The following is a 120259-nucleotide window of genomic DNA, read 5'->3' on the forward strand; positions in this document are numbered from 1 at the left end:
TAGAATTTTGGAGAAGATATCATTCCAAATTTCATGAATTATCATACTATAATACTATAATCATAATAGTCTGAATGCAAATCACATGCATACAGACTGTACAGCAGTTGCTCTACAGGATAGTGCACAATATCTGTAATAACTTAATGTGTAAATGTACCACATCGCATGCTATGCCAGACAAAATATCTGGCTTGTCTTACCTAGTGCCATCTTAAAAGTACGTACACATGTATGCATGAAATTCACCTACAGACTATTCAACTGAACACTCCAGAAAATAGAGCTTTATGGAAAATATCAATTATTAATTAAGTATTAATTATTTCGCATACATTCATAATTCTGAAGCTTCGTTATTCCGAAAATTCTGATATTCCGACGGTTCTTATTTCCTAAGGTTCGTAATTCCGAAGGTTCATAAGTCGGAAAACGAAATGAGGTTCGTAATTCCAAAGGTTCGTTAGTCCGAAAACAAAGTGAGGTTCGTAATTCCGAAGGTTCGTTAATCCGAAAACGAAATGAGCTTTGTAATTCCGAAGGTTCGTTAGTCCGAAAACTTAATGATTAACGAACTTTATTTTGTTTTCGGACTAACGAACCTTCGGAACAACGAACCTTATTTCGTTTTCGGATTAACGAACCTTCGGAACAACAAACCTTATTTCGTTTTCGGACTAACAAACCTTTAGAACATCGAACCTTATTTCGTTTTCAGATTTTCGAACCTTCGGAATAACGCCACAAATGTTCGGATTAACGAACCCTTTTACGTTTTCGGATTAACGAACATCGAGGTACAGGCAATTTACGTGTTTCGGAATTACAAACCTTCGGAATAAAGAACCTTCGGATTTACGAACCTTCGGAATTACGAAGTGTAACCAATTATTTGGGTAAGGGTATATCACAGAAACCCCATGGCGGTATCAAGTGGCAACACACACAAAAAATGGAATGAGTTGTAATGAAATATTAAACCAAACCACAGAAAACACCCAGGCTTGATAATTTGGATACCATTAAGAAAATAGATTAATTAGATATGGCATTCCTAACGAATTCTCATCTAATCTATGTTTGAAAACTATGTACACACAAAATATGTATATACAAAAGCAAAGAGCACCAAGATTATTCTTTGTTACACACATGTTCTGCAATCTTCTAGATATCAATGGATGATTTTCCCCTGATAGGCTGTAAAATTGCAAAGTTCCCTAAACACACATTACCACTTTCTTCATATGTGTATATGTACACACAGAGTATGCGAGTATGTCTACCTGTTAGCATAATTATTAAACTCACTCTAAAAACAACCCAAACAGATTTGCTTCACTGAACTGATTGCTGCAGCTTGAGAAAAGGAGTGATAGCTCAAAATGGGGGGAAATATCGACGGGTAAAATACAAGGTAACAAGCATTTGTAATAATTCAACCCGGTTTATAAAACAAAAGGTGTCAACATTTCTTACTGTTGGTAACATCATTCTGCATCGAAAACATTGACCTTTCGATAAATGGAAGACAAGATTTCATTCATTCATTAAAATTTTTGTTCATTCAATCATTTTCATTCATTTTTTTCACCCCATACTGTCAATATCAATATGGCACCTTGATGAGTGCACAAACTATAAAGATTCAAATTCCCATGTTTTAAAACCTCAGGTAGTTGTCTAGTGATATTTATTTGACAGTGAGACTTACTGGTAGAACCGTTTTTCAATCATAACACACCAGGTGATATACATTTATTATGTGCTTCCAGGAAATGAGCACTTCTGCACGTCAGCAGTTAATAATTACACTTTAACTGTAACAAAACAACAACAAAAATCCCAAAGAATATAAAACTTACATAACATGTACATGCATACGTATAATAGAATAATATGTGCACAGACCCAATTCTTTAATTATGACATTGATAGTTGGATTGACAGTTCATTTTCCAGAGGATACCAAACCACAGCTAAGTTGAAGCACCACTAACAAAAGAAATGTGATTCGGCATCTTCAGTTCTTAAACTTCAATAATGAAATGAAACATAGATATGATGGCATTTGATACATGTAAAAGATCCCCCCCCCATTACATGTAAACAAATATGATAAGCTATATTCAGTTGTTGATAATTCAACCATGAAATGAATATGGCAATCCATAATGGGTCAACCCCGCCCCATCTTATGACAGCGGGGTCTGTTGTGTTTAAACGCAGTTAAAAAATCAAGCCCAAGTCCGTAACAGCAGGGGCCCCGTTGTGTTTGAACACAGTTAAAAATCAAGCACAAGTCCGTAATACGAGTGTTTCATTGGTTGAAAATGAGGATGCGTTTGATTGCAACAGCCCCTCCACACCTACATGTAGCTCTTCTGAGTCACTTTGTAATACAGAAAGGGGATAGGCCTATATCAATCCATTTACCAATATGATGGGGGGGGGGGGGATTTGGTATAAATCAAATATCCCAGTAGGGTATTTCACTCAGAATGAAATAACCCATGTACTGTCATGTTATAAAAACCTTGGCCTATTAGCAGCTGGAGACAATAATAAATTTCATAGTAACTATCTTCTGGGAATGACATTTCAATAAAACCCTGCCCATCATAATTCATATGAAATGTTCGGGTGATTTTTGCTTCAGCCCTTATTCCTCTTGAAATCTAAACCCAAACATTGAGAATATATTGAAATCCAATATTTATTCAAAGGGTTTTTATCTACCAATATGCTTGAAATGACTTCTGTCTGTAAAGCTCAAGGACTTTGCATGTGGAGATCATTATCAACCAGTGAGCTTCAGAAACTTTCATATGTCAGCAAACTTGAAAATGTCATATTTCCATGAAATATTCATAATCTGCACGATTATTTCCTATAAGAAAGATTACCCCCTCTTACAACAAAGTGTAAGAGCAACTTGGCCCCCACTTACACAAGGCTTAGTGACCGATCATATGTCTAATCTGTATGATCGATTGCATTGCTCAATAGGTGAAATCAAGCATAACAATCAGTAGTAAGATCAATCGCTCTGTTTTGAGTTGCCTGTCTAGGCCAAATTTGTGTAATGGCAGGGAATTAGACCAACTGGCATTTAGTCGTAATAGATTTCTAAATGTCACCATTAAAAAGGAGTACACCAGAATCCTTGAAAGATTAGCCCATAATAAAACCCTTTGGACCCCCCCCCCCATCCGGAACTGATTTCTGGAAAGCATTTTATGAAAGGACTTGAGTTAGTCAGCAGGACTTCTTAGCCAATCAAAAGTTGTCAAATCTGACAATTTTTGATGTTGATCAATACCATGAAGTGCATTGTTCATTAAAACAGATGATTACAGCTCTCCAATATACAAGAAACATGTACAAGCGATTGTATAATCAATTTTCTAACTATCTAATTAATCCAATGACCGGGGAAATAATGTGCTATAAAGCGCTGTGAGCCGTTATGGGAAAAGCTAGCTATTATTATTAATCTATCATAACCATGTACAATTTATTGCAAAATATCAATTGTATCCATTAGTGTTACAGAGTCCATAGAATCATATTCCTCACTAGCTTCATATCTTCTTTAGATCATGAAGATAGTCAGAAGAACGACAATCGCCATAAGACCATCACACCACAATGCTGATATACACACACAAAGGATTTGGATGGATGATTAAAGGTGCGTTCAGTTATGATGATGGGGGGGGGGGAGGTCTGCACACCTGACTATTTAAGATTTAACATGATTTTCTTTTCACAAAAAAATCACAAAAAATCAGTTGATGATGTTCCTTATATTCTCATACATAAGTGTGCCAAAAAACTCATAAAAATTTGAAATAAATACTCAATTTTCTTGGAAAAACCTCGGCCAGTCATTTTCAGATTGTTTTTTCATCAACAAAAGTAACCTGAAGTTGCTTCCAAAATTCAAATATCTCATTTGAGACTTCTATGATTTGCAGGGTATTAAAATTGGTTAAAGTGTTTTGATTTAAAAAAAACTATTACCAAAAAAAGTAAAAAGTTGCCTTTTTTCCCCATGTCCTTTTTGTGTAATGCGACTGATAGATTTTTGTGTCATCATGGTGTCCATAATATACAGCCTACAACCATTCTTTACAATATAAACTTGACAGAAAGACTCACCCCTGTAAAACTGACAGCACCAAGAATTAGAAAAGACAAATAAAAGTGTAATGTGACTGACCGTGGTATCGCCTTTTATGCTTGATTACATGGATTGTGTGCAACCAAGCATACAAATCAACTGTAGATCAATTGCTATAAAGCTTTACAATACGGGCACTAGGTCATTCACGAACAGTAGTTTGAATGCAACCACAATCACGACTGTATGGTGTCACTGCAATGCGCTGGCGGATGGGGGGGGGGCAAGCCGGGCCCATCCCCCCCTTTTTTGAGAGGCACAATTAAAGTTTGAATTAAAAAGTGCCGTTAATACAGAAGTGTGCCCCCCCCTTTTGAAGGTGAAGACCCTTTTTTTATTTTGCTGGTCAAATTTTTCCTCAGGAATATGTGCCCCTCCCTTTTGAAAAATCCCTGGATCCACCCCTGCTGCAATGGTTTGTGTTTGGGTTCAGATACTCATTGCATACACACCTATACTGTGCTGTACTTTGTGAGTCAAACCAGCTCCATGGTCAAACTGTGCAGATTGATTGCAGTGGGTGGGCTTGAAATCAACATTTGTGAAAAATAGCTTGAACACTTCTAGCTTCTGTTGACCTGTACTTCCTGGGTCAAACTGTGCAGAATGATTGCAGTGGGTGGGCTTCAAATAAGGGACAATCAGTATTAATGAAAATCCCACGGTAAACCACGTTTTGTGTTTGTACCTTGATTTGCGACTCATAATTGTAATCCAAGCTCAACAAAATCAATAGAACACAGCCTAGCTTTCATCAGTTATCGGCATTGTGGTTTTTGTTGCAAAACAACACAATTCCCTTGAATGCAAATGATCATAATCCAACTTTTCACTGGATTTTTTTCCTGATTTGTATTCCGAGGGACAGTTGGAATAAAAAACACATTAGGGGATATCACAGGGAAAGTATCAACCATTGAGAGAATATAATAGGGAGTTGACTCGGAAACTGTAACACAGATTCAGAAGACCCTTTAGCCGATAAAGCAGTTCAAGATTTCAACATTATGTTATGGACCCGTTTGCACTGTTCCCTAAAGTTGCTGAATTAATAATGACAAAAATAACATAGGGTAGGATTATAGTGCATATATGTCCATCTTATTAGGTGCTAAGGGCACTCCTTTATTAACCCACCAAATTCAGCCAGGCTACCACAACATTTTTTATCAATTACTGCCATTTAGCTCACTTGGATTGTGTGCAGCACATTGTGGTTCAATTACTTCCTAAATTTAAATAATATTCATTTATGAAACACCTAAAAGCAATAAAAAATCAAGACATCTCCCAAGTGTTTCTAACAGAACTTTAATTTTGTTTTGATTTGTCTGCATGCATAAATGTCATTTTCTCTAAGTTGCTTTCAGCGAGAGGTTCCAAGCTAACACACACACACACACTGGCTGCACCTGGGTGGAGAGTGGCAAAATACAGATTGAAGTCTAGCCAAAAGATGCCCAAGTAACAGTGGGACCAATGCTATCACAAGAGATCCTTGATACCCTTGTGATGTCACAATCACCTGATGCAATATTTTGCAGGGCCATGAAGTAAAAGGTTTTACATGTAGGCTTGGTGTTAGAAGGTATAAAAGTGTTTTGAAATGCAACTTTTTTAAAGCAGATTAAAATTGAGCTCTGTTCATGCTTAACATAAACAGGCTTGAGAGAATGTCAATAAACTACAAAACAAGGAGTTGAAAGAACAAATCTTGCCAGATATTCATGCATGAAATACACAAATTGCAAATGAACCATGATATAAATCCATGTGCGTTTACGCTTCCCTTAATAAACAGCATTTTCTGCAAAATGTTGATCTCAAAAGGCTTGTACATGTTTCAAAACTTCTACTCTGACCCCCCCCCGACCCATATAAAAGTACAAATGTACCCCAATATTGGAAGTTTTCTGTGGCCTGAATTCCACTTGCTAGCTGGGAAAGCCACTATACTTCTAAAAAGACAATGATAAGAGGGGAGTTCTACCACGATAAAAAGTTGATTTTAAAAGATATAAATCACACAAGCATTCCACTGAAAAATTTCATCGTATTCTTCTTGTAGGGGTGGAGCTGCCCTTTAAATGTTTATGGCCAAAGCCAACATGCACATCACCTAAGCATATCCTACATTCAAGATTAAGAGGTATACCATTAGTTTGGAGAACATCATCTAGGCACCTGCTAATTCACGAGGCAAACACAACTTATCCTACCATTATGGGAATTAGAGATGATAAAGCCACTAATATGAGCATCAAGAGAAGATGATCGCAGGGAGCGTGATACCCTAACTCATACTCATTAGGTGACTTTTGCTTTTACCTTTTAGCTAGCATTTACCAAATGGCAAGCAGGTTTATTAACTATATTCCTTGGTATAAACAGAATTCTATTTTTGTCATATCCAGAAATTAAATTTTTATGACCAAGAATTTATTGATCTAAAAAATTATATTGTGTTGTTAAGTTCTTATTCTCGATTGGATTACCGGTACATTGTAAACTGGCTCTATTATAATATAGGCTGGCTAAAATGTCCAGAATGTATATCACAGCCTTTTAAAGGGCAAAGTCCACCCCAAAACAGTCGATTTGAATAAAAAGTGAGAAAAAAAAATAAAAATCACTTATTTTTCACTAAAAAACAGGAAGATGCATCACACAGCGGTAACCAAAATGAAATAAGTGATGATTCTTACACTCACTATTTATTTTTTGTTGTTGTTGCAGATTTGACAATAAATAGACTCTTCATTATTAACAACAATAGGATAAAACAAAAATTCAAATTCTTCAGGCAAAACCAATCATTGTTCACATTACAATGAAGTAGAAATTGAAATATTTCATATTTCAGTGTATTAATTTCAAAAGAAATAGTGATTGGATGATGTTATCAGTCCCCTCATTGTATACTAACCAGGATGTGTTTTCTGAAATTAAGCAAAACTTTGATATGTCCTTACTTTCTTTACATCTGATTTTTGTTGAAATTTTCAGCAGTTAGCTTGCTTTTAAGTTTTCTTTTTATAATATATTCAAATCAACTGTTTGCTGGGGTGGACTTGCCCTTTAAGTTTGCATTTCTCATTACTCCTCTTTTTTCCCCTGTTTTAAATCAGCTCGAAAGGCTAGCAGAAGCAAAGTGGGTGACCAGGAGTACGAGGCCTAACCCCATTCATCTGTCATTTCAAGTGGTACATGTCTCAAGCTAGCTGTTAGGACGTGATGTGTTTACGTCCTGCAGGCCACGTCTCGTAAAAATTCGTGCAAGTTTAGTATAGCTGCCACTGTTTATACACAAAAGCACCACTTTAATATCATCGTCCCCTCCGGCTCGTTTCCCTCTCGTTATCGTGTACAACCATCGACAGGGTCTTTGACTCGTTTATTACCGGACCTCAGGTTTTAATGATAGAAGCTACGGTAGCTTTAAATGATCCAATCTCAACTACCCTGCAGAAAGATGTAAATGTATTTATTTATATTCGTTAACAATTTCATCCGCTCTTCTTCTCATTGTACTCCTTGCATAATATACAGCTTATAACAGAGAATCATACTGTGTTTTTGAATTGTGAGCTGTGGTGTGCAGTACGATAATTGCGCTGAAAAAAATGGTACTTCAGTAAAACAGAAAAGTGCCTGAATTCATAATAGCAACAACTTAATTTGAATAATGCTTTAATCAAATCAACACTAGCAAGTCTATGTGGTAATAATCATGAAGCATTCAAAAATAATAATTTTACAATGAATCATCCCAATATGGACAAATAAAAAAAAAGATAGATGGTGGTGACCACTAAATTGCCGACACCTACAGTGTGGCCAATTGCAATACCAGTGTTTATGGATGCATGACATGACAACATCTCCTCTGCTTCCTCCTCTCCTCCATGACACCTTTGGTGATGCCGTGCCTGTCAATCTGCCTGGAAATTTTTCATCCTTGGACAACAACAGAGCGTCTGCAAGCAAAACCATGACAGATGGTTTTTTAAAGGGAGTTGCCAACTTGCTGGGTGCTTTCAGACCCGCCCATCAACATGAAATGTACCTGAGAAAATACCATTTATGTTTTGCATAAGTAACTTCAGACCTACCTAGACTGGATAAAAATTCTAAAAAAAATAGTAGAGCTCACAAAAACCTGATTTAAAATCATGACGTATGTGGCTACCTTCTTTTGCTGAGAAAGAATTCACTACAACAATTACTAGTTTGGTTTCAGGCGAAATTCTTAAACAAAGCTGTTTAGCATATGAACGCGACATTGGTCATTTAACTATATTTAAACAATTGTTTAAATTAAAACATGGTTTAATTTCTCAATATTTAATCTTCAATAAATTAAGCATGGTTATAAACAACTACTCTAATGTTCATAAAAGAGTTGTATTAAATATTAAACAGCATTTTTACTGTGTCAAAAATTATTGCGGCAAAATACGAGGGTATTCTTGTGAGAGGGCAGGTATGACAGCATCTACTACATTGAAGGGCTAAGAGGTGTTGAAGCGTGCCTGAATCTTGCTGATCTTTCTAACAGTAGTCTGCTTGACTGCTTAGACTGATAGTTACTAAAGAGATAGTTTAGGGGGAGATCCTGTGTCAGATCGCAAGCTGATAGATACTGACACTCATGAATACATCACAGCACGGGTATGCCTATGAGCTACACGGATATATGCCAGATAGCACAAGTGCATTTCAGCAGACAGTTATGAATAAAAACAAATCTTCAGGGATTGTTATATGAGCATGGAATAGGTCCATGTTGTAGATAAAAGGTTGCAAAACTTGCAATATGCCTGTACCACTTGTACTGAAGCAATAGCAAAAAAGCAGTAATAATTGAATCTTATGGCGCAGTCACATTTCCCCTGCGGCAAGTCGAAAACAACCGTTTTAACATTTTTTGTACCAACTACATAGGCCTACATGCATGGGTGGTTTGAATAAAACTGCTGTTTTTGACTCGCCCTGTGGCCGCCGTAGGGGAAATGTGACTGTAGCATAATTCTTGAATGTTGGAAAGAACCCAGAGTCATAGGCCCGCATTCTGAAGTCGGGTTTAAGTTAAACTCAGGTTTAAAGTTGTGGTTTAAGTATGGGAAGCCAAAAGTATCAAATTTGTTATTAAGTTGTATGTTTCTTATGTTTACTGTGCTCTTTCCTGATTCATCGATGGTGAAGCCTATAATCTTTTTATACTTCCTAGACAATTATGAATGATTTGAGAGCCAAATGAGCTGAAGTATGATATCTCTACTGTTAGTGATTTATGTTACAATTGGCTTTCCATACTTAAACCACAACTTTAAACCTGAGTTTAAGTTAAACCCGACTTCAGAATACGGGCCATAGTGCATATGTTCAAACTATGCAAACGCTCAATTTGAACGTTGCCAAGAAAAGTTTTCAATTGAATGTTCACAGTATAATCACATAGTAGACTATATTTCACTCAAAATCAAATTCTTTCTAGCCCTAATCAATCATTATTCTGACTTTAAAAAATAAATCTACCGGTAATACAAATTCCTGACCAGTATTAATCCTTATAATTAGTCTGGTAGACAGATGGGTATTTGTAAAAGAGTACTATGAGCCTCCTTTAAGGCTCAAGGATGATACATAATGTGCGGTAGTGTGGGGTAACCATATCCGAAGCCAGACATGCACCAATTGTCTCCCCATCGTTTCTCGTTTATAATTCCTTCAATAATTTTTCCGGATCGCCTGGTAAACTCATCGGACAGACCGGTCTCCATTGTTTATGTCTAAGCATCCCCCAAAATGGATTTCCGATGAAATCCGCCCTCTGAATAATGGAAGTGGCATCTAAAATAGTAATCAGGATGGCTGAGGATACAGAGAGAGGTGTGCAGGTTAGATGAAAGGGGCTTGCTAGGGGAGGGGTACCTGAAGTCTGGTGGGGTGGGAGGGGGGCATCGTTAATACATGTTGATATAATGGGCAGGACCATTTCAATACACTTATATGTAAGCCTCCATGTAAATATACAGAACTTTACATATACAGCAATTTAAACACATAGTCCTATATTTTCATATTGTTAAAATCATTAGGCACAATAATTTGTTTCAAATTCTCTTTTATGAACTTGAACTTATTAGTTCAGAAAATTAATCTAATTAAATTGAAACCAGGGTAGAAGAAATTTTGAATGAATATGATATTCCCCGAATGTTAACCATTTATATTTAATTACCAGATTCTCTCGTAACGAAAAAACTAATTTGTATCACTGAATCGGAAAAAAATAGTACGAACAATGCATTACAAGACAATGAAAATAATGCTTCTTCCCATTTGCCATCACTACAAGCATCTTGGTCAAATGTATTCCTATTTTGAAAAAAATAAGCAATGTTTAATGAACTGAATATACAAAGACCACTCGATTTTTTACTTTTAGGCCTTACTAAAATACAGCCTTTATAATTGATAACAATTCGGTCAGTGCTTTTTTTAAAATTAAAAACAGGTTTTGTATTTTTCAAGCAAGGGTCTGTTCCACCAAGTCTAGTCAGTCCTTGCCCTGCGATTGGCTTTCACATCAAAAAACTTCCTTCTCTGTCAAGAGCATAAAATGTGGTCTCTTACGAGGGGGGCTCAGAGGGAATATTGATGTCTTGCAAAAAGGGTCCTACAAATTAGTTTCCTGTATTGCCGCTCATTTATCAGCCCAAAATAGAGAAAAGATGACTCTTTGATTCAAGGTATTACTCCCTTGAAATAGATAAATGATTCCCATTTACCGGCTCCTGCCAAATTGGCAACGTCTTTCGGTGCTGATTAGCATTACAGGTAGTCTCATTCATTATTAACCGTCTCATTAATCCCGTGATGTCGCTTTTCATGGAAGCGTTCCATAAAAGTCTGTTGGTGATTTTCACTGACTATTTGGCTCTTTTTGCAAGAATTTTCAGTAGCTTATAACACATCCGTGAAAACTTCACCGACAAAATGTTCATGAAATGCACCCCATATCTATTTACACTCTGGGCCCATCATGCAGAATTACAAATTCTTGACTTATGATAGAAATATGCTGTGGATTTGTTTCATTTTCACTTTACTCTACAACTTACAAGAAAACAATATTTTACTAGAAAGGGGTTATGACACACATTCCCTGGATAACAAACAAAGAAAATTACAAATCATCCAGACCTACATGTAGTACTTGAAAATGCTTAATACATGCTCTAGGCCTTGGGGCTAAACCTGGGGTTATAATATCCAAGTCTTTTGTTAGTGCAGAACTAATCATAATCACTTTTGTAATGATGCAAGAACTGTGTTATTATTATCATACCTTTAATAATGGAACTACATGTATTCAATGACATCTATTATAAGAACATCTTTCCTAGATTAATCAAATTGGGTGATAGCGAAACTGTGTCAACTCCTTTGAATATGGTTATGTTCACATTCGTAAATCATAAACTGATCTGTGTATGAATCTTTTATTCTTTGTCAGTATTAAATCCACACATAATAATCTCCACATGATTTTTGTATTTGGAAACCAGATCACTTTTAGGGGTGTAGCAAATGCTTTGAATAACTTTACATGTACTACTGATAATATGGTAATCTTATAAAGTGCTTATCATAAAATTCATATCAAAGTGTCTTTTGATATAGATGATTGGAAATGCACAAATAACAAAAGTGAATAAGGAATCATACAACGAAAAATAAAAGATCAAAGTAACTCTAATTAGAGCTATGTTGTATCTGATTTTGCATTAGATAGGTGTTTAAATGTAGGCCTACATGAATTCATATTCATCATACAGGATAGTAGAGTGAAAACAAAACAAAGATATCGCACACAAAAAAATAGAATTTCATCGGACAAATAGGGCATTCAATGACAAAACTGTTAGCTGCTATTAATATATTACAATTCCTTACAAGTTAAAATATATTTAATTTGCATATTTTTTTCCGGTCAATATTTATTGATTTTGCTGCCAATTTGAAGATTTAGGCTACATAACATAAAGCTTAGCGATTGATCATGGGGCTAACTTCTGCCATAGACTCCATTGATTAATGTGTATGGTCAATCGTAAGAATCAGCCATAGCATTTATACATATTTCACTTTTTTTATTGGGCCTTGGTAATTTAAATGATTCTATTCTCAAAATTAAAATGAATAAATATAAAGTGCTGTAATGCAAAATATATGGACACTGTTGTGAGTGGTACAAAACTGTCTACACTCCAGTTCTACTTAAAAATGGAGAGATTATTGGGAAATAATGCTGTATAAAGGTTGCTCACCCTTTGCAAATTAATAAGTGACCCAGTTATATCACAGACTACAATCTCGACTATGATCTATGCAAGGCCTGTGATGTAGCGTTGATCATTATCAGGGTGTACAAGTTATGTGATCTTTTAGGTTATGAATTCAAGAGGTTGTGCAGACTTGTCAAATAGATTGGAATGGAATGAATTAACTTCTATGAGAAGCACATTGGGAATCTACCGGATCTTCAAATGCAAAAATAATTTCTTGCTAAGTTATGGATAGAGAATAGTCATTCAGTTCTTCCATACATAGCACATATCACACCATTTAATGTCTCTAAATGTATGCGCTTCCAAAGTGACTTCAACATTATTAGCCTGGCTTTTATATCTAAAGCATGCCTTTTACAGTGGATAATCAGTTCAATGGTTGCTTGCAAAACGAATTAGATACATTTCTCAATAAAGGAAGTTTTGCCATGGCTGGTAATTGAACCCACAACCCTCTGTTTTAAAGTCTGGAGTCTAATCCACTGGCAGCAATGACCCATGTATTAACAATACTTAATTATTAATGGGGTATTTTAGGAAATCTATTTGTAATTGATTTCAAATATCAATGACTTCCATTTGATAAATCAATGTTAATATATATAATTAATTCATACCTTTTGTAGCAAGAAGCAAACAAGCAATTCAAATAAACAATTAATTGTAAAACTGAGAATTAATTTGGGACCTAATTTTGACTTGAAATATATATATATATGTAGATTGAGATACATAGATTTCATATGGTTTATTCTTTGTGAAAAATATACAAGGGAAAATATTCATTTCATCTCTTCCAACTTCCCCGTGCCCATAAGCCAAGCTTGGGGGAAAGATTTATGAACAATTGAACTTCTTCTGTGTAGTCATGGCTTAACAGGGAGGGAATATATCTTTGATTGATCGACCCATTAGGCATGGTTAGGTTAGATACCGCTGATACCAAAACATTATGAGTATGAAAATAAAGAAGGAGGGAGAGAAAAAGACAGAGAGAGAGAGATCGTCTCAAAGCATCTGATATAAGATGTTTATCCCAAAAGTCACTTAAAAATCATCTGTGGTTAAATATCTGGGTAGATATAGAAATGTACTTAGAATCAGTTTGTAGTAAACAGGGAGTTCACACAAATTTAAACTGTCAAGAAACATTGAATAGATAAGAGACGTTTGCTTGGCACTATACTTAGGTGTCCATTCACTTTGCACAGAATAACCTGTATGCAACAGTTAATGTATATTCAATGACATGACTAGGTTTTGGTCACCATATTTAAAAGAACAAAGACCATAATTTAGTTGAAATGATTCTAATCCCTGTTTCACATCAAGATTGTTTCTTTATCCTTATTTTTATTACAATTTGAAAGAGTACTCCCATTTTGTACCACAGGGCATAATCTTCAGTAGATATGATATCACTATATGTTCAAAATTCATGAAAATAATGTCTCTGTCTCAACCCACGTTCCAGCCTAATTATTCAAACTCTAGCATGACTTTTACAATACAACATTTTAAGACAGACAGAAGGGTGTAAATTACAGATAGAATCAGCTACCCCGCGATACTACAGATTCCAAAATGAGTGTGTTACCAATGTGAAACAGTTATATGATAAAGTGTACCAAACATAGTCAATTCATCATTCATGTGTCCCCTTCCTGTGTCAATTCCAGAAGCTGTCCCTACTTAGAAAAATCAGTACCCTGTAAAATTTATGGTGTTCAAAACAACACAAGTCAGTGTTTTGAGAGGACCACACCCTTGTCAGGTGTTCAAAATACACCATGGGATCTGAACATAATACCACAGAGTATTAAAACAATGAACAGAATATGTAACACCAAGTAATGGTGAAGTAACACCATTGATTTATTAAACACTGGTGTTTAAAATTGGTTATCTCAGACACATGTAATTGGAACACCACTGTTTTTTTCAGTGCACCATCTCTCTATCTCTGCCTGCAAGTAAACCAAAGGACAAGGATGCTGTCTTATCAGCAACCTCCTGGAAGCAGAGACTGCATCAATTAATGATGAGGACCAAGCCTGACATGCCTGTGTTAGATTTTCCGCCTCCTATAATGGCTAACTACACAGAAGGGGGAAGAGGGAGATAAAGAAGCAATAGGGAGATGAAGACGGCACCGAAGAGAGAAGAAGCTTGGCGTCTCCCGTAGTGACAAAACCTTGTTAATTAATCACCTCGTTAATGGATATACCATTCAGACTAGGGAATATCGACTGGCCTAGTCACCTAACCCAAGAGAATGAAGCAGTGACAGTGGTAAAGATTGGATGATGAATTGGTACCCTATTTATCAAAGTTCTTGACGTGTTATCACTTTTCTTGTGAAAGAGAATACATGGACTGTTGCCCTTTTGTTGAAGAGGTTCTCACAAACAGGTCCATGTGGGACAGCTGGGCAAAGTAGGAATTACAGGTCAAAAGCAGTTCTAGTCACATACATTTGATGCAAAAATGGAAACTTTTTCAAAGGAACTTGGAAAATTAAAGTAGTAGAATACAAAAACATGACTCGAGTGTGTTTTATGAAACAAACGGTCAGTGCTTTTCACTGATTAATTTGCTCTGAGCCAATGAGATGCAAGGTTTTGGTAGCAAATGGCAATAGTTGGTGAATATCACTGGTTCTTGTTCATGATATTCCCCTGATGTATTTCAGCAGATTGTGTGAACAGGGATATATTTAAGACTTTTATAGTGGATAGGGATTTTCATATCTATTCTTAATAAGGCTTGGATATGCATTGAGACAGGATTAGGGTACGCATAACCTGTCAGTAATTGACTCAAAAGTAATATTTCAAGATTTCTTTGAGCAATGTAAAAAATGAAAAAAAATCACAGCAAAAACACCATCAGCATAATCAACTCTACTTAGTTGGATCATAGAGTTGGGTTAATACTCTTTGATCAATGAATAGAAGTGGCAGTAGAAGTAATAGCAGAACTTATAGTAGTACCAGTAATACTTTGTAGTAGTAGAAGTAGTAGTAGTAGTAGTAGTAGTAGTAGTAGTATAGTAGTAGTAGTAGTAGTAGTAGTAGTAGTAGTAGTAGTAGTAGAAGTAGTAGTAGTAGTAGTAGATGTACAATAGTAGTAGTGGTAGTAGTAGTAGTAGTAGTAGTAGTAGTAGTAGTAGTAGTAGTAGTAGTAGTAGTAGTAGTAGTAGTAGTAGTAGTAGTAGTAGTAGTAGAAGTAGTAGTAGTAGTAGATGTACAATAGTAGTAGTGGTAGTAGTAGTAGTAGTAGTAGTAGTATTAGTAGTAGTAGTAGTAGTAGTAGTAGTAGTAGTAGTAGTAGTAGTAGTAGTAGTGGTAGTAGTGGTAGTAGTATTGGTAGTAGTATTGGAAGTAGTATTTTTAGTAGTAAAAAAAAATCACAGCAAAACACCATCAGTATTAATTAACTCTACTTACTCGGGTAGTTGGATCATAGAGTTACATGTACATGTAGGTTAATACTCTTTGATCAATGAATAGAAGTGGCAGTAGAAGTAATAGCAGAACTTATGGTAGTACCAGTAATACTTTGTAGTAGTAGAAGTAGTAGTAGTAGTAGTAGTAGTAGAAGTAGTAGTAGTAGTAGTAGTAGTAGTAGTAGTAGTAGTAGTAGTAGTAGTAGTAGTAGTAGTAGTAATAGTAGTGGTGGTGGTAGTAGTAGTAGTAGTAGTTAAAGTAGTAGTAGTAGTAATAATAGTAGCAGTGGTGGTGGCGGTGGTAGTAGAAGTAGTAGTAGTAGTAATAGTAGTAGTAGTAGTAGTAGTAGTAGTAGTAGTAGTAATAGTAGTAGTATTAGTAATAGTAGTAAAAGTAATAATTCACAAAGTATGACTGTACTCGTACAAAATATGTAGAAAAAAGAACCAGCAAGACAATGCACACACACACAAAGTCTGAATGCAAACTGAAACGCGAGTCAATGTTTAACTTTTCAGGCTAAGACAATTCTGAAAAAAAAGCTCCATCCTAGTGCCTTAATCAATTATCCATCATCTCACTTCTGAATCTAATATGCACTCGCGATCACATGATATCATGACATATTGTGCATATGTATTACTGGATTGGTCGATGCTACCATGGACCCTACCATGATGCTACTGTGTAAACACTAATATACCACAGTGCCACTGGCAAAGAGTCAGGCCATGTTATAAAATGGCATGCCATGATGGCTTGGATTGGAGTCGGCTTCACTGGTGTGAATATAGCACAATAGTAATACCTCAGTCACATTTCTTCTACGGCGGCAGTACAGCGAGTCGAAAACAGCCATTTCATTTATTTTTATTCAAACCACCTATATGTAGAAGGTACAAAAAAATTGTTAAAAACGGCTGTTTTCGACTCGCCATACGGCCGCCGTAAAACAAATGTGACTGGTATTAGCTATAGAACTTAGTGTTCAGCTTGTATTTATCTCTCTTGGCGACAAATGACCAAACAGAACAAATATTGAGTATTTATTCAGATGGCAAAATTTTGTTGTAAGAGAACATAGGTTCAATAGCTAGCTATTGCCAGTTTTCTCTTGCACATTCCCCATATAACAGGCAGAAGCTCATGCCAGGGTGCCCTCCTGTCAAGTTCATTTTTTAACGGGCAAGTTTATCCCAGCAAAAGATGAGCTGAATGAAAAGAGAGAAGTTGAACTGACTTAGATTTAAAAAAGTGTAATAAAAATTTGATGTAAAATAAAAAAAGTTATGAAGTTAAGGTTTTGCTTGATTTCACAACGGTTTCGCTTTATTTCACAACGGTTGCACATCCTGGTCAGTATGCAAGTGAGGAAACTGATGCATCACCCACTCGCTTAATTTTTGCCTTTTATTGTATGAAATATGAAATCTTTTATTTTTCCTCTTTATAATGTGATGCAAGATGATTTTTCCATGAAAATGTGGAATTGTGATTGTTGCAACTTTTCATATAATAAAATACAAAAGAAATAGTGACAGCATCACATCTGACATTAGCCTTCTAACTGTTACATGTATGTGAAAGATAAGCAAAACTTAAAAATGCTGCAACTATCTTATTTTACACCCGATTTTGACGTTTTTTTTAGTATTGTGCTTGTTTTATCCTTTTCTTTTTACCTATATCAAAATTTTGATAGGGTGGACTCGACATAAAACAAAAACATAGAAAAGAAAATAGACCCATAAACAAAACCAAAGACAATGTCAAGTCCTGCCCCTATGCTTTTTTGGCATTCACAGGATCATGTTGTAAGAATTATTATCTAAATAATAAAATGGTAGACAGGACCTGCATATTTGTGCCATATCATAGCCTGCGTTCTGGTGAATTGGAAATCGATTACCATATGACATTAATATTACATACAAATATTGCCTCAGTTCATGAGTTTCAGGAAAACATGACAAAAAGTGATGAATGAATAGCATCGTTTCAAAATGAGTTAGAGCATGAATGAATGTTTAATTTACACTGAACTAATCATAAGTGGTATAGAGCACTGATGATTACTGTACCAGCCTATTATCAAAGTGCAATTGATAATACAGATAGTATCTCATGTACATGTATGCATATCCTGTAGATGCAGTTACTGTTGCAAGGTCATTTGCTACCAGCTCAAAAGATAATATGGTAATACCAACATACATGTAGATATCACATAGAGTAAAACACTTTTCATATTCCTGAAATGAAATAGCTGCTACAGAGTAGATACTCGTCAAAAGTGCGAGAACTTTCGCAGGGATTTTTTCTTACATATAGATCGCAGGTATACTTCCAGTGGGAAAAACTTACATGGGAACTTTAATGCTAGGCATGGGTGATGGGTCACACACAGTACATGTATGTAGGTTGTTTTAGTTGTGGCATAGTGGATTAGTCTATGGACTTCAAGCAGAGGGCCATGGGTCTGAATCCCAGCCATGGCATAATTTCCTTGAGCAAGAAATCTATACATAATGTGCTGCACTCAACCCAGGTGAGGTTAATGGGTATTGGCAGATAGTAATTCCCCAAGAAGCTGTGAGCACTGGAATTGGTCGCCAAGCTTAGCTACATGTAGAGTAATGTAGGAGTGCCTTAAGCACCTATAAAGGTGGATACATGCATTATATAAATACCATATATCACTGTTAGTTTGCTAATCGAGTGAGTTTGAATAATGCCCTCGTTTACTACTCTGACCATATTCCGCTTGCTCACAACTGCCAGAACTTACTCCAAAAAGTGTCTGGTTTTGATGGGTAAGAATGTGGAATATAATTATCATTAAGTGTTCTGAGGCTTGAACAAGTCTGAAACCACTGTATGCTGTGTTTAATGTACATGTACAAAATAAACCTCATAACACAAATGAACAGCATTATTGTTTATTTTTAACACATTAAATTAAAGATGAGATAAGCTTATATTCATCTCATGGATATCTTCTTTTATCCTTGAACCCCTTAAAACCAACAAATTCATGAATTACCTGCTTTTAGATTTTAACTACAAATTGCCCAAACCAATTAAAGAGAGATAATGAATCCGATTTGAACGTTCAACAAAGTGTGATTGCATCTCATGTTTGCATTATTTCATCTTCAACCATGTAGTTCAATGACCGAATGTAGGTATCTCAGTTATTCCACTTTTAAAGCCCTTGCATGAAAACAAAGAAAATCAAATGATAGAACTTCAGAAAATGCAAAGTCCTTACAATCCCTTTCCAATTAGATGGCGGTCCAAAGAAAGAATAAGAGCTTGAATTTATCTTTTTATTTTCAAATCTTCAAATCTCTCTGACGTATATCCCTGCTTCCAGTAAATTAACTACATGTATACACATCGTCTCCTTTGAATAAAAAAACCTAATCATACAGATTAAAGCAACTGAGATGCTGTGTTTTAAGTAATGTCAATGCCCCTACAAAATATCTCTAAGAAAAAAAAAAGATACATGTATTTTGGATTGTATTCGATTTCTTAAGCTAGAATCAGAAACGTTAATCACACTACGAAATGAAAACACAAAATATGATTACTGCAGAGTAGCATTCAAGCAATTCTTTATCAAAGTTGCTTGCCTTAAGCCAGGCTACTGCCCATCATACTGTGTTATATGACCCAGGAAGTTACAAAAAATGTAGGTCAACTTGAGTGTACGTATGTAATGCATGTCCGAAATTGTATGCCATTCAAGTGTTGAGATTGAGATCTCTGATGCATTCCATCCAAATTAAATGACTGTGGGTGGGCCTGCAAAGTTGGTTCTCAAACCTTACATTTTTTCCAGCATTTCACGTTTTGAAAGATGATTATTAATTTGGACAAGCAAAAAAAAATTGTTTGAACGCGAACATGGATAAAATCAAACATCTCTTTGAACATATATTTTTCAGGGTAAAGGGATGAAAGAATGCTGCCTTGTTCTGAACCTTAAACACACATTGATCATAATTTCCCAAACTGTCATTTCCTACTTGATTAAAGTAACCTTTCAATTTTTTTTTATAAGCAAGAGAAAAGTACAATGCAATTTAATACACTATAAGCTAACCCATATTACTTCTGTTTTTACAAAGTACAGTATGAGCAATGCACTTCCATATTTTATGACAGATCTCTATCAACGAGCTACTCCTTGAAGAACACAAATTTTCTTTACAAAAATAAATGATGCATATAAACCCCTATCTATAATGTACCCCCTTCCCCTCTTCATTAATGGACTTTCTAGAGAAAAAAATGGGGAAGAACATTGACTAATTTATTGGTCATACATCACTGGCACTGCACTCCAGTCCCATCTATTGTTGTCCCTGTCAGGTTTACAGTACAGGGGCTCCAGCGGAAGATAAGTGCATTTGGACACTGGGGCTGTTTCCCCGTCATGAAGTGGTTGTGGAAATGAGATTGGATTGTGCCTTCTTTCAGGGGGCTAAAAGTTGATGAACTGGGGTGAAGTTGATTAATGTCTCAAGCTATTTACGGTAGCACAAATCGGGAGAAAAGGAGATTTATAGAAAATTACTCCTGTTGGAAATCAATCGCAGTACATCAATTTATGAAACTAAGGCCGTGTTTATGCTTCCACTTTTCAGGCCAGAATCAGCGTTTCCAAACGTGATAAGTCCAAAACATGGTTGCATCCATGCTTACTTTCATTTAAACGCTGTTTCAAATCCTAAACGCCGATCGTAAACTCACAAAAAGGTGCGTTTGTAAACGTCGTTTGACCAGAATCAGGCTTTCTGGGGAAGTATAAACAGAACCACGATCGTAAACGTGTTTAAATGATGTCATTTGGTACATGCTTCCGGTGAGATGAAAATCCGCGGGCAAATACAGTTGTATTGCTCCATGTTATCTCTACGTAATAACAACAATCGGAAAAAAAAACTTTCGAAAAAAGGCGCGCCCAATTTGACCTCGCTTTACGATGCGAAGCCAGCTGGAGATCATGATTTGCTCTGAAAAGTCAAGCATAAACAGCACTCCCAGAACCACATTTACGATCGGCGTTTTGAATCGACGTTTGAAATCGCTGATTCTGTCCTCGCAATGGAAGCATAAACACACCCTTAAAGCATGGGACATGCTACCACTTCACAGAGTTCAAAGACAAGAAACCAAGGGCATGTTTCATGCATGGTTTGTCAAGTCATTTTCGCTAGCTCGTTTGTTCTCAGCCAATCAGATAGAAGAATTCCCAGTAGCTTACAACATTTCTAGGTAAAAAAATATCACTGACAATTCTTCAGGAAATGCACCCTACATTGCACATGTGGGATGCTGAAAAATGGGGCGCCAAGATAAGGTCAATTTTCTCTTCAAAAATAGGCCACAATCTCCTGCTCATTGTCAACATTGGGCATTATCAGTGTGGTTGGATTGCCTGAAAATTACCAGGAATATGAAACTTCATCACTAGAGAACCTTAATATAGCTTGAGTTCAAACTTGAGAACAGGAACTCTGTACTTCTCTTGAGGCAAGCAGAGAAAATCATATCCATTATAAGACACTTGGATTTAACAAAGAATTCAATACAAGACTACACTTTACAGCAAACTTACAAGACATACAATCAAAAAGTTTTTTTTTCTTGTTTTGAGAACTTGACATTCTTTTAAGCATGATGCAAACACTTCATATGCATCTTTGAATATTGTAATATCTGTATAGCAGACAAGTATTGTTATATTTTACTACAGTCAGGTGCAGACAATTAATCTTTGCTTGATCTTATTTTTTTAGCTCTTTTATACATCCTCTCACTGGGAAGAAAACTACGTTCTTAATCAGTGAATTGAAAACTTTCTTTGAATTTTGAAACATTATTTCATCATAGAGAATGCCAAGCTCAATGTCAGCTCAAAATATATGCTTAAAAATGAGTGCACAGTCCTAAATCTGCATTAATAAATGCATCAAATCCACATGCATGCACACATTTTTCTCCTGAATGATTTTCCAGAATGCCCATTTCTTCACAATGATTTTTACATTACGAGTCTTTCCTGTATGTTGGTGCATTGTGGGGGAAAGAACTCGGCAGAATCCAGCCGTGAAATCAAGGTCAATGCATGCTCGCGTTTCCTGAAGCATAACAAAACGCAGTGCTTCCATGAAAAGGGAAACATCTTCTTTTCCTGTACAATCAGTAATACCACTTGGTGTATGCGAGGAAATGTTAGTCTCATTAACTATTCGTTCCATACGCCTTGCACTTTTTGGGGAAAAGGCATATCCGGGGGGGGGGGGGGGGGGGGGGGATTTTCATAAAAACAAATAGTCAGTGATTTTCACCAATAAACTGTTATAAGCTACTGAAATCCTTGCATCTGATTGGCTCAAGTCAAACCAGACAGTGAAAACTCACTGAATACATGTATATGCTTCGCAATCAAAACCTTCCCAGAAGCAGCCATTCTGGTATATTTCTGAATTACATATATATATATGCACTGCTACATGAATATGCATAAGATCTAGCAGGCTCAAAATTTTCAGCCATGAATTCATCCTCATTCATACTAAATTAACATCTGTTAGAGGTAAAAGGGACACTTGTTCAAATTCTGATATCAGGCTACTGTACAAATTCAAGTGAAGCTGCCCCTATTCGATCTTGAATCAGTCTGAAACCCTTCACAGAAAACAAATTAGGCATAACAAAATTTTAACCCTCAATCAAACACACATTCATTTCTATCATAGAGGTACAATGTTTCTTCATCAGAGCAATGAAACATGACATTGCAATCAGCAAGGTCACAATGAATTTCATGGCCATTTTGGTAAAGGGAATTTGCTGGTGACAGAACCTTTCGGCCACAAACTTCATGTATGCAATTTAGTTGCTGGCTTCAATTATATTGGTCATTGGGATAAATTCAAGACAAAAGGTTATTAAATCAGTGAACACAGTAAGCAGAGTTCACAACCCTAACTGCCAACTTTCAGGTTACAAGTTATAAAATCGGCTACTAATGATAACAAACTTCACAGTAGGTGGTTTCAGACCGCCTCGAAGTTCGCCAGTTCCAGGTATTCTCTGATCGGGAAATTTACCCCGATCAGAAAATACCAGGTATTTTGGTAATGTGAAAGCAAACTACGCGTAATTTCCCCGAAAGAAAATACCCGCTAAATAGTGGGTACTTGGCGAAATTACGAGAACTTTCGTGGGGATTTTTCCAAGGTCGCAGGTATTTTGGCGATGTGAAAGCAAATTACGGGAACTTTTAGCCCAGCGTTTCGTTGGGCGCGGCGGTGTGGGTGGCTGCTGGGCTAGTGATTTTGAATCTCGCGCCTTTCCTGCTTATCAGACCATACTGCGCATGCTCGTAACTTCGGGAACTTATCCCGAAGGATGTGTTTCGGGGCGGTGTGAATGCAGGAATAATTAACGGGTATTTTTTAGCCTTAAAAAGTTCTCGTAATTTAACGGGGATTCTTGTGATCGAGGCGGTTTGAAACCGCCTATTGTATTTCTAAAGTGGACCTCAGGGCCACCATAGATTTAAAGCTAAATCTGGAGTAAATCGCACCTTACGGGCATGATCCATACAAATGGAACTTTCCATGCAGGCCTACATAGCTTTTAATACTTCCTCGTATAGCCACTTGATGCAAGAAAGAGTCCCTAGTGTAAGATTATATGAGGAAATATCAGCATTTTCTCGGAGATGGTGTGTTGTAAAAACAACCGCAAACTTTATATTTCAACAAAACACAAACAGCTTTAGATCTGATGCCATTATCAGGCATCGCTGAGCAAGGAAGTGTATTAATATTGCAAAAAGATGATACTATTCTTTGAAGTATGCATGCAAGTGAAGTAAATCATACATGAAAAAGCAATTTGGCTGTTATATTTGTTAGTTTTGCATGTTTGCCCACAGTTCAAAGCGGCGTCGTAAAAAGGTAACATCAAAAGACAGTTGCTAATGGTGCTGTTAATGTATTCTGCCAGAATATTAGATATGGCTGCACTTGCAAAGTCTGAGGTGTCTTCTATGATACATACACCATAAAAGACAATTTTAATAGATATGCTTTTACTGACAAAGAGACTCATTTACAATGTAATATCAACTGATAGATGAGGGTACCTATGCATCCTTTATACATTTAGTTCGTTTGAAACACATTACTTAAACGTAAATGTATCATCGATTGGTCTGAAGGGGAAACATGTTGAATATTAAACAGAGATCATGTGTTGAAGCTAAATATCACTTTGAATTGGGGCAAGATGATTTTAATAATTGGTACACAATTGTAACCAATTTTTTTTTATGTCAGTTTTCCCACCCAGTGAAATTTGTGAAATATGCGGACAGGAAAAGGAAGGGGTGTCTCTCATCTCCACAAGAATATTCCTAGAATAGATGAATGATCAGTATACATATAATACATATTATCATTAGAAAGAATTACACACATACATGAGTGTCTTTTGAAACAGCTCCATTAAACATGCCTTGTTAGGACCACTTCAAAGGTAAAAATAATTCTAATGTCTGAGCAAAATAATGTGTAGCCTACTAGTATTATAAATAGTTTTTAATATTTTTATACGTGAGTGAATTATTGATGAAGTTCCTTGTTACTTGATCCTCATCTTAAAATCATGACTGGCCATTATACCATGACTGATCATCTCCGGTCATTAGTAAACCTACATGTATGCAATGGGTAAATAAATGACTGGTAATAATGAGCATATTAGGAATTTACTTTGTCATCTTACAAAAAGGATTTATCTACTGGTACTCTGTGATCTCTGATGGAAACAATACTGGAAATGTAAGAAATATGGAATGATACTGAAGAAATATACCCTGTCTATAAATATACCTGCTGTAAAATATTCACCATGTTTATAAAAAAAACCTTATCCACAATGAACTTAAAATGAAATATCAGAACAGAGCTGGATAACTACTCATAATCAAAACTTAAATAAATATTTGGGTCTGTGCACATACAATGATATTCCTGTACATGTACTTGTTCATGTACATGAACAAACCATTTTAAAAAAATCATACACACATATTGTGATTTCTTTTCCCACTTCTGAATAGGATTGATTGCTCTTGTAACAATACGTATGGACACACACAAAACATCAATGAAAAAAATATCACAACATAAGCATCAGAAGATCAGGAACCATGAAGACTACACTGGTACCTTTAAGACTTGAGAACAAAAATTCAAGTGGGAAGCATGTCATAAAATAAATAGTCAGTGATTTCAAACTGACTATTGTTATAAGCTACTGAAATCCTTTCATCTGATTGGCTCAGAGCAAATTTGTCAGTGAACATCACTGACTATTCGTGTCATGAAATACTACCCTGAATTGTTATGGAGTGTAATGACATAAATATGTGTACAAGATACAGATGAGATGTATGTATGGATTCCCTAATGAACCAAAAATAATGTGAGAAAGGAAAAGATTAAGGAATTATGTGAAAAGTTTCTGGGATTTAAAAAAGAAAATCCACCTCAGAAGTCAGAACAATCTTCTGCACAAGACCCAATAGAAAAAAAAACACTTTTCATTATTTAAAGTAAGGTTTTGGAATATTGCACCTTTGATACTATTAAATGTAAAACAAAATAAGTCCAATTTCAAGACATTACATTAATTCTTTTTTTTTAAATATTATAGGATTTAGAAAGGGTGAATCATCACAACCAATAATATTAGTCTTCCATGAAGGTTCAGGAGTATTATCAACTGTTCTTGGAATGCAAGGAATAACACTTTCACAAGAAATTGAAATTAACTTGAAATTAAAAATGAGCAAGAGCTCTAAACCAATTCGCAAACATTTTCTTTTAGAACATAAATGTAGATGTAGGATTTCGTACAGTGTAATAATTTTCATGACTGCACCCTTTATAATTCCCTGCCTGTGTAAACACACTTTAAAATGAGATTGAAATATGAAAAAAATACCAGAATCCACAAAGGAACGGAAACACTGTTTAACATCATATTCTATCGAGAGAGTGAATAAACACAGACAACATTGTATGATGGAACATTCTCCTCTGTTCTATCAAGTGGGTGAATGCATGTAATTGTAGTGCTATTTTCATGTAATATTTGTCCCTCTTTTTTTTCTCTGCTATTGAACAGGACCCCAGTGAAATGGGATTTTCCCATGCTTTTTGCTCCATATTGATTTGCCTTCTATTGTTGGGTGATTCAAAAGAAAACATTCTGAGTGATCAAATAACTCCCTAGGATATGGTATGAAATCGTGACTATTTCCAATGAAGGAAAAACCGTTATGGATGATCAATCAAAAGATCATACTCATAATTTTGACTGATTTTCAATATTCATTTCTAATTCCTTGATTATCTAATGTTGGCTTTTTAAACCAATCTCCCTATTCAGTAAATGTTCATCTTTTGACACTATGCAATACTAATAATATTACTGAGATCCAAAGTTTTTCATTTGTACACTATAATGGGGGTATATGTTTATATCATAAGTTTACTATAAATATGTAGAAAGGTTTGCTTCAGCTGTTGTACTATAGAGGCAAGTAGTTGAGGCAACAATAACAAAACAGCGATATTATTTTTTTTTAATCTAGAAATAAAAGCAGTATACTATACATGTACTAAATACGAGAAATGAATTTTTAAAACATATATTAATATTTCACCCTGGGCAGCCATAGTTAAAATAATCTGCTTTAAAATGGAATAAAAGTTATTCCTGTTTCCTTTCCAAGTTTGTACACACTTACATGTACACATCAGTGGGAAAGAAACAGAAGGTATGATTTTTACACTGTAATGATAACTGAGCTGCTATAATGATACTCACTTTTATGTAGCATAATTGAAATCCTCAACCCCCTTGATTTACAACTTTAACTACAACTATAATTGTATAAAATTGTCAGTTTATAATCATAAAAGTTTGATCGCTAGCCTTTCTGATGACAGTCCGATACAAATGTATCTACAAATATAGGCACTCGTCAGTACAACTACTAAAATTTCAACTAGAACATAGATTTAACTAGATACTACATGTCAACAAATGTCATATAAAAATTTTACCTTGCGTAAAGACTACTTTGATCACTGACATCGATTAGTTACATCGTCCCTTCAGAGAATGATCAAGATCAAAAGACATGAGAAATTTCATCTCTTTATAAAAAAATTGCATGTATTAGAGCACACACACTTCATAGGTCAACCGTATACTTGAGGAACAAACCTTCCTATTGAAAAAAAATTGAGTAATATATAGAAAACTTACATCCATTGGGGATGATCAATAATGAAATTTTCAAGCTTCTTTAACCCTTTTCTTTAGAACAGGTGGGTGTTTAATAAAGCCATTTGTACCTTACAAATGACTTAAGAAATGACTGGTGATCCTTTCTTGCTATATCCCTACCATGATGAAGTAACTGCTTATCACCTTAGAATATGTTCCAGTCGTATGTAAAGTAGTGCGGAACTATTCAAACAGCTCTATGAAACACCAACCAGTTCTTGTTCTCTCCTGTGGGCTTTCTCAAGCCGAGGGATCAGTCACATGTTTCGTGTGCTACCTGCTGTTCTTGCCATAACTGGACCAGAGAGAGGTGACAAGAAAGCAGGCAGCGCTAGGGTATGACCGATCTCTTGGTTAGAGAAACTCCACATTCCAGCTTCGCTTCTGAACAAAAAGGTTTGCAAATGCTTGATCATTAATAATAATTCTGAGTTGTTTAGATTTCCGCTGCAATGTCTTATAATATGTTTATGGTACCATTTAGCATTATCCGACTCATTAGTACAAACGTTTGGTTCATTGAACCAATATTGTTCTGTGCATTCAGCGAGTAAGAGTCAGTCAAGGATCGCTAACTGGTAATTTACTGGTCTCTCAATAACAAACTATTAAAAAAAGATTGATGGTATAATTATGAAACTTACAGTATTCATCAGTGATTACATACCCCCCATGGGCAATACTCACCAATTCACATACCCTTTCACGTACCATTACCTCAAGATCTATCTTAAAGGGTGTGAAATTAGAGCTTTTCTGCTTAAACTGGATGAATTCTATGATGCCATATCCACAAGACAATCCTGCTGAACAACTTCATAATAATGCCACTTCCCCATCTGTTGAAGCAAAAGCACCAGGCATCAGAAAGAATGATGTACAGTATCCTTTGAGAATTACCACAACGTGCGCTCTGACCTGATGATCTTCACGAACAATCTTCTCTAGACAATCCTGTTGAATATCTTTGCTATGGCTTTTCCTCTATCTGTGTAAGCACAGGCACCAGAAAGGTTTTCCTTTGAGAATTGCCTCATGCACTTTGACCTAATGATCTCCATGATGCCATCTTTACCAGATCATTCTGCGGAACATCCAACAGGCAACCAGATAAGATCACCAGAGACCTTCCTCCATCTTTTCAAATGCATGCACCATCATACATGGATTCTTCAGCAACAAGATTTGTTTGAGCTTCTTCGGGAATGTGACTGTCCATCAGAAGCAGCATCAAAGTTTCTAACTTGACCGATCTACAGGTACAGTTCAGATCATTATAGCGAGACAACTAATCCAGAGCTGCTTGGACCTCAAGGTAGATTTTCAACAAAGATCTCATGCTAAACCTTTCCCTGGTAAATTGAAGCTTACCAAATATGGATGTGAAATGAAAGAAGAAAAATTTCTTTCATCTCTGCTTTATGAATAAGGCAAATAATTATTTACAACTGCTGAAAGATCAGGATAACCAACCATGATTTTGTCCTACAGAGCACATCGATGACCTTATAGCAGAATGTTCACATTTAGTGCTTCCATAAGCACTGTAAATTGCATCAGTCTACAGAAGATTGCGGTGGTTCCCAAGACAACATAAATAAACAAAACAATTACAGATATGAGTTGAGTCACTTTGAGCTTCCACTGTCAATTATTTGCACGTTTCTGCTTCATTTATGATACAAGTTTGATAAAATCTATGAAATGTAATAAAAAAGACTTTGGAAGATAGAAGGCCATGATGAAGGGTTAAATGCTTCCTTCTTCTAATAATTTGTTAAGTCCTCCAACAATGTCCGTAAGGTGAGGTTTTAGAGGACTGTTTGGGTCAAAAAGCGAGTCCATGAAAGCACCATCCTGGAAGAACCCAAATACATAGTCTATTCTGCCTTGTGACTTATCTGTGAGATGCCTTGCCACAAGTTTGGTCAAAAGAACTGAGCAGTCATCGAGTGCTCCTACCATAAAGTTTTTATCAAAAGTGAAGTCCACTTCGCAGAAGCTGACAAAGGTCATGATCATGGTCCGGAACTTTTTCCTAAAGGCCTCTGCAATTTTTATCTCCTCTTCGTTGAACTGGTCATTGCGGTAGAGGATACCTATTTTGACAGTTATCTTGATGATATTCTTGATGAGCTTCTCAGCGTCTTTCTTGTTCTGTTTGTAATCCTTGCAGAGCTTGTACACGTTGTCCAGGAGTTCACCCATGGTGTCATCAATGAAGACCTTGGCAATCTTCTTGGACGTCATCTTGCCCAACATTTTCTTCTGGACCCGCAGACCCAGGTTTTTGGACCCACCCGCTTCAGCAACTGTAAATTGGAATAAAAGACAAAAATCCATAAATATTCTATATTGAACTACAGGGGTCTATTCCACAAAGAATATTCGTAATTTGCAACTACATTTTTAACCTATCTGATAGGTCATACTATCAATAATATTTGGGTTTTTTTTTCTTTATTTTATTCTGGACAAATATTTGTCTTCCAACTCTTTAAAGGACAAGTCCTCCCCAACATAAAGTTTATTTGAATAAAAAGAGGAAAAATCAAACAAGCATAACACTGAAAATTTCATTAAAATTGGATAAAAAATAAATTTCACAAAATAGTTATATGCATGTTCTGGTCAGTATGCAAATGAGGAGACTGATGAGATCATCAACTCATTTTTTCTTTGTATTTCATTACAAGGAATACTAAATATTCTAATGTTCTCCTCATTGTCATATGGAATGAAGTTTTATTCCTCTGTGATCATACATTACATATGATCCCAGAGGAATATTGTAAAATCTGTACAACGAAAAACCATATAATTCAAATGAGGGACATCATTGACTCTCTCACTTGCATATAACTGTTTTTTGAAAAATAAGCGAAACTTCAAAATGTCATTTTACATGCAATTTTGATGAAATTTTCAGTGGTAAATTCCTGTTTGATTTTTATCTTATTATTCAAATAAACTTTTCATTGGGGTGGACTTGAACTTTAATGTCAATTACTAATTGTATCTGTGTACATGTACGTCAACTATGGAGGTAAAGTGAAATCTCCTTGCTTCTACTGCCAGCTCTACAGTCCCAGCTGACAAAAAGTAACTATTGTTCAACAATTTTATATTTCCTCCCTGACATAACCTTCAGTTTATTATGCTCTGCACAGGTTCACCTGCTCATGTTGGTACCATAGATCAATTCAGTCATTTATGTTATAACAGCTACTGCAGAAGTTTTAAAGGGGAAGTTCACCCTCATCAAAAGCTGGTTTTAATAATTTAAGCATAAAAAATAGAGAAAAACTTGGTTTTCTGTAATTTGTGTTTAACTTTGTTTTTAATTAGTCACCAGGATGAAAATTTAAAGGGAAAGGTTGTCTTTTATAATTTACACACTGTAAAAACTGTGGTGTTAAAGCTGACAACAGTTGGTGTTAACAGAGGACCACACCCTGAGGTGTTAAAATTACAACGTAGAGATTGAACATAACACCAAAGAGTGTAAATGTAACAACCAAAGGTGTTGTAATAACACCTATGGGTGTAAAACTAATACCACCAATTTAACACCGGTGTAAAACAACTGGTGTGGTCATCTACATGGATGTACACCCGTTAACACCACAATTTTTGCTGTGCATGCTCACCCTGAAACAATTAGCTGTTGAATACATGAATAAACTGATTGAACTGAAATGTTGCTTTCAAATGGATGTATAAAGGAAATGCATATCATATGAACATGAATTACATGTATGTCATTTTTATGAAAGTTGCAAAACATGGGGGAATGAAAATTTCTTTTCAGTTGTGATTCCAATATACAGCATGTAGGCTTTACATGGCTCCTTTGGTACAATGTTCAGCATTGCCAAACCACTCTTCTTAAAATCCAAAACTGCCCAGTTCCCCAAGGGAAAACCTCAACTATGGGACTACAGTCTTGTATATTTCCAACAAGAAAACAAAATTTTTGGCAACTGTCAGGAAAGGGGTCAAGTACTTCCATGCCATGTGATGACAGTATAGGTATTCTAAAAGTTTTTTCTTCTGTGCAGCAGTAGGCCTAGGTGTGTACTTCAAGGTGTGCTATATGTGACTACCCCAAGCTATTAAATTTCTCCATAAGTTGATGGATGGAGCCTGATTTATCCCTAAAAATACTGAAGTATGTTCTTGGCCGTTGATGGCACACAATTGCAACAATAATTGTCACACAGGTTACCAATTGCAGATTGTAAGCTATTATTGATAGAACAAGAATATCATGACTGATTAATAATGCTAATTTAAATGCATACTATTTGCTATAGAAAAATGAACTTAAATAGAGCACCCAATTTTTGCGTACTTTTAGCATACTTCCAAAAATTGTTTATGTACACATGTATATATCTCCTTTTATATACTTTTTTCAATGAATTTTTGGTGACTTTATTCTGATCATAAACAAGATCAATTTTATTCAGTTTAAACTTTGGATAAACTCCCAATTTGCATCAAGAATTCCTACAAATTTACATTTTTGAGAAATGTTGGGTCAACATGCAAAGTATTGTGTAATTTGAGAACAGCATATCAGGGAGCCGCAACTCACAAATTTGGTCTTTAAAGTTGCACAAAAAAGACGAAGAACAACACAGCACCAACTTCTCTGATTTATCATGAAAAATGTCAATGCCTTATTAGGAATAATGGTCGCTACAATTTTCTAGAATTGAAAAGTGAGATAATCTGATACATGTATAATTCACATCATTGAACCATTACCAAAGATTTAGGTCTACAGGCTTTAATAATTACATGCACGCATACTTCAATCAGCAATGTATTGCCATTCAGTAACACCAACAATGTAAATCAACAAAGGAAGTTGGCTCATTTCCGAGAACAAAATATTTTCCCTCCAAAATCCCTGAACTGAAATAACATACGTGTACATGTACCCTTTTTGTGTGTAAGCCTGAGATTATGATTACAGAAGTATTCGGGTATAAAAAATACAAGAACAATAAAAATAATGACAAACATCAATACAATGGTTAACAAAATAGAATAAAAATTAATGATGAAAATCCAAAATTACAAGTAAAATGGAGCTATTTTTATAGCTCCATGGTAAAACTGTAGGGTCCTAAATTGTGTGTAATGTAGCGTGCAAACACAGGCCGATACTACATGTACATACATGTAATGTGGTCTTTTGACTGATTGCTCTCTATTCATGGATTGAACAAATCATTTAAATTAGTCATTTAAGCAATGATTAACACAATATTCTCACAATCAGTGGCTTCATCAATCAGGCTAATGCCTCATTTTGAGCATGCTGGCAATACTCTACTCAAACTGAAACTAGTAAGCAGTCCACTAGAACCTCAATTATGGTTTCAGACTTTCAGCTTCAGACTGCTGGGTACTATAAAACAATTAACCTTTCATAAACAATAAATTAATAAATAAATATATAGGTGTATTCATATTCTTTCAGACAGACTCAAAAGTTTTTTCTACATGCTCTCTAATCAAGAAATTTACCCTGATGTACCCCCATCACAGATCAGTATCCTGGTAATTTTGCCAAAGTGAAAGAAAAATACACAATTATAATTCCTGAAAAGAAAATATTTGTTAAATAGAAGGTACTTGTTAAAATATGCAGGGATTTTTCCAAGATTGCAGGTATTCTTGCAAATGTGAAAGCAAGGACGTTTCTCACCCCAGTAAAGTGGTTGGGTGCAAACGCTGTGGCCTCACCTGCCAATCAGACCATACTGCACATGCTCGTAACTTGTAGAACTTATCCTGAAAGGGTCTGCTTCGGGCCCTGGGCTTCGGGTTGGTGTAAATTATGCAGAAAATGATTATCAAGGTGGTTTCAAACCGCCTTGATCACAAGATTCCCCGATAAATTACAAGAACCTTTTTTCAGGCAAGTATATACCCATCAATTATTCCTACATTCACACCGCCCCGAAACATACCCTTCTGACTAAGTTCCTGAAATTACGAGCATGCCCCGTATATGGTCTGATAAGCAAGCAAGGCGCGAGGTTCAAAATCGCTAGCTCAGCAGCCATCCACAGCACCCACCCCCTACTACACGCTGCGCTAAATGTTCCCGTAATTTGCTTTTACATTTCCAAAATACCTGGAACTGACGAACTTTGAGGCGGTCTGAAACCACCTACAGTTTGAATTTCAAAGCCTGATGAACAAGTTCTTGTATTCAATGAGTATTCATGCGATAGAGTCAGTCTGAATACACGTTATTTACATGTAAATGTAAGTGACTGTTCTTAAATGCCCTTTTCACCTATTTTCTTTAACTTAAAAACAATAGTGTAATGGGAATGCGCAAACTTCAAAACCGTCTTGGAAGAGACTGTAAGTGGTCTTAACCACAATGTGTATTCTTGAAACAAATGAGGTTGCTTTTTATCAAGTGAAAGAAGACTGAATACTTAACTGTCCAACTGAATACTACATAAATTCTAAGTAAGTTTTGGTTGTGGATAAAAATGAAATTGAATGTTGATTTATTAGTAGTCTTTCTTCCCATCTGTATTACACTTTTATCTTCCCCTCCCTTTTTTTAGTATTGCAATTATCTTAACCAGGTGAAGACACTGAACCCATTCTGTGGTTTGGTAAAATTATTTCATGCATGTGCTGTCATAAAAAGAATGCAAAATATGTCAAAAATTAAGAATTTCTTCATATACTGAGCTTACATATTTTCTTTGTTTTTAAATGATCAGTATCTTTCATGCAATGTCATTTTTTTTGTAATGGCAATGATCACTACGATCCTTAAATTGGCAATGCAAGTGTAACTTTTGGATCACCTGTTTTCACATATACAAATGTTCAAACTTCTAAGTTTGACATTTACGATGAATCTCTATCCACTTTTCACTACAAAATTTAAAAGGAAGTTGCAGCAGGGAAAGAAAAGTATGTTGTCAATTTGAAGAACACATCATGAGCAAATAAGGCTACAAATAATTGATTATCCTCCATTTGTTAATGGGGAACATGTTCATGAAGGGCAAAGAATAGGAAACTGAAACTGCACTACATGACCCAAACGGAAACTACCAAAACTTGCTGCGCATCGTGCAATGTGTTTACTTAATTACTCTCACAATGGTAATTGTGTATCAATGTGCAAATTCAGAATACAGATTACTTTGATAATAATTCAATAACTACAGGTTATCTCTGCTTCAGCTTGTCTCATCAGTCATGATTTCCTGGTAAAATATTTTTATTACATTTAAAGTATGATAAACATTTCCTGTTGTTCCCAGGTCTCTTCCAGGGGTCTGATGCAACAAGAGATGTGCGTAAGTCCACGTAGCTTTAATTTTTTATAAACCGGTACAAGTAGTTGCACTTAATTGCAATAATTTCTGCTATATGGGCCCCAAATGGATGAATTCCTTTCTTCCTTGAAAGACACAGTTGGTTTTAACAGACATACTTTATGTAGGTTGCTCTCTATACATGCAACCAACATTTGCATCCTGTCCGATGGACAGAGTGTTTTCCAACTGCATTCACACAGGTCAGCACTAAATACAGCAGTGAGGCACGCTAACACGTATAGCATCATTAAAAAAAAATTAATGTGTGTTTTGGCATGCATGGGATTTGAACCGATGCAGGTTGAGATCATACAAACTTATGCGGAAAAAGTGTTCTAACCAACTGAGCTACAATGCCTCCTTGTACATGTAGGATGTCCTTTTTTTATAGGGCCTTTGTGTATTAGGCTTTGAATGTGCAGATTATTGTACAGACGTACTAAACATAGTCCAACTTTACATATTGAAAAAATAAAAATTACAAGATCTTGTAATATAATCAATCTAGAAAATGTGTCCTTTTTCAACAATTATCCATCTGACATTGAAAATTTCACAATAAAAATTTGATGAAGGAACGTGAGTGCAATTTTAATCACCAGCACCAATCTTTCAAAAAATTGCCATGTTTCATATTCACTAAGTCTCTCACAGGAATAGTGCAAAGAAAGGAACAAACTTTTTTCATTTGAAAATGATGATTGACAGAGTAATGTGATGCTGCGATGAAACCAGTGCTAAATTGCACCAATCTCCAGTATCAGCTCATCTAGTCTTGGTGAAAGACATTGCTAGGCTCTAACAACCACTGTGGTCAACTTCCTTATGTCGGTCAAGTGCCAAACATTTACTTAAAGGTCAAGTCCACCCCAGAAAAATGTTGATTTGAATATTTAGAGAAAAATCAAACAAGCATAACACTGAAAATTTCATCAAAATCGGATGTAAAAATATTAAGTTATGGCATTTTAAAGTTTCGATTATTTTTCACAAAACAGTGATATTCACAACTCGGTGACATCCAAATGAGTCAGTCGATAATGTCCATCACTCACTATTTCTTTTCTTTTCTATTGTTTGAATTAAACAATATTTCATTTTTACAAATCTGACAATAAAGACCAACTTGACTGAACCATATTATTAAACAATGCTAATGTTCAGGGAGGAATTAATTGTTGTTTCACTTGACAGTGAGGATAAAATTAGAATATTTGATATTTCATATAATAAAATACAAAAGAAATAGTGAATGGATGACATCATCAGTTTCCTCATTTGCATACTGACCAGGATGTGCATATAACCATGATAACTGTTTTGTGAAATTAAGCGAAACTTTCAAATGTCATAACTTACATCCGATTTTGATGAAATTTTCAGTGTTATGCTTGTTGGATTTTTCTCTTTTTATTCAAATCAACTTTTGATTGGGGTGGACTTGTCTTTCAATGTATAACCCTGGAGTTTATTTTAGAAATTCTCAGTGGATATGTATACCAGAAGTTTGGGTCTGTCCACAGAAATGTATCACTGAAGATCATATCTAGAATGCCTTTCCACTACTGGAATAGACTGCAAAGATTGAATGAGAAATCGGGAGAGCTAGGGCAGCGATTGTGGTAAAACTGATGCAGAGACACAATCTATGAGTACTGGAAAGAGTCTCTTTCAAATATCGAGAACAGGAGCAACAGCGATAATTCTAGGTGAAATAAAACACTAGAATTTCAGACTACCAGAAGTCGAAACCATTATATATTTGAACATCAAGCTGGGCTGCAAATCTTCAAAAATTTACCCATTAATTTCAATCACAGTGTTTGGTCTCATGGAAGTCAATTCTTGGCATGGAAGAATTCTTTCATGGGTGTGTGCAGTAAATGCAGTTGGTCAATAATCGAGAAATATTTTATGCAAAAACAATTCATTCAGTGGCAAGAAAGTTCAATAATTTTATGGCATTATTATTATTGGATTAGCTAGACTTATCATTTGACATGCATTCATTTTAATTCTCAAATGAGAGGAGTGTTTAATGAGGAATTTTGACAGTGTTTTCACTATTACTCTCAGCCAATCAGATTCAAGTACATGTACACGTAGCTGAAAAAAGCCAGGCACTCGGGGTGAGGGGGGGGGGTGGACTGTCACTGTTTCCATTCATTCTAATTACATGCACAAGGTGGACACCATGCTTGTCCATGGACTTTCAAAACAGATCCTTGACGAGTATCACTCTTCGATCTCAGAATTCCCTATTATGTTTCATACTTTTCCCCACCCTAACTAATGCCTTAAATATATTTTCCCGATAATCATACAGTACTCCATGTATCCAGGATTAAAAAAGTATATCACTCTTTCCTGATTTCAGCAATTTTGATATCTTTTTCTACTACTTAATGACAGCCCCCCCCCCCTCCCTAAAATCATGATTTTTCATTTACTGATCAGCAGAATAGATCGTGAATCGACAAGAAAACGATTCTTCCGTCAAACTATAATCATCCTGCTTGTGGGCGATGTATCTTAGGTATATCTCTGTAATACCCCAGAGACAATCTCCCATCTGATATGATCTCCTCCTAATGAACCCAAGCTTCTATCAATCTCCTTAAAGCCTGCATCAATTAGAAGCATAATTGAGATACAATTATGGTTCATTTAGACTAAAGGATTTCAATGCAGAAAACTTCACCGTTACTTTGCTCCACATGTAAATGCCCGCATCGAATTGTATTCTAATCTTTATAGCATTACTCTTAAAAAAAATGAAATTGATGAGAGTATAAAATGTATTACATGTACACCCTATTTTCATCCAGTTAGAAAACAATATTGCCTTGAGTTAAACAAAATTCTACAACTGTTAAAAAGTTTAATCAGCCAAAAGATAGAAAAAAAGGAATAAATTAATTCTGGTGGAAGGTCGGTAAACAGGGCTGTCAAGCCTGTCATAATATTGAAGTCCAATGGGATGGTCTTCCACATGAGATGGTGTACAATCAGCTAACTTAGTATTTACTGCTCATTGCTGTAATATTCCACAGGGAGTGGATAATGCGCATACACGGTTTTGGGCAATCAATAATCCAATTAAAACCTACATTTAGGTAACTATGTATGTATCTGTGAAGTATACAGATCGACATCCAGATGCGACAAGCGCTGCATAAAACTGTATTATTATTACTATCATTATTTGTACATTGTAGTGGCTTCATTCTTTGAATGTGAACATGCTATCCGACACATTGACACTGATTATCAGTTTTCAGCTTTATTAGCAGAGCAGAATTAATGTAATTGGTCTACCAATACCTAAGCATATCAAGGATAAATTGATGATTGCGCGCAAAAACCTTAATCACAATACCAGCGAATTCCCAAGCTTGGTAATTAAAGAAGCATGATAATTATGCATGGGTTTTCTTTCTCTATATGGATGATAATAATAATAATAATAAACTGTATCAATTATGCCAGCTAATTCCCTAGCTTGACAATTAGAAGTATATGTAGGTTTTCTCTTTTCTATCTAGGGATAATAAACATTATCAATGGTTTCCCAATTAAAATGAGGAAGCACTTTGTTTCTTAATGATTATTAAATATGATTCCTACATCTGCATAATTATCATAAGGGATAATCTGTGCAGGTGTAATATTCATGAAATTAATGAGGTATACGACAATCAACTTTTGTATTGATATACAATGTATTTACTGGGGCTTTTAACAAGGGTTACTGTACTCTTCACTTTTTTTTTGGGGGGGAGGGGTCATAGAATACATTTGTGCTTATTTTCTCTTGGTATACTGCCATCCTATGACAAACACTAATAAAAGCATGGACCTACCAGCAGGTCCATGATAGAAGTTACTCTTTTTGTTTCCAAATTATTATTTTTTTTTTTGATTTGGGATAGTTTCTGTATGCTCTACATGATGCTAAAGGAATTGGAGTTACATTCATGTACATATACATGTTACACAATGTATCCCTCAAGGCCTCAACTTTTTTTTAAATCAAGTCAACTCTCCTAAAACAATCACACATTTTGCTCATTTGCAATGAAACTTATTCCACACAGTTGCTTTCTTTTTTCATGGGATTGCAACTTATGTACCTACATGTAGTCTGCAGGCATAGACCCTGATTGACATTTCTGATCAACAAGTGGGTCTTTACATGAGCCTAGCATTGCTGTTTCAATTCTGAATGAGAGATGGATGTTTACTTTGTTATTCCTTGTCCAATTTTGATGAAATATTCAGTATTTTGCTTGTCTGACTTAATTTACTTAAATCTGTTCAAATCATGTTTTTTTAACCTGGAGTGCCCCTTTAAGTGAGCAACCAGCTACTGTAGTCGCTAGCTAGTTACTAGCTTGCAGCATGCTCAGATTTAGGTACAGGCGATTTGCCCAGTATTTATCTTCATTTTTCTGTTTTTATCAAAACCACTTCAGTGTCATGGTGAACTACCCCTTTCAAGAGTGTAAATTGAAAATTAAAGGAAAATGAAACCTTTGGATCAAGATAGCTTCAGTGAAAACAGAAAATCAAAGAAACAGATCAATGAAAGTTTGAGAAAAATTGAATAAATGATAAGAAACTTATGAGCATTTGAAGTTTAGATCATTATTGCAATGTTGATCCTCCTGATTGGCAATGTAACAAATATACACCATGTATGTGATGTCACATGTAAATAACTTTCCCATACTTCACTTAATCTGCCTTTTTTATCACTTATATCAGTAGATCATGTATTCTTCCTATAGGAGGGCATGTAATACAGATTTTCAACAAATGCATTATGGTAAAGAGGTTGTATCGCCATAAGGAAGAACAAAAAGATACATTTTGGGGGTATTTTACAGTCCACCAAAAGGAAAGCTGTTCACATATTTATGACATCACAAATCTTTGAGGATTGCCAATAGAAGGATCTCTATAGCATCAGTGATTGCAACAATTAAATGCTCATAACTTTGTCATTATTTGTCCGATATTTCTCAAACTTTCTTTGATCTTATTCTTTGATTTTCTGTTTCAACACAATCCCACATGCTCCCAAGGTTTCATTTCCCTTTAAATCTGTAAAAGAGGCATCCCTGTAACTTCAGTCCTTTGTCACCAGTATACCTTTAACACTGAGAGGATAAATCTGCTTGTATTGCAGGATTTCCGCCTCTTGCAGAAACACAGCTCAGGATATTTCCTGTTGATTAGTTCAGGTTTTCCCTCCCCAAATCCCTATTCTACTGCATGTGTGTACACGTAATCTCTTCAGAGAAAATGGAGCTAACGTGCTAAAAATCATGAAAATAAATATGTAAACAGATATTTGGCAACTATGTAATTTACACTGTAGGCCATGAATTGTAGATTAATTGTGATGAAATCAACTTTTTTTATTCATCTATTTTGAAAATTGGGGCTAATAAATGTGTGCAAAAATGGCTTTTTGGCACAAATAGGAATCTCAGATGAACTCAAGAAACGTCATACTTGAAGTAAGCACATCTAGGAAAAGGATGCACCTAGTTTTTAAATCTTTTTATTTTTAGTTAAGTAAAATCTCTTGCCCAAAATACATGTATTCCTCAATAGATGATTACATTGTATCTGGCATCTTTACACTATCATCAGGAGTCTGTTTCATAAAGAGTCTAACGCCGTGTTTATACTTCAACTTTTCAGGCCAGAATCAGTGTTTCCAAAAGTGATTAGTCCAAAACACGGCTGCGCCCATGCTTACTTTCATTTAAATGCTGTTTCAAAACGCCGATCGTAAACTCACAAAAAGGTGCGTTTGTAAACGTCGTTTGACCAGAATCAGGCTTTCTTGGGAAGTATAAACAGAACCACGATCGTAAACGTGTTTAAATGACGTCATTTGGTAAATGCTTCCGGTGGAATGAAAATCCGCGCAGTATCCGCAAATACAGTCGTATTGCTCCATGTTATCTCCACGTTGTAACAACAATCGGATAAAAAAAAACTTTCGAAAAAATTTGACCTCGCTTTACGAAGCGAAGCCAGCTGGAGATCGTGATTTGCTCTGAAAAGTTAAACATAAACAGCACTCCCAGAACCACGTTTACGTTCGGCGGTTTGAATCGACGTTTGACATCGCTGATTCTGTCCTCGCAATGGAAGCATAAACACACCCTTATACAACTATTGTAACTCTGCCATTATTGGAACTACCATGGTAACAAGGCTAAGCAGCCAATCACAACCAAGCTTTCCATTGGAAGTTATAATAATGGCAAATTTACAAATATTTCTATACAGTCCTTATGAAATTGACCCCACTTGTACTTTCAACAGTTTCAGTATTTATAATCTTTAATGATCAACCTAACAGCATCGTTTTTTAAATATTTTTTTAAATTGGAATAGTCACTAAAATCAAACATTTCAACATAATGGTGTAGCACTAGCAGCTTGGTTTTTGTCCGGAAATGCTATTGTGCAAAGCACCCTTTTCAATATAAATACATGGCGTTTCAATACATACAGCAATATGTGTATAGAGAAGACACATTACTTTGGAAAAAATAGTTATCTCACAATCTGACGTTTGCATAATACATGTATGCACCATGTACATGTACACATACATTGATAACCCAATAAATAGGGAACCCACTTCTCATACGATGAAGGAGAACGTGAGAGGAATTCCAATTTTACTTCCTGTCCTCAAAGCTCCACTCAGTGTTGCCACTTTGATAGGAGAAACAAATTTACATAACGTTAGACACGATCGCCAGATTGAAATGAAAACGACAAATAAAGCACAGTACATGTAGTGTCAAAAAGATAAGAAAAATCCATAAAGTCCCTATACTAGTAATTTAATTTCATACATGAACTACTGGTAAGTTGTGTGTGTGTGTGCATACATGTATATTACTTATTAGTAATTTTTGTCCCCATTCTAACGTAATTTCTAAATTTCAAGGATAGGAAAAGGCAAGAGCTACATGTACATGAACAGTTGATTCACATGGCCTTAAAGGCATCAGAAAGTTATTGTGGCCAAGTGGAAAGTTCTGGAATTTGAGCAACTAGGTCTATGATTCAAATCCCACTGCAGCACTTGTTTTCTTTTGCAAGAAACTTACAGTTGCCATTCTCCACACATGTGTACATGTATATACTAGATGGGTACCCAGCAGGAAGAAACATGCATGCTTACATGCCCAATCAGGGTAGCCATGCTAAAGCCAGGGTAATAATATAAGAATTAAAGCACTTGATATCATTATCATTTTTTTCTGATTATAATCACCTACATAAACAAATTGTTTTATATTATCTGTGTATTAATGAATGAGGACTTGTTTTGATATTCTGCTGATCATACTTTGATTTCATATCCATCCAGATTTGGGCAAAAGTATTGTATTTACAATAGTGATGTGTGTATACATATACTACATATATGCCTGCCCTACACTCTATTATGGCACAAGGTAAGAAGTTTCACTTTTCATATGCATACATGATGTAGACCACAGTAAGTGTTCTGAATTATTGATCTGGTTTTAGCACAGTGAGGTCATTTAATTTTAATTCAAAACATCAACTCACCTGCTTCAGGGTTAAAATAGAACATTTTCAAGGTTTAACACCATTTAGACAAGGGAAAATTACTGTACATGTATATATAGTGACTGATATATCTGCACTTGTGTTCTCAGATATTTATAGGCCCCCATCAAGCATTTTACATCACATCAAAGAACATACATGTATTTGCAGTGGATAGAACACTGTCTGAATGATGAAAATCCAACTATTCCCTGGCCTTGTTGAACTCATAATAAATGTTGCACACTACATGTATCTCCAATAAATGAGCACAATTTTACCTCCCAGGTTCGCACTATTGTGATCAAGACTGTTTCATAGTGAATGCAAAAAAGTAATATGAGAATAAATCTTTTGATTCCTTTCCTCATCAAGGACCTACATGCAGGAGACTATAGGTGGTTTCAGACCGCCTCGAAGTTCGCCAGTTCCAGGTATTCTCTGATCGGGAAATTTACCCCGATCAGAAAATACCAGGTATTTTGGTAATGTGAAAGCAAACTACGCGTAATTTCCCCGAAAGAAAATACCCGCTAAATAGTAGGTACTTGGCGAAATTACGAGAACTTTCGTGGGGATTTTTCCAAGGTCGCAGGTATTTTGGCGATGTGAAAGCAAATTACGGGAACTTTTATCCCAGCGTGTCGTTGGGCGCGGCGGCGTGGGTGGCTGCTGGGCAAGTGATTTTGAATCTCCCGCCTTGCCTGCTTATCAGACCACACTGCGCATGCTCGTAACTTCGGGAACTTATCCCGAAGGATGTGTTTCGGGGCAGTGTGAATGCAGGACAAATTTTTTAGCCTTAAAAACTTCTCGTAATTTAACGGGGATTCTTGTGATCGAGGCGGTTTGAAACCGCCTAGAGTGCAGGTCCATTCTCAATTGCTCCTATGAATCCATTAATATTCCAGCATATAAAAAGTCAAGAGCTGTATCCTGTTACTAAAGCATTATAAATGAGTGAAAAGCAGAATCATTTATCATCCTCAGTTCATTATGCTCCCCATTTAATAGAATTCATCCATTTGCCATAAGATTCGTCTTGAACAAGGGTACTCCAGGCTGTACATATTTAAAGGTCATGCAAGTCCACCTCAGAAAAATGTTGATTTAAATCAATAGAGAAAAATCAGACAAGCACAATGCTGAAAATTTCATCAAAATAGGATGTAAGATAAGAAAGTTATGACATTTCAAAGTTTCGCTTATTTTCAACAAAATAGTTATATGAACGAGCCAGTTACATCCAAATGAGAGAGTCGATGACGTCACTCACTCACTATTTCTTTTGTTTTTTATTGTTTGAATTATACAATATTTCAATTTTTACCAATTTGATGATTAGGACCTCATTGCCTGAAGCACAAAATGTTAAAATAATGGAATTCCACGTGTTCAGGGAGGAATGAAACTTCATTTCACATGACAATGACGAGAAAATAAAAATATTTCATATTTTATATAATAAAATGCAAAAGAAATAGTGAGTGAGTGATGTCATCAACTCTGTCATTTGGATGTAACTGGCTCGTTCATATAACTATTTTGTTGAAAACATTAAAAAAGCGAAACTTTAAAATGCCATAACTTTCTTATTTTACATCCGATTTTGATGAAATTTTCAGTGTTATGCTTGTTAAATTTTTCTATTTTTATTCGAATCAAGTTTTTGTTGGGGTGGACTTGTCCTTTAAAGAACAAAGTTTAATATTGAAATTCAAAATTTTTAATCATTTTGTGAAAACAATTATGTGCACATCATCATGAATACACAACAGCAGATGGCTTGATGATGCTACATGTATGTCCCCACTTTCCTTTTTTCGTTCTTATTACATTATAATCATTTGACATTTTCACATGTGTACATGTATGATTGACTCCCCAGTACAATTTTCAGGAATATCACACTAAAATCAGTTTTCAATCCAATGTTTATGGAAAAAAATGAATACAATTTCATGTTATTCACAGAGACATGCATTGAACTGTTTTATTAAACCAGAATTATGCATTACATTTAATAATTATGTCATAACTTTGGTATTTAGTGTGCAATTCTGATGAAATTTTCAGTATTTTGTTTGTCTGATATGACTCATCTGTTCAAATCATATCATTTTCAGCCCTTTAAAGGCAGATGCCCAGCTGACCGAAGGTTAGGGGAGGCAGAAGTCCATTTTGCAGTGTGAAAGCAAATTATGAGAACTTTTACAAACCAGCGAGTAGTTTAATAGGCACGGGTGCTGTACACGCCTCTGCCTAGAATATAGGCTAGGCCGACTGCTGCTGAACTCATATTTTACCATATTTCAAACTTCACCAAACAAGCATGCTTCAAATCTTGAGAGGTGGGTCTGGCAGAACAAAAATAGCAACAGGAATAGCTCATGAATATTGATAACTGCTCTCTTGCTCCTTCTGTCAACCTATACCCATAAATACAGCGTAACCTAATATTTCTGCTGGGTGAGATACAGCCTTGTTTTCTATTGAACTGCATTGAAGAGCAACTTGTTAACATCTCGGTTCCACCCGCAGGAAGGTTACCCGCTGTTCGGCATTTGGGTGCTTAATGTTCTGGAAGTTCGCATACTGTACATAGCCATAAAACATGATTCCACGTGACCGGAAAGAGGCGTACATGTATGCAGGACTTGCAGGTTGTACATTAGGCCTTATAGTGTTGAAGGGGGAGTAGGGACAAGGGGTGCCAAAGGTACCCCCCCCCCATAACGTGACTAATACTTGGTTTCTAGGCACAGTGGTGCTGCTACTCCAGCTGATATTTAGGCTTTCTAAACATGAAATAAAACATTGTTCAATAGCACCAAAAAGTTGAGAAGTTGCGGCGAGTGGCACATATGCAGAATTCATAAAGTTAGAAAGTTACACTCGAATCAATAATTCCTTGCTTACTCATAACCTACATTTTGCAAACTCACATGATTACATTGTAGTGTCACAAAAACTCACAATGGTCTTGATTTAATTAGAATCACTTTATCGCTTGTGCAAGCAATAGCTTGTCATGTCATATTGATGTATTGATCAATCAAGATTACAGGTTCAGGCTACATGTAGGTGGTTTCAATCCGCCTCGATCACAAGAATCCCTGTTTAATTACAAGAACTTTTTCAGGTTATAAATATCCATTAATTATTCCCACATTCACATCACCCCGAAACATAATGCCTTCAGGATAAGTTTCTAGCATGCCCAGTATGGTCTGATATTAAGCAAGCAAGGCGCGAGATTCAAACTCGCTACCTCAGCAGCAACTCACAGTGCCCATGACAAACTACATGCTGGACTGAAAGTTCCTGTAATTTGCTTGTTATCACACTGCCAAAATACCTGCGAAGGTTCTCATAATTTTGAGAAGTACCTGCTATTTAGTGGGCATTTTCTTTCGGGGAGATGATACATAATTTGATTTCACACTGCCAAAATTTCCTGGTATTTTCTGATCGGGGTACATTTCCCGATCAGCAAATACCTGGAACTGACGAACTTCGAGGCGATCTGAAACCACCTATTGGGGAATCATACCCCGACATAGCAAAGTTCATAATTATACAAAAATCCATAACAAAATTGTGCTTCATGTTGTTCTTGTCACAGACTGATCTTGGTCAGGATTCTTGGGTATTGTTGACTTTGTTCTTGATCTAGAAGGCATTCTTTGAGCTCCAATTTCTTTCTTGCCAATAAAGATTACCTTGAGATCAATATTGTAAAAATAATAAGTAGGACAGGTTCATGGTGTAACACCAAGTAGAAGTCCTGCGCAGTAGTGCTAAAAAGGACTGTTCAGTATGTACATGTACATGTAGCTCTGAAAAGATAATTGCTTCATTTGCTTGATCAACATTTTGACCAGTTGGCTATTGGCTAAAGTATTAGCTCATCAGGATTCTTGTGAAAAAAAAACTTGTGTAGTGTACCAATCACAAATCATAAATGCTATGGACAAAGGGCCTGCCTACACAATTAATTCAAAATTGAATTCACAGAGCAAGATGATCACTAGATGACACCAGGAATGTTAGAGGGAGATGCTGGAACCACTCTAGATACTGAACAATGTCCAAAATGCATTATTTTTACGATGTACTTTCAATTATCACAAGGACACAGTGATAATTTATGGTCTAGAGACTTGAACTAAAAGGGTGTTGTTTCTTTGATTTGCAACTGTGGCCAGGTATACATGTAATCATCACCACACTGTTGGGTTAAGTATTAGCTCATTAAACAGGGACTGTGTCAATACAGACAGTGTGTAATGAGTCTGGGGTGCCCTTATGGTGTACAGTATAAACTGTTCCTTCAACAACTACGGTGCATTTAGGAGCCACTTTTTTTACCCTAGAATCATGATTCTGCAGAATCACAGTTGCAAAGAGTCAAAGTGAAAATAAACGTTTTTCAAATCAGAAACATGAAACACTGAAAAAGGGGCGTTTGGAAAGATGTTTCTATAGAATCACAAATTAAAAGATTGTATAAACGTAATCGTGATTTGAATTATGATTCTATGTGTCGGGCTACTTCCAGTGTATGTGCATATATATGCTCAGTGTATGGGTCAAACTGCTTACTGTGAGGTGCAATGGAACTGCCAGAATCCGAGAAACAGCTTTAGAATGAAAGATCAGGCTTGAGGCATCAAGGCAGGGATGGCAAGAACTCTGTATTAAACTAGATAAACTACTAAGAGTGGGGAATATGCAGAGACCAGGCTTGATGCATCCAGGCAGGGATGGCAAGAATTCTAGAGAAACTCCTAAGAGTGGGGAATGTACAGAGGTCAGGTTTGATGCATCCAGGCAGGAATGGCAAGAACTCTGTTAAGAGAAACTCTTGAGAGTGGAGAATGTGCAGAGATCAAGCGTGATGCATCCAGGCAGGGATGGTAAGAACTCTGTAAAATAAACTCCTGAGAGTGGGAAATGTGCAGAGATCAAGCTTGATGCATTCAGGCAGGGATGGTACGAATTTTAAGAGAAACTCTGATAGAGGGAAATGTGCAGAGATCAGGCTTAATGCATTCAAGGCAGGGATGGCAAGAACTCTGTATAAAGAGAAACTCCTGAGGGTTGGCAATGTGCAGAGATCAGGCTTGATGCATCCAGGCAGGGATGGCAAGAACTCTGTATAAAGAGAAATTCTTGAGAGTTGGCAATGTGCAGAGATCAGGCTTATTAAATGCATTCAAGAGAGTCAAAAAGATGATGTTTGTCCTTTTGCCTCCGACGAAGATTCTGCTAGGATCGAAAGCTTAGGCCCTTTTGACTCTCTAATTTACTCCATTGGCTCGTTTTTTAGATAAGCATTTTTCAGCAGCTTCTTTTTGCCTTTAAATGCATTCAAGGCAGGGATGGCAAGAACTCTGTATAAAAATAATCTCCTGAGAGAGGGGAATGTGCAGAGATCAGGCTTGATGCATCAAGTCAGGGATGGCAAGAAGTCAAGAACTATGTTAAAGAGAAACTCTCGAGAGTTGAGGATATGCAGAGATCAGAATTGATGCATTCAAGGCAGGGATAGTAAGAACTCTGTAAGAGAAACTCCGGAGTGGGGAATGTGCAGAGATCAGGCTTGATGCATCCAGGCAGGGATGGCAAGAACTCTGTTTATAAAGAGAAACTCCTGAGAGTGGGGAATGTGCAGAGATCAGAATTGATGCATACAAGACAGGGATGGCAAGGACTCTACAGTGTATATGGGAAACTCCTGAGAGTGGGGAATGTGCAGAGATCAGGATTGATGCATTCAAGACAGGGATGGCAAGAACTCCATAAGGGAAACTCCTGAGAGTGGGGAATGTGCAGATATCAGGCTTGATGCATCCAGTCAGGGATGGCAAGAATTTTAAGAGAAACTCCTGAGAGTGGGGAATGTACTGAGGTCAGGTTTGATGCATCCAGGCAGGGATGGTAAGAACTCTATAAGAGAAACTCCCAAGAGTGGGGAATGTGCAGAGATCAGGCCTGATGTGTCAAGTCAGAGATGGTAAGAACTTTCTGGGATGAACTCCTGACATGTAGATCAAACTTGATTTAATTCAGGGGAAAGGGTAATATGAAGCGAGTTCATTGTAGACTGCTGTGCAAACCCTTCACTCGAGTTAAGGACGTTCCACAGTAATGTTTGTGCGCATTATGATCTGCGCATAGTTTACACTCTGCGCGCTGACGTCACAATGGATGAACAGGTGATTAATTAGCTGCGGGTATGAGCTGATTTTTCTCATCTTCTGCACTTTAACTGCAGATCCGATGTGTTATTTCATGAAGCTAAAAAATTGAATTATTCCATGGACCATTAAAAAAAAATTCTCTACAATTTCAAAATACTTTACTCTGCAGTGCTGCCAAAAATCACAAATATTACCCTGAGTTTGAATAAATGGTAGAGTGGTTTTGATTTTTTTTTCACATAGATACAAAGCATTCGGCGCATTTTCGGTGTTTTAAAAAGCACACTTGCTCTAATAAAAATGCTGATAGTTTAAAAAACAAGCACATGAACCCCTATTTTTTAATGTTTGTACCTCTTAGGTATACTTTCCCCTACAACTCTGTAAATTTTGGTGAAAATGACATGGATTTTGAATAAAGTGCAGAATTTATTGTACTTTTGTAGTTTGTTACTGAAATTTCACATTTTTTAGATTGGGATTTTGTTATCTTTTACGGCATTTTTAAGAACTGACAATGCTGTTAAACTTAAAATTGCTAACAAATATCACTATAAATAGATTCTCCATTCTAACAATACAATTATTAACTCTCTTGCAAAATTTGATGACTTTTTCATGTATTTTGACTGAGTAATAGAGGTCTAAACTCATTGTAGTAATCTTGGGCGGTCTAAAAATGCCAAATTCTTTGAATGCGCAATTCTTAAGAAAATCAATTTGGGAGAACTTTGAAGCTCTATAGCAAAAAATCAAGCACATGGACCTATGTTAATTTTTGCATATTTCGAATATTAAGGTTCTAAAGTATCTATGTGCAAAGTTTGGTGAAAATGACATGGATTTCACTTTAACTGTGGAACGTCCTTAAGGGTCTGAATGTGTAGCCTACTCATGCCTCATCTACTGATGGACCTCTTGCTCAGGATTGATTTGAAACAGCAAGTTTTGTGCTAGTCTTTGCGTGGAGACACATTTTTTGATCAAAGTTTCAATCAGGGTCCGTGCCTGCAGACTACATGCAAGTCATTTTGGGGCGATAGCTACATGTATTAAAGGCAAGAACTTATTTGAGGAACTCTCTCTTTCCCAGTCCCCCTGTAATTCTGTATGAACAATACCATTATGCTGTCTGTGTTTTGACATGGAGCTTGTTGTATTGAAACCAATATATGAAAAGTCAACACATTAACACTCAACTGATGTTTAATTGGACCATGTACAGCGGGTGACAAATCTTCCACAGTATCATATATTGATGTACAGTACACACGGTATAATACGAACAAGTTTTTAATTTTTCCCTAGACACATGAAGAGTATGGTTGCACCTTTATCAAGAATAAATAGGTAAAAAGGAGAAAAGAAAAAAAAAGTGAAAAGGATGAAATGTTATCATATTGTTGAACATTAAGTCAAAATATGTAACAAAATAGATTTTCATTTTTAAAAAGACAATTTTCTTTGCTTGCTTGCTTTGTTTACTTGCACTATTAAAGAAATGTTCTCCCGCATGTGCTATGTTGCATGCATGGATCCCCGCAAATGTTTTTTCTCATAATGCAACAACTGGACAGAAGAACTTTATATAGCAATGTACAGTACATGTAAAACCCAATTTATAGATTTGAAACTAACATGCTGTAAATGTAGACTTTCCAATGATTTTTCATTACACTGTAGTAGTATATAATGAATACTGCTTATGAAATAAATGTATAGTACAAAAATCCCTCCTAGAAAATGGTTTTAGCATTCATAAAATGGGCATAATATATTCAGTATTGGAATATTGCAATATTACATTTTCTATATCAATGAATACATAAAGCCTTCTTCGATGTTGATTTCTCTCGAAAGACACAATTTTACATGTACCTTGGGAAACTTGATCCACAACCTTTTCATGATGCATACCAGTAAAAGTTCACACCGTATCATGAAGCCGATCCTCTTTCCATTAACTTGCTGGTAGGTTTGTAGACCTCATCTCACTGCATACTGTATACAATCGCTGTAGTTTGCTTTTTACACTACATTTCCTTAACCCCGGACTATCCTTAACCCCATACTATTTTTTGGGGGGTGTCAAACCATCTTTCTTAACCCCGGACTATTTGCTTTAATAGCCGTGCTTAATGCCTTATAACCCCTGATTATCGCACAGCTCATGAATATTGATGATTTTGCCACACAGAGCATGATTTACATGTAATTTCGACTTCTGTGATTGGCTAAAAAATGCTTAACCCCACTCTTCCTTAGCCCGGTTTTGGTTTGGTTTAGTTATTAGCACCGCAATTGTGATGCTAGCACCACAATAAGCTGGCTAACCCTGCTTTTTACTAGGCCTGATAGTACCATACTATTGCTAGCCAACTTAGATGGTAAAACGTAGTGTGAACCTGAAGTGGGCTAAGCTTGACCCCGGGAAAATGGTGGGGCTAGGGGGAGGGGGTGCCCTAGCCCCACTAAGGACAAGTCCACCCTGACAAAAAGAGATAAATCCAACAAGCAACAAACTGAAAATATATCAAATTCAGATGTAAAATAAGAAAGCTACATGCATGACATTAAAAATTTCATTTAATTTCACAAAACAGTTATCATGGCTGGTATGCAAATGAGGAGACTATGACGTCATCCACTCACTATTTCTTTTGTGTTTTATCATATGAAATATTCTAATTTTCTCCTCATTGGGTGATTTCAAGTACGGTGTTGAAAGCTGGTGTTGGTGTTGTCACAACACCAACACCAGCCACAACACCGTACTTGAAATCAGGCTGGTGTTGGGATTGACCTCGAAAAATATGACGTATTTAAGGCAGTTCGTGTTGAAGAATGGTGTTGAATATCGTCTGCTAAACCCAGCACTGCGGCTGGTGTTGACGATCTACATGCAATTTCCCCATTCACCAACACCAACCCCCAGGAATTGGGAAAATCATGATTTCAAGTTCGATGTTGGTGTTGGCAATCTCAAGTTCGTGAACAGGCGGCGAACACGATGAAACATTACCGTAAAATTAGCTTTTACTGTTAAGATGAGTTCAAATTATTTGAGCTTTATATATTTTGATGAAGAATAATGTTCACTCTTTCGAATTCTTGAATTAATTAAAGCATTTGTATTCTGTACCATGAGAATTTGATGCATTTCTCTCCAATTTCAGTTTTGTCATCGAGACTTCTCACGTGAACTTGAGATGATTTAGCAGCGCAGCGCAGAGGCGTGACGTCATGTGCTATCGATAAACGCAACCGGTATCATTCCTCTGAACTCAGCTCGGGGTTGGAGTTTGGTTCAGCGGACTTTTTACGCTCTCAACACCAACACTGAACACCATACTTAAAATCACCCATTGTCAAGTGATACAATGATAAATTCCTCCCTGACCATGTGGAATTAGCATTGTTTAATAGTATGGTTCAGTCAAGTTGGTCCTTATTTTCAAATCTACAAAAAATTAAATATTGTATAATTCAAACAATAAAAAGCAAAAGAAACAGTGAGTGATGGACATCGACTGAGTCACCTAGTTGTGCATATCACTGTTTTGTGAAAAATAAGAAAAACTTTAAATTCTTAACTTTTTTATTTTACATCCGATTTTGGTGAAATTTTCAGCACTGTGCTACTTTGATTTTTCTCTATTTATTCAAGTCAGCAATTTCCTGGGGTGGACTTGACCTCTAAGGAAAACTTCTGTGGTGTGAAAAGCATATCAGAACTTGTGTGCATGTAGGCCTCTCTTTTGGGTGATGTTGAATGCTGACTGTCGATCTTACATATAGGGTGTACAGTGTACTGTTTACAAAATACACACCGGGTATGTGTATTAAAGCCAACGTATCGTATATATGAGGACATACCATCAACTTCCTTGTTTTTGTTATTGCCTTTGCAAGGGAAAGAAAACTTCAAAAAGAAAACAGAGAAATCCTGAGCACAAATCCTCTTTCCACAAATAAAGGTCATCACTCTGCAATGAAAACAAAAGGTCATCAATAATCCACACCTGAAAATGTCAATGTACATGTACTGTATGCAACGTCAGTAGGACATCGATTTGATTACATCGTATAGAACATGAAACCATATTATTACAATGTAATTAAAAGGCTAAGGAAATAACCTTCACCAATAACGATGCTTACGTTGCGTTTAACCGACCATTTATTACACAAGTATGATGGTTTTCAATGGCAATTACAATGTAGCTTGATAGAGCACACTATTAAGAATTGATTTCATTTCTTTCAACAATGATGCTTGAAATGCTGAAAAGGGTGTATTTTGTAACAGGAATCGGCAACAAAAAGGTTGTTAAAAAAAATCCTTTTTCTAACCAAAGTGAGATCTCAGTTTATAGATCAATATGATGTCAATATACCGGTAGAAAAAGTCGCTTGAGTCCAGTAATAATGACCTATACATACTATCTGAGCCATTCTCAGTGGTATGGTGCAAGGTTTTGTATATGTTGAAATAAAGGGATGGTTCAGGGATCAGCAGTGATGAATAACAAAGGAATAAATCAGCAGGAATAAAAAATAGTTTGGACGCTCTCAGCAGACAGCATTACATACTCGAGAAACATGTACAGGTTACACGGGCCTAATCACTAGTGGCAGGCCATAGATATTCATTCGAGCCAACCCCATTGCTATTTTTTTTATTTTGATATGGCTGATTGACAAAGTGTATGCAAATGATTGTCCATCTAACACTGATTCTATTTTTGGTTATTACTGAACTTCCTTTTCCCAAATTGGGAAGAAATATCACCAATTTTGGACTATATTTTCACTGGCGGAAGGATTAGGGCTATTTTGCTGTTTGAGGTGATGAATCTGCTCCCCCCGAAGCGAAGGTGTCTTCAAACACGCCAATTTATTTTTAAAATGAGCCGGTCGAGGGACCCTTTTCTGATCAGATATGGATTGCCAGATATATATCCTATCCACTGGTCCTTATGGTCATCCTTATTTTTTATGAATATTTTAAAGTGCCAATTTAACACATGAGTCTATGGGGAATGAATTAGGCCTGTGATACCTACACATACATGTACATGAATGACTTTGATCCAACATGTAGACAACTGCTTAAACACAACTATCAGATGAGACGATGATCTGGTTTATAAACCTACAGAAGTTTCGGCAAGAGACAAATGGCCATACTAATAATGCTCCAATTATTGCACTTTCTCATGAAGTGGACACTTGGACACGTTAATTAAAATCTCATTTGAAAATAAGTTATCCATCACTGACCAAGCGCTGCTCCATTAGGTGAAAGCAGGGTTGCTCTTTAGAGTAATTGCGGCTCATTAATATTGTGTAGTACTCTTACAATGGAGATATATATTATGTACTTTTATATAGGAAGGCCATGGTGGAGGAACATGGTGGAGGAAGATTTAGTGCTAGCTACCCAAACTTTGGAAGACCTGACTTTAGCTGTGATCCATGCTACATGTACATGTAGCAATAGCCTGTTGTCTACATGTGTAACTTTAATACCCACCCAAAAGAAATGAAATAAATAATAAATAAATAATTAAATCAATGAATAAAAATATGAATAAAATACTGGTAAACAAATAAATATAATGAAATAAATAATTATTATCATTAACTATTGGCAATGACAAACTTAATCTGACTGGAGTTTGACCCTCAAAAGTTCATAAGGCTAATTAATTTTCAGCTAGAAGACACTCCAAATTGGGGAAACTACATGTACCAAACTTCTTAACTTTCGATCTTCCATTTCACCCAAAATTTATAATGGTGTTGGGAAAACCATGGACCCACTATCCGTAACAGGTCCATGGGGGAAAAAATAAAATACCATAAAAAGAAGCATCACACTGTCAGTCTGCCAAGGATTTTGAGTATACTCTGTAGGAGTCCTGCGGCAACAACCATACATGTAAATGAATAAGCCTAATCAACCATGACAAAACAAGCACGGATTCATTGTATGTCCCTTTCTCATCGATTGATTCATTGCAGGTAGTTCATCCCTTTAAAATCAGAGTCATGCAAATTCATTTGGATTAAAGCCCCAACAATGCTAAAAGACATGGCTGGTGAGCTGGAAACATTATACTCTAACTGTCGAAAGCACACATTAAAAATCAATAAACCGGGGTTAACAGTTACATGTACATGTATCTGTCGGCCCAATAAAAAAAAAGGTGTGCATGTTGGCCAAAATGTTCATGTGCTGATGTACAGGCTAATTTTTTAAAAATCAATATATATATAAAGATATCAATAGACATCAAATTACAAATGAACCCTTTGAACCCGTAAGACCGTAATACCGGCCTACCAGTGAACGCGCATGTACCCGATAAAAAACATGGGTTCTAAATTTTGGGAGAACTTTTAAAAATGATGTCATCTTTCTAGTACATGTAGCTGTCGATAACTTCCTGAAGACTGCTATTGATTTCTAAAGGTTTCAGCATAAAAATGGCCCAAATATGGCACTCCTCTGCAGTGGCTCGTGTGGCATGCGGTAGTATGTAATACATGTACGCGGCGAGTCACATGCTGACTATGGGAAATCTAATATAAACCTGACTTTTAATAGTCAAAACAGTGATTTTGAACCCAAAACAGACATAAAAGTTGATATTTCTGTTTGTAGACTACATGTAGGTCTACGAGAAGGTCAACAAATTTAGCCGGCCCGGTCCGGGTACTAGTAGGGGGAAGATGCCATTGGGGCTCGAATCATGGGAGTTTGTGGATGTGGTCGATATGCGCAAATAACTCAGGGTATGGGTCACTGCGGCCCCTAATAGATTTAGGGTTCAAAGGGTTGATAAGGGTCTATCGTGTTGTTCCCATTTGTAATTTTACTTCACATCTGAACAAAGTTGAACGTGCCCAAGTATTTGAAAGAGTGATCGTACATGCAAATGTGCACGGCTCTGCTATAGTTAATGAACGCTTGTTGTGCGGACTATTTTAGTGCGGGCCATTCGCAGACCAAAATCACAAGTTACTGAAAATGGTATTACACAACAAAGTAGGCCTACATATACATGCCTTGAACAAGTAAGTACTAAAATTTTAAGAAGTATTTGAAATTTTAACTAGCGTGCATGAACACTTGGCATCAAATTCCCAGCAACTTTCTTTCCCCCTTTAATACCTACATGTACATGTGCAGCGCCATCTCGTGTTGTAATAGTGTACAGTTACATTGTTGTCATGGTGATCACGGTCGTACGATCGGTGCGACAATCATGACAATGAATGGGGACAATGATCACAACGCCTATTTCCTTTCTTTGATACAATCTAATGCCAATAATAGTAAACAAATTATGTTATACTTAAGAATTTAAGTATACTTTTCGACAGCTAACTTACACAAAAGATTAGCTTATAGTCCCAAAACTCGCCCTGGTACACGCGGTGGGGGTGGTGTAGGCTTATTACTCGTCCATCACAGGCACAGCGCAGTGCAAAATTAGAATAAAGTTATCATTTGCATGCATTAATTGTTACATAAGATCACTAAAAAGAAAAAAAAATATGTACAAAACATTGAAATATACTTGTACACAATTTTTTGGTAACCCAGGGTACAGCCCAAAAAATAAAATAAATAATTCAACAAAAAGGTGGATTACTATTTGGTACCCCAGGGTACCAAATACTGCATCATGTACATAATGTCCAATGTTTCTGAGTCACAGGTACATGCACACCAAATTATTTTGACAAAGACAATCTTTCATAAATGAAGGTCAGGAATTCATAATTTGGCGATATTCAAGGTGTATAGTATTTTTTTCTGACTCAATTGAGACTTGTATAGACTATACTAGCCTTAAGCAAAGTGGTATCATTTATCAAGCAAACATACATGTAGGCAGTGCAAGTGCACAGTTGTACATGTTCCAAAGACTTCAATTTTGCATGAAGCCTGATGAAGGTTCATGTACACTGCAGTATTGAACTCTAAAGCATGAATCACCTACATGAAAGATGATGAAAGGCGGACTCACGGCCCAGGAACATTATATTTACAACTAATTTCATCCTGATACAAATCGTAAACTTTGTAAACTGTCTGTGGTTTGTAGTCAGTCACAATCCAAGATACATAACATGTAGAGGTTACTCCTGATCAGCTCTTCAATTTATAGAGGGTCTGGATGAAAGGAAACGGATTAAATTGGAACGGCCCCTGAGTCTAGACGATAGTACAACTGATTACCGGCTAGTTGATAAGTACCCTGGAAGCATACAATATCCTACAATGTATATTCAGCAATCTTACACTCACTTATATGTCTACTTGTACCAAGCCTTTGATTCAAATTGAATTGTACTTTCATACAATAAGAATTATAAGATGCTGCATCAGTAACATACAAGGCTATGTTATGTTTCCTCTCAAGTTTTCTATAAAAGCTATTAAATTATGTTTTTTTATTCAATCTTGAGTTTACTAGTTTTAATTCAATTTTGGAATCATAGCCCATATTTTATATTTTCAATTTCTGAAATATCAAATCATACCTTTAAAAAAATCTTGGAATACATATGACTTTTCCAGTAATATATAGGGCCTATGTAGGTACACTAGAGTATATTAATTCTCAATACCTTTCAAATATGTATGCGTACATGTACTTTATATTCTTCAACATACTGATTAATATTCCCCAAAGTGATTTGTAAAGCTTGAGAGCTCTTTAAATGATTGCCTATTATTGTAAAATCTGAAAATCATCTCTCATCACTGAGTCTTTTCAATATCCTATATAAAGTGCCATTTTCATACACTTCATTCAAAACATTCAATGCGGGAGAGAATCTAGACCTGCATGTAATCTTCAAAGGTATAGAATTCAGATAATAGAACTTGTGCTTATTCTGTTGCTCTCAAGAAACACAAAGAACTGTTTGACAATTACAACCTGTGATCTCCAAGACAACATATACACCTTCCTATATAGTACTGCAAAGAAATTGTATGAAAACGGAATACATGTACATGTACATGTATCTCTCAATTTCAATCATTATTGTACAATATTTGAAGTTGAATGACTTGATTCAAAGCACACAGGAAGGAAGTGAAAAATTCAATTTATTTTTCAGTTGTCTTCTATTTTTATTAGCTCTTTATCAAGAAATGAATTATAAAAGTACAATCATGATGAAAATCAACCTTGCACAATTGACAAAATCATTGATAACAGAAGTACAGAACTGTATTATGAAACCATAAAGTCACAGTTGCACATGCACAAGCGTCCTATCAAAACAATTTGACTCTTTTGAGTACAGAATTTATTAAAGAATTACGAATTCAAGAAATATCAATTACTGTTCTTGGCTTGTTCAGTTTGCTATTCTCTTTTATTTTTCCCAACGATGCAGCCCTACCCATACATGTATCTGGAACTGTGTTTCAAAAGCTGTTTAAGTTTACCAGTTACCTCCAAGTATTTGCAAGCAACAGTGATTCAAACTCAGGGTGTGTTTATGCTTTCATTGAGAGGACAGAATCAGCGTTTTCAAACGTCATCGTAAACGTGGTTCTGGGAGTGCTGTTTATGCTTTAATAACTTTTCAGAGGCGAAATCACGATCTCCAGCTGGCTTTGCGTCGCAATTTTCGTTGAGCAGGAAAGCGAGATCAAATTAAGCGCCCTTTTTTTTAAAGTTCTTTTTTTTTGGGGGGGGGGGGTTGTTATGGGAAAGGTATGTTGACTGTTCTTTAAACATTGAACAATTTCCGATATTTTAATCATTGCATGGAGCTACTTGACATCTATAGGCCTAATTTCCACCATGGTGAGGATAATAGTGTGAGAAAAAAATGAAGAATATCACAAGTACGCATAACAAAACAATAAAACATGTATTTGTTTATAATGCTACTGGGGAATCTGGCAATGTCTCCTCTTTATACATGTACAATGTAACTCATGTTCCAGTGTTTTTTTGTAAATCCCTTAACATTCATTGTGATGACAAATTAAAAGAGTAATACTAGTGATAGTACTTTAAAATCAATCACACATGCAAACGTAACAAGGGAGATGACAGGTACATGTAATTCCATGGAGGCAACATGCGACCATGCATGGATCAATGTGACTTTATTTGCCCGCAGATTTTCATCTCGCCAGAAGCATGTACAAAATAACGTCATTTAAACACATTTACGATCGTGGTTCTGTTTATACTTCCCCAGAAAGCCTGATTCTGGTCAAACACACAAAAAGGTGTGTTTGTAAATTCTTTTCGGTTAACTTGCTTAGGAGCCATAGCAAAATTAAGTCCTTATGATCAGTGGTTTGAAATGTCGTTTAAATGAAAGTAAGCATGGACGCAACTGTGATTTGGACTAATCACGTACATGTAAGGAAACGCTGATTCTGGCCTGAAAAGTGGAAGCCTAAAAGTAAACATCTTTGAAATTAGCGCACCTACATTGTACATTAGGGCAAAAACATTGCTGAACGCTGCCTGAATTGTCAATCAGCCTGTCTAAAAATCCATTTCAGTACACAAGAGGTCAGGACCCTTCTGACCTATATCTGTCTCTAATTCCAAAAGCTTATGAGTTTGATAACTTAAGTTGAAGTTGACTCTATGGATTATGGGGGATTTGCGCTGCATACATGGACATTTTGTAGCATTCCTCAGTGCTGTTTGGGGTTTGACCATGAGCTCTACAGCACAATGTTGGCATCAAACAAATTCAATAGCTTCTAACTCAATGAAAGTGTTGGAAATAGAATGAAAGTGGAATGCTAGCTTGCTCCTGCATAAAAAGACAGGTCACTTTGCCTCTATGAAGTCAAATATCTTGGGACCACAGTAAACTGTAGTGCTGTATGACAAACAGCCCTTTCACACGGTAAAAATCGTAATTTGAATGATGATTCCAGTGAAAAATATTATTGAAGGACAAGTCCACCCCGACAAAAACTTGATTTGAATAAAAAGAGAAAAATTCAGCAAGCATAACACTGAAAATTTAATCAAAATCGGATGTGAAATAAGAAAGTTATGGCAGGCCTTTTAAAGTTTCGTTTCATTTCACAAAACAGTTATATGCTCATCATAGGTATGCAAATGGGGAACTGATGACATCACTCACTATTTCTTTTGTATTTTATTATATGAAATATGAAATATGTTCATTTTCTTGTCATTGTCATGTGAAATTAAGTTTCATTCCTCCCTGAACACATGGAATTCCATTATTTTAACATTATATGCTTCAGGCAAGGAGGACCTAATTGTCAAATTCTTAAAAATTGAAATATTGTATAATTCAAACAATAAAAGACAAAAGAAATAGTGAGTGACATCATCGACTCTCTCATTTGGATGTTAATGTAACTGGCTCGTTCATATAACTATTTTGTTAAAAATAAGCGAAACTTTGAAATGGCGTAACTTTCTTATTTTACATCCGATTTTCATTAAATTTTCAGCATTGTGCTTGTCTGATTTTTCTCTATAAGATTGATTCAAATCAACATTTTTCTGAGGTGGACTTGACCTTTAAAGGCTAATGATGAATTTTTAGCAGGTATGATACCAAACTAGAACATGATTAGATTTAGAATCACGAACGCTAATCACAATCACAAATTCAAATTCTACTCCGGAGGTGAATTCCAATGGAGTTTCACTCAAATTATGGTACAAATTTTACGCGTGAAAGGCTTGACCTCAAAAAAACATCTTTTGGGGAGGGCGGAGCTTATGTGACCTTTCAAGCACTTCCGTAAATTTACATTTGTCATGCACTCATCATAGTTTGTATTTGTGACGCAGTGCTTTGAATGACAAGTCACCAAAGACACATACCGCCTTCACTCAAGAATTCCAATTCAAATCACAGTTTTCGAGTGAGCGTGTGAAAGGTTCCACCCCCTTAAAACAAAAATAAACAAAAAAATGAATTACATGTAACCCATGATAAATAAATTTAGGAATGAATTAATAAAAGAAACAAATAAATGAATGACTCTAAATGAAATGAAATGAAAATATGAAAAATTGAATCAACAATTTTTAAAACTTAATAAAAAAATTAATATAACAATAAATTTCAAAATGATTTTTACAAGTTGCAATACATAATGTATCCCCCTTAAAATATTTATCATTGGGTCAATATTACAAAAGCAGGAAACATAGCGCCCGCCCCTCCCGTCCAAAAAGAGGATGAAATATGTTCTAATAGATCACAGGTATTTTTCCTATAAATCAGGGAGGTGTGAAGACACTTAGAGGATGCCAGGTTGCCCCGGCCCAGTCTACAGACATCAAATTAGTGTTATTGATTACATTACCACATGGACACCTTCCTGGTCGAGGAAAAGATACTTCCTGGGAGAGGCTATGCTACGCTTGCTTATTTTCCTGTTTCAATATCTTTGTACTGTAGGTTTGGAAGCAACACCTGCATGTACATGTAGCCTCTGTGTTGAGAAGCACTGAATGTGCATTTGGATTTTGGAACATATTCATTCCATAGAACAATTGACTCCTAAAATAAGGTAAAAAAAAATCTCGAGTACAGAATCTAATCTGAAATTAATGTTAGAGATTCAAATGAAAGCAAAACGGGCATTTTTTTTTCTTCAATTATCGAGAGCGAAGTTGGCTCAGTCAGTAAAGTGTCTGCATATCGAACCAAAGATCGTGGGTTCGAGTCCACCAGGCGGATGACTGAAGCCAGTGCGTTGTGTGTAAACGTCTCACCCCTGTTTCATAGATGCAGGTTATGTTACAGTGGAAAACACTCCGTCCCTCAAATAGGAGGTTAATTGGCGGCCCCGTGTAGAGGAGAGTCATCACCTCTACACGTTAAGAACCCACTGCACTATTCAAATATACAGAGTTGGGGGAAACCCCAGTGTAGTGGTCCACCTGCATTCCCCTACATGTAATCATATATGTAAAGTGCATCGGGAGGAGAGAACTCAGAGCAGGTCACAGTTCTGTATGTGTGCCTTTCTTGGTGACCCAGATTGGCTGGCTCCTCCAAAACTGCACCTTTGAATGTCTTTGACAGATATATGGCACTACACAAATGCTGTGCATCATCATCATTATCACTTGCTGCTTTTCACAACTTAAATACAGGAATCTGCAATATCTACAGGATAAGCTTTAACATTACAATGAATGGGGATTTCCAAGGCTCCTTTTTTTTTTGGGGGGGGGTTCAGGGCTCTTTCAAGCATTCTGGGGGCTCACCGCCCTGAGCACCTGTTTAATTTTTTTCCCTGAAGAAAAGTATAATGATGGCAAGGGGATAATACTTGTTGTACACATGTTGTACTGTAGCTCAAATCAGATATTAAAATATTCACCAACTACCTGTGAGATTAATAATCAATTACAGGTGGTTTGTGTACATTATATACAATGTAGTATACTATCCATCAGTGTTGTGGGTACATGCATTCCATGGACATGGTACCACTGGTAAGACAGGCCCAATAACAATGATTTTGGTCAAAAATAGTAAAGTTAATACAATACATATAAAGGAAATTTATATCACAATGAGAGGTAAGATTGGTTAAATATTCCCTTTTCCCCCTCCAAATTTACATTGATTTAGATAAAACCATTACTACGAAGAAAAAATGTTCTAAAACAACAAAGTGAAAGTAAAAGTACAGGTGTATATTAAAACAAATTGAATTAAGTAAAAAAATGAACTGGCATGTACTATTGCAAAGTTAAAGTCAATATTGCATGGTTACACACTAAGACTATCAGTCACAACTCCCCGACCAACCACCAACCCCCCCCCAAAAAAAAAAAAAAACACAGAGAACAATAGATTTGGTCCACCGAATCCACTATTCTCTGGTTCCAACAGGCAACAGTGAGTCAAAGAATGCATAGTGGCCGGTAGCGTAAATGTTGAAATAAAATGTTTCAAAATTAAACAACAATCCATCAAAAAGAAACAATGACATAGTAACACTGTCCAATCACTAACTTAGAATATAACTTGAAATATTGTCTTGACTTTTGAATTTTTAAGACTGGAGTCGCTGCAACTTGTATCATGTATTGGCAGTGCCAGTGCTAGACAGGAATAACTGTCGTTTCTGGGGATTTATTTAACAATTTCTGGCATTTTACTATTATCCCCAGTGGCGCCAACACAGTTCAGGGAACAACCAAATACAGAGACTGAAGCTTTTTGGTATATATGCCAATGCCTAAGTTACATTAGTTGTACTACTTGTAGTTTGTACTTCCGAGTTTTTTTTAATTTAAGTTACATTTATATTTTATTAAATATTAGACAGAAAAAAAAGCTTCAGTCTCTCTATCATTGGTTGTTCACTAAGCTACATTGGCTAACAGGACTTACCTGTCTCTCGGGATGGTAGTCAAATAAATGCAATATAGCCAATACCCACAAAAGACGGTGGTGAATCTTGTCTACCAGTACCACCTACACACACAGGGGCATGCCTCCCAGAGTCCCTGCCCAAAACCTACCCTGAGCTAGGCCTGAGCGTCAGGCCAGCCGGGCGCGTTGGAGTCGCTCCGCCCCATATAAACAACCACCTTAAAACTTACCGGCTGACATCTTCGTGTTATCTTTCCTCTGTATATCTCCAAGACTTTAAAACTTCAGCACTGGGATCCTACAGTCAATGTTGTTGGTTTACAAATTTTGATAAAATACCCGATCGTAAAAAAAGTAAAATAGAGAGTTGTGAACTTCAGCCTCCAATTTTCCAGTCGCGGCAGAACTGCTGCTAATAGCTAGCTAACTTCGCTTCGATCTTCAGTGTACTTTTCTATACGATTTCCGTACCGGTACGGTAATAATGCGGAAGTGCTGACCGTACATGCCATGGATCATGTTGTCTTGTTTGGCAGGTGGGGTGGTTTTAAGGGGCTGCGGAGCCCCTATTGCCGGCGCAAAATCATCTACGGATCTAGAGGGGGGGGGGGGCGGCGAGGGGCCCGGGTCTCCCTATCGGCGGAGCAAAATAAAGAAGAAGAAAAAGGGAGATAGATAGAAGAAGAAAAAAAAGAAGGGGAAAGAGAGGAGGAAAAAAGTGGAGGGAAAGAATAATATGAAAAAGGTGAGGGGAAGACTTGGAAAATATTTCATGTCTATACAAAATTTTCGCTTGCGCTTCGTGCTAGCATTGCCTGTCCGATGAGATATCAAATATCAAGTTTTTAAGTCAATATACAAAACATCGAGCTTTTTGTTTTGTTTGATTTACAAATCGATTTTTTGTTTTAAAGTGGCTTCGTAAAAAAATCCGTTTTGTGTTCTGAATATCAACATTTTTATTTGATTTGCCAAGTACCTATACTTTCTTCGTGTATTTCATAAAGTTCTCAAAATATCTCTTTTCAAGTTTGATTTTCAAAACGTAAGCCTATCAGCTAACGCTGCGCGCTCACATTGATTGGTGAGTTATGTATACATATATACAGTGCGTATCAAAAACAAAGTTTACACTTAGAAAAAATCCTGTAAAATAATTTTGTAATATCCTGAAGATTTTTCCACATTTTAACATTGATACAGGTCCATTTAAGCATGGACCTACCCGTCTTCGCTCCCTGGGATGTTTTGGCATCCTAACCGATTATTATAGCGAGAATCAAGAAGATCCAGGGAGTTTGAATTTTCGACCCTCTCGCCCCACCCGCGACATGGAAAATTGGCCAAAATTGGGCATGATTTAAGCAAATGACGATAAAACTGTCCAAAAATATTTCCGCTTGAGTGAGCACCACTCACTTTTGAAAAGTTAGTGAAAAATGATTTGCGCAGGACTTTGAAAAAGTTATGCGAATAAAAGTAGACCTTAATCATGAATAACACGGGGAATTTAGCTAGTAAAATTGATTTGAAGATATCTTCTACCTCTTTAACTTGTTTCTTTGCCCAAACCACTTCGAGAAGTGCATTGCTTCCCACCCCACTCCCCCACACACCGAGGCCATCGGGACGATATTTGCTTTACACTGAGCTGTGATTTACATAATGGCTTTGGCTTGATTTTGATTTTTGATTAATAATTGTCAAGCTTGGGAAAAGTGTGGAGAAACAAGTATTAAATAAAAAAGTGAAATGTAAACCCACTTTAAATGATAAAAACTTAGTGAAAAAAATGCTAGAGATGTCTGACATAAACTTTGGTTCAGATTCAGTTATGTCCTCAGATCCAGCAGGCACAAAAAGGGTAAGAGTTGTGTATACTAAGTGTTAAAATTTCAATTTGGGTGGCAAAATTGTTATAAAATGCTTGAATGTGTCCGTTTTATTTCAATTGACTAAAAGTTCAAGGGAAATTTATGAGAAATGTTTCGCAGGGTAAGTTTGATTTCACCCTTTCACCTTGACACAGTGCACTAACGAGCATTTCTGCGCAAACAGATTTCTGCGAGCTTTACAAAAATGGACAGTGCTCACTCAAGTGTAACATTCTGTCAAAACTTTTACTTTCATTGGATAGATGAGACCCAAACCCAGGATTGTATGTGAAAAAATTACCCACATGTTGTATATTTTAAATTCCCAGGGCTTTTTCAAAGTGTAAACTTTTTTTTGATACGCACTGTATACTTAAATCCCTTTTTCATGACAGTTTATCAAAAATTTCGGCTCGCGATTTTCGCTTGAATTAATTAAAAAATATATTAACCTATGCATCCTATGTATGATTACAAATGCATTTTCTGGCCTTAATATCAACAAATTTCGCGCTTTCATTAGGCTTATTAGATAAACAAATAAGAAACTACTTTCATGAATTGCTAACAACTAAAATGCCCCCTTTTCAGAATGGAATATCGACAAGTTTTATCTCACGCTTAGAAAGAGGAATAGGAAAATGTCCTTAGAATGTCCAGGTCCTATAGGTTGAAATAACAATAATAATTTAAAAAAAAATCAGCTCGCGCTTCGTGTTCGATCCACGTCCACTTCACAATTCTCCTTTAGGCCTACACCGTGCTTGAAATAGTGCTTAAATCGAACTCTTTTCAAATCGGAATATCAAATATTATCAGCTTTGACAACTTGCACTTACAGCGCTCGCTTTATTGATTTTCATGATAAAAAGTATGTATTCAGAATGCCGAGATTCTGGGTCTTACAATCTAAAACACACACACAAATGCTTAGTTGAGATACGCACAATTTCCTTTATTTTTAACGTGCTTCATTATTTTATCCAGTTTCAGATCAAAATATAAAAAAATAATGTAGGAAAATACCCAATTACCCATCCTTTTCATTATTTACAAAACATGAATACGATGTCCCGTTTTTAGGTCTGAAATCTCGTTTTATTTTTCCGCTCGTGTTTCGCGCTCGCATCAATCGTTTTGTTATATACCTATCCCAGAGGCGGATCCAGCCCCCGCCAGTAGGGGGGGGGGGGCCAATTTTTTTTCACCCATATTTTTCCCGATCGGCCCCTCAAAGTTGATTTTTGTTTGTTTCTTTGAAGGAGCGTAATGAGCCAAAAGTTTTGAGGGGGCTCGAAATGGCATGTCGAGTCAAATAAATAAGAAGTTACGAGCGAGCGAAGCGAGCGAGCAAAAATTTTGACATTCTTATTACAAAAATCCAAGTTTGTGATAGATTTTAACATAGTATTTTGAAAATAATATTGTATTTCACCCTTTCCCCTTTCCTTTTCTCTTTTTTTTCGTGATCGTGAAATTTACAAAAAAATATATAATTTTTTTCGTGGGTGGGGGAGGGGGGGCCCAAACGCCCATATCCTAACAGTAATTTCTTAGCTTTATTCTTATAACAACATAAATGTGTAATAATTTCATAAGCCCTATTAAAATGGTGTGAGCGCGAAGTGCGAGCTAAACAATTTTGAAATTTCTTGTATTTTGTCCTGAAAATTCAGTTGAACATTCTGGGTAATGTTTGTAAACCTGAAGAAGATGCGTATGTAACTAGATAATTACTGCGAGCGCGAAGCGCGAGCAGAAATTTTTACAATGCGTTCTGGCCTTGCCGAAAATGGACCTGTTAAGGACGAATTGCAGTTTGCTATTAAGACGATACATACTTCAATAATTAAATAATACGAGCGCAAAGCGCGAGCTGAAAATTTTTGACGTTTCGGCGAATTCGGACTAAAAAAATTAACGTTCTATGCACTTTAATAATCATGAATGGTATAAGTATATAACCAAACAATTGATGCGAGCGTGAAGCGCGAGAGGAAAAAATGAGATTTCAAACCTTAAAACGGGACACTCTCTTCATGTTTTATAAATTATGAAAAAAATTGGGTATAACTTGGTATTTTCCTACATTAACAATGCGAGCGCAAAGGATGAGCAGAAAAATTTTGATATTCTGATCTGAAACTGGATATATAGGCTCATAATGACTGAAATAGAGAACAAGCTGCGTATCTTAATAAAGATGCGTGCGCGTGTTTCAGATTTAGACCTAGAATCTGGGCATTCTAAATACCCTTTTTCATCATGAAAATCAATAAAGCAAGCGCGAAGCTCGAGCTTAAACTATATGTCTGAAAATTTAAGCTCTGTATTTCAAGCACTTTGTAGGAATATTATGAGGTGGATATGAATCACAGTAAAAAAAAATCTGATATGTTTTATTATTATTACTTTGAGTTTTGACATAGGACAGGGACATTCTAAGAACATTATGTCATCATATGCAAATGATGATTATCTTCCTATTTCTCTTCCTAAGCGGGAGATGAAACTTGTCGATATTCCATTCTGAAAAAAGGGGCAATTTTCTTTCTTTATTTAATATCTTATTTCTTAATTTAATTTAGCATAATGAGAGCGCAAAATCTGTTAACTTATTATGGCCTGAAAACTGGACATTTCATGCACTTTTTTAATTATGAAATAAAATGCATGAATTGATATATTTTCAATGTGAGCGCAAATCGCCAGCCGAAATTTTGGATAAGCTGTCATTAGTAGTTTGTTATAGAATTAATATTGAGATATACATATCAAATTACCAATCAAAATGCGAGCGTGCAGCGCTAGCCATTACGTTTTGACAATTTGACCTGAATAGGGATATTTGAAAACTATGGAATACAGGAAAATAACAGGTACCTGACAAATCAAATTCTGCGAGCGCGCAGCGCGAGCAGAAAATGTTAACTCTTTTCACGCTTAATTAACTTTTGGGAATAATGACAATATTGTTTCCATGTTATTTTCTTTGAATCACGATTTCCAGTGTGAATCATTGATGCTGATGATTGTTATAAAGATGTTGTCCAAGAACTTTTGCCATTTATTATCTTCTCTGATATGAAGTTAGGGGAGAAAACTAATCATTACGATTGTTGAATTTAATAGTACGAATGTGCAAAATTGCAACATCAGCGTGCAAAGAAGAAGAAACATAAATTCTTACAGAGCACTTTTTAAAAATCAATCTGTAAATAAAACAAAATAATGAAAGTTTAAATATCCGAGTTGAAATGTGTTTTGAATATTGACTACAAAGTTTCATATTTAAGCGCCATATTGAGCAAGATATATAAATCATCTAAAAGGCAATGCGAGCGCGAAGCGCGAGCGAAAGTTTTATACTGTGCAGTGGCATGAAAGATTATAAAAAATTATTTTCCAAGTCTTCCCCTCGTCTTATTTTATTCACTCGCCTTCCTCCTCTTATGTTTACATTCTTTATTTACTTTTCTCTTTTTCCTTTTTTTCTTTCTTTCTTTCCTTTTTTTTGCTCCGCCAATAGGGAGGGGTGCGGTCCCCTCGCCCCCTAAATCCGCCTATGTATCCAGTTCATGATTACAACAAGTGGAATGCCTCTGGCCGTCTCACCTGCATCACGCGGTTCAATATAGCAGCAGTGCTCACTTTGAATACTACTCTAACTCGCACAAGATATTCAGTGATACATGGTTACTCTTATTTCCCTTTTTTATGAACTAGACCAATAAACTTACAGAGATATGATGGTTATTCAACAAAAAACCCCAACATGGCCAAAGTTCATTGACCTTACATGACCTTTGACCTTGATCATGTGACCTGAAACTCGAACAGGATGTTCAGTACGTGATACTTGATTACTCTTATGTACAAGTTTCATGAATCAGATCCATAAACTTTCAAAGTTATGATGGTAATTCAACAGATACACCCAATTCGGCCAAAGTTCATTGACCTTTGACCTTGGTCATGTGACCTGAAACGCGCACAGGATGTTCAGTGATACTTGATTACTCTAATGTCCAAGTTTAATGAACTAGACCGATAAACTTTCAAAGTTATGATGGTAATTCAACAGATACAACCGATTCGGCCAAAGTTTATTGACCCTAAATGACCTTTGACCTTAATCATGAGACCTGAAACTTGCACAAAATTTTCAGTGATGCTTGATTACTATTATGTCCAATTTTCATGAATCAGAGCCATAAACTTTCAAAGTTATGATGGGAATTCAACAGATATCTCCAATTCGGCCAAAGTTCATTGACCCTAAATGACCTTTGACCTTGGTCATGTGACGTGAAACTCATGCAGGATGTTCAGTGATACTTGATTAACCTTATGTCCAAGTTTCATGAACTAGGTCCATATATTTTCTAAGTTATGATGACATTTCAAAAACTTAACCTCAGGTTAAGATTTCGATGTTGATTCCTCCAACATGGTCTAAGTTCATTGACCCTAAATGACCTTTGACCTTGGTCATGTGACATGAAACTCTAATAGGATGTTCAGTAATACTTGATTAACCTTATGGCCAAGTTTTATTAACTAGGTCCATATACTTTCTAAGTTATGACATCATTTCAAAAACTTAACCTCAGGTTAAGATTTGATGTTGACGCCGCCGCCGCCGTCGCCGTCGGAAAAGCGGCGCCTATAGTCTCACTTTGCTTCGCAGGTGAGACAAAAAGTGCTTAGAATGTCCATTTCTTAGGTCAGAATGTAAAAAAAAGAATCAGCTCGCGCCTCGCGCACACATTAGATCTATTTAATTGGTGAAATATGTATCGTCTTCATGGCTCACTGCAAGTCCTTATCAGGTCCCTCAGGCCAAAACGTATATTAAAAATTTCTGCTCGCGCTTCGCACTCGAAGTAATTATCTAGTTCAGGATCACAAACATTGCCCAGAGTGTTGAATTTTCAAAACAAAATACATGAAGTTTCCAAACGAAAATTAGCTCGCGCTTTGTACTAATATAGCTAATGTGATTATTTCATAAAGTTATGCTGTTTCATAAGAATAGAGCTAAGAAGTGAATGTTAGGACTATACACTGTTAGAAAAAGTAAAAGAAGTTCCTGCAGCAGAGTCTCGAGAACACCTGTAACCTTACCGAATTGCGTAATCTTACAGGAAATTGGTATTTGATGTATGGAATCTTACAAATTTACTTGAATAAAACACCCTTTTCCCCTTTTTAAACAGACCTGTTCTGTTAAATTGCAGAAAAATTCTTGTTTTATGAATTTACAGAATGATTATTACGCAATTCGGTAAGATTACAGGTGTTCTCGAGACTCTGCTGCAGGAACTTCTTTTATTTTTTCTAACAGTGTAGCCCTTTAAAGAAAGAAACAAAAATCAACTTTGAGCGGACGATCGCGGAAAATATGGGTGAAAAAATTTCGCCCCCCCCCCCTACTGGCGAAAGCTGGATCAGCCCCTAAAAAGGAGATAGGTCCCGGGAAATGGGGAGAAGAAGAAGAAAATAATAATAACTAGATTTTAATTCGTCATGAGGACGAATTAGGTGGTCTGTCATGAATTTTCATTCAGTGTCGGCTAATGTTGTATGAAATGAATTACTTAGATATTGATAATCTTGATCATGGACATTATAGGAATAAATTTGGATCATTGCTAAATGTGATTATTAATGTGGTGATGACAATCGTGATGATTATAATGATGGTGGTGACAATACAATACGGTAAATATGAAATGAAGTTCGGAGCAAAACGTAAAACGCCTTAAAAACTCCCAAAATATTTCAGACGATTTTACCATGGACCCTAGTAGGGTCCATGATTTTACCTAAATTGACATTCTAAAATTGCGCAATGAAAGGCGCCTTAATTTTTACAGCAGCTAATATTTAATCGACAGTTTTAAGTTTTTTATGCAAAATCTTTTTAAAAATCCTTTGTACTGTTAGCAATATTTTTCAAGATTTCAAGCAAGAATTTTTTACAATTTCAATGGGTATAAATTTCACAGAATTCATAGGTGATACTTTTTGTAAACTAAAATATCTTTATTACTACTGTTAAAAATTTCTGCTAAATTTCAATAACTTTAAAAACCGATCATTGATGTTTTTTTTATAAAAGAATTAAGTAGAATTTTGTTGTAAAACATTTCACATTTTTTCCGTCAAGAATTTTCAATATCCATTGATTAATCGAGTATGACTGAAATTTACTTGAAAATTCTTTAGTGATGATTTTTAATGAAAAAAACTCGGGTAAAATATTAAAATACCAGCAATTTTCCTGCAAAATTTAGGGAAAATATGTAATATACTAAATTGCACAATTTTTTTAATTATATATAAGGTACCTGAAAATTTGTTATACGTTATATTCAATAAAAAGACCACAAAAAAAAATCCGGGAATTTCCACAAAATGTCTGGAATGAAATTTTTGCCACTGAATAGCGTTTCAATATTGTAGCGTTTAATAAAAAAATACATAAATGATGTTTTACAGTGTAAAAATTACCTCTTGAAAAGTTCCGGAAAAACTACAAAAAATGTCCTACATGAAAAACCGCAAAACCAGTGCACTTGAATTTTACAGGAAGACCGTAAAATTGAATACTGAAACATTTTCTCAAAAAGATTCTAAAAAATTAGGCCCAGAAAAAATTTGAAAAAACTGAAACAGGTCACAAAACATTGATGCTGTGGTCAAAAATGAAAACTATTCACACGTTATTTGTAGAGAATTGTCTTCACTACATCATATCAAAATTTGAGAGAAAACTGACCACTAATAACGAAGATACGGTCAAATATGCATAAATACGTTGACGTATATGTTGCGAAAATGTGTATTTTTTATTTTTTACGTAATTTTGTGGTATTTATGCATTTTCCAGATGAGATATTGACTATATCCACGAGTGAGGAAAAATTGGGTGTCAACGGACTCCCTGAAGAGCTACAGTGAATTTTATATAGGCATATTTTTGCCCACTTATGACTTATTTTGCGAGTTTGCACGCGCGTGCAATGCAAATTTGAATGGACGCGCATTCCGGTATTATTGGTCGTAAGAGGCTTAATAAGGTATCAAATTAATCAGAAGATCATGGACGATGGACAGACACAAAATAAATGACGACTCGAAGAGGCATAGCGATGGTAGGATCAAGAACGCGCACGCATACCTGTGCGCGCGCAAATTCTTGACATGCTCAAAATGGCCTGAAACGTACCCAAACTTGACCACGGTTGATTTGGAAAATTTTTAAAATTTGACGCGCGCGTACGTGCGCGTCGTGACCTTTGCATGACCTCTGTTGACATGTCCTGATGACTTGTCACCTGAACTTGATATGATGCAAATATGGATGATTTTTTATGATTAGTTGCGATGATATGATCAATCATTTAATTTTACAAAATGGCGCCTAGATGACGTCATCATGATTTGATAACCTTGAAAAGTTTCGTTTCGCATGTCCATAATGATTGCCATACATGACATGAAAATCAAGAAAATTGACAAGCCCGATATTGAGATAAAGTGGTTACTAGCTTTGGCAATAAAAATAAAGAAAATTCTGACGAATATAATAGGTGATCTGTCATATTCATGACAGACCACCTAATAAAGGAAAAAAAAAAAAAAAAAGAGAGTCAAGCGAGGTTTGAACCACCGACCCTAGCGTTACCAGGCAGGTGCGTTATCCAGTCGACCACGATCTTCCGGACAGACATGGAGTGCAAAACAGGAAACATATTGTCAATGTAAATTGTTGCAAGTAGAAAAATGTCATGATGACAAACCTAGTACAAATTCCAGTTTTGAGAATAGTACAAGCTTTAAAATGAAACAATGGACATATTGTCTAAAGGGTACATTCTAAGGTAAAACATATTGAAAATTTGGCGAGAAAAGACCAATATTTACGTAATTAGAATAAATTTACATGAGTGTGGTGACATCATGAAACAGAAAACACTAATTTTTAGTTCCGACGCCATGTTGATGACGTCACGATGTTTTTAAGGGTCAAATGTGGCATAAAATCATATCTCCAATTCATACTCTATTCGAATAGGAAAAAAAAATTGGGGGTCAACGGACTCCCTGAAGAGCTACAGTGAATTTTATATAGGCATATTTTTGCCCACTTATGACTTAATTTGCGAGTTTGCACGCGCGTGCAATGCAAATTTGAATGGACGCGCATTCCGGTATTATTGGTCGTAAAAGGCTTAATAAGGTATCAAATTAATCAGAAGATCATGGACGATGGACAGACACAAAATAAATGACGACTCGAAGAGGCATAGCGATGGTAGGATCAAGAACGCGCACGCATACCTGTGCGCGCGCAAATTCTTGACATGCTCAAAATGGCCTGAAACGTACCCAAACTTGACCACGGTTGATTTGGAAAATTTTTAAAATTTGACGCGCGCGTACGTGCGCGTCGTGACCTTTGCATGACCTCTGTTGACATGTCCTGATGACTTGTCACCTGAACTTGATATGATGCAAATATGGATGATTTTTTATGATTAGTTGCGATGATATGATCAATCATTTAATTTTACAAAATGGCGCCTAGATGACGTCATCATGATTTGATAACCTTGAAAAGTTTCGTTTCGCATGTCCATAATGATTGCCATACATGACATGAAAATCAAGAAAATTGACAAGCCCGATATTGAGATAAAGTGGTTACTAGCTTTGGCAATAAAAATAAAGAAAATTCTGACGAATATAATAGGTGATCTGTCATATTCATGACAGACCACCTAATAAAGGAAAAAAAAAAAAAAAAAGAGAGTCAAGCGAGGTTTGAACCACCGACCCTAGCGTTACCAGGCAGGTGCGTTATCCAGTCGACCACGATCTTCCGGACAGACATGGAGTGCAAAACAGGAAACATATTGTCAATGTAAATTGTTGCAAGTAGAAAAATGTCATGATGACAAACCTAGTACAAATTCCAGTTTTGAGAATAGTACAAGCTTTAAAATGAAACAATGGACATATTGTCTAAAGGGTACATTCTAAGGTAAAACATATTGAAAATTTGGCGAGAAAAGACCAATATTTACGTAATTAGAATAAATTTACATGAGTGTGGTGACATCATGAAACAGAAAACACTAATTTTTAGTTCCGACGCCATGTTGATGACGTCACGATGTTTTTAAGGGTCAAATGTGGCATAAAATCATATCTCCAATTCATACTCTATTCGAATAGGAAAAAAAAATTGGGGGTCAACGGACTCCCTGAAGAGCTACAGTGAATTTTATATAGGCATATTTTTGCCCACTTATGACTTATTTTGCGAGTTTGCACGCGCGTGCAATGCAAATTTGAATGGACGCGCATTCCGGTATTATTGGTCGTAAAAGGCTTAATAAGGTATCAAATTAATCAGAAGATCATGGACGATGGACAGACACAAAATAAATGACGACTCGAAGAGGCATAGCGATGGTAGGATCAAGAACGCGCACGCATACCTGTGCGCGCGCAAATTCTTGACATGCTCAAAATGGCCTGAAACGTACCCAAACTTGACCACGGTTGATTTGGAAAATTTTTAAAATTTGACGCGCGCGTACGTGCGCGTCGTGACCTTTGCATGACCTCTGTTGACATGTCCTGATGACTTGTCACCTGAACTTGATATGATGCAAATATGGATGATTTTTTATGATTAGTTGCGATGATATGATCAATCATTTAATTTTACAAAATGGCGCCTAGATGACGTCATCATGATTTGATAACCTTGAAAAGTTTCGTTTCGCATGTCCATAATGATTGCCATACATGACATGAAAATCAAGAAAATTGACATGCCCGATATTGAGATAAAGTGGTTACTAGCTTTGGCAATAAAAATAAAGAAAATTCTGACGAATATAATAGGTGATCTGTCATATTCATGACAGACCACCTAATAAAGGAAAAAAAAAAAAAAAAAGAGAGTCAAGCGAGGTTTGAACCACCGACCCTAGCGTTACCAGGCAGGTGCGTTATCCAGTCGACCACGATCTTCCGGACAGACATGGAGTGCAAAACAGGAAACATATTGTCAATGTAAATTGTTGCAAGTAGAAAAATGTCATGATGACAAACCTAGTACAAATTCCAGTTTTGAGAATAGTACAAGCTTTAAAATGAAACAATGGACATATTGTCTAAAGGGTACATTCTAAGGTAAAACATATTGAAAATTTGGCGAGAAAAGACCAATATTTACGTAATTAGAATAAATTTACATGAGTGTGGTGACATCATGAAACAGAAAACACTAATTTTTAGTTCCGACGCCATGTTGATGACGTCACGATGTTTTTAAGGGTCAAATGTGGCATAAAATCATATCTCCAATTCATACTCTATTCGAATAGGAAAAAAAATTGGGGGTCAACGGACTCCCTGAAGAGCTACAGTGAATTTTATATAGGCATATTTTTGCCCACTTATGACTTATTTTGCGAGTTTGCACGCGCGTGCAATGCAAATTTGAATGGACGCGCATTCCGGTATTATTGGTCGTAAAAGGCTTAATAAGGTATCAAATTAATCAGAAGATCATGGACGATGGACAGACACAAAATAAATGACGACTCGAAGAGGCATAGCGATGGTAGGATCAAGAACGCGCACGCATACCTGTGCGCGCGCAAATTCTTGACATGCTCAAAATGGCCTGAAACGTACCCAAACTTGACCACGGTTGATTTGGAAAATTTTTAAAATTTGACGCGCGCGTACGTGCGCGTCGTGACCTTTGCATGACCTCTGTTGACATGTCCTGATGACTTGTCACCTGAACTTGATATGATGCAAATATGGATGATTTTTTATGATTAGTTGCGATGATATGATCAATCATTTAATTTTACAAAATGGCGCCTAGATGACGTCATCATGATTTGATAACCTTGAAAAGTTTCGTTTCGCATGTCCATAATGATTGCCATACATGACATGAAAATCAAGAAAATTGACATGCCCGATATTGAGATAAAGTGGTTACTAGCTTTGGCAATAAAAATAAAGAAAATTCTGACGAATATAATAGGTGATCTGTCATATTCATGACAGACCACCTAATAAAGGAAAAAAAAAAAAAAAAAGAGAGTCAAGCGAGGTTTGAACCACCGACCTTAGCGTTACCAGGCAGGTGCGTTATCCAGTCGACTACGATCTTCCGGACAGACATGGAGTGCAAAACAGGAAACATATTGTCAATGTAAATTGTTGCAAGTAGAAAAATGTCATGATGACAAACCTAGTACAAATTCCAGTTTTGAGAATAGTACAAGCTTTAAAATGAAACAATGGACATATTGTCTAAAGGGTACATTCTAAGGTAAAACATATTGAAAATTTGGCGAGAAAAGACCAATATTTACGTAATTAGAATAAATTTACATGAGTGTGGTGACATCATGAAACAGAAAACACTAATTTTTAGTTCCGACGCCATGTTGATGACGTCACGATGTTTTTAAGGGTCAAATGTGGCATAAAATCATATCTCCAATTCATACTCTATTCGAATAGGAAAAAAAAATTGGGGGTCAACGGACTCCCTGAAGAGCTACAGTGAATTTTATATTGGCATATTTTTGCCCACTTATGACTTATTTTGCGAGTTTGCACGCGCGTGCAATGCACATTTGAATGGACGCGCATTCCGGTATTATTGGTCGTAAGAGGCTTAATAAGGTATCAAATTAATCAGAAGATCATGGACGATGGACAGACACAAAATAAATGACGATTCGAAGAGGCATAGCGATGGTAGGATCAAGAACGCGCACGCATACCTGTGCGCGCGCAAATTCTTGACATGCTCAAAATGGCCTGAAACGTACCCAAACTTGACCACGGTTGATTTGGAAAATTTTTAAAATTTGACGCGCGCGTACGTGCGCGTCGTGACCTTTGCATGACCTCTGTTGACATGTCCTGATGACTTGTCACCTGAACTTGATATGATGCAAATATGGATGATTTTTTATGATTAGTTGCGATGATATGATCAATCATTTAATTTTACAAAATGGCGCCTAGATGACGTCATCATGATTTGATAACCTTGAAAAGTTTCGTTTCGCATGTCCATAATGATTGCCATACATGACATGAAAATCAAGAAAATTGACATGCCCGATATTGAGATAAAGTGGTTACTAGCTTTGGCAATAAAAATAAAGAAAATTCTGACGAATATAATAGGTGATCTGTCATATTCATGACAGACCACCTAATAAAGGAAAAAAAAAAAAAAAAAGAGAGTCAAGCGAGGTTTGAACCACCGACCCTAGCGTTACCAGGCAGGTGCGTTATCCAGTCGACCACGATCTTCCGGACAGACATGGAGTGCAAAACAGGAAACATATTGTCAATGTAAATTGTTGCAAGTAGAAAAATGTCATGATGACAAACCTAGTACAAATTCCAGTTTTGAGAATAGTACAAGCTTTAAAATGAAACAATGGACATATTGTCTAAAGGGTACATTCTAAGGTAAAACATATTGAAAATTTGGCGAGAAAAGACCAATATTTACGTAATTAGAATAAATTTACATGAGTGTGGTGACATCATGAAACAGAAAACACTAATTTTTAGTTCCGACGCCATGTTGATGACGTCACGATGTTTTTAAGGGTCAAATGTGGCATAAAATCATATCTCCAATTCATACTCTATTCGAATAGGAAAAAAAAATTGGGGGTCAACGGACTCCCTGAAGAGCTACAGTGAATTTTATATTGGCATATTTTTGCCCACTTATGACTTATTTTGCGAGTTTGCACGCGCGTGCAATGCACATTTGAATGGACGCGCATTCCGGTATTATTGGTCGTAAGAGGCTTAATAAGGTATCAAATTAATCAGAAGATCATGGACGATGGACAGACACAAAATAAATGACGACTCGAAGAGGCATAGCGATGGTAGGATCAAGAACGCGCACGCATACCTGTGCGCGCGCAAATTCTTGACATGCTCAAAATGGCCTGAAACGTACCCAAACTTGACCACGGTTGATTTGGAAAATTTTTAAAATTTGACGCGCGCGTACGTGCGCGTCGTGACCTTTGCATGACCTCTGTTGACATGTCCTGATGACTTGTCACCTGAACTTGATATGATGCAAATATGGATGATTTTTTATGATTAGTTGCGATGATATGATCAATCATTTAATTTTACAAAATGGCGCCTAGATGACGTCATCATGATTTGATAACCTTGAAAAGTTTCGTTTCGCATGTCCATAATGATTGCCATACATGACATGAAAATCAAGAAAATTGACATGCCCGATATTGAGATAAAGTGGTTACTAGCTTTGGCAATAAAAATAAAGAAAATTCTGACGAATATAATAGGTGATCTGTCATATTCATGACAGACCACCTAATAAAGGAAAAAAAAAAAAAAAAAGAGAGTCAAGCGAGGTTTGAACCACCGACCCTAGCGTTACCAGGCAGGTGCGTTATCCAGTCGACCACGATCTTCCGGACAGACATGGAGTGCAAAACAGGAAACATATTGTCAATGTAAATTGTTGCAAGTAGAAAAATGTCATGATGACAAACCTAGTACAAATTCCAGTTTTGAGAATAGTACAAGCTTTAAAATGAAACAATGGACATATTGTCTAAAGGGTACATTCTAAGGTAAAACATATTGAAAATTTGGCGAGAAAAGACCAATATTTACGTAATTAGAATAAATTTACATGAGTGTGGTGACATCATGAAACAGAAAACACTAATTTTTAGTTCCGACGCCATGTTGATGACGTCACGATGTTTTTAAGGGTCAAATGTGGCATAAAATCATATCTCCAATTCATACTCTATTCGAATAGGAAAAAAAATTGGGGGTCAACGGACTCCCTGAAGAGCTACAGTGAATTTTATATAGGCATATTTTTGCCCACTTATGACTTATTTTGCGAGTTTGCACGCGCGTGCAATGCAAATTTGAATGGACGCGCATTCCGGTATTATTGGTCGTAAAAGGCTTAATAAGGTATCAAATTAATCAGAAGATCATGGACGATGGACAGACACAAAATAAATGACGACTCGAAGAGGCATAGCGATGGTAGGATCAAGAACGCGCACGCATACCTGTGCGCGCGCAAATTCTTGACATGCTCAAAATGGCCTGAAACGTACCCAAACTTGACCACGGTTGATTTGGAAAATTTTTAAAATTTGACGCGCGCGTACGTGCGCGTCGTGACCTTTGCATGACCTCTGTTGACATGTCCTGATGACTTGTCACCTGAACTTGATATGATGCAAATATGGATGATTTTTTATGATTAGTTGCGATGATATGATCAATCATTTAATTTTACAAAATGGCGCCTAGATGACGTCATCATGATTTGATAACCTTGAAAAGTTTCGTTTCGCATGTCCATAATGATTGCCATACATGACATGAAAATCAAGAAAATTGACATGCCCGATATTGAGATAAAGTGGTTACTAGCTTTGGCAATAAAAATAAAGAAAATTCTGACGAATATAATAGGTGATCTGTCATATTCATGACAGACCACCTAATAAAGGAAAAAAAAAAAAAAAAAGAGAGTCAAGCGAGGTTTGAACCACCGACCCTAGCGTTACCAGGCAGGTGCGTTATCCAGTCGACCACGATCTTCCGGACAGACATGGAGTGCAAAACAGGAAACATATTGTCAATGTAAATTGTTGCAAGTAGAAAAATGTCATGATGACAAACCTAGTACAAATTCCAGTTTTGAGAATAGTACAAGCTTTAAAATGAAACAATGGACATATTGTCTAAAGGGTACATTCTAAGGTAAAACATATTGAAAATTTGGCGAGAAAAGACCAATATTTACGTAATTAGAATAAATTTACATGAGTGTGGTGACATCATGAAACAGAAAACACTAATTTTTAGTTCCGACGCCATGTTGATGACGTCACGATGTTTTTAAGGGTCAAATGTGGCATAAAATCATATCTCCAATTCATACTCTATTCGAATAGGAAAAAAAAATTGGGGGTCAACGGACTCCCTGAAGAGCTACAGTGAATTTTATATTGGCATATTTTTGCCCACTTATGACTTATTTTGCGAGTTTGCACGCGCGTGCAATGCAAATTTGAATGGACGCGCATTCCGGTATTATTGGTCGTAAAAGGCTTAATAAGGTATCAAATTAATCAGAAGATCATGGACGATGGACAGACACAAAAAAAATGACGACTCGAAGAGGCATAGCGATGGTAGGATCAAGAACGCGCACGCATACCTGTGCGCGCGCAAATTCTTGACATGCTCAAAATGGCCTGAAACGTACCCAAACTTGACCACGGTTGATTTGGAAAATTTTTAAAATTTGACGCGCGCGTACGTGCGCGTCGTGACCTTTGCATGACCTCTGTTGACATGTCCTGATGACTTGTCACCTGAACTTGATATGATGCAAATATGGATGATTTTTTATGATTAGTTGCGATGATATGATCAATCATTTAATTTTACAAAATGGCGCCTAGATGACGTCATCATGATTTGATAACCTTGAAAAGTTTCGTTTCGCATGTCCATAATGATTGCCATACATGACATGAAAATCAAGAAAATTGACATGCCCGATATTGAGATAAAGTGGTTACTAGCTTTGGCAATAAAAATAAAGAAAATTCTGACGAATATAATAGGTGATCTGTCATATTCATGACAGACCACCTAATAAAGGAAAAAAAAAAAAAAAAAGAGAGTCAAGCGAGGTTTGAACCACCGACCCTAGCGTTACCAGGCAGGTGCGTTATCCAGTCGACCACGATCTTCCGGACAGACATGGAGTGCAAAACAGGAAACATATTGTCAATGTAAATTGTTGCAAGTAGAAAAATGTCATGATGACAAACCTAGTACAAATTCCAGTTTTGAGAATAGTACAAGCTTTAAAATGAAACAATGGACATATTGTCTAAAGGGTACATTCTAAGGTAAAACATATTGAAAATTTGGCGAGAAAAGACCAATATTTACGTAATTAGAATAAATTTACATGAGTGTGGTGACATCATGAAACAGAAAACACTAATTTTTAGTTCCGACGCCATGTTGATGACGTCACGATGTTTTTAAGGGTCAAATGTGGCATAAAATCATATCTCCAATTCATACTCTATTCGAATAGGAAAAAAAAATTGGGGGTCAACGGACTCCCTGAAGAGCTACAGTGAATTTTATATAGGCATATTTTTGCCCACTTATGACTTATTTTGCGAGTTTGCACGCGCGTGCAATGCAAATTTGAATGGACGCGCATTCCGGTATTATTGGTCGTAAAAGGCTTAATAAGGTATCAAATTAATCAGAAGATCATGGACGATGGACAGACACAAAATAAATGACGACTCGAAGAGGCATAGCGATGGTAGGATCAAGAACGCGCACGCATACCTGTGCGCGCGCAAATTCTTGACATGCTCAAAATGGCCTGAAACGTACCCAAACTTGACCACGGTTGATTTGGAAAATTTTTAAAATTTGACGCGCGCGTACGTGCGCGTCGTGACCTTTGCATGACCTCTGTTGACATGTCCTGATGACTTGTCACCTGAACTTGATATGATGCAAATATGGATGATTTTTTATGATTAGTTGCGATGATATGATCAATCATTTAATTTTACAAAATGGCGCCTAGATGACGTCATCATGATTTGATAACCTTGAAAAGTTTCGTTTCGCATGTCCATAATGATTGCCATACATGACATGAAAATCAAGAAAATTGACATGCCCGATATTGAGATAAAGTGGTTACTAGCTTTGGCAATAAAAATAAAGAAAATTCTGACGAATATAATAGGTGATCTGTCATATTCATGACAGACCACCTAATAAAGGAAAAAAAAAAAAAAAAAGAGAGTCAAGCGAGGTTTGAACCACCGACCCTAGCGTTACCAGGCAGGTGCGTTATCCAGTCGACCACGATCTTCCGGACAGACATGGAGTGCAAAACAGGAAACATATTGTCAATGTAAATTGTTGCAAGTAGAAAAATGTCATGATGACAAACCTAGTACAAATTCCAGTTTTGAGAATAGTACAAGCTTTAAAATGAAACAATGGACATATTGTCTAAAGGGTACATTCTAAGGTAAAACATATTGAAAATTTGGCGAGAAAAGACCAATATTTACGTAATTAGAATAAATTTACATGAGTGTGGTGACATCATGAAACAGAAAACACTAATTTTTAGTTCCGACGCCATGTTGATGACGTCACGATGTTTTTAAGGGTCAAATGTGGCATAAAATCATATCTCCAATTCATACTCTATTCGAATAGGAAAAAAAATTGGGGGTCAACGGACTCCCTGAAGAGCTACAGTGAATTTTATATAGGCATATTTTTGCCCACTTATGACTTATTTTGCGAGTTTGCACGCGCGTGCAATGCAAATTTGAATGGACGCGCATTCCGGTATTATTGGTCGTAAAAGGCTTAATAAGGTATCAAATTAATCAGAAGATCATGGACGATGGACAGACACAAAATAAATGACGACTCGAAGAGGCATAGCGATGGTAGGATCAAGAACGCGCACGCATACCTGTGCGCGCGCAAATTCTTGACATGCTCAAAATGGCCTGAAACGTACCCAAACTTGACCACGGTTGATTTGGAAAATTTTTAAAATTTGACGCGCGCGTACGTGCGCGTCGTGACCTTTGCATGACCTCTGTTGACATGTCCTGATGACTTGTCACCTGAACTTGATATGATGCAAATATGGATGATTTTTTATGATTAGTTGCGATGATATGATCAATCATTTAATTTTACAAAATGGCGCCTAGATGACGTCATCATGATTTGATAACCTTGAAAAGTTTCGTTTCGCATGTCCATAATGATTGCCATACATGACATGAAAATCAAGAAAATTGACATGCCCGATATTGAGATAAAGTGGTTACTAGCTTTGGCAATAAAAATAAAGAAAATTCTGACGAATATAATAGGTGATCTGTCATATTCATGACAGACCACCTAATAAAGGAAAAAAAAAAAAAAAAAGAGTCAAGCGAGGTTTGAACCACCGACCCTAGCGTTACCAGGCAGGTGCGTTATCCAGTCGACCACGATCTTCCGGACAGACATGGAGTGCAAAACAGGAAACATATTGTCAATGTAAATTGTTGCAAGTAGAAAAATGTCATGATGACAAACCTAGTACAAATTCCAGTTTTGAGAATAGTACAAGCTTTAAAATGAAACAATGGACATATTGTCTAAAGGGTACATTCTAAGGTAAAACATATTGAAAATTTGGCGAGAAAAGACCAATATTTACGTAATTAGAATAAATTTACATGAGTGTGGTGACATCATGAAACAGAAAACACTAATTTTTAGTTCCGACGCCATGTTGATGACGTCACGATGTTTTTAAGGGTCAAATGTGGCATAAAATCATATCTCCAATTCATACTCTATTCGAATAGGAAAAAAAATTTGGGGTCAACGGACTCCCTGAAGAGCTACAGTGAATTTTATATTGGCATATTTTTGCCCACTTATGACTTATTTTGCGAGTTTGCACGCGCGTGCAATGCACATTTGAATGGACGCGCATTCCGGTATTATTGGTCGTAAGAGGCTTAATAAGGTATCAAATTAATCAGAAGATCATGGACGATGGACAGACACAAAAAAAATGACGACTCGAAGAGGCATAGCGATGGTAGGATCAAGAACGCGCACGCATACCTGTGCGCGCGCAAATTCTTGACATGCTCAAAATGGCCTGAAACGTACCCAAACTTGACCACGGTTGATTTGGAAAATTTTTAAAATTTGACGCGCGCGTACGTGCGCGTCGTGACCTTTGCATGACCTCTGTTGACATGTCCTGATGACTTGTCACCTGAACTTGATATGATGCAAATATGGATGATTTTTGATGATTAGTTGCGATGATATGATCAATCATTTAATTTTACAAAATGGCGCCTAGATGACGTCATCATGATTTGATAACCTTGAAAAGTTTCGTTTCGCATGTCCATAATGATTGCCATACATGACATGAAAATCAAGAAAATTGACATGCCCGATATTGAGATAAAGTGGTTACTAGCTTTGGCAATAAAAATAAAGAAAATTCTGACGAATATAATAGGTGATCTGTCATATTCATGACAGACCACCTAATAAAGGAAAAAAAAAAAAAAAAAGAGAGTCAAGCGAGGTTTGAACCACCGACCCTAGCGTTACCAGGCAGGTGCGTTATCCAGTCGACCACGATCTTCCGGACAGACATGGAGTGCAAAACAGGAAACATATTGTCAATGTAAATTGTTGCAAGTAGAAAAATGTCATGATGACAAACCTAGTACAAATTCCAGTTTTGAGAATAGTACAAGCTTTAAAATGAAACAATGGACATATTGTCTAAAGGGTACATTCTAAGGTAAAACATATTGAAAATTTGGCGAGAAAAGACCAATATTTACGTAATTAGAATAAATTTACATGAGTGTGGTGACATCATGAAACAGAAAACACTAATTTTTAGTTCCGACGCCATGTTGATGACGTCACGATGTTTTTAAGGGTCAAATGTGGCATAAAATCATATCTCCAATTCATACTCTATTCGAATAGGAAAAAAAAATTGGGGGTCAACGGACTCCCTGAAGAGCTACAGTGAATTTTATATAGGCATATTTTTGCCCACTTATGACTTATTTTGCGAGTTTGCACGCGCGTGCAATGCAAATTTGAATGGACGCGCATTCCGGTATTATTGGTCGTAAAAGGCTTAATAAGGTATCAAATTAATCAGAAGATCATGGACGATGGACAGACACAAAATAAATGACGACTCGAAGAGGCATAGCGATGGTAGGATCAAGAACGCGCACGCATACCTGTGCGCGCGCAAATTCTTGACATGCTCAAAATGGCCTGAAACGTACCCAAACTTGACCACGGTTGATTTGGAAAATTTTTAAAATTTGACGCGCGCGTACGTGCGCGTCGTGACCTTTGCATGACCTCTGTTGACATGTCCTGATGACTTGTCACCTGAACTTGATATGATGCAAATATGGATGATTTTTGATGATTAGTTGCGATGATATGATCAATCATTTAATTTTACAAAATGGCGCCTAGATGACGTCATCATGATTTGATAACCTTGAAAAGTTTCGTTTCGCATGTCCATAATGATTGCCATACATGACATGAAAATCAAGAAAATTGACAAGCCCGATATTGAGATAAAGTGGTTACTAGCTTTGGCAATAAAAATAAAGAAAATTCTGACGAATATAATAGGTGATCTGTCATATTCATGACAGACCACCTAATAAAGGAAAAAAAAAAAAAAAAGAGAGTCAAGCGAGGTTTGAACCACCGACCCTAGCGTTACCAGGCAGGTGCGTTATCCAGTCGACCACGATCTTCCGGACAGACATGGAGTGCAAAACAGGAAACATATTGTCAATGTAAATTGTTGCAAGTAGAAAAATGTCATGATGACAAACCTAGTACAAATTCCAGTTTTGAGAATAGTACAAGCTTTAAAATGAAACAATGGACATATTGTCTAAAGGGTACATTCTAAGGTAAAACATATTGAAAATTTGGCGAGAAAAGACCAATATTTACGTAATTAGAATAAATTTACATGAGTGTGGTGACATCATGAAACAGAAAACACTAATTTTTAGTTCCGACGCCATGTTGATGACGTCACGATGTTTTTAAGGGTCAAATGTGGCATAAAATCATATCTCCAATTCATACTCTATTCGAATAGGAAAAAAAAATTGGGGGTCAACGGACTCCCTGAAGAGCTACAGTGAATTTTATATTGGCATATTTTTGCCCACTTATGACTTATTTTGCGAGTTTGCACGCGCGTGCAATGCACATTTGAATGGACGCGCATTCCGGTATTATTGGTCGTAAGAGGCTTAATAAGGTATCAAATTAATCAGAAGATCATGGACGATGGACAGACACAAAATAAATGACGATTCGAAGAGGCATAGCGATGGTAGGATCAAGAACGCGCACGCATACCTGTGCGCGCGCAAATTCTTGACATGCTCAAAATGGCCTGAAACGTACCCAAACTTGACCACGGTTGATTTGGAAAATTTTTAAAATTTGACGCGCGCGTACGTGCGCGTCGTGACCTTTGCATGACCTCTGTTGACATGTCCTGATGACTTGTCACCTGAACTTGATATGATGCAAATATGGATGATTTTTTATGATTAGTTGCGATGATATGATCAATCATTTAATTTTACAAAATGGCGCCTAGATGACGTCATCATGATTTGATAACCTTGAAAAGTTTCGTTTCGCATGTCCATAATGATTGCCATACATGACATGAAAATCAAGAAAATTGACATGCCCGATATTGAGATAAAGTGGTTACTAGCTTTGGCAATAAAAATAAAGAAAATTCTGACGAATATAATAGGTGATCTGTCATATTCATGACAGACCACCTAATAAAGGAAAAAAAAAAAAAAAAAAGAGAGTCAAGCGAGGTTTGAACCACCGACCCTAGCGTTACCAGGCAGGTGCGTTATCCAGTCGACCACGATCTTCCGGACAGACATGGAGTGCAAAACAGGAAACATATTGTCAATGTAAATTGTTGCAAGTAGAAAAATGTCATGATGACAAACCTAGTACAAATTCCAGTTTTGAGAATAGTACAAGCTTTAAAATGAAACAATGGACATATTGTCTAAAGGGTACATTCTAAGGTAAAACATATTGAAAATTTGGCGAGAAAAGACCAATATTTACGTAATTAGAATAAATTTACATGAGTGTGGTGACATCATGAAACAGAAAACACTAATTTTTAGTTCCGACGCCATGTTGATGACGTCACGATGTTTTTAAGGGTCAAATGTGGCATAAAATCATATCTCCAATTCATACTCTATTCGAATAGGAAAAAAAATTGGGGGTCAACGGACTCCCTGAAGAGCTACAGTGAATTTTATATAGGCATATTTTTGCCCACTTATGACTTATTTTGCGAGTTTGCACGCGCGTGCAATGCAAATTTGAATGGACGCGCATTCCGGTATTATTGGTCGTAAGAGGCTTAATAAGGTATCAAATTAATCAGAAGATCATGGACGATGGACAGACACAAAATAAATGACGACTCGAAGAGGCATAGCGATGGTAGGATCAAGAACGCGCACGCATACCTGTGCGCGCGCAAATTCTTGACATGCTCAAAATGGCCTGAAACGTACCCAAACTTGACCACGGTTGATTTGGAAAATTTTTAAAATTTGACGCGCGCGTACGTGCGCGTCGTGACCTTTGCATGACCTCTGTTGACATGTCCTGATGACTTGTCACCTGAACTTGATATGATGCAAATATGGATGATTTTTTATGATTAGTTGCGATGATATGATCAATCATTTAATTTTACAAAATGGCGCCTAGATGACGTCATCATGATTTGATAACCTTGAAAAGTTTCGTTTCGCATGTCCATAATGATTGCCATACATGACATGAAAATCAAGAAAATTGACACGCCCGATATTGAGATAAAGTGGTTACTAGCTTTGGCAATAAAAATAAAGAAAATTCTGACGAATATAATAGGTGATCTGTCATATTCATGACAGACCACCTAATAAAGGAAAAAAAAAAAAAAAAGAGAGTCAAGCGAGGTTTGAACCACCGACCCTAGCGTTACCAGGCAGGTGCGTTATCCAGTCGACCACGATCTTCCGGACAGACATGGAGTGCAAAACAGGAAACATATTGTCAATGTAAATTGTTGCAAGTAGAAAAATGTCATGATGACAAACCTAGTACAAATTCCAGTTTTGAGAATAGTACAAGCTTTAAAATGAAACAATGGACATATTGTCTAAAGGGTACATTCTAAGGTAAAACATATTGAAAATTTGGCGAGAAAAGACCAATATTTACGTAATTAGAATAAATTTACATGAGTGTGGTGACATCATGAAACAGAAAACACTAATTTTTAGTTCCGACGCCATGTTGATGACGTCACGATGTTTTTAAGGGTCAAATGTGGCATAAAATCATATCTCCAATTCATACTCTATTCGAATAGGAAAAAAAAATTGGGGGTCAACGGACTCCCTGAAGAGCTACAGTGAATTTTATATAGGCATATTTTTGCCCACTTATGACTTAATTTGCGAGTTTGCACGCGCGTGCAATGCAAATTTGAATGGACGCGCATTCCGGTATTATTGGTCGTAAAAGGCTTAATAAGGTATCAAATTAATCAGAAGATCATGGACGATGGACAGACACAAAATAAATGACGACTCGAAGAGGCATAGCGATGGTAGGATCAAGAACGCGCACGCATACCTGTGCGCGCGCAAATTCTTGACATGCTCAAAATGGCCTGAAACGTACCCAAACTTGACCACGGTTGATTTGGAAAATTTTTAAAATTTGACGCGCGCGTACGTGCGCGTCGTGACCTTTGCATGACCTCTGTTGACATGTCCTGATGACTTGTCACCTGAACTTGATATGATGCAAATATGGATGATTTTTTATGATTAGTTGCGATGATATGATCAATCATTTAATTTTACAAAATGGCGCCTAGATGACGTCATCATGATTTGATAACCTTGAAAAGTTTCGTTTCGCATGTCCATAATGATTGCCATACATGACATGAAAATCAAGAAAATTGACATGCCCGATATTGAGATAAAGTGGTTACTAGCTTTGGCAATAAAAATAAAGAAAATTCTGACGAATATAATAGGTGATCTGTCATATTCATGACAGACCACCTAATAAAGGAAAAAAAAAAAAAAAAAGAGAGTCAAGCGAGGTTTGAACCACCGACCCTAGCGTTACCAGGCAGGTGCGTTATCCAGTCGACCACGATCTTCCGGACAGACATGGAGTGCAAAACAGGAAACATATTGTCAATGTAAATTGTTGCAAGTAGAAAAATGTCATGATGACAAACCTAGTACAAATTCCAGTTTTGAGAATAGTACAAGCTTTAAAATGAAACAATGGACATATTGTCTAAAGGGTACATTCTAAGGTAAAACATATTGAAAATTTGGCGAGAAAAGACCAATATTTACGTAATTAGAATAAATTTACATGAGTGTGGTGACATCATGAAACAGAAAACACTAATTTTTAGTTCCGACGCCATGTTGATGACGTCACGATGTTTTTAAGGGTCAAATGTGGCATAAAATCATATCTCCAATTCATACTCTATTCGAATAGGAAAAAAAAATTGGGGGTCAACGGACTCCCTGAAGAGCTACAGTGAATTTTATATTGGCATATTTTTGCCCACTTATGACTTATTTTGCGAGTTTGCACGCGCGTGCAATGCAAATTTGAATGGACGCGCATTCCGGTATTATTGGTCGTAAAAGGCTTAATAAGGTATCAAATTAATCAGAAGATCATGGACGATGGACAGACACAAAAAAAATGACGACTCGAAGAGGCATAGCGATGGTAGGATCAAGAACGCGCACGCATACCTGTGCGCGCGCAAATTCTTGACATGCTCAAAATGGCCTGAAACGTACCCAAACTTGACCACGGTTGATTTGGAAAATTTTTAAAATTTGACGCGCGCGTACGTGCGCGTCGTGACCTTTGCATGACCTCTGTTGACATGTCCTGATGACTTGTCACCTGAACTTGATATGATGCAAATATGGATGATTTTTTATGATTAGTTGCGATGATATGATCAATCATTTAATTTTACAAAATGGCGCCTAGATGACGTCATCATGATTTGATAACCTTGAAAAGTTTCGTTTCGCATGTCCATAATGATTGCCATACATGACATGAAAATCAAGAAAATTGACAAGCCCGATATTGAGATAAAGTGGTTACTAGCTTTGGCAATAAAAATAAAGAAAATTCTGACGAATATAATAGGTGATCTGTCATATTCATGACAGACCACCTAATAAAGGAAAAAAAAAAAAAAAAAGAGTCAAGCGAGGTTTGAACCACCGACCCTAGCGTTACCAGGCAGGTGCGTTATCCAGTCGACCACGATCTTCCGGACAGACATGGAGTGCAAAACAGGAAACATATTGTCAATGTAAATTGTTGCAAGTAGAAAAATGTCATGATGACAAACCTAGTACAAATTCCAGTTTTGAGAATAGTACAAGCTTTAAAATGAAACAATGGACATATTGTCTAAAGGGTACATTCTAAGGTAAAACATATTGAAAATTTGGCGAGAAAAGACCAATATTTACGTAATTAGAATAAATTTACATGAGTGTGGTGACATCATGAAACAGAAAACACTAATTTTTAGTTCCGACGCCATGTTGATGACGTCACGATGTTTTTAAGGGTCAAATGTGGCATAAAATCATATCTCCAATTCATACTCTATTCGAATAGGAAAAAAAATTGGGGGTCAACGGACTCCCTGAAGAGCTACAGTGAATTTTATATAGGCATATTTTTGCCCACTTATGACTTATTTTGCGAGTTTGCACGCGCGTGCAATGCACATTTGAATGGACGCGCATTCCGGTATTATTGGTCGTAAGAGGCTTAATAAGGTATCAAATTAATCAGAAGATCATGGACGATGGACAGACACAAAATAAATGACGACTCGAAGAGGCATAGCGATGGTAGGATCAAGAACGCGCACGCATACCTGTGCGCGCGCAAATTCTTGACATGCTCAAAATGGCCTGAAACGTACCCAAACTTGACCACGGTTGATTTGGAAAATTTTTAAAATTTGACGCGCGCGTACGTGCGCGTCGTGACCTTTGCATGACCTCTGTTGACATGTCCTGATGACTTGTCACCTGAACTTGATATGATGCAAATATGGATGATTTTTTATGATTAGTTGCGATGATATGATCAATCATTTAATTTTACAAAATGGCGCCTAGATGACGTCATCATGATTTGATAACCTTGAAAAGTTTCGTTTCGCATGTCCATAATGATTGCCATACATGACATGAAAATCAAGAAAATTGACATGCCCGATATTGAGATAAAGTGGTTACTAGCTTTGGCAATAAAAATAAAGAAAATTCTGACGAATATAATAGGTGATCTGTCATATTCATGACAGACCACCTAATAAAGGAAAAAAAAAAAAAAAAAGAGAGTCAAGCGAGGTTTGAACCACCGACCCTAGCGTTACCAGGCAGGTGCGTTATCCAGTCGACCACGATCTTCCGGACAGACATGGAGTGCAAAACAGGAAACATATTGTCAATGTAAATTGTTGCAAGTAGAAAAATGTCATGATGACAAACCTAGTACAAATTCCAGTTTTGAGAATAGTACAAGCTTTAAAATGAAACAATGGACATATTGTCTAAAGGGTACATTCTAAGGTAAAACATATTGAAAATTTGGCGAGAAAAGACCAATATTTACGTAATTAGAATAAATTTACATGAGTGTGGTGACATCATGAAACAGAAAACACTAATTTTTAGTTCCGACGCCATGTTGATGACGTCACGATGTTTTTAAGGGTCAAATGTGGCATAAAATCATATCTCCAATTCATACTCTATTCGAATAGGAAAAAAAAATTTGGGGTCAACGGACTCCCTGAAGAGCTACAGTGAATTTTATATTGGCATATTTTTGCCCACTTATGACTTATTTTGCGAGTTTGCACGCGCGTGCAATGCACATTTGAATGGACGCGCATTCCGGTATTATTGGTCGTAAGAGGCTTAATAAGGTATCAAATTAATCAGAAGATCATGGACGATGGACAGACACAAAAAAAATGACGACTCGAAGAGGCATAGCGATGGTAGGATCAAGAACGCGCACGCATACCTGTGCGCGCGCAAATTCTTGACATGCTCAAAATGGCCTGAAACGTACCCAAACTTGACCACGGTTGATTTGGAAAATTTTTAAAATTTGACGCGCGCGTACGTGCGCGTCGTGACCTTTGCATGACCTCTGTTGACATGTCCTGATGACTTGTCACCTGAACTTGATATGATGCAAATATGGATGATTTTTTATGATTAGTTGCGATGATATGATCAATCATTTAATTTTACAAAATGGCGCCTAGATGACGTCATCATGATTTGATAACCTTGAAAAGTTTCGTTTCGCATGTCCATAATGATTGCCATACATGACATGAAAATCAAGAAAATTGACATGCCCGATATTGAGATAAAGTGGTTACTAGCTTTGGCAATAAAAATAAAGAAAATTCTGACGAATATAATAGGTGATCTGTCATATTCATGACAGACCACCTAATAAAGGAAAAAAAAAAAAAAAAGAGAGTCAAGCGAGGTTTGAACCACCGACCCTAGCGTTACCAGGCAGGTGCGTTATCCAGTCGACCACGATCTTCCGGACAGACATGGAGTGCAAAACAGGAAACATATTGTCAATGTAAATTGTTGCAAGTAGAAAAATGTCATGATGACAAACCTAGTACAAATTCCAGTTTTGAGAATAGTACAAGCTTTAAAATGAAACAATGGACATATTGTCTAAAGGGTACATTCTAAGGTAAAACATATTGAAAATTTGGCGAGAAAAGACCAATATTTACGTAATTAGAATAAATTTACATGAGTGTGGTGACATCATGAAACAGAAAACACTAATTTTTAGTTCCGACGCCATGTTGATGACGTCACGATGTTTTTAAGGGTCAAATGTGGCATAAAATCATATCTCCAATTCATACTCTATTCGAATAGGAAAAAAAAATTGGGGGTCAACGGACTCCCTGAAGAGCTACAGTGAATTTTATATAGGCATATTTTTGCCCACTTATGACTTATTTTGCGAGTTTGCACGCGCGTGCAATGCAAATTTGAATGGACGCGCATTCCGGTATTATTGGTCGTAAAAGGCTTAATAAGGTATCAAATTAATCAGAAGATCATGGACGATGGACAGACACAAAATAAATGACGACTCGAAGAGGCATAGCGATGGTAGGATCAAGAACGCGCACGCATACCTGTGCGCGCGCAAATTCTTGACATGCTCAAAATGGCCTGAAACGTACCCAAACTTGACCACGGTTGATTTGGAAAATTTTTAAAATTTGACGCGCGCGTACGTGCGCGTCGTGACCTTTGCATGACCTCTGTTGACATGTCCTGATGACTTGTCACCTGAACTTGATATGATGCAAATATGGATGATTTTTTATGATTAGTTGCGATGATATGATCAATCATTTAATTTTACAAAATGGCGCCTAGATGACGTCATCATGATTTGATAACCTTGAAAAGTTTCGTTTCGCATGTCCATAATGATTGCCATACATGACATGAAAATCAAGAAAATTGACACGCCCGATATTGAGATAAAGTGGTTACTAGCTTTGGCAATAAAAATAAAGAAAATTCTGACGAATATAATAGGTGATCTGTCATATTCATGACAGACCACCTAATAAAGGAAAAAAAAAAAAAAAAAGAGAGTCAAGCGAGGTTTGAACCACCGACCCTAGCGTTACCAGGCAGGTGCGTTATCCAGTCGACCACGATCTTCCGGACAGACATGGAGTGCAAAACAGGAAACATATTGTCAATGTAAATTGTTGCAAGTAGAAAAATGTCATGATGACAAACCTAGTACAAATTCCAGTTTTGAGAATAGTACAAGCTTTAAAATGAAACAATGGACATATTGTCTAAAGGGTACATTCTAAGGTAAAACATATTGAAAATTTGGCGAGAAAAGACCAATATTTACGTAATTAGAATAAATTTACATGAGTGTGGTGACATCATGAAACAGAAAACACTAATTTTTAGTTCCGACGCCATGTTGATGACGTCACGATGTTTTTAAGGGTCAAATGTGGCATAAAATCATATCTCCAATTCATACTCTATTCGAATAGGAAAAAAAATTGGGGGTCAACGGACTCCCTGAAGAGCTACAGTGAATTTTATATAGGCATATTTTTGCCCACTTATGACTTATTTTGCGAGTTTGCACGCGCGTGCAATGCAAATTTGAATGGACGCGCATTCCGGTATTATTGGTCGTAAGAGGCTTAATAAGGTATCAAATTAATCAGAAGATCATGGACGATGGACAGACACAAAATAAATGACGACTCGAAGAGGCATAGCGATGGTAGGATCAAGAACGCGCACGCATACCTGTGCGCGCGCAAATTCTTGACATGCTCAAAATGGCCTGAAACGTACCCAAACTTGACCACGGTTGATTTGGAAAATTTTTAAAATTTGACGCGCGCGTACGTGCGCGTCGTGACCTTTGCATGACCTCTGTTGACATGTCCTGATGACTTGTCACCTGAACTTGATATGATGCAAATATGGATGATTTTTTATGATTAGTTGCGATGATATGATCAATCATTTAATTTTACAAAATGGCGCCTAGATGACGTCATCATGATTTGATAACCTTGAAAAGTTTCGTTTCGCATGTCCATAATGATTGCCATACATGACATGAAAATCAAGAAAATTGACATGCCCGATATTGAGATAAAGTGGTTACTAGCTTTGGCAATAAAAATAAAGAAAATTCTGACGAATATAATAGGTGATCTGTCATATTCATGACAGACCACCTAATAAAGGAAAAAAAAAAAAAAAAAGAGAGTCAAGCGAGGTTTGAACCACCGACCCTAGCGTTACCAGGCAGGTGCGTTATCCAGTCGACCACGATCTTCCGGACAGACATGGAGTGCAAAACAGGAAACATATTGTCAATGTAAATTGTTGCAAGTAGAAAAATGTCATGATGACAAACCTAGTACAAATTCCAGTTTTGAGAATAGTACAAGCTTTAAAATGAAACAATGGACATATTGTCTAAAGGGTACATTCTAAGGTAAAACATATTGAAAATTTGGCGAGAAAAGACCAATATTTACGTAATTAGAATAAATTTACATGAGTGTGGTGACATCATGAAACAGAAAACACTAATTTTTAGTTCCGACGCCATGTTGATGACGTCACGATGTTTTTAAGGGTCAAATGTGGCATAAAATCATATCTCCAATTCATACTCTATTCGAATAGGAAAAAAAATTGGGGGTCAACGGACTCCCTGAAGAGCTACAGTGAATTTTATATAGGCATATTTTTGCCCACTTATGACTTATTTTGCGAGTTTGCACGCGCGTGCAATGCAAATTTGAATGGACGCGCATTCCGGTATTATTGGTCGTAAAAGGCTTAATAAGGTATCAAATTAATCAGAAGATCATGGACGATGGACAGACACAAAATAAATGACGACTCGAAGAGGCATAGCGATGGTAGGATCAAGAACGCGCACGCATACCTGTGCGCGCGCAAATTCTTGACATGCTCAAAATGGCCTGAAACGTACCCAAACTTGACCACGGTTGATTTGGAAAATTTTTAAAATTTGACGCGCGCGTACGTGCGCGTCGTGACCTTTGCATGACCTCTGTTGACATGTCCTGATGACTTGTCACCTGAACTTGATATGATGCAAATATGGATGATTTTTGATGATTAGTTGCGATGATATGATCAATCATTCAATTTTACAAAATGGCGCCTAGATGACGTCATCATGATCTGATAACCTTGAAAAGTTTCGTTTCGCATGTCCATAATGATTGCCATACATGACATGAAAATCAAGAAAATTGACACGCCCGATATTGAGATAAAGTGGTTACTAGCTTTGGCAATAAAAATAAAGAAAATTCTGACGAATATAATAGGTGATCTGTCATATTCATGACAGACCACCTAAATATAATAGGTGATCTGTCATATTCATGACAGACCACCTAATAATAAAGGAAAAAAAAAAAAAAAAAAGAGAGTCAAGCGAGGTTTGAACCACCGACCCTAGTGTTACCAGGCAGGTGTGTTATCCAGTCGACCACGATCTTCCGGACAGACAGGGAGCGCAAAACAGGACACATATTGTCAATGTAAATTGTTGCAAGTAGAAAAATGTCATGATGACAAACCTAGTACAAATTCCAGTTTTGAGAATAGTACAACCTTTAAAATGAAACAATGGACATATTGTCTAAAGGGTAGATTCTAAGGTAAAACATATTGAAAATTTGGAGAGAAAAGACCAATATTTACGTAATTAGAATCAATTCACATTAGTGTTGTGACATCATGAAACAGAAAACACTACTTTTTAGTTCCGACGCCATGTTGATGACGTCACGATGTTTTTAAGGGTCAAATGTGGCATAAAATCATATCTCCAATTCATACTCTATTCGAATAGGAAAAAAAAACTGGGGGTCAACGGACTCCTTGAAGAGCTACAGTGAATTTTATATAGGCATATTTTTGCCCACTTTTGACTTATTTTGCGAGTTTGCACGCGCGTGTAAAGCACATTTGAATTGACGCGCATTTGCGTATTATTGGTCGTAAGAGGCTGAATGAGGTATCAAATTAATCAGAAAATAATGGACAGTGGACAGACATAAAATAAATGACGACTCGAAGAGGCATAGCGATGGTAGGAGCAAGAACGCGCACGCATACCTGTGCGCGCGCAAATTCTTGACATGCTCAAAATGGCCTGAAACGTACCCAAACTTGACCACGGTTGATTTGGAACATTTTTTAAATTTGACGCGCGCGTACGTGCGCGTCGTGACCTTTGCATGACCTCTGTTGACATGTCCTGATGACTTGTCACCTGAACTTGATATGATGCAAATATGGATGATTTTTGATGATTAGTTGCGATGATATGATCAATCATTCAATTTTACAAAATGGCGCCTAGATGACGTCATCATGATCTGATAACCTTGAAAAGTTTCGTTTCGCATGTCCATAATGATTGCCATACATGACATGAAAATCAAGAAAATTGACACGCCCGATATTGAGATAAAGTGGTTACTAGCTTTGGCAATAAAAATAAAGAAAATTCTGACGAATATAATAGGTGATCTGTCATATTCATGACAGACCACCTAATAATAAGAAGAAGAAGAAGTAGACGTAGAAGAAGAAGACGACGAAAAAGAAGAAGAATACAAATAGGAAGAAGAAGAAGAAGGAGGAGAAGGAGAAGAAGAATATATATATATATATATATATATATATATATATATATATATATATATATATATATATATATATATATATATCAACTACTGTTTGTGATATAGTTTATAAAGAGAATATATCTCACCGATCAAAATTCTAGCGCGTTCTTCTGAAGAACGTAAGATATCCCGTTCTGAAGTAAAAATGAACAAATATATACTTTTGCTCAGAATTCTAGATTTTCATGTTATTTTGTTTTAGCGAGAGCATATACATCCTGTTCATGGTCACAAAAAGTGCTGTATGTTAAAAAAAAAGAACAAAGCTCATCCTATACATGCTATACGCTCTGGCATAAATCGGGGATTTGGGAGGGGCATAGGTCTATCCTCTTAATGAATTCCCTGAAACAGTTCTTGGCAAATCCCCTTTTTATGTCAATATATCAAATACCTTCAGATCCCCTTTGTATTTGCCAATATCGAATAAGTTGTTTGGTTAGATGGATACGCATCTTGTTCATGATTACAAACAATGATTAGAATAACCAAATTTTAGGTTAAAACACACACAAAAATAGGTTAAAATTCCACCACACGCTTCGCGCTCGCATCATGTTTAGTTAGATGCCCATCCTGTTATCCTTTCAATGGTTATCAAAAATGCTTAGAATGTTTAAATTTTAGTTCAGACTATCAAAACTTTTGAGCTTGTGCCTCACATCAATTGTTTAGATAGACAGAGGCGTCGATTATGGGGGGCAGGGGGGGCGATCGCCCCACCAATGAAAATATTGGGGGGGCAAACATATCGTTTGCCCCCCAATAATTCCGCATGTGCTAAAAATAAAATAAGATTGTAATGTTACACAGAAATCAGCAAGCGAGATTGAGATACACAACTCGTTCTTCGTCTAAAATCGTGCTCAAAATGTCCACTTTTCAGATTGGAATATCAAAAAATTTCAGCTCGCGCTTCGCGCTCGCATCATTTCTGTAACAAAAACCTATACTCTCCATGATTAAATAGGTGAATATGGTCCCGTTTTCAGTTCTAAACCTCAAAAGAACTCCCACTTCGACTTGCAATAATCTTTTGTTGGATATATATATCTTGTTCTTTATTAAAAACGTCCATTAAACTCAATTTTTTTTCAGATCGAAATATCAAAATTTTCAGCTCGCGCTTCGCGCTCGCATTAACCTGCTGGTGAGATGTATATATAGGTGTGTGTATACATATATATATATGTACACATATATATATAGGCATATGTGTGTGTGTGTGAGTTTGTTTTGTGTGATCGAGCGCTTTTGGAAAATTGATTCATGATTTTGCCCCCCCCCCAATCTGAAAAATGGATCGACGCCCCTGTAGATAGATGCAACCTGTTCTGCTGTTCGTGTTTATAAAAGGTGCTTATAATGTTCAAATTTTGGTGGGAATATCACAAATTTTCAGCTTTGGGCTAGCTTGCATCAGTTGTTTAATTAGATACCCATGCATCCTGCTCACGCTTACAATAACTGTTCAGAATGTTCAATTTTCAGGTTTAAATGCACAAAATACTCCCAAATTTATTTCACACTTCGCCCTCTCATTATTTCATTTGGCCTTATGAAATAGATTTTCATTAATCAACTTGTTTTTTTTTAACAGAACTAAGATGTTAATGAACCCTTTAGTGTTTAATAAGGACCTCCCCCTCAAAAAACAACAAAAATCGGCTTTTAACGGCCGATCGGGAAAGACATGTATGACAATATTTTTTCCGTCCCTGTACAAATAATACCGAACAGTATATAAGGAAAGGTCAAATCGTTTGATATTCATTGTAAGTTTTAAAAATAGAAAACCATGGTTTTGACTTGAAAGATTTTCAGGCCTTTTGCCTTGGCAATGGCCTTGAAGCCTTCCCCTATTCTCTCCCTTTCAACTTCATAAATAAATTACATGGGGGTGTCGCCCCCTGCCCCTTGTCAGGTCAGTTAATTTACCATTACTGCTAATACGAAGCTGCAGCCCAACGCAGAAGGTAAATCCAACGAAAATGAAAATAAAATAAGACTGAAAGTGATGTTTTCCGTTCTTTTGATACGGTCGTTCAAATTTTAATCACTAAAAGAAAACAAAAACAAACAAACTTAGTTTTAAGGAGGGGAATTGATTTGCCATTACTATTATGAGCAAAAGATACAACAAATATAGTACGTAGTCGGAACAACGGGACCACCCAGCAGATACTCACAGCCACTCCCTCTTCTACAATTTCTATATAAAAAAATAAACTAACGGGTATGAAAAATAGCCCAACAAACCCAAAGTTGTCGGTATTTTGATTTTTATTGTAAAAGTATAGTCTATTCGTTGACATAGGTATGGAAACATTGTGGTGATTGCATGCCATCAATATTCGGAGTTTTTGTTTACTAAAATGAAAGCCTCAATTTTTCTTTATATCCATGGTTCTTTTTTCTTTCTTTCTTTCTTTCTTTCTTTCTTTCATCCATCCATCCGGGGTGGAATCTTAAATTTTAAAAGGTGATTTATAAAAAGGCCCATAGTGCTCTGATATACATTCAACACCTTGATGGGGCTGGAAATGAAATGGGGAAGAAATTCTAAAAAAAACTTTGCGAGCGAGCAAAAATACTTTGACACTTTCATATTTATTAACATTTAATATTTATATCTACGCCTGTATTCATTTTATTTATATTAATGTATATTTTATGTTAATTATTAGTGTTATATTGTTATTATTACTTGTATTGTACACTGACATTGCAATTTTATTATTCAGGATTAATAAGCTGTAAATTACATGATTATACGTACGTTTTTCTCAACAGTTCCTTATTTGCTCTATATCCAGGCGATAGCTCCCCGGGGGATAGCTCTCTATATAGCAAACTTTTTCCTTTTTTCCTGATGTCTCCTCTATCGTCAATATACTTTATTGATAGAAATGAATGATTAAATGAAATGACCTACTCAAAATGGAAATCTAGTTTTGAGATGGTTTTGACATAATACTTAAATGCACGGTCAATTTGTTTTTTCTTTTTTTTCCTTGGTAGGGTCAAGTGCCCCCGGGCTCCCATCCATACGCGGGTCCATACCACTGATCTCTGCCCTATCAGTGGTCCATACGCTGCCCATGCAGTGCCGACTACAATAAAAGATTGCTTCCGATATGCGTTTAGATGGCGCTACAGCGGTTTAAAGAAATGACACATAAAACATTACACAAACATGCAGTTTTGAGATGTTTGAAGTGGTTTCTCTGTAGGGGAAGGCGGGGTAAGTTGTGACAGTTTTTGCTTTTGGCATGTTAGAATTGATATGATTAATAATCTTGTCGAAATAAGTACCTTGCCTTGAAATTTAATTCTTCTGGAATATTTTCCACCTATATATAACTTTCTATCCCCACACTGAAAGTCATTGTGACCTTTGAAAAAAACGATATCAAATGTCTCAACTTGCCCCATATATGCAAGTTTGAGCCACCTTCTGGGGTAAGTTGAGCCACAAAAACTATGTACAAAATGTATGGGGGAGAACCAGCATGTCAATTTTTTGTTTAAAGTCTTTTCACTTGCTAATTCTCTATAAATACTAACATCCTGTAAAAGGAAAAGAGCAGTCAAGTAAATTTGCTCCTTTCAGCCTGCATTTCAATCAATTTTTATGGTTTGTTTGTTTTTTAAGATACATTACCATAGGAATTACCATGGCTCAACTTGCCCCATGCTCTTTGGCTCAACTTACCCCAGTCCGAACTTAGTGCGATAATTTTTTATCCACACATTTATTATGCATCCATCATATATAAAAGACTATGACAAGAATGAAGATCCATACCTGGACTAATAATGTTGTTATCATGTCTTTATTATATTTAAAGACTTGTGTGTTTATAAAGCACTTATCTATTTCACACTCTTTTTTACTTTTTTGGCTGAAATTCATATTTTTCCCTCTAAAAAACTAGTTTTTGTTTCAAAGTTGGAAACAATATGGTGGGGTTAGGGGTTATGCTATGGGACATCAATACATGACACCACCACAATGTCTGACTCATTCATGATTGGCCTGGGGCTGGTGGCTCAACTTGCCCCTATGCTCAACTTACCCTGCTTTCCCCTACTAGGAATACTAAGAAAAATACAATTTAATCAAAATGTTATTCAGGTTTACATTGAGTAATTTTCCGCCTTCCATTGATGTCTAAGTTACGATGTTGATTATTGATTTAAGCTGGTCATTCAGATGTATCCTGCATGTTTGATTTCAGTTTGCCTGATAAAGCAGTCTCTATATGCTAAACGATAAGCTTTCCATTCCACAGAACAGAGACCCTTGGAGAATGCATAATGACCACTGAATGACCGAACATTGACAACGACTTTCAGCAGTCTCCAAGATCACTGAAATTTGTGGTCTCTGGGGAATGGCTCCGAAAACCCGTAACATGCCTAAGAACTCTGACAAACTAATTGATACTTCTAGGCCCCGTCTTTTTCCAATGTTACGATTAATCCGATCAATCGTACTATGGAAAGCCAGCAATGTCAAGATCTAAAATATATGTTTAATTGTTCAAAATATTTTCTAGAAATGGTGTGTATGTATAGATTCATTGTTTTCTCGACAATTTAGTATGCTTCTCTTTGTTTTCAAAGGACATTGAACAAATTTCCTAAAGGAAAAATTATAACATTGATGGACTTCAATATTTGAGATTGATTGGATCAATCGTAACTCTTTGTATAAAGATGGGGCCCTGGTCTTGTAGATTCGTCTGCACAGTGATCTTTCATCGGTCTTTCAGTGAGAGATCTTTTATGCAACAATGATCTTTCGGCCGATCTTTCCATGAACTTTTATGGGCCTTTCAATAAACTTTCAAGAATCGCTCAAGAGTCGTTTCGTGATCTCTGCCCAATGATGAGAGACAATCGAAATATCATGAAAAGACTGTTAAAGCAAGGCTTTTGAAAGTTCATTGAGAGACCGCTGAAAGACCACTGAAAAACCAATTCCCTGAAAGACGGCTGAAAGACTGGTTTCAACACGATGTACTGTTTTCATTCCACAGAGAGCACCTCTGAAAGACTACTGTAAGACCATGAAACTTGCTTGATCTTTCAAAGGTCTTTCAATCAACTTTCAAAAAAAAATTTTTTTCAAAAAAGGTTTTTCACGATTTTTCACGATACTTTTTGAAACGATTCAAAATGGTCTTTCAGCGGTCTTTCTATGAACTTTCAAAGTTCTCATTATTCTTTCCATGATCTTTTGGCAGTCTCTCAAGATTTTTGCCTCATTCACTGTAAGACTCTTGAGAGATCATTGAAAGACTAAGGGGGGGGGGGGAGGTCCATGGAAAGAATTTTAAAAGATCGCTTGATGCATAAAAGACCTCTGAAAGACAATTGAAAGATATAAGACCTTGCCAATCTTTTTGGTTTTTCAAAGGTCCTTCAAAAGTCTCCCCTCTATGGAATGGGGGCCTCAAAATCATTGGAGTGCATGAAGACCACGACGTTAACAAAAAGACTATTGAAGAATCGAAAAAGTTCCATGGTTTTTCAGAAGTCTTACAACGGTCTTGCTCTCTTTAGAATGGGATTTAATTCGTATCGGGTTAATTGGAGATGAATATTTATTTTATTTCATTTTTTTTTAATCTGCAGAACAGAAATATCTCCGACGTTTCATTGCTCTGCATTTTATTTTCCAGTTGTTATTATTAGAGAAGAGCGCCATCAACTTCGCACAGGTTTTTATTCTTCTAATCTCGGAAATGTGTGTCCCGATGGTCTTTTTCATGAAGATGCTCGTTACAAAAATTAAATGTAATACCCTGAATTTCCTGGAACCCTAATTAAAATTCGACATGTGTAATATATGCAAATAAACTGCTAATTCCTGATTAATAGCAAAAAACAACAACAATAATAACACATGAAAGCAATGATAAAGATGGTCGGATAGTGTGTTTGAAAAACCTATCGCTGCCATCCCAACATTGTTTCGAATATCTTGTTTGCAAAGCAAGTTTATTCAGATTCTCAAGAAGAATATTTTTAAAATTAATTAGTTATGCAAGTGAGCGTATGAAATTTTCCCTTAAGATATTATTACAAAAACAAATAAACTATATGTTGCTATAGGTCCTATATACAAGTACATAGGAAACGGCACCTGAAAAAAATATATGAAAGGCTCTGCAACATGTATCGTAATTGCTCCCTCTCCCGGTGAGTCCGCCTTTGATTTAACTCCAGTCACAGATTATAACATGTCATGCTACACATATCACTCCATCATTCCAGGGTCTATTTCCAATGTAGCTGCGTCATTATAGTTTATTTGTTTGGTTATAATATCTTTATCTGATATTGGAAGTGAAAAATACAAACAAGCAAGCAATGTTTGTTAAATGTAATACGCATATAAACGTGACCATTATCCTCTCCCGAATTGCAACATAAAATACAATAATGATTTAATATATTTATATGCATGTGCTTTCAACATGTTCAAGGGCGTTAAAAGTACACAATTTCAGTCTATACTCTACATTACAGATATATAAATTACGTCTCTTATCACTATCACTGAATTTTTTTGTGTAAATGATATATATACCGTGCGTGTGAGTAAAAAACAAAAACAAGCTTAAACCTAAAAAATCTCCAATTTAGAAAGAAATATTTAATGAACATGTATAGATAATAAAGAGCATCTTCTCCCAAATAGTTTGATACCATTTAAGGGGTGCATTTTCAGAACATTGAAAATACTTGTTTAGGGTGCTTTTCGAGACCCAATGATGGTCGCGCATGCATGGTATCCACTCGTCAATGGAAGTGGCCCCCCGGGGCCTAGAATTGTTAGCATAATGTTCTTTAAAAAAGTCTCGTAATGTCTATCTACGATAATTATTTCAAATAGTATGTAATTATATATACATATATATATATATATATATATGTATGTATAGTCAAATGATCTGCTGGGAGATTATAAGTAGGTTCAAACAAAGAAAAGTATCAAGACTCCGTGGACAATAAATTTTGATTTTTGTCAAGATGGCAAATTTATTAGATCGCGTAAAAAACAATGCATCATTAAGATGCGCGTATCCAAAACAGTGAGCAAAAGCGCACAAAGGATGACGAAAAGGATACGTCATGAAGGGGAAACGAAAGAAGATAGTAGGAGAGGTAGATAGAGAGAAAATGAGAAAGTGAGGAAGAGAGAACGCGTGAGAGAAAGAAAAAAGAAAGAAAGAAAGAAAGAGTGGGTGAGAAGGGTGAGATAGGGGAGAAAAAAAGAAAGAAGTAGAAAGAGAAAAAAAGGAAAGGAAAAGCAAAGAAAGACAAGGAAAAGAAAGTAAGAGAGAAGAAAATTCTACATCAGACGAAATGAGTGAAATGATACATCGAGTCCATGGGGTTGGAGACATCAATAAAGGCGATGGATAATCTTCTCTTCCAAAAGCTTTCTGTCCTCATCACCTCCTTTGCATGCTAGAATTCCGAAGATCTTCAAATCAAATTGAAGTGACGGGCCACAGGAAGACCTTGAGTCTAATAGATCTCAGGTGTTCGGTAGCTCTGTCGGCCATCCTACGTCTAGATGAAGTCACAGCGAGAGCAAATAATGGCATAAATCAGGTTGGTGGAGGTACAGGTAAATCATCCCTTATTTGCCACGTGCCATTCGGCCCCTTAAGTAGAGTGCAATCAGAAACAAAACGGCACGTGTTCATAGGCGGCGGAAGCGGGGGGGGGGGACGTGTCCCCCCTAAATTTGAGGAGGGGGGGGGGGTGGTCCCCCCAAAAAAATTGTTGTTGATGACTTTTTTTTTTGCTTGCCAATTTATTTTCCTACGTCCCCCCTAAATTTTTTTGGTTGAGAACCTTTTTTTTTTTTGCTTGTCAAATTTTTTTTGGTTGTCCCTAAAATTTTTGGCTTCCGCCGCCAATGCACGTGTTGCACCTACGTCCTACGTCTCCTGCAAGATTTTGTTCCATGCCGCACGGTGGGGTGAACGAGTAAGTCCCTCAAACTCTTGTCTTTTTTGTAGGCAACAATGGGTGGTTCATGGAATATCCTCTTCACTTCAGGATCTCTTTCAAGGATAGAGGTATTGCTCATGACGTTGGAGACGAGTTTGGCTGTCTGGGGGTGGTAAGTCATCACGAGAGGTACCCTCTTAGTTTTTTGATGAATTTTTTGCGATTATATATATAAACATATATATAATAAAATTTATATATATATTATCACATAGTAGTTTAGAAAATGCCCTAGAAATAAAATCGTAGATTTTAAAAGGGACATATCTCTCAAAAAGGAAAAGTAAAGTCAATTCTTCGTCAGTATGCTGTGACAGTCGTGTTTTTTTACGACTGTTTCAGAAACGGATTTTGAATTCTCTTTTTTTGTCACATCATGGGTATACTGACGAAGAGTGTGACTCCACCTTTCAATTTTGAGAGCTATGCTCCTTTTAAATCAACGATTTTATTTCTACGGCATTTTCTAAACTATTTGTGATTATTTTATTCCGTATGCCGAAGCAGACAATTAATATATATATATTAAATTTTCACGTATTGGCTTCTGTAAGGTAACAAAATAATGCTGAAGATAATGTTTTCATTGCCAATAAAGTTTTTATTGTTCACTCGAATTTTCGACGGTCCTCCGTCTTAATTCTTCAGGAGTTTACAGTGATATTGTAAATTCCTGAAGAACATGGAGGACCGTCGAAAATTTGAGTGGACAATAAAAACTTTATTGGCAATGGAAGCATTATATTCAGCATTATTTTGTTACCTTTTATATATATATATAGCTGTTGTACATGTATAATTTCTCACATTTATGTTTACAGTAAAGGTGTGTGCGTATACCTTTGTGTAATTTTGTGGTATGTTCTTCCTCAAAGAGATAATAATAATAAACTATTGAATAGAAGGAAATTCAAAGAATGCTCGACCTTTCTTCGTTTTTATTATAGTTTGGGCATATAATATGGGGGGAATAAACGCATGAAAAGAGTTATCTTAAGAAAAATCATTTAAAATTTTCGAATCCTGTTATGATTTTGATAGTTTTGCAATGGCTCTTCGTTGTCCTGCAAGTTTGAGAATATTCCATTGAACAATTCAGGGGTTTAAAATTACTATAAGACCGAACAATAATAGTACACGATTTATCGTATACCGAGACGATAGTCAAAAAATACTCGGCCTATAATGACCAAACCCGTCTACATTAACATTTGAATTCTGGATAACCGAAGACTTTATTCTTTTTCCACACGTACATAATTTTATGCAAGACAGCAATTCCTTCCTGAGGAACATAACATTACCATGAATACAAACATGACAAAATTTTAGAGATACAAAAGTTGGGTCAATATCTCGACAATAATTTCATAAACACAAATGTAATTTCGTTGACGATCACAATGAACGAATATCATTTTTGTTTTCATCTCGGGCTCATCGGTAATCGAAAGAGTTTTATGTAGAATCAAGATTTCCGTCCAAAATGGCTTCAAAAACTATAATAAGTGTACCAGGTTAAGCGCGTAAGATGGTCAAGCAATATTACTTAACGACCTAGCCGCCTAACTTCAACTGTCGATGTGCCTGTTTCGCAATTCCCGTTGGGTGTTTCATGAAGCTGTTCGTAAGTTAAAAGTGACTTTAAGAACGACTGGTGATCCTTTCTTGTGGTAAATGATATATTCATTGGCGATGGTTAAGCGCGTAAGAAAGGATCATCAGTCGTTCTTAAAGTTGTTCTTAACTTACGAACAGCTTTATGAAACGGCTCCCGATCTAGTGCTTAGAGTCTCATTCATCTTTAAAAAGCAATTAAATTTCTCGAGAACAGTGAATTGCCAACGAATCAATTTTTCCATTTGAAGTAACTTCTTGCGTGTAACTATAAATAAACGAGTATTGTTTGATTGAATCGCCTGAGGCATTAAGGTAAAGATTGGCACTTGGTGGTAATGACATGGAGAACGCATCATCATCCAATGCACATTCTTTGCGCGGGCAGTGTGTGGTTTCAATGGAGAAGCACTCTCGCGGTATGAGTTTACCATGCCTTTTTGGCGGTATTGATGTGCTTTTCCCGAGATATTCTGAGATAAAATCAGCTGGAAAATGAGATTTGGGAGACGGTTCGATCGAATTTCGGCGCTTGCACATGCATCGGTGGTTCGGCAAAATCTCCACAAACACTCGGCGGAATTTCCGATTAAGAATTCCATAAATTAAAGGATTGACGGCAGAATTGATGAACGAAAGGAGGGATGTGATTCCCAATGCGACAAAGATTCGATCAGATACGTTATATGACGATATCAGATACACGACACAAAATGGGATCACACACAAGATAAATACACCAAGGACAGTACACAGAATAATGATCGCCTTTTTATCTCTCCGCATCCGTGTTTTTGGCCTGCCCATGAAAACTGGGCGTGGTGACTCAAAGGAAGTCCTCTCCAGCGAGACCACCTTTCGTGACTGTCGCTTTGCTATGCGAAAAATGTTACAATAGCAGTAGAGCAATATGCCCATTGGTGTAAATAGGGTCAGGACCAAGTAGGTGTATGCATAGGACCTGGTCCCGGTCCAGTCTGCAACGCAGAGGCAGACCCAGGGAATGAACTGGTACTTGGACCATCCGACCAGGGGCAGGGTTGCCATCGAGACTGAGATCGTCCAGATGATAGCTATAATGATTCCTGTTCGTACCGAGGTGACAATGGTCGAATACTTGAGTGGCTTCATAATAGCAATGAATCTGTAATAATTGGAAGAGAAGAAAAATATTACTTGATTAACAATATTCATACTGGGGATCAGATGAAAATCAATAAAATCTGATGCGTTTTTTAAAATATAGAAGCAAGATTTTTTAAGATCCTTGGTAAAAGTCACGCTGGAGCCTCTTGTCTCTCGTGTACCACAATAATAATTTGCCTAGACAGTATTCGATTCATCGGTTGTACAAAGGATTTATGTGATACAAGAGGTCTTCTGAACGTCTGCTGATTAAGATTATCTTGACAAAAAAAAAATTATAATTCGGTGACCACTCCAATAATTTTGGTCAAGTTAACTTACAGGTGCATTGGTCGGTCAAATATTTAATGAATCGATTGTCCTCCTCAATGTTCCCCAATGGTACTTTAAGCTGAGAATAATGTGATTTGAACAGATATTGCAAAATCAGACAAAGAGAACAGTAAAGCTTTGAATTATTTCGTGAAACGTATCTTTACACGTCTTCGTGAATATGCAATTAGCAAGCTAATGATGCACACATGTATGAAAGTACGAAATAATCATGATTTCACGCAATGACAGTAGGAAAAAGTGGGGACATATGTCATTGTCAGCCCCAGTGGCGGACCGTGACCCGGAGGAGACAAAGCATTGGGGGGGGGGCACAGCATTGTTCACAAACAATGCTGTGCCCCCCCAATGCTTTGTCTTCGCCGGGTCACGGTCCGCTACTGGTCAGCCCATTTAATGAACATTCATGACGGCATGCATCAGTTTTCATAAAATATTGGTAAACTTCAAATTCATGAACTTTGTCATTTGTTATCAAGTTTTGATGAAATTTTCAGCGTTTTGCTCGCTGAATTAAATCTATTTATTTGTATATAATTATCTTCAGTGCCCCGTAATACCCTTTTAACAAGGATTTTTCTATTGTTAATCACACACCTGTAGATATTAATGAGACCCCCCCCCCAAAAAAAAAAGTGGATCATCTCCTCTTACCTGTCCAATGAGATAGCAGCCAGTGTCATGGTACTGGCACTTCCAAACAGAGTATTAAGAAACCCAACCACAGCACTAATTTCAGGTCCGTGGTTCCAGACCCCGAGCAGGACAGATGACTCGATCACGAAGGGAAGAACGATGCACCCACGAAGAAGATCGGCAATGGTAAGGGATGCCATGCACATACCAGTCCCGCTGTTGATACTACGTGTTCGATAGATCACGTAGCACACCTGAGAGGGGAATAAAGAGACACTGTAAGATGAACTACTGAAATATTGAACTTCTAAAGAGTAACCTATCAAGTAATGTGGGAGATGCACTCCCAATATAGTAAAAAAAAAGAAAAAAAAAATTAAACTAAAGAGCCATATAATATCTTATAAAAGTCGGACATGTCGGATGTAAGGGATGATGGCGATATCAGAGAAGAATTTCCAACATAGTAGAAAACTACTTACACAATTTAGTAAGCTGTAGAAGGGATAAAGGAATCAAGAACAGGCTTGTGTAGAGGGGATGGAGAAAAAATGAGATGCACTCGCCCAAACAACTTCTTAAGCCAATGAGCCAGTCTTTACTTACATTAAGTCTTGTGTAGGGGTTGATGTTAGTGGAAGTTATATCAGAAATGTATTCCCGATTCGATACATGTATTTTGTTTAAGAAAACTAACTACTGTAGGGAATCATTTATACTTGCTTTATGTCTCGTGTAGAGGGGGATGATGCAGAAAATTCAAATCAGATATACACTCTAGATTTCATTACAAAAGTACTTAAACCAATTACGTGCTTTAGCTGTTCGTAAGTTAAGAGCGACTTTAAGAACGACTAATGATCCTTTCTTACGCGCTAAACCATCGCCAATGAACATTTCGGTACATACGAGGCACAAGAAATGATCACCAGTCGTTCTTAAAGTCTCTCTTAACCTACGAACAGCATTATGAAACAACCACCTGATACAATTACAAAAGTACTTAAACCACTGAATTACGTGCTTTAAGTCTTGTGTGTGGGAATTGTAGAGAAAAGTTAAAACCACAGATGTACTATTGTATATAAAGCAAGGACTATCGAGACGTTTGATTCCTGAAGAATACATTAATCAGGTGTGTACCGAAGATTAGATATGGCTTCTACTTTTTGAGTGGTTTATGGAGTCTTTAATCTCGAACGATTTCTTGACATGGGGGGGGGGTGCTCTATTTAAAGGGGTCGTCGCCCCAAATGAGGTGAGGATTTAAACTTGAATGATTGGGCGAGACATGTTGCTATTTTGATGAAGGAAACTTTATAGTGAACACACCGTACACTGGAACCAGGGTGACCAGACGTCCCGTATTTCCCGGGATTGTCCCGTATTTTGCTTCTTTGTCCCGGCGTCCCGACAAACCCTTCCCGGGACGCCTATTTGTCCCGTATTTCAGAATATTGAACAAAATGTATTTAAAAGTGACGAATTTTCATCTAAATAGCCAACAGATGACGAAGCAGAGACAAAGACAACAATAAAATCGATAAACTTTTGCAAGTTTTGCGGTGATTTTCTTGCTAACCCATGCAATACATCGCAAACGAACTGGCCTCCTGCCATCGTGTGCCCATGGAGCTATAGCTCTATGGTGTGACAGGCTACTAGTGAGCTAGGCATGTAGGATCGGAGCAGATTCTCTCCACCAAACATACCAAAATAATCACAAAATTGACGGGAAATTTGTATAATTATATTATAGGTTCTCAGATTACTGATTTGGAGATCGGAGATTGGTAATCGGAGGAACAAGTTATTGACTTTTTATAACTAGATCTAGTTGTTTCAGCTTTCGTTTTGAGTCTTGTTGTGCATGATGCCGCGATGTTTCATCTAATTTTCAAGTAAAAAAAAATCACTTCGAAATTTTTATTCGTTTCTAAAATATGTTTTAAATGGTTTAAAAATATATTTGAAAAACACCAAATATCATTATGAGTTTTGTTCGATGATTGGATATTTTTTACTTGAAGTTTGATCTTTTTTCCTCTTTCTTTCTTTTCTATCCTTCCTGCTTGCCACTAGCGTACCTACGGGGGGCAGTCTGCCCCCCTGACGAGCCACAACCCATGCAAAGGACGTATCCCTGCCCCCCCCCAGACGAGCTTGAAAGACCTTTTTGCCCCCCCCCCCATTGGCGGCGGAAGCCAAAAATGTTAAGAGGGGACAACCAAAAAAATGTTGACAAGCAAAAAAAAAAAAAAAGGTTTTCAACCAAAAAATTTTAGGGGGGACGTATACGAAAATAAATTGACAAGCAAAAAAAAAAAAAAAAGGTCATCAACAACAAATTTAGGGGGGACACGTCCCCCCTGTCCCCCCCGCTTCCGCCGCCTATGCCCCCCCCATGACGAGCTTGTAGACCTTTATTGCCTCCTGACGAGCTTGAAGAACTTCCCTGATCCTTTCTCTCTCTCTCTGTTCATTTTTCTTCCTTTCCTCCTTTTCCTTACCCGTCTTTATCAAATTTCCCTTTGTATATTTCCTTCATTCTTTCTTTTTAAAAACTTTTTTCTCTCCCTCCCTTCCTTTCCTTTTAATTCTTTCTCCCATTATGTTTTCATTCCCTCCTCACTTCCCTCTCTTTCCTCCTTTCTTTCATTCTTTATTTTATTTTCCCTTCTAATTCTTTCCCTTATTCTTTCTCTCCCTCCCTCCCTTAAATTAATCCCTTACTGTTTTCTTTCTTTCAAAGAATGGAGGAAACAATTTTCTTTCCTTCATTCTTTCTTTCCTCCTCCTTTTTCTTTCTTTTTTTCTTCTTTCTCTCCTTATTTTGTCTTTCACACATGTATTCTTCTTCCATTCCTTTCTTTTTCTTTCTTTCTGTAATCAATTCAAAGAATGACGGAAACTTTTTTCTCTCTTTTATTCCTTTTTTCATCCTTTTATTCTAACTTTTATTATTTTTTTTAAATTTTTCCTTCATTTTCCCCTTATTTTTTTTCTTTCTTTCTTCTCAATTCATCTCTTTTCTTTCGTCTTTTCTTTCTCTTCTTCATTCTTTCGTTCACCCTCCCTTCCGATTCTTTATAAATTTCCCAGGTGTAACACTATGTGTAGTCTTCTTTGTTGATCTTTTTTGTTGATTGTCCCGTATTTCATTTTGTGAAATCTGGTCACCCTGACTGGACCGGATCCAGCTTTCGCCAAGGGGGGGGGGGGATCGATATCCATTTTTCCCCGATCGGCCGCTAAAAGCTACATTTTGTCGGTTTTAAAGGGGCTTTCCAAACTAAAGACCGAATTCCATCTCATATTATTCACCCAAACAAGATAAGGTATCTTATAAGGTTTCAATTATACAATTTACAAATTTTTACATGAAATTCAAATCATTTTGAGTAGTTTTCAAAATCATGAGAAATATGCGTACCTGTCTAAATAATAATTTTGAGCGCCAAGCCCGAGTTGAACCTTTCAATATACCGACATGAAAGGGGACCATTTTACATGTTTAAAGATAATTTGCAATGACTCATTATCTAACCAATCAAAGAATGCGAGCGCATATTGTCTTGGAAGGGGTAATTTTTAAGCACCAATTTCTCCTATTATTTTTTTTCTCGGTTCCCCCTTTTTTCTTTGCGCCAACAATGGAGGGGGCGTCCCATTTGACCCTCTCAAAAAATTGAGAATTTGATATTGCAGTAAAATGGTTATTTAAAAAAAATCATTGTTTTTTTCTGCGTGTATAGGCCTATAGGTTTAGCCACCGACATGACCGAGCGAGAAAAGTTGCTATATCGACTCAGGTTTAATCTCATGTTCTTTCGCAAGGTTTGTGTGTGTAACACCCCTATTCTTCCAGTTTTTTGTACCAAAGGTCTGGAGTGGAAATACCGAGAAAAGAGATTTTTTTTGTAACAAATGGCAGTTTCAAACTTCCATAAATTATAAAAAAAAAAGAGTCAAGATGTGAAACAACAACATTTTGATAACCTCTTCCTGTTATATTTTTCTTAGCTTTGATATTTGTTTCTAAAATTGAAGAGAGTTGAAGGGATGGTGGTGGTGGTGGGTGCTGTCCCTATTTAAGTTTGCACTACCGAAATTTGTCTTGCTGGCAATTGACAGCTATTAATTGACAGCTAAATTCGGAAATCCATTAGTTTGAAGAATGAAAAAAAAATACTGTGTCCTACTGTCCTCCGATTTGTTAGGAAGTGTAGTGAAGTAAGATTATTTGCAAAAATATTCCATTCAGTTTTTTTTTATTGCAACCGTATTGTATATTTTACATAGTTGGATTGTGTAACGATAAGAATGGTTGACAACAAGACAAGGTAATAACCGACAAAGTAGACAAAAGTCGTCGGTGTGGATAATTATATGAGTTGATTATGTGAACTTATTTCCGCAAACTTTGAAATGATATTACATGTAGGAGGTGAGCTTAATATAGACCTAAACATTAAATCAATTGTGAATATATCACAAGTCCCTATGAAAGCGCATTATTCACACGTAAGATGATAGGCCTATATGCGTTATTACGATGCATATTGTTATTCGTAAGAATTGAATGAAACAAGATTTATTGAATTGAATATGATAAATTTTGATAAAAATGCATTACACGAAAGGTGATCGGAATTCATTTTAATTAATCTACATAAAACAAATCATTAGAATACAATTAGTTGGAATAATGAAAAAAAGACTTACCGCAACATTGCCAAAGATAGTTGATACCAAGATAATAGAGAGGGATATTGCTTGGAAAATAAGATATGCCTTTGGAGGCCTCAGAGCGAATCTTTCAAAATCGGTAACGTTTTCGTAAGTGCCACTTTCGTTTCCTTCGGCTTCCATTCTGGGATTACCGGTGGGCAAAAAAAAACAGAAGCAAAATCCTATCACACGTTCAATCGCTAGTTAAACAGAAACAAAAATGCATCCTAAACGGTTATCCAACGCCCATAAGCAACTGAAATTTACTTAATCCAGGCACTCAAAGTTTGTGGAAATGTATGTAGCGCCAACGAGCTGTGAACATCTCTCGAACATTCGCATGATTTTGTAAAATGAAGAAACTAGTTCCAAAGGATGAGATAAGTGCATTTTGTTTGTGACAGTACGAGGTTGTGTCCGTGTGACCGTGTGCGTCTGTAATGAGTGGGGGCGAAGCGTACCCTAACCTAGATACATACTGCATCTCGCGACTAATTTATGAGAATGCTCTAAATAGCTTCTTATATGGCTGCAAAATAATGACATGGAATTTTTCTTCTCTGTTAATGAGGCAAATAGAACAATCATGGAATTTCCAAACGTATTTCCAGCGACTGTTTATTTGATTTTAACTCGATCGTTTCTTAGTAAAGATTTTGATACTCATTACTTTGGTAGGTCAACTAGACTTATGCAACTGAATAATTAGAAAGGCAAATTTTCTTCATTTGAAATACATCTGACACCAAACACTATTTTTTAATGAATATCATTGCTTCTATCGACATTGCCATTTGCCAATCTGTTTGCTCAGTGGTTAGGCTACATACTTTGGTACTCGCTCTGATTTTGAGAAAGTTTCTTAGACAAAATTATTGAGGTGTTATTGTCCCCGCAGTTGTGATTTACTAAATAAAGATTTATTAACATGTTTAACAGAAACTCACTTAATTAAAGTTTTTGTTTAAATATGAATTTTCACGTTCATAATTTTTTTGCAAATGACACAATGAGGGTCCCGATAATAATGCCAGTCATTGAATGACTATTGATATCAATGTAAAAGGAAAAGAATATAAAGACAGAATTTGGGCTCTGAATTGTTTGAGAAGTAAATAAAAAACTGAAATGAATGTCGAAAACGCCCTTTTTTAACCTTATTCATTCTACATGATTTTGTGGAGATGAATATCACATGGGTGTTGTGCATGCGCATGCATGTAATTCAAGCTAAATTTGGAAGTTTAGATGGACAGAGGGCATGTGACTGCTTTACTCTTACTCGATCTATCCTCCGCCTTCGACACAGTAAACCATACTATCATGCTAAATACTTAAGATTTGTTTTGTGTCAGAGGTAAAGCATTCTTTCTTCCCATTCACAGATTGTATATATAAATGGCTGTCAATTAGCTGCTTCACCTCTGATCCTTGGCGTACCGCAGGGCTCTGTGGGCGGACCGACCCTTTTCCCAATTTATATGATTAGATTGCGGCAAGTGATGCTCCGTCACAGAATTGACTACCATATTTACGCTGACGATATTCAACTTATGATTTCTTTTGATTCAATTCAGCAAGCAGCTGATAATGCTATTCGTCGTCTTCAATCATGTATGATTGATGTTCATCACTGGATGCAAACCCATTCCATGAAACTAAATTTAGATAAGCGTGAATTTCTTATATTTGGCTCTAAAGTGCAGCTCAACAAAATTGATGTCGATTCCTTTTCATTTTCTGTCCACAAATTCATTTGCCTCAGACTTGCCATAATCTTGGAGAAACTTTTAATTCACATATGACAATGTCTTCCCAAATCTCAAATATCTGTAAATCAGTTCGGTATCATCTTTGTTGCCTAGAAATTATCCGGAAAGATTTATATAAGTTTGCGACCGAAAAGATAAAACATGCCTTGATTTCCTCCCGCCTTGATTTCTGTAGTGTCTTTTTGTTTAATTTACCGCAGGCTCAGTTATATAAGCTTCAGAAGCTTCAGAATGCAGCTGATCGCATCGTCACTTTGTCAAATAAACGCTCTCATATATCACTCCCATCTTGAATTCGCTGCACTGGCTCCCTATCAAAAATCGGATTATCTATAAGATTTTGTTGCTTGCTTTTCCTAGTATTCTTGGATCAGCACCACAATACAGTCTTTCATTTAATTATTACTACAGACCAAGTAGATCTTTGCGCTCTCCCAATTCTGGCCTCCTTGTTATTCCAAAAGTTTCAAAAACTGGGTGGGGGGGGGGGGAGATCGTTTGCTTTTGCATGCCCCACTTTGTGGAATAGCCTTCCTGAAAACATAAAAAATGTACCTCTGTCGAAACTTTCAAAAATCTTCTATTAAAAAAAAATAACTCTTAGCTCTTTATGCGCCTTGAGCACTCTACAGAGTGGATTTGGCGCTTTATAAGTCACATTATTATTATCATTGATATTATGATTATTATTATTAAGTTACGAACTGATACGGAGGTTTGAGCCTTGGTCACGTCTTTCGGATAGTGATGTTAAAGGTCGGTCCCAGACCTAAATAATTATCTGATACATGTCTGAAAAAAAAAAACGGAGCGTGTTTTTTAAGCGAAGCCTGGCTGTAAGGTATCTAGCCTCATTTCATATCTACTGTAGATTTGAAGCAAATACAATGGGACTGCATTATAATATATAGAGTGAACAAAATGTGAAGGCTTGTATGGTGGTACAGATAACAAAGATAGAGAATTGAGGCTTACCGTTTACAGTGTGATAGTCGTGAAAATGACTGTTGGGATAGACGAATGAAGATAATTTTATACGAAATGAAAGTGAGAGAATAGAGTTGGAATTAAGCAGATGGCAATCAGCAAATCTGCTGGAAAATAAAGACCCATCCCATCTGCGCTTTGCAGCCAAGACTTCTAATCCTAATCTCATGTACCCAAGTGGGCGCGTCGTGGTCTAGTGGTTCTGACTCTCGCCTTTCAAACAGAGGGACTTGGGTTCGAATCCTAGCCATGGCGTGTTTTCCTTCAGCAAGAAATTAATCCACACTGTGCTGCACTCGACCCAGGTGAGGTAAATGGGTACCCGGCAGGATGAATTCCTTGAATGCACCAAGCGCCTTTAGCAGCTGGAGCTACAGCGGGGGAAATATATAGTGCGCCACTGAATAGGCAACTAGATAGATCGGCGCCTCATAAATACTATATATTATTATTATTATTACTCATCAGGGCGGTTTTGAAACGGTTTTGAAAGTGTGAGTGTGTGAGTATGTAGGTTGGGGGAGGGGTGGTGACCATACAGTACTTCACAATCAGATGGTAATTTTAAGTTTTGTATACGTTTAAAATAAATTGGGGACCAAAGCCCCACCCCCTTTGTTTAGCGACCCGAGACTCCTCAACTCAACTATTTTTCTCCTGCTCCAAGTTTTTACATCCCGACCGAACCCAAAAGTGAAATTGACAACCAGCTTATTTATTAATCGAAACCTCATATACTGCGAAACACTATGGAATTACAACCCTTCTGGCAAAGTGTATAACGTCACGGAATTATGGCCGTTAACAAGCGAGATAAAATATATTGTCGAACCCGTTAGTTTTAATTTCTCAGCTGTTAAGCTGGTGAATATGCATAGAAATCACACCGTTGTACTGTGTAGCTTAGATATTTTCCATTTGTCAATTTCACTTTTAGCTTCGGTCCTGGTCTTTTAAGATTTCAGTTGGCCTATTTCGAAGGAAAGATCCCAGTACTCTCAATGGGTGATTTCAAGTACGGTGTTGAAATCTGGTGTTGGTGTTATGACAACACCAGCCACAACACCGTACTTGAAATCAGGCTGGTATTGGGATTGACCTAAAAAAATATGACGTATTTCCGGCAGTTCGTGTTGAAGATTGGTGTTGAATGTCGTCTGCTAAACCCAGCATTGCGGTTGGTGTTGACGATCTACGTGCAATTTTTCCGTTCACCAACACCAACCCCCAGGGATTGGGAAAATCATGATTTCAAGTTCGGTGTTGGTGTTGGTGTTGGCAATATCAAGCTCGTGAACAGGCGGCGAACAAGTTGAAACATCCCCGTAAAATTAGCTTTTACAGTTAAGATGAGTTCAAATTATTTGAGCTTTAAATTTATATTTTTTGATGAAGAATAATGTTCACTCTTTCGAATTTTTGAATTAATTAAACCATTGGTATTCTGTACGATGAGAATTAAATGCATTTCTCTCCGATTTCATTTTCGTCGTCGAGACTTCTCGCGTGAAGTTGAGATGATTTAGCAGCGCAGCGCAGAGGCGTTACGTCATGTGTTATCGATAAACGCAACCGGTATCGTTCCTCTGAACCCAGCTCGGTGTTGGAGCTCGGTTCAGCGGACTTTTTACGCTCTCAACACCAACATCAACACCGAACACCGTACTTGAAATCACCCAATCTCGGCTTAGAATTCCACTCGGTTACTGTCGATTTTATTTTTCTGGTTTATTTCTTTTATTCCACCATCCCCAAAACGATCCCTTTTCAAGACTAACGACGTTGTAAACCGTAAGTCTTGTTTACCATGCTGGTCGTTTGTTTGACTTATTTATTCACGCATAAAAACACAATATAGGTGTCCGCAATCAACATATAGCTGTTTTTCAGCGAGGACGTGATTAAAAGAAGCAATACAAGAATAAAAAGCAAAACATTCAAATATAACCAAACAAAATGTATGATGACAAAAACAAAGTAAAATAGATACATTAGCAAATAAAAGTCACATAAAAGGAAATAAATCATATCAACATAAAAAGAAAAAGTACTCGCGAAATGCAAAAGGAGCTAATCTGGTCCCTAATCAAAATCCTCTCAGAGTGAGATGAGGGACGGGTCCTAATGGAGTGAGATTTCAGTCTTTCAAGAGTGAATTTTCACCTCTTTGGAGTGAAAGTGTAAATAGATGCACACTTTCACTCCAAAAAAGGGAAAAAAACCCACACTGCAAAAACTCCGATATTAATTTAATACCAGCCCGGAATCTATATAAATTATGTCCACACCAGAGAAGTGTTGAACAACACCGGTTTTGGTATTAGTCTAACACCAGATAGGTGTTTATAAAACACCAATTAGTTTTAAAACAGCATCGGTTTGATTCCAAACTGGTGTTGTTTCAATACTTCTCTGGAGTGGACATATAGATTCCGAGCTGGTGTTAAATCAACACCGGAGTTTTTGCAGTGCAATCTTGAAAGACCGAAATCTCACTCCATCAGGACCAGTCCTTCATCTCACTCAGGACGTCCTCAGGACGACAAGAACACACTTGTCGAAACGTCGAGATTGGGTGGTCCTTTTCAGGACCAACATTTGCCCAAGAAAGATACATGGTGTACCGTGAAACCTACTACACTATTCTTCTTCGCCATGGAAACCTTCAGAAGTTGTAAAACAACACAATGTTAAATAATAAGAGAAATGTCAGATAAAAATGTGTTATCACGATCGTAATCATGATCATGCTTATAGCCGGGGCCATACAAATACACAAATATCATAACCGGTGAAAAAGGGTTATAAATAAACACACACACATACACACCCACACATCATCACACAATACAAAAACACAGACGATAGAATAGAAGGTAAGACAAGATAAAAAAAAATGATAAAATACAATTACAGGGGTGGATTGGAGTGGTTTCAATAATTGAACAAAAATGACTTTGATAGTGACTTAAATCGTGAGAGTGTTGTGCTGTTTTTTTAGGGACTCATTAGGTCTCAAACCATAAAGCTGTCAACATGATCTACCTGTGCGATATATAATTCATATGCATTTGAATTTTGAAGAATCATATTTGATTACCAGGTTTTATATTGTGGAAATGTATCAACTCTCGCCTTGTAATCTGAGGGTCGTGTGTTCGAATCCTCCTATATATCGCTGCCTAATTTAGCGTCATTATTTCGAGACAGGGCCCTGGGAATGATTTACTTTTATTTGGGTGCTGGAGTAAATTTGACAAGCAAAAAAAAAAAAGAATAAAAAAGAGGGTTTACTGAAAATGAAGGTGGTTTCAGTCCCGATAAATTTCACAAGATTTTTTTTTCTACACAATGTCGTTCATTTTGGCTATATTTCTGCCATTTATCCTAACTACCATATTTTCAGGGGTACTGACTATGGAAAATCACACACTTAGCACGGCGGCTTGTCAAAAAATTGTGATTGTCCCCCTAATTTTGGCCGATAACCTTTTTTTTTTTTTTTTTTTTTTTTTGCTTGTCAATTATGTCAATTTTGTTTCCTGCTCCTCCCCCCCTAAATTCAGTTGGACCCCCCTAACATTTGTGTAGTCCCCCCCTAAAATTGTGGTTGATAACCTTTTTTTGGTTGCTTTTTTACCTGTGTCCATCTCAAAATTTCAGGTGAACCCCCCTAAATTGTTTTGTTTCCGCCGCCAATGCTCAGCACCCCCCTTCCCATGGCCATGATTCGACATGGTGTCATTTTGTCAATCCACACCCATAATCTGGTAGCGTAGAACGAGAAAAGGGCGCTTATTAAAGAGGTATTAGTAATCATGGTAATGGGTATCATCGTCTACAGGGAAAAGACTTTTCTGTCTGTATTTGTCATGTTGCATGTTGTGATAATTGTGGATGGTCCTGATTTGATTTTTAATCCCATTTAATAATGTTACAAACTA

At 36.6% G+C, this 120259-nt stretch overlaps 1 protein-coding gene across 1 annotated transcript; it reads right to left on the reverse strand.

Annotated features, from left to right (window-relative positions):
* Positions 1-24328: 24328 nt before the first annotated feature.
* LOC121414987 (histamine H2 receptor-like) lies at positions 24329-113892 on the reverse strand. Its single transcript, XM_041608028.1, has 4 exons — positions 113551-113892; positions 108844-109079; positions 107013-107854; positions 24329-29692 (listed from the first exon to the last, which is right to left on the reverse strand). The coding sequence occupies exons 1-4, from the start codon at positions 113695-113697 to the stop codon at positions 29130-29132; spliced, it is 1788 nt and encodes a 595-aa protein (XP_041463962.1). The 5' UTR covers positions 113698-113892; the 3' UTR covers positions 24329-29129.
* Between the last annotated feature and the right edge of the window lie 6367 nt (positions 113893-120259).

The sequence above is a fragment of the Lytechinus variegatus genome, chromosome 5 (assembly GCF_018143015.1).
Source record: "Lytechinus variegatus isolate NC3 chromosome 5, Lvar_3.0, whole genome shotgun sequence".
NCBI lineage: Eukaryota > Metazoa > Echinodermata > Echinoidea > Temnopleuroida > Toxopneustidae > Lytechinus > Lytechinus variegatus.

Coding starts and splice junctions, on each gene's coding strand:
- LOC121414987 (XM_041608028.1), bottom strand. CDS start 113,697: ATGGAAGCCGAAGGAAACGAAAGTGGCACTTACGAAAACGTTACCGAT. Junction 109,080..113,550: donor CTATCTTTGGCAATGTTGCG/GTAAGTCTTTTT, acceptor TTCCCCTCTCAG/GTGTGCTACGTGATCTATCG. Junction 29,693..107,012: donor TCTTTACCTTAATGCCTCAG/GCGATTCAATCA, acceptor TCCAATTTACAG/TTGCTGAAGCGGGTGGGTCC.